The 144179-nt window shown below is 41.7% G+C and overlaps 3 protein-coding genes across 15 annotated transcripts; 2 read left to right on the forward strand and 1 right to left on the reverse strand.

Annotated features, from left to right (window-relative positions):
• The first annotated feature begins 283 nt into the window (after positions 1–283).
• On the forward strand, positions 284–2901 carry pebp1 (phosphatidylethanolamine binding protein 1). The gene is made up of 4 exons (XM_076104513.1): positions 284–507; positions 752–861; positions 1255–1355; positions 1485–2901. Exons 1-4 carry the CDS (start codon positions 373–375, stop codon positions 1700–1702), a joined length of 564 nt encoding a protein of 187 aa, XP_075960628.1. The 5' UTR covers positions 284–372; the 3' UTR covers positions 1703–2901.
• taok3a (TAO kinase 3a) lies at positions 2553–62642 on the reverse strand. 8 transcript variants are annotated; one of them, XM_076104510.1, is made up of 23 exons: positions 62487–62628; positions 42268–42373; positions 40700–40817; positions 39740–39807; positions 34859–35091; positions 31971–32042; positions 31137–31238; positions 30757–30802; positions 29531–29627; positions 28938–29051; positions 27719–27810; positions 27379–27472; positions 25067–25148; positions 20682–20849; positions 19026–19223; positions 16787–16924; positions 11538–11774; positions 10587–10715; positions 9421–9624; positions 8538–8777; positions 7835–8047; positions 7126–7308; positions 2553–3860 (listed from the first exon to the last, which is right to left on the reverse strand). In XM_076104510.1, the coding sequence occupies exons 5-23, from the start codon at positions 34988–34990 to the stop codon at positions 3699–3701; spliced, it is 2703 nt and encodes a 900-aa protein (XP_075960625.1). In that variant the 5' UTR covers positions 34991–35091; positions 39740–39807; positions 40700–40817; positions 42268–42373; positions 62487–62628; the 3' UTR covers positions 2553–3698. The 8 variants fall into 8 exon arrangements, with proteins under 8 accessions (XP_075960625.1, XP_075960624.1, XP_075960622.1 ...); XM_076104509.1 differs by lacking the exon at positions 42268–42373 and having other exon boundaries at positions 34859–35092; positions 39766–39807; positions 62487–62642; XM_076104507.1 differs by lacking the exon at positions 42268–42373 and having other exon boundaries at positions 62487–62642.
• Positions 62643–64764: 2122 nt separating this feature from the next.
• Positions 64765–71944, forward strand: suds3 (SDS3 homolog, SIN3A corepressor complex component). Of its 6 annotated transcripts, none has more exons than XM_076104515.1 (12): positions 64765–64962; positions 66544–66613; positions 66726–66781; positions 67158–67229; positions 67951–67970; positions 68059–68215; positions 68375–68470; positions 68651–68712; positions 68812–68833; positions 69299–69404; positions 70229–70313; positions 71119–71944. In XM_076104515.1, exons 1-12 carry the CDS (start codon positions 64851–64853, stop codon positions 71215–71217), a joined length of 957 nt encoding a protein of 318 aa, XP_075960630.1. In that variant the 5' UTR covers positions 64765–64850; the 3' UTR covers positions 71218–71944. The 6 variants fall into 6 exon arrangements, with proteins under 6 accessions (XP_075960630.1, XP_075960629.1, XP_075960631.1 ...); XM_076104514.1 differs by having other exon boundaries at positions 64766–64962; positions 69281–69404; XM_076104516.1 differs by lacking the exon at positions 64765–64962 and adding an exon at positions 65472–65725 and having other exon boundaries at positions 69281–69404.
• Positions 71945–144179: the final 72235 nt, after the last annotated feature.

The following is a 144179-nucleotide window of genomic DNA, read 5'->3' on the forward strand; positions in this document are numbered from 1 at the left end:
GAGACGCGACGGCGCCCTCTGGCGGCCACCTGCAGCTGGTGTCGTTTGTGCCGTTCATGTGTAGTCAGATTGCTCGGAAATATATATATATATATTTTACCACACATGAACACACAAGAAGCATCAGTAAGTTAATTTACCTCCCACTTCCTGGCAAAGGAATATCATCCATAGACTGTATATAAGCATGCATTACTAGTAGTATCAATACTACGTTGAAAACAGTCCAACTTGTTAGCTCAAAGCGCATATTCAAACACCCGTTTCTGTATCACCCAGTGGTACTTGAACGCAGCACTTTCGGCAGCTATTTTGTGTTTCTCTAAGCACCGGTACAGCCAACAGCGTCTACAACCGGGAATATACATCGAAATGCCGGCGGATTTGAGCCAGTGGACCGGGCCTCTCGCCCTGCAGGAGGTCGACGAGAAGCCGGCACAGCCTCTGACTGTTAAATACGACTCTGTGGAAGTAGACGAGCTCGGCAAAGTGCTCACCCCGACACAGGTTCGTCCGCTAACTAATGTCGGCTAGCGAAGCTAACAACTCAGCTAGCTTAAAAAGCTATTGCAGCCAACATACTGACGTGTTGTTTGTAATTAAGAAGCACTGCTTTGCAATTAATAATGTTGTCAGCATGTTTGCAAACAATGAATTAGGTTACATAATGTCTCCAGCGTGTCTGCAGCTTTAATAGATGGCTAATAGCGCCTCCTAACGGGTCATCATGTCAACACCTGTTCACGTGCAGGTGCAGAGTAGACCCACCTGTGTCGAGTGGGAAGGATGCGACTCCAGTAAGCTGTACACGTTGGCCCTGACCGACCCCGACGCTCCCAGCAGGAAAGACCCCAAATTCAGGTGAGAAGAGAAGGCAAACCGGGGATGGAGGTGCAGGATGGCTGCAGTGATTAATGTGACGAGGAAAGATTTAAAATGTGTGCAGTTAAAATGCACGTAATGGTTTCAAATGAAGGGCAGCCCAGTGTTTCTTTTGCTTTCATCTGCTAGGAGAAATATTACTGCATTGTAAGGAACCAGAAGGTTCCCTTGGTGGACCCATGGTGCAGGATTCAGATTGTCAAGTGGCTCTGGGGCATCCCACCCACTTTCTGTGCATGCACACTGCTGCATACAAGTACTTGTCAAGCACACGGTAGACTTTACATAGATGCTTGGTTATGTTTTGCCCAGAGCGCTAGAATAACTTACTACATAAGTCTTAGATTTCATGGTTTTTGCTTTTCATTGTAGGGAGTGGCACCACTTTCTGGTGGTCAACATGAAAGGGAGCGACGTTTCCTCTGGCTGCGTCGTGTCGGACTACGTGGGCTCTGGTCCTCCCAAGGGCACAGGTAAGACGAGATGAAGCTCAGAGAAGCATTGTTAAAGATGGTTTTCACGTTGACAAGCTAAACCTATGGTCTTCCCAGCAGCACTGTAACACAACATTTAAAAAACCTTCTGTCTTCGGTCCCCCTCAGGTCTCCACCGGTACGTGTGGCTGGTGTACGAGCAGCCGGGCAGCCTGTCCTGCACCGAGACCGTCCTCACTAACCGGTCTGGAGACGGCCGCGGCAAGTTCAAGGTGCAGAGTTTCAGGCAGAAGTACAACCTGGGAGCCCCGGTGGCGGGAACCTGTTACCAGGCCGAGTGGGACGACTACGTTCCCAAACTGTACGAGCAGCTCGCCGGAAAATAAATGAAGAGACTCGACTGTAGAACGCTCAGCACTAGGAGCCCCCACGGAGGCTGGCGGTCTGGAGGAAATTCCCGTTCTTGCAAAAAAAACAGTAACAAGCATTTGTTTTGTGTGTGCCACTGAATCCCGTTTTATTTCCCACTGTTGCCTTCCCATGCTGTGACAAAAATAACTCCTCTTAATGTCACCTGCAATAAATGTGTTAAAACACAGAAATTGTTGCATTCTGTTTTCTGATCCAGTGGTGGATGATACATGCTTAGAGCCTCCATAACATCTTAGTATATATTATTATATGGCGTTTCATGATAAATGATCAGTGAGAGGTTTTTCTTTTTCCTATTGAGATGTAAATAACTAGAACCAGCAGTGTTGCTTCTATGGAGGGTGGGTTATATTTGGCACAGTTTACAGAAAGTACTTTTACTGTAAAAGGAGTGCGCAGACACAATATACATTTCACCTGGAGGAACTAGGGTCTAAAGTTAGTTCCTAGTCCCCAAAGTGTCCTAAATCCAGAGGCATTGCTTTCGCCCGGAGACTATCGTTGCTTTTTGGGGACACGAAATGTAGATCGTCATATTATAAGTGTTCCTTGGTAGAATAGTTCAGTCTGTCGGGAGTCATTGTCATGCCCTTCTGCACAGTTTAAGTGATTAAATGTTTAATATGTGACTAATATTCTCAGCTCAAAGGTCAGAGATTGGAGATCTTTAGCAGAGATGTGTGAACATTGAAATCAAGGCTCAATCTTTTTTTATCTCCTGGTTTGTTAGGGTTATCTTTTTGCTGTAACACGCACTGAATGTGATGATCATGAGGAATGACATATATAACAACACGCCCTTAGTTTGTGTGATGAGCACTTTATTTACAAATATAATTAAAAGCTCTGACAGATTCATGCTTTCTTTTAACCTGGAAAAAAAAAAAAAAATTAAAGTGCATGCAATAATAAAGCATCATACTGGTCTGGTTTATAAGAAAATACACAGCTTGGGAGTTGTGTAAAGCCAAAAAAAAAAAATCAGATGAAAACCCCATTGAAACATGACTGAACCTCAAATACTGTCTGAGGAGGGGGGAGAGGAAAAAAGCGCCTTTAAAAATTCTTTTTTGATTTGAGTGACAGTTAAAATACAATACGAAAATAAGTAAAAGCTCTCCATAAATCCTTCTATACACAAGGTACAAGTCCCCCCCCCCCCCTCCGCCCCCCCATGAAGCCCTTTGTGCTAGTCTGGAGGTGGACTTCACGTGTATTATTATTCACATTGGCTGCCAGTGCAGAGAAATCAGTACGAGTACCGTGATTCGCCCTCCCCTCAGTAATCAAATTCACCTTTATTGTATGCGTACCTGTATGTACATGATATTTGTGTCTCAAAGTATCAAATTATTCAAATTTTCCATAAAAATGTCCTGATGAATAAATACCAAAAAGTGTTGAAAGATGCCGCTCAGACTATCGGCTGCAGAAGGATCAGCTGTTTGATTTACCGCTCGAGACAACCCCCCCCGAACCAAAAAAGTAATCACCTCTAGAGATGCACGGTCTCATCCAACTGCCCTCCGTTTGCTCTCCCTCCTTCTCTCATCTGCCAACAACACAAGTGTCATCATTGCACAAGAAACACTGTGACTATGTTATCATTATTCTTACAAAAACATGACAACTACAGGAAGTTATCCAGCATATTGGGTTTTTTTTTGTTGCCATCTTGTGACACCATGAGAGGCAAGGAGGGGGAGGAAGTTCAGATGGGTTTGGTGGTCGTGGTGGAGGAGGGAGGGGGGTGGGCACTAAAACCTGCCGTGGACTCTGTCTGACCGGCCCAGAAAACACACGGGAGCTGATTCTGGAGCTGGTTTTGTTTTTTCTTCTTCTTTTTTGTGTTTGACTGTGGGATCCAGCAGCAGTGAACACCTCCAGGTAAAAGGAGAGGAGGGGTGCACGGAGGCAGACGGGACGCCCCGGGGGGACCACGAGAGACCCTCATCTGTAGTCGTCCTTGGGGAGGTCCAGGGTGCCCAGGTTGCCGAAGCCCAGCCGCATGCTCTCCATGTCGAAGCTGTCGATCTCCCGCTCCTGGCGCTCCAGCAGGTGCTTGATGCGGTCGGTCCGCTCCTTCTGAATGGAAACCAGCTCCTCTTCAATCTGCAGGAGACACGAGATATTCAGGGTTCATTTATTGGAGGAGACATCTCTGATTAGTTTATTTCACTTATTTAGTTGGAATTAACATGATGGAGATGGTCGTAATGGTTTTATTTTATAATCCAAGTTAGTTTTTCTTTCTTTTTTTAAAGTACATTAATGCAGGTTGAGGTGTGTTTTGCAAACAACAAAGTGTAACAGCTTTAAGACATTCTCTATCCAATATTCATTCTCTTTTAACCCTGCAGTTAAACCGTTATGTATGCAACGTAAACTTCACAACAGATGTGGACACAACATCTTTCAAATATACAGTCCAAATGCAATCGTAATGTAATAAATATATTACTTTTTAAAGCTTATGTTTCATAACAAGTGTGGAACAAATGTATTCTCAAAATAGAAAGGTCAAAAACACGGCAGCTCCAAAATAAACAAAGAAACAACTTTATGAATTCACAACCAAGCAGATAGTTGACCGGAGCAATATAACACGACTTAATCCAAGACTAACAATATAATAAATCATTCTAAAATGTGTTATTTGAGATGCCGAAGTTCGCTTGGCCGACCCACAACAACTGAAAACATTTAACTTAAGCGTCGACAGTGTGTGGGAGCTGACTTTTGTCTCCACTAAAATAACAATGTGAGACATTTAAGGTGTTCTGTCCCAACAGGTGCAACACAATGAACAGTGAGAGAGATACCAATCAAGCTGCATCTGTACACGCTTACACAGTCCTGATGAGCACAGTGAGGAATAACAAAGCTGGCTGTGAATCACGAGTGTGTGACGGGACTTTTTTTTTTTTTTTAAACAGCTTTTTTTCTTAAGAGCAGTTTGGGGTAAAACCTAATCTTTAAGGTCTAATATTCAATTTCTGTTGTTTGTATTTGCCAGAGACGGACTCAAATAGGAGAAAAGCCTTACAGTGTAAAGGACTACAATACACCACATTACAAACTGCAGCCAATCGTTAAAGCAACACTCCCGACACATTCAGTTTGTAACCTTTACGAATGCTGTGTTTAATGTGTTCATGATGTTCCTGTCGACCCCGCCGTAGCTATTTCATATCCTTGATGTGTCTGACTATGACACGAGCCACTGGATGCACACTTTCATGTGCTGTGTGGCAAGTTGCATTACTCAGGTTGTGTCTGCTGGATCTTTCATTCGACACACACACACACACACACACACACACACACACGCAGACAAAACACTGCATGGCGCAATACGGCAATCTGGCCAACTACTGAGCATGCACAGAAAACTCCAGACTCTGACCATGAGCCGAACCGGAGGACAATAGTGCTTCTAAAACCATGACATCATCCCAGTCCCGTAGTGCAGATCCAGACGCAGCCAGGAGGGGGCGACAGACCACCACGGAGGTCCACTGGGCCCAGCAGAACTGGATCAGGGGCTGCATTTCAAACCCTCTCTTCCTTTGTTGTCGGAGTGCTGTCTACTAGACTGTGGCGATGACGTCGGTCACTTCGGAAGGAGGCGGACTCGGCCGCTCTAATCTCGTCACATGTCATCGGCGTACACGGCAGCTCGCCTGAATGGTCCCATAAAAGATGCGTCGCAATCACGAGTGTCATGCAACCAAATTGGGGGACACAGATTGATCCAACTGGGTCAAATGCAGGTGAAGAAATGTAAAATTATAACAAAGTATGAAAGCTGCAACAAAGCTGCAGTTGTCGCAATTAAGATGACTTCATAATTGATTGAAAGTACATCTATTACACTGGATGCATGCAACGACCAATTAACAATAAGCTTGACTGTACCGATTCTGTCGCGTCACAAACAGAGGACGACAAAAATATAACAAGAGAACCATACTGTCGTCTGTAGAGATCTCACCATCATTAGGGGTGTGTGGGTGAGAAATGGTTGTGTGCTCCCTGCAGGAAGGCATGCTGCTGTCATCCCCACCTGTGGTGAGGGAAATCTGTGTGTGTGTCTGTGTCCGTGTGAACTCACGAGTGTCTGTCTGGGTCGCCTTTCATGCCCGCACCGCCTGCTGAGGTGGATGCAAATGTGTATCCGGACCTCTTCGCTTAGGCTTTGAGGCGTAGGACTGCTTATGTTTCTACGTTATTACCGCCCGCGTGTGTACGTCTACACACCTGCATGCTTCGAATCTTTAAAAAGGCGTCGTTACTTCCTTTATGTGATGTACTGTAAGTCCTGCTGGAGCAGGATGTTTGAGGACAGAATACAAATAAGGATCATTCTAAACCTCAAACGACGCCGTTTGTGTCTTCTTGTGCGGGATGGGGTCACTTAATGAGGTCTTATGGGGAGTTTTAAGTAATCCATGACCTTTAAAAAAGGTTCAGTGTGCTTTAAATAAAGTATTTTGTGTGAAGTGTTGTCTCAACAACACCTTAAGGGAACAATATTTCTAGTTTTTTTTAAACAAACCACATTTGAAGGTGTGGAAAAAAGCCTAAGAGGAGACGTGATGACAGTCTCTTCTCAAAGTCATTCATGCTGTTGCTTTTGGTTGTACGCACATATTTGAGGGCCAACTTTCCCTCTGCACACCTGAGCAGGTTGTCGGATTCAGAAAGTGGCATTCTGTCTGAGAAGCAGTTAGTTTGAAGCCTAAGAGGAGTTTATCTGCATGCAGACCAGGAAGAAATGCAGCCTTTGAATGACGGTGGCCTCGAACTGACCCAACAATATCAGACGTATTTAAACCCAACAAGTTAACTATTCAAATATACAACATCTTACAACACATCTTAGTCATTGGCCTTAAACTGTCTAACCTAACTTTATGTCTGTTTTTATTTTCTTTTGAAACCTGACGTTGTCTTGTGAATTGTCTGAATTTGTGATTTTTATTTTACTTTTTCTTTTTGTTAAAAAAGCCCTTTGGATAAACTGTGTTGTGTTTAAAGTAAAACATGAACAAATAAATGAAGGATTGGACGTGTGTTGAAACTCAAACTGGCGGGGGTCTTTTAAGTGAAATACCAGGTTTCGGTCAGAAGATGAGAGGGAATAAATTCTCTCCAATTTATGCATTTAAAAAAAAGATGTAGCCATGTTAAAAAAGGCCTTTTCAGGAGTGTGCCTTGAATTATTTGGGGAATTCGTTCCTTCTCTTTGTCCATTGTGTTTCATTTAAGTAGGCAGTATTGATCACCTGCAGAAAAACAACAATATCTCCTACAGAGCAGCAACAAAAAACAAAATGGCTCTTTTAAGAAATGACGAGTGTTTCCTTCAGCACACCTTTTGCTCCAGGTGAGCCCGTCGCAGCGACACCTTCTGCTCCAGCTTCTGCTGCTCGCGCTCGTGCTGCGCCTCGGTCTGCATCTTGATCTTGCTCTGGTAGGCATTGAGCAGCTCCATCTCCTGCTGCAGCTGCTGCCTCAGGGCCTGGCACTCGGCTTCCTGGGCCTCGTCCAGACGCAGCTGACACAGCCGACCGTGGACCGCGACAGGGAGGGAGGTACAAAGAGACAGAGAGAGAGAGAGAGAGAGAGAGACGGGTAGATTGAGGGGGAGGGTGGAGGTACATTGATAAGACACCCAGAAAGAGAGTGAGAGGAGAGGGAAGGAATATAGACAGAAAGGACAAAAAGTAGGGGAGGGGACGAGGAGACGAAGGGATGGAGGAAAATGGAAGGGCAACCGGGACAGACAGGACACAGAAAGACAGTGGAGGAGGGAGGTTTAGAGATTTCATAAAGACACAAAGATTGTAAATAAAGGTGAGATAAAAAGGGGACGAAAGAAGAGAACGATATAAGTCCAGGACAAGATATGAGATGAGGACAAACAAGGGGGAGAAAAAAAGTGAAATCATGAGCAACAGGTGGAGAGAAAGGCCTCACAATCATCTTCAAAAGCCTAAATAATGTCTAATCACAAAATGTCCAAAACACATTATTGTCCAGAAACAAAAAGATGACAAAAAGTGAACGTTCTCTCCACTCACCGCCTGCGAGGCCATCATCTCGTTGATGCTCTGCTCGTATTGCTCAGCCAGGATGGCCAGCTTGCGCGTCTGCTCATCCTTCAGGGCCTTGAGCACCGTCTTGTGCTCGGCCTTGGGCGTAACTTCCATCTGGTGGTGGCGCAGGGCCTTGTACTGCTTGGTCTGCACCTTACATGTGTCCTGGAACTGCTTCTTGATCTGCATCTCCAAGGCCTAGAGGAGGGGACAGACACAGACAGAAAAAGAGACAGTTTAAAGAGTATTGAATTTATTTTAAAGGTTGTCGTGGTTAACAATAGGAACAGTTCTGCTGCTGGAGGTTGAAGGTTTCAAACAGCAAGGGGCAGAAATCAGAGTTCTGCTCTCTGTTATCCTTAAAATGACATTCAGAGACGGCACATTTTGTTTGTTCTTTCACCATTTCTTCCAGATTAGTTTGTTACATCCACGTTGCATCACTGCTTTATCAAAATCTCTCCAAAATATAGAAGACGTTGCTCACGGCTTGCGCCATCTTAGAGGTGGATCCAATTTATGTTTTCAAAGAGACAAGATGAAATCTAAAAATGAATCCAGGCATTTTAAACAAGTTTTTTTGTTGTTTTTTTACCGTTACCTTACATTTCAAGCACCTCCTGACAACAACCACCACATCTATAATATCCCGGATCAGAAACTGTATTCGTCTCGAGCGTCGACTCACTTTGAGGTTCTTGGGCTGCTGCCGGAGCTCCAGCACGTGTTTACGGTGGAGTTCACGCTCACGCCGGTTGTTGTACTCGATCTGGTTCTCCAGCTCTGTCTGGTGCTGCAGGCGGATCAGGTCCATCCGCAGCTTCTGCAGGATCTTCAGCTGCCTGAACTCCAGTTCCTGCATGGACTCGTCGTGGCGGATCAGCATGGCATGCTCCATCTCTTTCTGGGTCTTCTTCTTGTTCAGCTCCTAGGAGGCCCGGGAGGAAGGAAGGAAGGAAGGAAGGGGAAGGACATTACGGGTGACTTTCAGTGGGTGCTATTGATTAGCATTGTTAGCTCAGCTTGTTTTCAATGCGACATTCACACTTTCACATGTAGAAATCAATTTTCCTCTTTGTTTGTTTCAGAACGTCGGCTGACAGAACGTCGGCTGACATTATCAACAGCTGAAAAATCAATAAATATCTCTCCATCTTTCATTTAAACACTTCCTATTATTCTATTTTCCAAAACATTAAAACGATCGTCTAAAACGTGAGTTTTGTGTGTTTTCTCACAGAAAGCTTTCGGACATTCTAAGACCTCATCCAGATTTACACAACAGCTTTTCGGATTGTGACATTGCTGGCTTGCTTTACTCTGTAATAATCTTCTTATGGTTAATAAGAAACACTTCACAGATAAAGAACAATGGGAGCACAGTTATCAGCACAGTGCTGGGAACAAAATATGTCGGTGTTATAATCACACTGGGCCTGTTCACGGCAACATCACAGACAATAACTGATAAACAGGGGGTTTGGTGAACTTCAGGTGTACGTTTAACAATTAAATGAAGTTCATTTATAATTTATTCACGTGATGTTTTTAGGGATGTACGTTCTCCGCACCTCTCGGATCTGCTCCTGCTCCAAGTCGTGCCTCTTAATCATGACCTTGCGCTTGAAGGCGCGGCAGTTCCTGTCGTAGAAGACTCTCTGCTGGGCCAGGAGGAGGGCCTCCTCCTCGGCCTGGGAATGCTGCATGTTCTCCTTGTGCTTGGACAGACGCTCCTGCTTCTCCTTCTTGGGTGTGCTGTGGTCCTCGTTCATCTCCTGAGAGAGGGGCGAGAGTTACTATGAGAGGAGATTGTTTTTCGACAAGTACAGGACAGAGGAGAGTCACAATTAGTGTGAGGCTGTAAATTTGAGCTGTTATCGGTAGGTTTATCGCACAAGGGTCATTTATATGTTTTTAAAGTTGTAATTGTCTATGCAAATGCCAGTTTAACTGGTAAAATGAAGACAATGGCTAATAGGTTTATGGGCAGTGGGTGAGGAGATATTAAAACCAGTAGATATATGACAAGCAAATATAATCTAAAGCAAGCAGAAAATGTCCAAACTATGCGTTACATATGCATGTTTTGAATGTGAAAATGAACAACGCCTCGATAATAAATACTCCAATTGGCAAACTCCAATTGACCGTCTGTCTGGAACGACTTTCATAGCCAGAGGAGGGTTTGGGGAAAAAAAGCCACATCCCTCCTCAGTATGAGTTCTCTTTCTCTGTCATGGGCTTGGAGGTAATCTACAACTCCAGCTAATGCACTTAACACATGAGCCTGATCCCCGTTCTCTGTGGTGTCTAATTCCGTTATAGCCCTCAGTTGGTGGGAAATATCTCTCCCTTCCAGCGATGCTTTCTTTTAACTGCGCTGACCTAATTTTGGTCACTTATCTTGCAACTGAAAACACAGTGCATCACTCTCCCAGCCCACAGGAGTATTCTCTGGGCTCGGCTTGAAGGTTGTGGAGGCACACAAATGATACTCTTGTGCGTATGGATTTGTGAGTTTCCTTGCTGGTGTGAATATACATGTGTAGGTACACAGTGAGTAGGCCGAGTGACTCAACACAGCTTCCAAAAGACCACTCTTGGTGGTACTGAATGTGCATGTTTGTGTGGAGGAGGGCTGATTCAACAGTTAACGGCATACAGTGTCACACACGAGAGAGACGCACAAAGGGGCTCGCTTGAGGAGGAAAAAAGGAAACCAACAAACGCGGCACACCTCCTTAATCTTCTCCTTGCAGAGTTTGTACTGCTTCTTTTGATTATCCAGAAAGGTGGTCAGCTCCTTCTTCTGCTGGGCCACGATCTGCTGCTGGAACTTCTTCTCATCTGTCAACGCCGTCTTCATCTGTGGGACAACAGAGACGAGTGGCTGTTAGCTTAGCATGGAGCTAAATACAGACTCCAAGTTTATCACCAAACAGTGAACAAATAAAACAATTAACTGACAATGAAAATGACAGTTAGTTGCAGCTCAAGTGTCATGTTGGTGAAGTGTTTATATGTTTTCCATGTATTTAATATTATTGTATGGCCACTTAAAGACACGGCACTGATTGGTTGATTGAAGTTATTAGCTGTTGTAGCTAATGATAAAGAAAATTGCAATATGAGCAAATTTTGGTTGGTAGGAGATTACAAAAAACATCATTATCCAAAAAAATGGAATATTTAATTGCCAAAACAACCTATTTTCAGGCCATGTGTTCTGACGTAAGCTAATATCTAGTGACTAATTGGTTTAGCTGAGTGACATGTGACTGTGTGTGGTTCAACAGATATACTATCTCCCTGGCTGATCTTGGGTCAGGCGCTGCGTGCTAATCAAAGAGATATGCAGCTTGGTTTTCAGAGCGGCACATTCTGTGACCCACTTCGGCCCGTGTGTTTCATCTTATGTATAATTGGGTGGCAGCGGTGTTTAAAGTCTTAGCGAAACTTGCCATAGCATTCAACGTAAGACTACGGTTGGAGCTTCGTCAAAGCAAAAAATGTTCCTCCAACAGCTATAGAATCATTGTTAAAATTAGCATCATGTCCTGAAGCCCACCTCCCCACCTCCCCCCCAACTGCTGCACGGTACACGTAGGTCGGTGTGATCGTCTGTGACATTACTGTACTTCTGCGTCCACTCATGTCCTATAACCCCCACACCCCTCACAAATCCCACCTCCTTCTCAGAATGCACGGCGTGGCGCTTGGCCAGCTTCTCCAGCTCGATGTAGGCGTTGTTGGCCTGCGTCTCCACCTCCTTCTGCAGCTTGAGCCGGTGTTCGTCCATCTCGGCCTTCAGCTTGTTCTCCAGGGCGATCAGCTGCTTCTGGTGCTGCCGCCGCATGCGCTTGTAGCCCGACATCTGCTCCCGCAGCTCGCTCTCCTGCTCATGCTCGTGGATCTGCTTGGTCACCTGTGGAGAAGTTAGGAGATGTGAACGTCCCGATATCGGATTTGTAATCAGACCGTAAAAAAAATCTAATTATAGAACAAATACACAGCGGTTATTAAAAAATAGTGTGCATCCAAAAAGCAACTTTTAGCATGTCCCCTGTCCCTTTTCAATTTGATAGATCCATGTATTTGTTTCATCTTTTCCAAGACAAACTGAAAACAGAATTCACTCAAAACTGTAAAGCAGTGATGGGAAACTAGAACCTTAAAAAAAATAAATGCTGCGAGATCCTTGAGCCACTAGAGCCCAACAAAAGCCCTTTTATCTGACCATCGCACATACACAGCTACGGCATAGATCGCACAACCACAAAAGGATCGAAAATGTGTTCAAGTCAGATGGAGCAAGAAAAAAGTTACAAGACAATTTTTTAACATTTACATCATTAAATTGAATCTAAGACGAGGACCATACTGACAGGTCTTATAGCAATGTCACCCATCTTTTTCTTTTTTTTTTGGAGCAAATCCTGACACACCAACCTGAGGACAGAAAGGGTTCTCCACGTCTAGGTAGTACTCGCTCCGCATCTTCTCATAACTTCCACCTGAACTCCTCAGGCCAAACATGATGGCGACTTTAGCCAAGTGCACCAGCATCCAGGAACCTTGTGCAGCATCCTATGCCCGACAGAACCCTGCCTGCGCTCCGATGCCACCCCGAGACCCACCCTTACTGGACGACGACGACCCCCCACCTCCCTTCTGCCTGGTTCGTGCCCTGGGCACGCAGCGGCCAAGGCAGGCGTGTGAACTGTGAATGAGGCAGGCCGACCGCGCGGGCCAACAAGAGCACAGAGCGCCCCTTTAGTTGGGCTAACGCTAAGCGGCGGACAGCAGGTGGGTCACATGAATACCTCATTGAGAAAGAGTGAGAGAAGTTGGAGAGGAGGGGGGGGGGGGGGGGGGGGGTTACAGACGAGCAGGCAGAGAATTGAGGGGAGGTGGGGGGGGGGGGAGAGAAACAGCAGATAGAGAGACACTGGGAAAGAGTTCTAGGAAAAAATGGAAATAATAAGATGTAAAATAAGGGAATCTAGAGGAGAAAATAGGAGGTTGAGCTCCCCCCCCCACTCCTTAATCTGTGCTGAATCAATACCCCACTGTAACAGCAGCTCTCAATCCCAGTCACTTGCTCCGCTGCCCCCCTGCATGCTGCCACAAAGAGCCAAGTCACGTCATGTGACGGCCTCTTTCACACAAGGCTCAGGGAGGGAAAAGGAGATCATATTCAGGGCGAGGAAGGGGGGGGGGGGGGGGGGGGGGCATGCAGGCTAAAGGTGAATATTCCAGTGAGATTAGTAGGAATTAAGCAGCTGAACTTGAGTTATTCTGCTTATGTTGCAGTTCAAGGTGGTCTTAATGTTGTACTGAACGGACACGGCTTGTTGAATAGAGGAAACGCTGTGCTGGTGGTTGCTGATGTGACTGATCTGTGTAATAACAAATAAGTAGGGCAGCACTCGTTTGATCAAATTATTAACAATATTCCACTTCGATACACGGGCGGTTTGAGCTCTGCTTGTTCACCAGGTGTCCGATGAGCTCTGCTCCTCAATAACGCGTCCTAATAAAAGGGCTTTGAGAAATGTCGCACGATGTAATATTCATCTTGCTTCTGATTTGAGTACAAAGCCTTTAAAAGAGCAGGTCAAGGCTGTTTTTGGTGTTGCAAAGAAGGCATTCAATTTGCTAAAAATGGATGCCGCTGTGCAGAACATAAAATATTGTTAACTAATTAAATGAACTGTCATGAAATATGATACGAGTGAACAGCTCTTTTATGTACGCAGTTCATATTTTATTGGAGTAGAAGAAAAGTATTTATTCTACCAAAAAGACTCGCAACACTGTTCTTCCTAATTACACTGGCCAATGTTTAACGCCTGAACTGTTCCTTTGTTAGGAACGAGATGGAAGAAGAAGACATGGTTGTGCTGTGAATGTTGCCACGTGTGTAAAATGAAGTAGTTTGGCTAAAGAGGGGAAGCAAAGAGCCTCCATAGACATTTCTTTATGCGTTTTCCTTTAGATGTACAAATCTTTGGGCCTCAAAAGCAAAGCAAATGCAAAAGAGCATCTGGTTTACCCACAACCCTTTGACATTTACATATGAAATAAGTCTTTTGAATATTTGCTGCTGTATAATTTCATAGCAGGTATAAATAAAGCACATGGCTGCGCTGTTGTTGACACGCTGATAGTTTTATACAACCAGCAACCGCGAGCTGCAGACGAGTCAAACATCTTACAACGCTGTCGTCTCTCACAACGCTTCAGTCAGTTACCTCACCTGGCCTATAATAAGCCCTGCCCTCCCTCCCACTCGTTCGCTACTTATTTCTCACATGCGTTCTCCTTCTCACTTCACCTCCTCCTTCTGCCGTTTCCCTTCCTCGTCCTCCATCTCCCTTGAGGATTTTTCAACCTGCTCTCCTTCTCTTTATTGTCCTTTTTCTTCCCCATAGTCTTTCGTCGTCTATCTGCCGTCGGTGTCCTCCACCCCGACTTTACCTCCTGCAGCCACCGCGCTCTTTCATTCATTCGCTCTTTAATCTCCCTCCATCACTATGATTTCCTCCTTTGTCTTTTGGATGTGTGAGCAAATAAATATCTCACTCATGAATTTGCATATTTGTTTTTGAGGACGCAACTTATTACTGGTGGTGTTGTTTTTTTAAATATATTTATCAATTCGTTCCTCTTGTCAATGTTCTCTCTCTTTTTTCTTTTCTCTCTCTCTCTCGCTCTCTCTCTCCTCTCGCGATCCATCACCCTTCACCATCTGGACCCCCCGTTCTTCTCTCTCTTTTGTCTACCTGCTGATTCCAGTCTCGGCGAGTCGAGGCCAATCTGAGGACGTCTGAGCCTCGGAAGAAAAAGATGATGTCATCCTTCTCTCTCAGCGCCGGCGGGCAGGACCGGTGCTATCGCACCACGCAGATACCGTGGCTTACGCGATGCCGCCGCTTTTCAAGACAGGCAGCCTCAGTTACACAGAGCTGCCGACACAGTGCGGGGCCACCTCAGCTGCTTACACCTGAGGTATTTCAGTTTGACTTGAATCCAACTTATACAATTGTTTTAAAGCAGGAATGAATAAGTTGGAAGTCTGTGGTGTGCCGAGCATATTTCTATTACGTTAAAGTGATTCATGAGGAGTTGGAAGGAGGGAAGGATTGCTTTTCTTCTTAAGTTAAATTAATGTGAGTAGAGGACACACAAATGAAAAATATATATTTAATAAATAAAATATTTCTAATAATCATAAGATTATATGTCAAAAATAATTAGATAAATCACAATTATGGGCTAGTAACCTTATGATCATATTGCATATAGCAGTCATAATTATGAGAAGAAATGAAATTATAAAAATGATCTTAAATGAAGGTTGTTAAAGTGGCAGTAACTTTGCTCCACAAAGTTGCACTGTTTTTTTCCAGACTCTGCTGTATGGTTTGCTTTATTACATTATTATTGAGGCCTCTAAAAATTCCCATCAAACAAAAAAAAAAAAAATCAACTCTGTAGTCTCTACTGGTACAGAAACAACCAGAGATGAGTGGTCGCAAGAAGACATTGCTTGGCTTTACAGGCAGGGGTCACAGGTCAACAAGGTTGGGAACCACTGCTTTAGAGACTTCTGAGGACAATGATGAGAACGTGTCCCTCAGAGAGACACTGACACACAGCTACCCATGTTTAGCTAGGCGTCCACAGAAGGAAAAGCTCAGCATTAGTGTAGAAATGCAAGGTACATCATCAACAGATGCAATAGGACGAATTCTTTGTATTCATTGTCTCATTTAGGAATTTTAGAGGGTCTGTTTTTTGGGGACTGTGGCATGTTTTTATTTCCAAACCTCGAATGTGAAAAGGTGTACGCTGGAATTGCAGCTCCTATGGATGATGCCTGTAAGATTAACAAAAAAGCAATTTCCAGTGGTATGAGAATACAGATGAAGGCGACCTGTTGTCATAATAAAAAAAAAAAAACAGTGTTGGACTATCAGTGGTTCATGCTCTGATCAAGGACAGTATTAATTCTATTCAACTCAAGGACAAAGACGCATGCACACACACACACACACGTCTTCTTTGCTCATGTGCTCTCATGTCTGGTTTAAGACCCGACAGCAGAAGAGACTCACAATTACAACCACTGGGTCATGGATGGGTAAACGCACACACACAAACACACACACTTTAACACTCACATACGCTTACACACACACACACACACGCACCACAACTACTTACTAGTTACTAGAGCTGGTTTCCATGACAACAGACGGGGAGGGAGAGAGAGAGATAGAGAGACATGGAGAAAGAGAGAGAGAGACTCCCGCCCCCTTTATCCCAGGATATAGAGTCAGATCTAAGAATGATGTATGATCAAGTGCAAGAGAGGAAGAAATAAAGGGAGAGGGCGGAGGGAGGGAGGGAGGAGGTAGTGTGAAGCGTAGTGCGAAGCGTAGTGCAAGAGGAGAAAAGGATAGAAGTGAATGAGTGCAAAGAGAAGCAGAGAAATAGAGAGATGTTGCAGAGACAAAGAGCCAGGAAGAGGTAAGAAAAGAAAAAAGAAGAAAAGATGGACAGACCGGATGAATAAATATCCATAAAGGAGGAGCTGCTGCTGCTCTTATAGGCGTTTTCAAGGTTGTTCCAACATGGATCCACATCACATTTCCTTAGCGTGGAGACATTACATCACATCCAGACTCAACGGTCGTCCGCCACATTCGCAGCCATGTTTTAACAGGAAGAAACAAAAACAAGGCCTCGCTGCGCACTTGTATGCTGCTATTGTGTAAACACAACACTGAGAGAGATTTTGGCTTTTGCAAAAAGCATTTCTTTTGGCATTTAAAGCAACAAGGTGAATGTTGCACATATGAATGGACCTGGAACCCTTAAAGCACATACAAACATGTTTTATGATCTCAAAAAGAGGTTTGTTAAACGTACCAGCGAGGCTGATTTTATGGTGGCAAAGCGGCCCTGGTTCTTGTAGTTTTGGGCCTGGCTGCTCTTGTCGGAGGAGGACGGCCTCAGCCCTTGCAGGTGGTCCCTGTGGATCCCATCGTCCCAGTTGTACTGATGGTCCTGAGTGAAACACACATACAAACAGCACTGAGAAATGCAAACTGAGCACAAGTCGTCCATTGATTGTCAGAGTTGTCATCTTTTAAACCTGGCACTGAAGTGAGTTATAATGAACGTACGCTTGACCGATTTTAACACTAAAAACTGAGCTAGTTTCTCTTTTTTAAAACTTTTTGAATAACAAAAGTCCCCATTGATTTTAGGCGTACGACATCTAAACTTCAAAAGGAATCTTCTGCATTTGCTAAAACCGCGTCAACTGTAACCTTGCAAAAACATGAATAAATGTCAACACTCCATTAAAAACATGTTCAGGAGGACCAAAAGAGTCGATTCATGTGAGGAGGGAACTTCATCAGCATCTGAAAACAATGTGTGTCACTTTCATTTGTTCTCAGCTCAGCCCCTGAACTTGAATGGCTGTCTGTTCATAAAGTGACATCCTTATTCATGCACTGTCAAAAACACACAGAGCAGATGAAGAAAGAGAATGAAAGAGCAGTGACAGCCCTCTCTTTACAGATGTTTAAGTCATGTGAGGATGTCAGGCATTGTGTTGACCTGTGTGTACTGAATGTATGCATGTCTGTGTGTGTGTGTGTGTGTGTAAGGTGACAGAGCTGTAAGTGGGGAAACGGTGGGGAGTGTGTGTTGTCGACATGTGTACACAGTCTTTGTTCTCTGGGTGTGAACGGCGTTTGTGATGAACTTGAAGCGATCTGCCAAACAGTGAGGACTGTGTCCGTGGTTTCCATGGTTTCAGGGTGTGTGTGTGTGTGTGGGGGGGGGGGGGGGGGTTACGCATACACTTGAAAATAGTAAGAGAAAACCCAGAGGATGTTCGCACGGAGCAATGTGTCCTTTCAATTTTAGAGTGCACAGTTATAGAGGAAGTGATACTCGTAACATTGCAACATGTGTTGATTATACGACATGACCAATTCAAATTAAAGGACAGTTATTTGTTGTGTTTATAGTTTTCCTCGTCTTTAATCAGACTTTAGCTCCACCACGGAGGATTTACCTTTGCTGGTGTTTACTTGTTTGTCTCTAAATCAGACGGAATATTTCAAAAACCTGAATGGAAATCAATGGAATTTGGTGGCCAGATGGGCGTCGCGTGAATGAACAATGGATTGGACTTTTGATTTGTGATCTGGATTTCAGATTTCAGCCATTAGATATTTTTCTTTTTGTCATGATGAAACACTAATTTATTTTCAGTCCGAGTTAATCCTATTCCCATATTTAAAGATTAGAGCAGTATTTCCTAAACAGCAGCACAGGGGTTACTTCTGCAGCTGTCGGGGGGGGGGATCGTGGAAGCATTGTGGAGTTGGTCAGCTAATTGTACAGAATAGATTTAGTAAAAAAACAAAAAATTTCTGTTTAGGAGGAAAATAAAAACATAATCTGGATTACAAATTGGTGTGATGTTTATCTTTGGTCACATCCCCATATTAAACTATTGTTGTGTCCCGACAAGACCCCCCCCTTTTTTGACCCCTTTGTGGGTTCATACAATGATATAGAAGTGCATCATTTAGCATGAAAACGCTGCCATCAAATCAACTGTCATTGGCTCTTAGGAAAACGCAGAATAACTAGTATAATAACTAGCAAATGCAGCTAGTATAAAACATGTCCATGAACAAATAGATCTAAATGCATACGTTAAAACAAGGTAGAGTTCGTATCGTGCACAAAGGCTTCGAGGCCCCGCCTCTTCAGGTGACTGAGGTAGACTATATCTGTATTGCTGCAAGTATTTTTTGTCACATGTTTATTCTCTAAATTAGCTAAACAGCTTTTCTGAGGTTTTACTATAATATTTTGTACAGCGTCGTAAAGTGTTTTTGTAGTAAACGCTCAATTTCAAATGCAGTTTTCAACCAATAGCAGCACTATATACTAGTATATACTAGGTGTGACATCGTCATCAGCTGTGACTCTGGTGGTGTCGATGAAGGGGCACTCAAGCTCATCTCCTCACACGGGAGGATTCTGGGGAACTGCTCTCCACTTCCCAGCTCTGGTTTGGTATGTTGTGACCCGTCACCACCTCCCTCCCACCATCCGCCACGTCACCCCTGACTTTTACCTTCTTGGTGTGTGGGGAGGACTCCAGGGTGCTGCTGTAGTCCTGGGGGTGCATCATGGTCATGTCGGAGCAGCTGTCTTCCAGCACCTCCTGCATGCTGTTCACGCTGCTGCTCTGGCTGCCCGTGCTGACCGAGGTGCTGGGGATGGAGTGGTTGCTTCCCAGGCTGTTCATCTTACAGCTGGCTGCCTCGCTGTCCTGCAAGGGAACATCCACACATATTCATAAACACATGCTGCCACAAATCAACACTCATGAAGTCATACAGAGATGCAACTATACACACATACTTCACCCCCAGTATACACAGGCCTCTCCAAGTTCTCTGCAGTCACCTCAATACAAGGGAAATAACTAATGACCTCTAGATTGCATTAGACTCAACGTCATGTTTAATTGTCTATTAACCTCAAATTGCTCAGATGTGTATGTGCTAGTATCATTCACCTTCTAATGTTAATACACATCTGTATGCCTGAGATGTGTTCAGATTAGAAGGCCACTTGAGAGTGTGTACGTGATAGATATAAGGAGTGAAGCTACACAGCTTTTAGGTGCAGCAGACATACTGTATACATAACATATATTAGGATGTTATAATGAGTCCCTCCACACGCAGGGCATGTTCCCCTGAAACCAGGAAATGAGGTTTAGGACTGCAGGTTTTCTCAGTAAAGCCTTCAGTGAGGTCTGGTGGCCGCTCTGAATTGCGTCACGTGGTGTAGGATGACACGACTGCTCTTCTTGCTGCCTCAGGTCAGGTCAACTAAGTGTCAGACTACCGCGGCTGCAGCTGGAAGGCTCCTGTTTTTGGTGTGATGTAAGAGGGCCGAACGGCTGTGAGGAGCCATGAACTGTATTTTTGTCTTCTATCTATTTTATTTGAACAGAAAAATCAGTTAATAAGGCCACTTTGGACAAGAGTACAGTATTTGGCTCCTCCCTCTTCACATCACTTCAGACAAACTATCCTGTTCTCACACTCTTGAGCTGCGACTCTGAGCTCCAGGAGTCCTGCATAGTCGACCCAATAAAGTGAAACAACTCCCGCACTGCAGTGCAACACAGGTGCAATATTAAACTGCAGTAGAGTCGATTCATTGCTGATTTTCTCGGGTTAATATCATTACAAAGTGATTGTTTACAAGGTTGTGACTGCTGGAAGGACAAAGAAATGTTAAGAAGTCAACTTGCACTCTAGGAAATTGTGATGGCATTTTCAATATTTTCAGATACTTCACAGACCAAGGACTTGATTGATTAATCTAGAAAACACCTAGCAGATGAATCAATAATAAAAGCCCTACACTGCTGCATGTAGCCTCTGCCTGTCAGAGCGTCTGCTGCTGCTGTTCCCTGTGAACACACACTGTGTGTGTTGGTTGATATGAAAGTTGATTTCTGTGAGGATAAAGCTGAATTTAATTTGGTTTTACACAAAATCCATGAACAAATAAAAAAAAATAAAAAATGACTACAGACTTCACTTTGAGGTGAACAGAATTGAAATAGAGCTCAAAGGATTTCATGTTTTTAACCCCTTGTTCTCCACTCGTCTCCTGCGACTGCTACTCCTGACAAACTCTTTTAAGCTCATCTCCCTGTTATTTCTTTTTTAACTGATCTTTTACATCAACCCCTCCCTCTTCCTCCCACCTCCTCCTCCTCCTGGCTCTCTCCCAATGGTCCGTTGTGTTTCTCCTGGTAGAGGATCTTCTTCATCTTGCGGTACTGCAGGTTGTCCAGCTCGCGCACCGCATCCTTGGTCCTCTGGATGAGGTCGAGGAGAATGCGCGGCGAGCGTTCCCGACGCACAAAATCATGCTGGACGGAGAAGAAGAGGGAGAAAGTGAGTTAGTGGGGCTGGTTGGGTCAGAAGGTTTTCTTAAATGAGATAGAAGGAGGAAACAATTGGTATAGGAATTTAAAAGTAGTAAAAGTAGTTTTTTTTTTATACAGTAATCTGATTTAATTCAAGTATTGTTTCAACTTCAGCTTTCATACCATACAATTAATGACCCCCAAAACAGCTAAATAGCAATTTCAAAATGTTCTTTTTATTTTGTTGATTGTACTTCCAAAGTTCTTACCTTAAGATATTTGTTAGACAACACATTACGTTTTAAATAAATTAAATTATAGCTTTCTTTGGAAAATAAACTGTTTTTTGCTGGAATGACGTAAGAACTGTGTACGATATAAAATGAGTTACTTCTCAGTACTTTTGAAAATGATGGTTTGACAACATCTCACAGTTGGAGGACCTAAAGGTTTTGCTGTCTGTCTGCTCTTACAGATCTTATGAATGGGGTTTAAAGGACGTCTAATTTAACAGTTTTGGACTGAACTGCCTTCAACTTCTTTCATCCGGTGTATTATTTCAACGAGCACCTCGACTGTGCCCGTCACTAGAGGGCGCCTGCATGTTGCTCAGCCCGTCCTGGGAGTCCCAGCACTCTTCATCCTCTTGTACACTGAACACATGGGATCTGTGCAAGATTGTCCATAAAATCGATTTTCACAAATACTCTTAATCCTTTTCATTCCAATAAATGAAGTCGTCACTGTATTTGCCTTGGCACCAAGTTAATGACAGCTTCAAAATAATGACAACCATTGAGTAGTAATATGGTAATTAATTGAGAGGTTTCAGTCTTTAAATCCAATTTGTTTTTCTAGCAAGCCCACAAACATTAACCTCTCTGGAAAGAAAACTGTATTTATGGTAATAGTTGGAATTTAATAACAGAATCTTTGGGACAGAAAAGTATAGAAGACCCCATGAATACAAACTGGATATTAGAAACCTAAAAGTCCGACAGCAAGAAAGTTAAATAGAAATTACTTATGAAAATATGCTTATTCAATGGCATCTTCTTTCACCGTTGTACACTAAACTCAGGTTGAACTCATTTGTATCACATTTTCAAGCCGTGACCAGCTTTACTGTAAGAAGCCAAACTTTCTGTAATTTGATGGAGGTGTAATTGGGTGGGTTGGGGCATTACGCTTTTATGTAATTATTTATTTTGTGTTGCATAACCAGCAGGTCAGTGTGGGTGTGTGGGGGTCAGGTAAGCATGAGGTGGTGAAGATGTGTTTTTATATATCTATTTAGCTAAATAAAAAACGCTCTCCTCTCTCCTGCACTTCTACCCACTCCACCACACACACCTCCCCATAGTCATTCTCATTCATAAAATATTGTGTGTCTGAAATGTATGCAACCTCAGAGTACAGGACTAAAATATATATACTGTATAAAAATCTTTTAGGTCTATTTCCAGCTCTCTTTCTCTGCACACCTTCCTCTCCATGTGACACATGCTGCTGTAATGGGTTAGTCAGGACACAGGGGAATGACATCACGCTCTGAAAATAGAGACGGGAGTGATTTGTCCCGTTTCCTGACGGACCTACACCAGAGTGTGGGCGGTTGGCCTCCTCCGTCCCGTCGACCGGCCGGAAGCCGTCGCCGCGATTCTTCCTCATTACGAGGTTAGTGTTGAGAAGAAGCGACGGCATCAGTGTATAATGTAGCATCTTCTACCAGAAGTACTGATCCATCCTCAGAGATTTACTCTGTTCGGTATCATCAATTTGTGACGTTAAATGCAGTACATCACATGTTATCATTCCGTTTTGATGTATATATTAAGATGGTCATTTATGTGTATAAATGATAAACATTAGGTTCATTATTGAAGTTGTTTAGGTCATAAAATGTACTTCTGCCTCTGAACAAATATACATTTATTTAGTTTATTTTGAGCTTGCTGTATAAAAAAAAACTTTTTGGGGTACCCACTTTGCTTGAGCCGAACATGCTTAATGTATTAAAGGGATAGTTCAACATTTGGGGAAATACACTTATTCTGTTTCGTGCCGAGAGTTAGCTGAGATAAATTGATATAGCTGGAGCCTGCGTCTGGTTAGCTTAGCTTAGCATAAAGACTGGAAACAAGGGGAAACTGCTAGCCTGGCTCCGCTGGATCCACCTACATGTTGTACAACACAGATAGCTTCAATCTTCTCATCCGACTCTCAGCAAGAAAGCATATTGACTGAAAATGGATTTTGATAATGGATTTATCATTTAAGTCGTGTATCAATGAAGATGCCATGCACTGGTTCCAGCTTCTCAAATGTGAGGCTTTGCTGCTCCTCTGTTTCATATTATTGTAGTTGAATAATCTTTGGACGGTCGGACAGATGAATCAATTATAACACATCCTCTCGTGCTATGGGAAACTGTTCTGTTGCACTGGAGATAGTGGTTTGTGGTTAATTTAGGGGATTAAAAAAAACAAACACCCGAAAACGAAACAACCCAGAGCTATTTTTTAACTGTACATATTATTTTGCTTAAGCGTATTGAGTACTTATGGGAGCAGGTCGTTATTTTATTATTTGCATAATTACTATTGTTCTAAATGAGGAATACAGGGAGAGAGTTTGTTTAACTTGAAGCCAGAACACTGATTGCTCAAGGCCCCCAGATTAGTGACCTGATTTCCCCTTTAAAGAGCTTGGGGGGGTGTGTGTCTGTGTCTGTGTGAGTGCACTGAAAGAAAGAGTAATTTTGTGTGTGTCTGAGAAGAGAAAGTGGGGTATTAATCATAGGCCAACACCCCACCCCCCCAAGCCTTCACCATAAAGCAGCCCCTTCGACACTGATCTCAAGTCTGTTTGGTACTTATCCCTCTTTAATGTTTTTTTGGCCCGGATTTAGGTCAGGGGTGTTGGGAAAAGTGAATCCCAATCTAAACGTCGAAGCTATCCAGAGCCCCTTAATTAGCCGCTACCTAACTTCACACCCTCGGGTGGGGCAGGTGTGAAAACTCCCCCTGAAGCTCCCGCACTGTTGAGCGTGATCGCCAAGAGCGTTAAACTCTTAGTGGGCCAATAGGATTACCTGCTGGTCACACAAACAGAAAGATCAACCCCTCAATCACAGTGTAACACAACCAACGTATGCGGATAAACGCTGAGGAAGTTCATTGTGTTTTAGCCGGGTGTTATTGGGCTACGACATCATCTAGTCTGATATCATACCGATAGAATAGTCATATATTACACAGACCTGGCAGGATGGCTAAAAAATGCCATTATTAAAGGCTGACTTTATGATTTTTACATCTTTATTTTATGGGAACATTTAGACTTTTATTTGAAAGATAACAGTGGAGAGGGAGGGTGATATTAATATTTGAATCATTAGCATTTTTATCTTGGATATAGCAGTAACACAAAAATCTTATGAAAAGGACTCGTAGTACTTCAGAGGTCCAACTAAGTCGACCTTGTAATACAATGTTTTTGCAAAAACGTTCTGTAAGTCATATAATAAACAAAAGAGTGAAGCCTTTCGTGTTTCGTTTGACTCTGTGCATGAACAGAAACATATACTTGTTTTGTACTTCCTTGTTTTAAATATCTGTTCAATGCATATGATGGAGCGTACTTAAGTTGTCAACCACGCACAATTGTGTATGTGGTGTGGGTGACTTGTGGGATTAGGGTGAGGAGGTTTGTATGTATATTGTGTGATGCAGATTATTTAGTATCTTGTTTAAGAAAAAAAAACAGCTAATCAGAAAAATAATGGGGCACCTGGTGGCGTAGGGGTTGAGGCACCAAACATAAACCCCAACATCGACTTTTATTGCATGTCCTTCCCCATCTCTCTCTCTCTCTGCCCCCTCACTTCCTGTCATCATTTTAATGTCTTGCTATCAATAAAAGGCATAAAATGCCAAAAAAATGATGTGAAAGCAGGAAATACATGCAGCTGTATGGAGCCCTTAAGGGCCGTGGCTACGAGGCACGGCACAACAAGCACAGCTACAGCGATAGAAAGAGAGATAGAGAGAGAGATAGAGAGAGAGAATAAGCTGTTCTCATCTTGAAGAAGACACTGTGTATGCTTGCGTATTAGGGAGTCGTGGGTGGGTGGGAGTGACTCATCCACACGGCTCAGGGACTGAGTGAGACAGGAAGTGAGGTCACAGCTGTAGGGATTACAGAGGAAGCCCACTCACTCGTAGCAGCTCCCCCGAGGAGGGTCTGTCCTGAGGAATTTTCAGTAGGCAGTAGTCGATAAAGCTCCGGAAGGGGTCAGACCTGGGTGAAGAGAACAGTGAGGGAGTGAGTTCTCAGTCAGACATATTTAAATAAGAATAACTTAAGCAGAAATAGCAGTGACAATCTAATTATAGGCTGCCTTCAGCCACACCTGACTGTCAACGAATGTTTAACTCGATGAGTAATGCTCTGTCCTGTGTGTTTATCGTATCAATGAATTAAACCGGAACAATCCTATTTAATCTCTTAGTGCATCCCTATGCATGAACCATATATGGATTATGTAAATATGTGGAGCAATAAAAACATAGGAGCCACTGGAGCTGTGACACTGATCTAAAAATATCCTCATGAAAACACAGTGTATGTATCACTGTGTGTTTGGATTGCACTGTGTTTGGATTGCTAACATTAAAGTCAAATGGGGGTTCTATTTAAGATTTTGGAGTCATTGCAGGGTCAGTAAATGCACCCATCCACCAACCACCTCCTCAACATCTAACGTCCTCTGTGGATCGCCGAGGTCCATGAGTGCACCTTTATGTCATGCCCAATGTGTGTGTACAGTGTGGCCTCGTGTACTGAAGTTACACTACAGAGCCGATGTCTCTACTAGTCTCATCTGGCTGGATGTTGCTAACGCCTCGGGGCCGCTGGAGCTCCTCCAAAAATACCACAACCCTGCGCCGCCCCACACACACGCTCGCCTCAGTGCGATGCTGGAAAAAAACACAACGCTAATTTCACAACTTCAGGCAGCAGATTCCAACTAATAGGACTCCACCTGCCTCGTGTTTCTGATGACTGAGCCCATGACATATGCTCTCTTTTGAGGTGTAACAATGAGCACAGTTGGGGTTGCAGTGTTCAGGAATGTCTTCAGGCTGCTCTGAGGCAGGTAGAGAACCACTTACAGTCTCTCGCCTCGCAACACACACAAGCAAACACCAACACGACTCTGCATGCTTAGGACCAAACGCAACGCTTCACTCTCATACCACGGTGGTGAAAGCATAGAGGAAGATCACTAAAAGGTAAATTACAGGGCGAACATCAAACAAAGGGTTAATATTTGATGAGTGTTGTTTCCCCCCCCATGACAGTCGCACCTCACATGCAAAGTGTGAGTGGTGGCTTCAGCAACTCAGGCGATCGGTGGAATATTTGCTACCTTGCTGACTTCCTGCTAGTAACCTTTTAGATCAGCTACTTATATGTATACATTTACATATCTATCCTCTTTTTTCCCGCTGTGAAATACATTAACCTAATCTCATACTAAATCCCTCCATTCCTTCCATTTATCTCCAGGTTTGTGCAAGCAAAATAAGAATGTGGAGGAGGATGGAATATTTGCTGCTTCGTTGAGTATATATAACATAACATGAATTAGATGGGTATGGTGGCTAGTTTAGAGCATACAGTAAGTGTTAACATTAATGCTCCAGCTGACATAACAAACTTGTTTATAAAATAATTCATCTTCCTAAATTTGAGTCCTCCAAGCCACAACGTCATGATGTTATTATTATTAAAGATCAGGTTTATTCATTTAAAAAGGTGCTTGTCAACCATGTGGCTGAGAGCTTTTTAAAACCTGCTGGCCTAAAATAAATTGTTTAGGTTTTTTTTAATGTCTGGAAGGACAGTCTCTAGAGAATCTATTAGCGTCCACAATCGTAAGCTGTGATGCTGAGAACAGCAATAAAAAATATTGGCTCTTTTCCCATAATACATGTAGAACAAAGAAACACTCTAGTTAGTGTGGCAAACACAAGAAGATGTTTTAACTACTAGAACAACATTAGAATAATCGCACTGCTTTTGTTTTATGTTGATATACATGACACTATGCCTTACAGCCCAGCAGGAATGCTGTGGTATTTACACAGTATTACTTTAGTAGAGGTTTCCAAGGTAATTACATGAGAGACTTTAGAGCGTGACCTCGCACAAGGCCTGTTGCAGGGATCATAGGTCGGGCAGATTAACACAGGGATGTCTTACCCTGACTGAGCCCGGATCGGGCTTTAATGTTCACAGTTGAGTGGAAGTATCGTATCACCAGTTCTACTGGATTTTCTTGGTTTGTGGAGGATTTTTTAGCTCAATCGCCATCTTTTAAAAACATTTCGTTGTGTGTCAGTTTGACTGATCACATATTGGACAGCATTCTGCAAAGACTAAGCTTTTCATAATTAAAAGGATTTAAAAAAAACAACAACAAATCACTGAATGGTAATATTTGGGAGGTTGGTTTTCAACTCACCACTCATCGGACTGTAGCGTGGGAGAGTCGTTCTGTGCGATGTGATATAAGGCACTCATGGCATTCATGTTGAACAAGGGTGGTTTGCGCTCCGCTAAAATAGGAAGAGATGGCGAGAAGTCAGAGAAAGATGGAGAAGAGTGATGATTCAGAGCCAAGTTTACACAATCACCAATCAGCTTCTCCTTTAATGAGGCAGATTCAAGGTCTCTAAAGCATGCAGGAAGAAATTAGATGTTTTTCTGTCGTCCTGTTTCACAAATCATTTAAAGTCAGCTTAAATGTGTTCTTCATGGGCCTATAAATGCATCCTTTGACCCGTAGGTAGAAGTATGCTCACCCAGTTCAATACAGGTGATCCCCAGGGACCAGATGTCCACTTTCCCCTCGTACTGACCCTCGTCCATGGCTAGGATCACTTCTGGGGCCATCCTGAGGACATGCAAATGCACACAGGCACGCATAGTTGAAGTATGGGGGGGGGGGGGGGGGAATCCATGAAAATGTTATAATCTGCTAAGCCTCTCAGAGCTTTTAAAGACTCTGGTGTGCTGTGATAGCAGCTCAGTTTTAGGAAAATATGAGTGTGTTTCTGTAAACGTGGAGTGGGACAATTTGTGTACGTGTGTGTGTGTCTGTGTGTGTGTGTGTGTGCGTGTGAATTTAACAGAACAAGTGAGACGAACTTGTGTGCTGCTGGCTTTTGGCATCGTGAGAGTCCATCACTGGTCCAGCTGTTAATGTAATGACTTTCATTCACCAACAAAGCTGCATGAAGTGTGTGAGTGAGTACTATGGTGCGTAAGGTAGAGCTGAGGATTTCTATATGAGAGGCAAACAACAGAGGGCATCACAGTAGCTTCTGTTAACAATATAGAATAGAGAGGTGCGAGTCTCAGGAAAGTCCTTTTCAGACTGGTGCGAGTCTCTGCCGGTCTGTCCTGAGAGTTTCTCGTCAGCTGATCATCCGATCTACCATTTAAGTGGCAGTTTACGTCAATGTTTGTCCAAAATGTCATCACTTCATCATTTTATCCCGTTAGACATTTGTGTGGAATTGTCATAATTAGCATATGTATTCTTAACTTATGGCCAAAAACGTTTTATGAGGTCACAGTGATCTCGACCTTTGACTACCAAAATCAAATCAGTTCATTCTTGAGTTCAAGTGGACTTTAGAGACAAAGTTGAAGAAGTTTTTCTGAGGTTGCACAATAGGATTGCACAACCTGAAAAATATAGTCCCCCCGGCAACGACTGTCGTCAACGCATAAACAAATCAGGCTTCAGGTTTAAAAATTTAAAAAAATAACTGACAGACTGAAGGCAAACAACATGAAGAACACGTTACAAAGGCAGACGATAAAGCAATTAAAGCGGCAAACTTGTGCAAAACAGTTATGCAATTTCTATGAAAAAGAAAGCAGATACTGAAGAAATACACCAATTATTTAAGTTCAAGCTAGTCTTCTCGGCACATGTAGTGGCGTGGTGTGAGGTCTTCTGTGTTGTGCCCCCACCATGTGTGTGTGTGTGTGTCTTGTCGCGTTTATACTCACCAGTAAGGTGTTCCCACAAAGGAGTTGGCAGGTGAGGCAATGGAGGCAGAGCCGAAGTCAGCCAGTTTGACCTGACCCAGCTCCGTCAGCAGGATGTTACCAGCTTTCACATCTCTGGATGAGGAGAGGGGGGGGGATGAAGACTGTGAGCGTATATAATCATGGCAGCCAAAGGATCTATAAATGCATTATGCTCTACCATCGGACTTGACAAAGTGGTCACTGGTGCAGTGTATTTATAGATGTGATATGTTTATTTCAATGAGCTTTATGTCTTTTTAAAGATTCTGAAATGAGCACAATCAAAAATGATTCATGCAGCGCCATCGTTGGATGCTAATCATATTTTGACCGCCATAAAAGAATGATACTGTGGACACCGGTGAGACAGGAGGGTTTGTTACCTCCTCACAGCGAAGGATGGACCGTATGTACAGAGATGAGGTTTTACAGCTTAATGAGTAAACGCTGCAATAAAGGGAGAACATGAGCGTCTCTCGTCTCATCTTATCGCATGTCTAATCATGTTTTTGCTCAAGTCGCTTCATGTTCCTGATGGGAAATGTTTGGGGCCAGGAAACAAACTCACTTACCTGTGAATCATGTTATGGGAATGTAGGTAAGCCAGTCCTAGCAAGGCACCATGGGTAATGGCAGCAATTTCCATCTCTTGCAGTGGTTTCTTGTGAACTTAGGGAGAAATTGGTACAGAGGAGATGAGTAGGAGCCCTCTAAAGACTTGAATTATGTAATAATGAACTGTAAAAGTTCTCCACAAATACCGTCATAATGATACATTTGCATAAAGTTATGAAGTGCAAACCCAAAACATCATAGTTTTAGAAATAAAAAAATATACCCATCTGTCCCGCTGATACAGCAGTGAGAAAGTATTCTCTTGGCTTCTACCATACCGCTCCTAAGCGGGCTCCCTGTGGACTGTTGCAGTGACAGGGAGACTGCGTGCCAAAGCAAAAGGTCACAGCAGAACTCAAAAAGTCCCCAAACCAGGCTAGAGCCAACTGTCGTGACTACGTCAGTGACGGGTACACATAGGTGCTTAAAATAACACATTAGGTTCAGCTTAGGGACGCTTAGAGGATGGACCGTTAAGGAGGTTAAAAAAAAAAGGGAAATGTTTTTTTGGTTTGTTAAAAACAAGTAGTTAAGATAGACACTAAATCAAAGTAACATCGATATGTTCTTCCATCTGTATGAATCCTGTGAATCAAAGTGTTGTGTGAGGACATGTATGGAGGACTTTGCTTTGTGTCATCTCTTATTTTTTACACACGTCTAAATCATGTCAAACAACCGCAGGAAACGGAACATGAGGTTTTAAGGGTTTAAGCGGTAAATGCAGCAATCTTATAGCAAAACCTCATGAACTAAGGTCATACAGTCATCTGGACTGATGTTTATGTTCAGCTACTGAGAGGGAAAATCAGGTATATTAATACATACAGAGAGAATACAGAGTAAGTCTAAGTCTAGGGTCTAGGCAAGTCTACTGTGGTCAACTGAAGCTAAAGCTAACTAAAGAACATGTTATATGTCATTTGTTTAATCCAAACAATAACCCAAACGGGGTTTTTAGCCTGTATTGAATAGGTTGAGTGAGTTCAAGAATATGTAGGTATTTTCATAAATCATTATAACTATTTTATACTATTTGTAGGCCAACTTTCCTAATACAGTTACAGAAAAAGGTCAAGATAATAAACATATACAGAAAAAGTTTTAGAATTGTAATATATATATATATATATATATATATATATATATATATAATTGTTTAAACATTAATAAATACACTTACCCTCTAGTAAATCTGATGCGGAGCCCAGGCAGTACTCCATCACCAGCTGAAACAGAATACAGTCACAGCTGAATAACTTTCCATTCACATGCGTGTGTCAAATATCCTTAATAAAAGCTTCAGGTCACGTCTGTGAATACTTCTAAAATTGTTCTCTAAAGCAAAGGGATCACATTGTGATGTCTGCAATGGAGGTGGTACTGATTAGGACAGTAGTAGGCAGTAGGAAAACACAGCTACTAGTAGGATATAAAAATAAATAAAAGACAAAGAGGCAAGAATTCAGACAAAGAGGACGGGAAGAAAAAGATAAACAAACCATGTTGCAAGACTGAAACAAAGAGTGGAACAAAGGGAGATGTGGACACGGATCCACTAACCCAGGCAGTGTTGTCTTTCAAGTAGCAGCCTTTGTACTCAATTGTGTTCGGGTGTCGCAGCTGTCCCAAAAACTTGACCTCCTTAATGATGTCCTGCCACTTCTGCCGAAAACAAAAATCAGACACACAGATGGTTTACGCACTGCAGGTACAATCACAAGTACACTTAAGTGGGAACTGCTGGGACTTTTGATTGCACCGGTGCAGCTGGCTTCACTGTAGTAACCACTTCAACAGGTATTATGAACTTCATACATCTGTTACCATTGTGTATAGACAGACAGGAGGGGGTTGTTCAGTAGCCCTGCACAAAGATAAACGAGAAACACGGTAATAAAATGCTTAAATTGAAAGCTAGCTCTCAGGGGAGGAGGAGACGAAAGCCTCGGCTATAGTTAGGAACATTCTGACAAAGTCATGCAGAAGCCCTCACATAAAACCATCACTCAACGGATTATAAGAAGAAAGTTTACCAAACCACAGAGAAGCGGCCTCGAGTTTAAATGGAGAGTAAGCTGTGATCACATAGGACGCCTTCTCAAACATGCTGGTGCGTAAGTGCTTGAGGGAGGCCCATGTTTCTCCCAAACTTTGCATCTGGTGGCGAGTAATTATTTCTAACTATTGCCACATTCTTTTTGTTCCTTTAGGGTCACTAACCATCAAAAACAAGACATCTCACAGTCTCACGAGCTAGAGTCAAGCTTTGGGTGAATATGATTAGAGAGGGACTTTTAGCACTTGTTCTCACTGTTACTGGATTAGAGACAGTGAGAAATAAATGCCATCCGACTGTGGGCTGACCAAATGTGTGAGTGAGGTAGACTTCCTTACTTCGGTAGTCTGCTTGCCATTATAGGACATCTTTTTGATGGCCACCACCTCGTTGGAGTAGGAGTTATGTGCCTGGAGAAGAAAAACAGGGAGGTCAGGATTGTGGTAGTTTTGTAAATTTGACGTATAAAAACGTACAGACAGACAACCCTCACAAATACGCATGCAGTAATCCTCTCTCAAGACATCACAGGGCTCTCTTTTTTAGTCCCCTGGCAATTACACTCTATAAAAAGAATATGGCATGAATAAATGAGTAACTGACACACATTGATACAACACACTGGTTATAAAAGCCATTTAATTGCTGTATGTGACATGACTTGAACGATGCCCATTCCTGAAAGATGTTAAATCTTTACATTAAGTTTCACACATTTTTACAAAAGCGCCACATGCGGTATTGTGCTATACTGAATACTAACAGGGTGACGCAGCAGGGAAGAGATTATTCAAATTGAAAAGGAATGATCGCTTTACTTTAACCTCCCTATTTAGCATTTATAAACATGTAATAGAATTATCATTTACTGTCTGTTTATGGGTGCTTACAGAAGGGGTTAAAGTTACTAAGAAATACATAAATAAAAACTTATTTCTGTTTACACCCATGTTATAGTGAGTTATAAAGCATTTTTTTAAATGATACTTATGAATGCTAAATAGGGGGTTTAAAGCAAAGTGTTACTAACTCATGTATGCCTTAAGGGTGATCCAGATGTGAGCCGGTGCATGCAAAGCATCATAATGCCTGAGCGATGCAGCAGAAACAGATTCTCTCATTTGAATTTAAACACATTTCCGCCTGATCAAAGCACTCAACAACGTGATTAGGGGAAGCCTGCAGGTAAGTGATATGTGGTTGTTCTGCAGCTACTGTTGCTGCTAGAGTCGCCTGAGCACATCCACATGCCCACGCTAAACCCGTGGAGTTAACCTCAAAGGCATTTGGCCTTAGGAGCGGCAGCGCTGCAGCTCAGCCTAAGCTCTTATCTCCGCTTCATCCCACTTTCAAATGAATGGGAATTTCATGTTGAGATTCACATGGAATTACAGTAACAGCAGGCAACGGAGTATACCCATTTGGTTCTTCTTTTTTTTTTCCAGATTCATCTGAACCTTATGATTGCCTGTCAGTTCATGCATAATAGTCATTCCCTCCGGTGTGATGTATAGATGGCTATAGAAGAGGGGGGGGAAATCATGTAACGCTTAAATATTGAAATGCATTCAGGCTAATTGTCATTGCAGAAGAAAGGGGATGCATCAATAATTACAAGAGGCTAATTCGTTCAACATGCACTATACAGTAGTGCTGTGTGTGTGTGTGTGTGTCTGCATACCCAGCATGGGGAATTTCCCCTTGTACTCTTCTATAATAGAGTTCCTCCTTCGTAACATCGTACATGCATACACTGTGGGTGCACATACAACTCTATACATTTCATTCGCTGTGCATGCATATTCAATAATAAATAAAATGCACGTGTTTACAAAAAGGGCACACTGTGCCACTGTACCGTTCCCTTCTAACATGCATTTAACGAGCCGCTGTCATCTTTTATAGTTCTAGCGTTGCAAATATTTACTTCCTAAATGTTAGATAATACAACCAGATCAAAGTACTGTAAAAGCTCAGCATATCGTTGTCGTTTTGTTATACCAGCATGATAACCGATGTCATCACAAGGTGTTATTTCCTACATGTATGCTCGAATATTTGTGAGCAGATCAGTCCTTTCAGTATGTAAACTTTGAAGGAAATGTGTTTTATTTTCACTAAAGCTGCTCGGGCTAAGAGCTAAAGCTAATACCAGTTGTAATGCGGACAGCATAAGTGTGTCAGTGAGCACATCAGGGCAGGATTTAGAAGCACTCTGGAGCCTGTTAGCCAGACGGACATGGGAACCGGGTTACTTGTGATGTACTGAGGCTGTGTGTGTGTGTGTGTGTGTGTAAATGACATGGCAGGGGATGGTAAAACCCTGCCAGCCAAGAATATCCTGCCCCACTATGGACGGCCTCTGTTTTTCTATACCAAGAAAACATCTGTCTTAGGAAGGAGGGAGGAGGCTTATCGCCCCCAGCCCTGCATCTGGAGGAGAGAGGAGAGGAGAGGAGAGGAAATGACGAGACTGCAAAGAGACACGATACATGTTCAACCCCCTTTCTACACAGCTTTAGAATCAAAGGCTTGAGGAGTAATTAGTGATGATGAGATTAATAAGAAAGGCGACAGAGAAAGTGCGAAGAGGGAATCTGTCTCTACTTAACTGCATTCACTGAGCCGTAATGTAGCGGGCTACACTTATAACACGTGTACAAATCAATGAATCGATAAGGCGGGACCTTGCTCATAAATAAATCACAGCGATACTCGTGTATTAATAATCACCACGTAGTAAAGGGCTAAGAGTGCCTTGCTTAATGGTAGTAGTAAGTATATTAAATGGTTCAGCCCGACATTCACGCGCCGTCTTTCTTTCTACAATGAACTATGAAACTCAAGCTTAATTGATGATAAATTTCTCCACCAAATGTTTCAAGGTCCAGTCATATTCAATCGATAAACTTTGTATGAACAGACTTGCAATGCCGTCAAATAGTGCTGAATATGATTGTGTGAGAGACGGTCGATACAGAAGTCAATGCCCGACAGAAACTTTTGTTATTCCAAGATCTTCATGTGAAACGTCTTGACAATGTGGCCATGACTGCAGCTTTTCCTTCTATACACAATGTCCTCTATTGAGATTTGTTCAATATAGGACATTCACAGAGCGGTTCAATTCCAGCTTAGATGAGGTCCTCCATTCCGTGTTCAAAACTCTCTCAATAAACCTTCGCGGCTTGTGAAAAAGTACAGGAAATGGTGAAGTGGCACTTACGAAGTAGACGGCCCCGAAGCTGCCATGTCCGATCTCGTGCAGGTCACAGAAGACATCCTCGGGGTCATCTTTGAAGAAGAGGTCGGCCAGCTCGGGGTCCTTCGGCACTCCTTTCCGTGTGGACGACGGCATTATGGGCTGGACATGAGCTAGGCGCCGGGGACGACGCTCACATACACACTACTGCTGCCGCCACCAGATGTCCACGACGGGCCCGGCATTGGCCAGCTAGACCTGGGAGACAAAACGGACATTTGTTGCCTTCAGGTTATAAAGATTCTCTTCAATTTAACACGAAAAGCAAAAACCTAAAGACATCACTTCCTGTGTGCAAGAGAATTTGGACCTGAACCAAATAAGCAAATATTGAAACTATTCAAACAGCGTGTAGAATGATTTACTATTAATATAATCAGTATTGTATGAATTGCTAAAGCATTACACTGACACAAACACTACGCTGGTCACTGATACATGGAAACATCCAGACACTGTTTGATCTAATATTACTTCACAGCCCCTTTGAAGAATATCCACATTCATGTCCGTCTGTGTGTGTCTGTGTGTGTGTGTGCGCATGCCTTTCTATTGTGCACTTGCGAGGACACAAGACTGGAAAAAAAAACAGTCATATGATGCCGGCTAGCTGTCTGGTCCTGCTGCTCATCCAAGTCACAATCACACTTGCTCCCGTAAACATGAGCGTGCGCACACACGCGCACAAACATGCACAAACATGCACACAACACCCTTTACAGCTGAAGCTGAGTCACTGATGCATCATTTTCACACATGCACAAAGTGTAACAGTTGCCTGCGTGTGTGCAGACACACACACACACTAAATGTTTTGTATCACAAGGCTGCAGCCAGGCTGTGAAGCGTGTACGCATCCTGGACACCCTGCTCCAGTTAGCTTCGCTGCACATGCATCACACATACGTGCACACAGTCACACGCCATCTTTCTCTTTCTCTCTCTCTCTCTCCACCATGAAATCTCTGTGCACACCGGCCAGATGCAGCAAGCAAAATCTGGCTCCAAAGGCCAGCCCCACACAGAGGGAGCTGACGTACAGGCAGAGGCAGCAAGACACACAGGCGCACAGGCCAAGACACTAAGCATCAGCATCATCCTAATCCCCTGCTCTTAAAGGGATCCAAGGCATCACACCCACTCCAAACATATCAGTCTTAAAGGCAAAGTCCTGGGCCCTCTGTTCTATGGCACCAGATGTAGAAACAACTTGGGGAGGGATTGCTTTAGGTAGGACTATTGAATGACCCGATCATAAATTGTTCTCCAAATCTCAATGCTATGGTTATATTTTGATGCTGGTTAATTGTTACCCTGTGAAGTATAGAGAGGAGGAAATGGGTGATCATTTAACTTTGGAAAAAACAAGCTTTGTGGTGGCTGTGAGAGGGTGATGAGCATCAAAGTTAGGACTATATAATCAGGGATTTATTTTCAAGGCATCGAGCCAACCTACTGCCAACTACAAAGCTGCCATAACATAACATCCCAGCATTGAGAAAGGCGGCCCGCTGTACTGTAGCCTGACTAAAGTCAATTTCATGGCTTTGATTCCTCTCTAAGAATGCCCCAGCACAAGCTTGGAAATGGAAACCACCACGGGTTGCCACGTAAACAACAGCCATGGTTTCAGTTTACCCGCTTACATAATGTAAAAGATCACATATACAGGCTCACATGCTTGTTGCCTGAAGGCGTCTCTTGATCGCCGAGGCATTTTTGAGAAGCATGACGGCTTCAGCCGAGACCTCCGCGCCTGTGATAGCGGCGTGACGGATGAACTGTAGAGTACAGCAGAGCAATGCAGCGGCATGCATACAACCTGTAGGTTGCAGATATTTGTGTATGCTAACTTCACGGTTACCAGCAGTTCAATGAAAACCACTTAGTTACACTGCTACTAAGTATTCTACTCTGGGCTTGAAGGCCTTCATTAGATGCGTCGTGTAATTCTTGTTCTTCAGATCAATGAACTCTTTTAGCACTAAAAGTTTGTTTAGTAGCAAAGCACCAATGTACTTCACCTTTAAGAAAAACAAGCAGCGTCTCCATTTGTATGCGTGTGTGTTTAAGTGTACATCTTTGTGTATTACTTGTGGTTGTGTGTGTGTTGTTTGTCTGTTTACCGACAATACGAGCTTGTGTGTGACCACGTGTGTTCAGTGGATCTGTGTGTGTGTCTCCGGGTTGCATCAGTGCTGTCTGTCTCTAATCTCTCCAGATAGCTACTGAAATAAAGCCTGATACAACTCACTCCCTATCAAAAACACACCCCCACAACACACACACACACACACACACACACACACACACACACACACACACACACACACACACACACACACACACACACACACACACACACACACACACACACACACACACACACACACACACACACACACACACACACACACACACACACACACACACACAACCCCATGTGAGGTAGCTTTGAAAGCAGATCTAAACCACATCCATGGAAAGACTCAGCAGATGAGTAGAAGGCAAAGAGAAATGGAGCAAATGAACACTGATGTCACGTGAACACTCTGCACACCTCCCTCTCATCCTCTCTTTCACTCTTCCTCTTTCTCCTCCTCCTCCTCCTCCTCCTCCGCTAAGATGTGTGAAGTGATGCAATGTGGCAACAACAGGTTGTAACATGGGGGGCTTGGTAAAGCTGCCACTAGTCCAGCAAAGCCCTGTGTTTGGACAGACCACTGTGTGTGTGTGCGTCTGTGGTTACTGGGGATCTATGAATGGTATTGTGCTGAGAGAGAGCTGATTAGGCAAATGGCTTAGACAGATTTAACGCTCAGTGTGTGTGTGTGTGTGTGTGTGTGTGTGTGTGTGAATTCTTTACTAGCTGCTACACGCAACTGTGTGACACTGTACTTATGTGTAGGTGTGCATTAGTGTGCCTTGCATGCACACACCGGTGAGCACATGAGACGGTGTGTGTGTGTGTGTGTGTGTTACTGTGGGGGTGGGTAACGGTGCTAAAAGATTTGTTGTATACAATACATCATTAAAGAAATTATATGTGAAAGAGATTATACGGTTTACAATAATCTGGCCTGGGTTACGCACACGACAACTACATACGTTTACACTGCACGATGCTTAACACTTTAATAACAGACCTATATTGTTTGTTTATTATATTCTATTGTACATTTTTAGATTTGCATTTTTAATTATGTCTTATACTATTGCACTGTTTATCGTCACGCACCAATCACCAATTCAGAATCCTTGTATGTGCAAACACATTTGGCAATAAACCGTTTCTGATTCTGAAACATCCGACATAAACGGATTTTTAAGGACAATTAAACAGATTTTTTCGATAGCTAATATCTAAAAGCTTTGATACTTTATCGCTCAAGACATTTTAGAGATAAACGTTTTTTGTAAGTTTTCCTGTACATTTTATTCTGGCAGCGTTGGAGTAACGCTGCCCCCAGGGCCCCCGTTGGTTCTGTGATGACTAATTGATGTCCCAACATGTGTTGCAGGACCAAGTCCATCAGGCTGCTGGATCTGGCTCTACACCATGCGCTGCAACAGAGATAGCTAAATGGGACATCCCACTGTCTACTCTTGGCCAATAATATGCAAGAATAATAAATATACACCGTAAAAAAAAAAGTTCCAGAAATGTAAACTTCATTGCCGATAGTGATGCGTTCGATATGCATTGAGAAGGAAGAAGGACATCGCTTCAGAAGGAGCCACAGTCTGTTAGAATAAAACTCAACATTTTGATCAGAATCCAGGTCAAACACGACTTGCAACAAAAAATAATAATATAATAATAACAACAATAACCCACTGGTCTGTTTCCTGTATAATTCAAGCATTTAAAAACAATCCAAAGTCTCCATTTTAATTAATTTCAGGTGCGGTAAAATATTATGAAGATTCAGAAGAAAAAAAATTAAAGTTCTTGCAAATAGTGCAAGAACAGAGGAATTACCAGATCTGACTCATACGAGACAGAAAAGAGGATTATGTCAGATGACATTATTGTATATTTGCCTTGGTGGAGTAAATGGATGCATGAAAACGTGTTGGGATGAGTTTGATATAAACTGTGTGGATTCATCTCATTCTCCCTCCTATCTTATCCTACACCAGCTCCTTCTTAACTCCTTCATTGCGAGAACGCTGCCCTTTGATCATTGGGTTTTAAAAAGAAAAGCTTTGACAAGGAAGAAAATGTGATTTTCTTATCATTCGTTTCGCACTCAGTCTCCTGGGTTTGCCCGTATTCTGTCTAAACTCTTGTGAGAGTGCAAGTGAAGTGCATTCTTCTGTATTTGCACCATTACACCAGTGCACACAAGCGTCCGTCCGTCCGTCCGTCTGTGTGTGTGTGTGTGTGTGTGTGTGTGTGTGTGTGTATGGCCGAGGGGGGGTTTAGCGGCTTACTGGCCCCCCTACCGGCTTTAGGCAGGAACAGGAATTAGGCAGACTGTGGGAATTCTTACTGGGATTAAAATCACCAGCTCTAATCAGAAAAAAAAGAAATGTTAAATCCACTAAATTGTGCGTTGAGACATAGAGAGGGCAGTATGTGCGGAAGAATAAGAATTACGTAATGATTCAGCTCCATCATGACATTATAGAGAGAGCAGGCTCAGAGCTTTGGAGTTGTGTGTGAAGGTGCACATGTATGTAGAAGTGAGCAAGGAAGCCTGGATCACACACACACACACACACACACACACACACACACACACACACACACACACACACACACACACACACACACACACACACACACACACACACACACACACACACACACACACACACACACACACACACACACACACCCCTGTATGGGTGAACCTTTGAGCTACCATGAGGCTGCTTGTGTACAGGTAGTCTGTCCTCTTACGAGCCTGCAAGAGAGAGGAAGTGCAGACATTTGAAATCAGCCGTTGTGTTGCCCCAAGGGTCGTACTGTTACCCAAAAAACCTCGACCACACATCATCCCCACGGGCTCTTTTCCCACTCAGGGTGTGACTCAGCAGCAAGATTTGCCGACGGCAAATGATCCAATGATCGGTGTTGTTGGCTCTCTCTCAAGTTGACAGAAGGATTTACATTATTACCTAATTCACAAAAGACTCCAAACCACAGACAAACCTCCGTTTTCCTTTCATCACTACAGCTGAAGAGGCCTGAGCAACACAACGTTCTATGAAACATTTAAGCAAAACAAGAAACGGTGGTTTTCAAAAAAAAATATTCAAGACTACCGTTGTCGACCACATTCAGCTGCAATATTTCATTTCTAATCAATTAACAAATACAACTACTACAGTCTTCACTTGAATACAAGACATAAGAGTGAAGTGGAACCACAGAAATGCAAATATAAAGTCTATCACATAGATCCGACATGAACCATCAAACACGTAATACGTTCGTCTGGGCTAGCAGGCTTCCTGTTTAAAGGATCCCACAATTTCTGTTCTTGCATGCTGCCAACAAGCAACCTCAAATAGTTATGTCGCAACAATCCACACACACAGGAATTTACATGTGCATGCACACACACGACTTGACAAAGCCGTGGCACAGCATCGGCCAGAGAAACTTAGCCTCCCTTCAGACTCAGCTTTTAATACAGAGTGACAGAGGCTTGGTTAGCTGCTATGTACATGAGAGAGCTTCCATTACGAGGTAAACAAGACCCAGTTTACATTCGGCTGTAAAAAACCAACACTAGGGCTGTATGATGATGAGGTGGCCCGATATGGACAGCATCAGAGGTGTGTATAACTTACCAGTAGGAAATGTGTGTGTCGGGGATGTCAGATGAGCCTCCGTCTCGTTCTCTCTCTTCAGTTTAAATCCAGAGTCGTCTTGTTGCCGACTTTCATCATGACTGGATTAATACTGTACCTGAGGACAGGAACACACAACAGGAGGGTTAGATGGCTGGATTAAGCTGCGATAATCGATCAAAATAATATCAATCAGCAACTATTCTGGTCATTGGTTAATCAGTTTAATAATTATTTTATGCAAAATTGCCAAATATAAATATAAGTCTTTCACTTCAGTCTTTTGGGACTGATTAGCATCTGATGCATATTCTGCAACTTCTGCTAATACCAAAAATAAAGTTAGTCTTCCCTTCTCTTTTATATTTCTGTCTATTATATTTGCCTTTTTAGACTAACAGCCACTAAATGAATCCACACTGCAATGTATACGTTGTACATCATGAGCCAGAGTCAGATCTTATGAGATATTTGCAGGATGGGTCGCTGCTTTGCAGTACAAACAAAAGGAAAAGCTGTTAAATGTGCTCCCAGTAGCAGATGGTGGAACGACTCACCAGCCAATGAGAATCTCTTTCATGTCAGTTATTATCCTCTGAACCACACCAGGATCCACAGTGGTGACCATTTCTTTTATCAGACAATACAACCACCACAAAGAAAGTTACACTTCTTCTCAGAAGTATTGCCACTAACAGTACCACCGGTATAAGATAAAGGCTGCTAGTTACATTAGTCTGGATTTTATGTCTTAAAATGCTGCAAGAATCACTGTCTGTATCATATGATAGTCAAATCCAGCAACACTCTTCATGTTCAGTGATTTGCCACATCTGCTTGTCCATATTCAGGGCCACAGCAGGGAGCCCAATGTCTATCCCAGAATGCACTGGGCCAACGGTATCTCAAACTAAATGCTTTGGCCTTTTATACAAGGGAAGTGCTTCATGTTTACAGACAGACGCGTTCTCTTTCTTCCTCTTGCAAATACACGAGTTCAAGGACACCACAGACACACACACAAGCTTACACAGACACACACACACACACGCAGGCACAAATTCAATATTTTGCTTTCTCCCACACACACAGTATCCACACACACGCATGCACATCAGAAAATGTGAGCGAGTTGTTCTGACAGCAGAGCTGTCAGCTACTAGACTATGTGTTGTTTTGACAAGCAGGTGGAGCAGCATCCACAACGTGACCAACAAGATGAGCACACAATAAAACCAACTGTTGTCCACAAGCAGCCCGACCATCAGGAAGCACAGCAGACCCATCACTCAGTCCTCAAACGACCCCTTTACTTCCTGTGTGGAATCAAACCTCTTTTCTTCCTCTCCTCCACCTCTCCCATTTTATCAATTTCTCACCCTCCCCTCTCGTCTTATTGGTTTCACCTCCTCCGCTCTCTCTTAGATTATGTCGAGCAGCAGATTGGGTTCTCAGAGGAACCGCATTCAATAATAAAAAGGAGAGAGGATGGAGGGATGAGAGGAGGAGGATAGAAATGTATTGTGCCCCTTCTGAGTGTCCCTGAATGATTTATAACACAAACTGACACTTGCATGAGCCTCTGGGGAAGTCCTCATCCTCATCCTCATCCTCATCCTCCTCATCATCATCATCATCATATGTGACCAACCAGCAAGAGAGCGGTGTAGATGGCTGGATAGAGGGGAAGAGTGAGGAAAAGGGTGAGATGGTGTTTGTGTGTCTTTGACTCAGCTCCATCGTAAAGAGACTTTTATTTGTCTCCTGTTTCAAACATACCATCTGAACATGAACTACTTTCAGGGCGGCAACTAACTTATTTTTCGTTCTCAATTAATCTGCCAGTTATTTTCTTGATTAGTCGATTTATTGTCCATCAAACAGAGAATAAAGGTCCATCACAAGTTTACAGAGCTCAAGGTGACCAAACGTCTGAAAACAAAACATATCCAGTTTAAGATACATTCCTAAATTATATAACACATTGCTTGAAAAAAAAAGCAATTTATTATCAAAAGAAAACTTTTTAAATAAAAACAAAATAGTTTCTTGGTGAATGGTCCTAATAGAAAAGTCTTTAATTTTATAGAAGTGTAAAGATCATCTAAGATATTATTGCTAAACTTTTATAGCTTAATGACTAAGACTTATGATGTTGTATTTAAGTGAGGCTCGGTATAGTAAGAGCACATCACAGCATCTCTGGTAGGTCCACAGGCTTTCTGACAAAGTTCGTTGGTGCATCGGCTAATGATAAACAATCTCGATATCCAACTCCTCCTTTCCGTTCCTCCTGTTACATGACACACGCGCTGCGTTATGAATCATAAATCGTGAGTCACGAGCCATCAATTTCCGAGGCACAACTCGGCCAAGCAACCTGTTTCGAAAGCAAAACCTAGTATTGCGTTTCTGTTCTTGGGCAAAACGATCGACCAGAACAGCTTTCGGAGGGATCGGCCCAACAAGTCATCAAGCTGGATGTGATGGCGGGTCTCAAACAGGGACCTGGGCCAAGTTAAGGCCTCATTGTGGTCCACTTTTTCCACATACAGACTTCCAAGAGTTCATGAAATGCCGAGCAACCAACAGGCTGCTGCAGGTATCCATGATGACATCACTTCCTGGGTGACTACCTCAAGGGAATTATTCCCCTTCGCCAGCAGCCGTTTAAAGTACGAAGTACCGTTGAGCAAGCAGCAGAAAAACTGCTCATTATCAGTCAGTAGATGTTGAACTAATTAGCTCTTAGAAGTGAATGTATGTTGTGAATCTGAATTAATGTGCACTTAAAGCACCACAAACAAATATACAACTGGTTATAATACTTTGTCTGTCTTTATAATTGCTTCAAGCCCTGATTTGCCGGAATTTGATCAATGATAATGAGACTCAATGGTCCCAAATGTAACACTCAATGATCCCCAGAGTGCCGATGACTGAGGTGGGCTTTTGATGAGTCACGCTGGAGGTATAGATGGGCTTTAAATCACACATCCCTTTAGTGAGATGCCGCTTTAAATAAAGCTGAGACAACCAAATATGAGGCCATTTCCACAACACGCATAAATTCTCACCGGATGAAAATAAACTAATCCACCGAGATAGAAGGAAACTAAACATTATGTCCTGATTATCCTGCCAGGGCGGCATGGTGTGGATTTTTATAGCAGTGACTCATTCTCACAGAGCGAAGAACACACACACACACACGCACGCACTATGCTCTAAAGCAGGATTTGGAGACTTGGGGGCAGCTCTCATCGTAGGAGCTTAGTGACACTATTGAGACATGCATGCATACAAACACACACATGTACACACACACACACACACACACACCAAAGACTGTTACCTTCAGATTAGCTTTAAGGCTAATGCCAACATAAATGTGGGTGTTGGTGGATGAGGGACAAATACGAGACAAATAAGTGGCCTACCCGCCGACTTAAAACCCGGGGCCAACTCTAAATCTCTAGTCTATTTGAAGTGATTTCTTCTTGTTGCCTTCAAGCAAAAACAGCCCAAACCCTCACAGTGGCTACTCAACTTGTGTTGTGGATGTTTCAAAAGTTGAACTTGGCACCGATGACCTTTTTAAGGATCGTACATTTAACTACGGGAGAGACATCCGTGTCCTCGGGGGGGGGGGGGGAAGACTGATGAACAATGATGTTAGTAGGACGATAGAACACGCAGTCTAGATACGCCTATTTGGGTGTTTCAATGCAGGGTCTACATTGTGCGTTAGAGGGATATATCCAGGATGTCAAAATGATTCAGCAATGAAACGGGTTAAGAAGCTAAAGCCTACAGGTCACAGTGTCAAAGTGAACCAGCACATCATCTGGTGATCGAGACAGAAGGCAATGAAGTTGAGGACCAACACTGTTCCTGTAAAGCTGGGTCGGTCTTTATTCACTGTTACAATCATTCAAAAGCAAGCGCACCACGTGTAGACATGCAGTATTCCTTCAGTAGCTAGCGTAGCATAGAAGTGCTAACACTAGCTGCTAACGTACTCTGCTAAGGTTAGCGCCACAGGTTTTAAAGTAGAAACATAACGTTTTAGAAACGTATTCTCAAGACTCTTTACAACCTCTCCTGGGATCATGTATCACTATAACACGTGACGCAGGTGCATCGTTAAACCAGGACGAGCTCGAAAGACCAATTTGTTGCTGCATTCAGAAGGTTCACACTTGAATTGTAATCAACGTTGAGGATTTTTTTTATCTAATGATAAATACAAATGCAGTAAATTCATATCCATGTATTTATTTGTGACATTTTGTTTTTACAAAATTAGAAAAAGCAATGTCGAAATGAAGTCTGATGTCGCCACATAAGAGAATGACTCCAGTCACATCCACACGGTGAAGCATACAGCTTATTAATGAAACAATGGTATCAGATCAGCACATCTTGGCTACCACTGCCATAAAACAAAATGTTGGCCAGTTGAATGCTGCTATCAGCCACACTTCCAACAATGATGAAACGTGCAAGGTGCAACAACCCTCCCTACGACATACATCAACTAAAGTAGATACCGACTGGGCCGAGCCAAACTATTCACACCACCAGACGAAGCAAAGCTCCTCTAAACTCTAAACTTCCTCAAACTGGAAAATAAAGTCAGTAAATGAATCCTTAACTCTCTACTGAACAGTCAGCAAGGCAGCAGTTCTGTGGCTTTATTCCACACAGGACGCAACACGTGGCCTCACTCAAAATAAAGTGTTTCTTTCAGATGCATTCCAATAGGAAAGCTCAGTGCCCCGAGGATCAGTAATGGTAAGAAAAGAAAACTAATAATAATAATAATATGTTAGGCGTCGACGTTAAGCAAGCTCACGCACACACATCTTCTGTCACACACAAAGACCATCCCTCATTTCGTGTCAAAACTTTTTAGAGCAATCCAATGAATCCAGAGGTATGCGTGTGTGTGTGTGTGTGTGTGTGTGTGTGTGTCCGTCCATTCGGAGCGACACCTGCGTTTTCTCTATTAAAGACATTCATCCTCACTATCAGTGCTACGGCGCCTTTTCAGTCCACCAAACCTGCTCCACAGTGTGTGTGTGTGTGTGTGTGTGGTCTACTGTCTTGCTTTTTCCAAACCTACACAGTCACTCACACAAAATCCCTTATCTTTTTCCAAACTCCTCCCCCTTAAATAAATACAACAACACACACACGCCCTGAATGAAACAAGCAAATACACAAAGTGCAGTGTCACAGGGCGCCATCACCCGCCTGCTAAATTATTCAACGGTCCCTCACAGACATTTCTGCACATCAGAGAAAGTGAGGGAGGAGAAGGGAGGTTGCTCGTGGGTAAAGGAACCAGCAGGTTACACACACACATAGCAGCAGCTTAGCTGTAGTAATTTAACCAACAGGTAATCAGAGGCTACATATCCTTTTACTTGACGTACCCTATAATCAGCTGTAACCACCAACTTAATAACATATGCTTGTTATTGTCGCCCCACTGTTTGTGGTGGCAGAAGCTCAGGTGGTGAAGCAAGTTGGAGCATTAGGGTTGTTGGTCTGAATGAAGGGAATGCTCTTTGTCCACATCATTAAAGATGGGAGTAAATTAACTTAATGTTGCACACACACACACACACACACACACACACACACACACACACACACACACACACACACACACACACACACACACACACACACACACACACACACACACACACACACACACACACACACACACACACACACACACACACACACCTTTTTGTAGCCCTTAGTTCTCAGATAAAGATGTTGATCAATGTTTAAGTGTTGTGAATCCATGCAGAGTATTAGAGATAAGGAAAACATCTTTAAAAAAAGAGAACTTACAACTACTTTATTATGTTATTAAACTGCTTCGAGTAAAAGGCTTAAAACAAGAAACTAAACTAAAGATTTGTTTCCTATTTCTTAAGAAAACTTTATTATAAGAAAATCGAATAGTTACTTTTCTTTTTTTAAACTCAACTTTCTGTATTAAACGCATAAAAAAAGTAGCATTTAGGAACAGATATTAAAAGTAAAACTGTTGAGTAACGTCTTCATCGTTCTCCTCGTGACAGCTTCCCTGTGCCCCATGTGTCCTCTGTGACATGCCTGCAGTAAAACACATGTTCAAATGTGGGAGTTCTCTCTATTTTTATTTTAAAACCCTTGTAGGCCTCGAACCAGTTCATTATTTTAAAAGCACGACTCCACCAGCGCCACCTCCTCTAAGCTGACTCATTGTACCAACACCAACATGCGCGTGTGTTGGCCTTTATGTAAATCATGTCAGAAAACCACTCAATTAATCAGAGGAGATTTGCACAGACTGTGTGTGTGTGCACCTTAGCGAGAATTCCTTCGTCACTGTCCAGAGGGGAATTAAAAACAACACTAAGAGCATGCCTACATTAGAACAGCAGAAGCTACACAGTGTAGGTGAATCGAATTTTATACATTATACACGTAAAACACAGGGAAATAGACTTGAAGTGTAGAAATAGGCCGGTGTAGACAGTTGGATTGATTTAACGGATGGTGGTCTAAAAACATGGCTGCATCGCCTCCTGTGTCGACACGTCGTAACCCAGATTTCCTATTTATTGGCTTCTGGCTGTGGGTCAGTAAGAGTATCTCCTGTTTCAATGTGAGGACGCATTCCAATCTGAGTGTATAGGCAAGGTTTGTAGGACTCTGTGTGTGTGTGTGTGTGTGTGTGTGTGTGTGTGTGTGCTAATAATGCAAATTTGGATTAAGTGAAAGGGAGAAACAAAGAAGGCGAGGTATAGGGATGGAGGGAGCAATTGAGTCCATCATGTGCAAAAATGAACAGTACAGAGAGAAATATGTGTCATTACAATAATTTTCTGCCATGAAAATAGTCCAATAAACACTGTTGACAGCAAGGTTTTATATCTGTCGTTTCTCTAACTATTTGGCCTGTGATTCCCTAAAACAAAGCAATGTCCACATGTGTTTACAAGCTATGAGCTCAAACAGATGATAAACAGAATTTTCACACAGACATACTTCCCTTATTCTTTCCTATCCAGTTAATCACTTTACGACCCCTCAGATGTACCGTGCCATCTTTAGGAAGGGTCCACGAGTGACGAGGACTATGTCTGCAAAGAGACTTTCTCTAATGTCATGTGTAACAGCGATGACACCAGACTTCCATTCACCTAAAATGACTCCTTTGTCATGTCATAGCAGGGAAAGCACAAGTGTATTTAATATCATTAATAATGACTTAATGAGCCCCAGGTGGCTGGTATTATGCATGCTGGTTATTAGTTTCCCCTGTGAGTTTCTTACTATGACATGTCAAAATGTCTCCTGTACTATCAGCTAGACTGATACTGCACTACACCACAGAGGATAGTAAAGACACAACAGCTGTAGTGAACCAAGCATAGGGCCACAAAGATAATGTTAGTGCACTATTGTTGTATTGATATTGCCGTGATCATGAGGAAGAATTCAACAAGGCCAAAGTGAAAGGTGCTTTATCAATTATATTTGCCTCGACAGTAATAGATCATTTCAACCCCAAAGCAAACAAGAATGTCATCCGAATGTGCACCCATCATACCAGCCTTTGTTCGATTCCTTTCAAATGAGACAGATTTGTGATCAAAATGAAATTCTAGCGTAAAGCACGGACACTTGCTTAGTTACTCAAGCCAAAGACAAACACTCATGGTTCCTTGATCCTTAGCTTACTTCCTACTGCAATGAGAAGCCACCAACATCCAGCGCCACCTACAGCTCATGAAACCTCAGATTATTAGACAATATTGCAAATTACATTTTTGAGATTAGCAAGAAGTTGGCGATCAAAAGTCACGACACATTGCCCAGACAAGCACAACCCCTCATTTGCTGTGGGCTGGTTAAGGAGCCCATATCAGGGGCCAATGACAGGACTGTGTGACTGAGAGCAGTCAGTCAAAGGGTTAACACAGGGTGTGATCTGTAAAGATTAATGTAATCCATCACACTGACTCCGGGGTCACTGTGTTCAACAGAGAATCTGTCTACATCAGCTCAGCTTTATGTCTTAATACCCCATCGGTATGTACAGTACTTGTCATAGTGTTGGCAACGTTTAGTAGCAGCACTACTATGTGCACACTGGCTCAGCTGCTTAATATGCAACCATACCATTTAATGCTAAACAGGCTAAAGACTAGTTTTTATGAACATGGTTACGCAGTCATTTGAACCTTTAAATCAATGGCTGTTTCCACACTCGCACTGCAGAATGGGAGAATTTGTTTAACTCCTCGATACCGACAGGGAAATATTTGTTTAAGTGCTCAGCCACTAAACGCATGCATAATGTGCATAGGTGGTAAGGGACAAAATATAAACTTCAGGCATTGCAGTTTTAATGATACAACAATACTACTGGGAAAACAAAGAAAAAAACAACCAAAATCTAAAAATAAAACATCATATCATTCAACTTCTGGAGTCTTTTCCCACTGGGACATTTCCCCTTCACTTGCATGATTACACCAGAACAGCATAATCAAAAAATAGCACAGTCACATGAACAAAGCAAATTATTCTCTCAGCCGGAGCATGATTTGGGGGGGGGGGGGGATTGTGTCTAAATAAAAAGGTGTTTACAAGTATTAAAAATTGTCATTATGACAAAACTGGTGCAATGATTTATTCCACACCAGTAGTCTGTTTGGGTGAGTGAAAGGCACATTTGGGGAAACAGTATGGTGAGATTGTTTTTTACCAAGAAGGAGGATATGACTAATACAAAGAGGCCTGGTTACAGAAGCGGATTGATAGATAGATTGCATTCTAATGGACGGAAGAAATAAAAAGGCAGCGATTACTTCTTTCTAACTATTAACACTTAAAGAAACCCTTCCTAAACAAGACAGACACAATGTTTCTGTTGACAGCTTAGCTTACAGTTCACGATTCGCATAAAAAAAAAAAAAAAGACTTACGTATACCTAACCCTAACCTTTAGTTTAGCGTTAATATGCATGAGGAGATGTGTTTCCCTATAGCAAACTTAAATGATATCCCTGTTGTTGATTCACAAAAAAAGGGGAAGAGAACAGGACAGACAACAATTAAAAGGTAAATGTCAATTAGGTTTTGTCCCCGAGGTCTTGGCCTTTGGGTTTCTATTGACCCTGGGTAACACATAGGCCTGCTGCTGGTGCTAAACTGGTGTGACTGTCAAAGACGGGCCATTCGATAAGTGTTGGTGTTTTCATCAATGTGCGCAACGCTCACTGCCATTGGCCACATCCAGCCTGGCTCAGCTGGTGACGAGACGGGCCGTATATATCGACTGGGCAGTAACCCTGGGCCTGTTTGTGACACTATCAATTCACAGCCGTATTGATTTCCATTGTGGCTGCAAAAGTACTCTTCAGCCGCAAACCCAAACACATGATGGCTGTGGAAACACACATGCACTCACAGAGTATGGGTGGGGGGGAAAAAACAAGGAAAACCACAATGTGCAAGTGCACTAAAGCACATGTGCACACAATGATTGAGGAGCAACGTTCTGTGCAACTATACTCAGGCTCGCACACACACGTACGCAAGCTCATAAATGATGGGATGCCAGATAGTGTAGCAGTGAGAGTGATCAGTCTGTTCCATTTGACATCAAGGCCACATCACAGCCAATAGAAATTAACTAGGATTTAGCTCCCACTGTGTCAGGGCTGAGGTTTTAGCCCCCCCACTCCCCCCACACCACATCAACTATTCTGTCTGAAGACCTCTTCGCATGTGGGTCACTGAGGGAGTCCTAGTTGTGTCCCTGACACTGCAGTTACATGTGCTGATGGTCAAATGCCTGCACTGGCTAGTGAGTCATCCCGCTGCTGGAGCCCCATTCCGCTTCTCCCACAAGTCCATGCAAAATACATGGGAGCACCAGAGAGATCCGAGTGTATGAGAGAAAACGTGCAAACACGCAGGCCTTGATCACGCAGACGTAGCCACACACACTGAACGCATGTAATCATTACTCAAAGTGCTATAGTCATTTAATCAGCGGTGTGCATGGACACACACACACACACACACACACACACACACACACACACACACACACACACACACACACACACACACACACACACACACACACACACACACACACACACACACACACACACACACACACACACACACACACACACACACACACACACACACACACACACACACACACACACACACACACACACACACACACACACACACACACACACACAGTACTTTCGCAAGGAGAAGCCCCTCTGTGTGTGTGTGTGTGTGTGTGTGTGTACATAGGGAGGGCTGGGCATAGAGTGAAGTGCTACTCTAAAGCCAGGATTTTCCAATCAAGAGCAGCAGAGAGATTAATAAGAGGTCTATTGCATGTTCCGCAGTGAAAGCGGTGCAAAAGAGAAATTATTCGGACATGCAGCCACCACTTGTGGAGTTCTTTTTTTTTTTTTTTCATAATTAAATATTATAGAGACTCCAATTAACAGACAGGCTGAGCTGCCATTAGCTGGAGGAAGTATCTAAAAGCTTTTCCACGCCCTTCTTTCCCTAATCTGCCGAGCAAGGTTTGCCGAATTCAGAGCAATACCGACTGCCCTCCAGACAAAGCCGAAGCAGCGATCATGAGTCTACTCTAAATCTCTCGGCTCGCTGAATTGATTCTGTGTAAGACGCCCATGCTGGGTGGATGAGATGCTCCTCTCTGACTTTCTTGAAGGCCGTTTTTCTTGGAGGGAAAACCATGATGTCATGCAATCATTCGCCGGGGCCTCACGGGATGTTGTGATTCAGGGTTATACATTCATGGCTAGGACTCCCACAGCTGTCAGCTCCATAATAGACCCGATAAAAAACATCCTGCAGCCACGAGTGTATCACAGGGAGACATATTCTGAGGGAGCATGTGGCTTTCAGTTGACCGTGAGGGGGGGGGGGGGGGGGGTTGTGTCAAAGTCTTCAAGCGGTTCCAGTGAAACACCTCAGACTTCGCCTTCTCATTTGATCAGCGCGATAGAAGAGTCGACATGGAGATGGATGGATTATCATAGACAGAAAGAGTGAGCAGTTTAGTTGTATGGGAACTTAGTTCTGTAGGAGACAGGGTTGGCTGAGAATTAAGATGGCGGGTTATTTGACTCGTCTAGCTATCGCACCTCAATGGATGCGACACAGCAAGATAAGCCTGAGCATACTAACCTACAACCCTTTCTCCTCCTCTACCTTTTAAAAAGAAAAGAGAGAACGATCAGCCAAAGCGAAAGAGACGGGGGGGGATTTAGCAGAGGAAACCCCAAAAAGGAAACATGCATCTAGGCCACGGAGTCATTTCCCTTGTGTTTTGCCTCTACACTCTTCTTCTTTTTCAAATACACACAGACAGTATAAATTATGTACATCATCACTGAGGTTGACACAGAGTGGGAGAGGGCCCATGGGTTTTAGGATTTAGCATTTCAGCTTTTTATTCCCTGTAAAGTCTGCCCGCAATTAATTCAGGCTCAGAACTTAGCCTCCCCCTTTCTCCTTTAGATCTGTACTGGTTCATCCAAGCTTCTTTTACACACAAAAAAAAAAAAAAAATCTTTTACCCACACAAATTACTTAAAAAAAAGGTAACAGCAACATTATAGCAATATGTCTTAATACAAGTCATTAAACTAAAACAAAGTGTTTGCTAATTCCACCTTCATTGCGTGTGTGTGTGTGTGTGTCAATGTGTGTGTATGCAAGAGATACATCTCTAGAATGGTCAGGCCAATTCCATAAAAACAATCAATGTGCATCGATATGCCAACTGAAGCTAAAGCATCGGGTCTTTAGAGCCCCAGGCACTGAAGTATTGATGAGTTTTGTTAAACAGCTGTTTGTGAAACTACCCAATAGAAACAGAGCGGACTGGGTTGGGGATACGCCAGGAAATGTCAAATAAAGATCCACCCTTACTGTGCGGGAAAAACTTGTCAAATGTCTTCATGAGTGTCGGATTGTTTGAGTTGAGAACCCTCAGTCACAAAAGACAGAAACATCTTCCAATGCAACTAATAGTTACTATAATCAGCTGATCTGTCAATTACTGTTTTTCTATCAATCAGTTTGTTGTTCCACACAATGTCACAAAAATCACAAGAAGAGTTTCCTCCCACAGGCTGTCACTCTGATGAACATTTCACAGTCAAACACCGTAAACAACCCGCTAACACTGCTCTCATTATAGATCATAAAATTGTACAGTTTTTAATACAGTTTTTATAATTTGTACAAATCATCGGTCTCTGTCAATATAAATCCTACACACTGTATATACAGAATATATAAATGTGTACCTGTACATGATAATCCAGTTCATGTATATCCATTTAGTATTTATCTATTTGCCCCATTTGTTTGTTTACAACTTATAGAACACTTGACTTGTATGGAGATGTTTTATTTCTTATTTTATTGCTGGGCATTGGTGCGTTTGATACATATTTGTATAATATTTATATTTCCACTTATTTTTCACTGCATGACAGTCCTGCTTATTCTTCACCCATCTTTTATCTGCCCAGCTTTGTTGGACCTTTTCTATTAGTTCTATTTCTGTACAAGTACATTGCGAGAAAACTGAGCCAAATTCCTTGTATGTGCACGCATACTTAGAAAAATAGTTCTGAAAGCCCAAAGTGACGTCTTCAGCTTGTTTTGTATGCATTTCTTTACTGGCTGAGGAGTTCAGCTCCTCACTCTGAGACACATGCAGAACAGAATAGATGTTGTATGGACTAGCCATATTTAAAAGGAGTGTCAGTCCAACAACTATCACGCTTTTGCATGTTCTTCATCTATTTATGCGGTTTTCCCTTCATGTCGAACAGTCACCTTTGCTTCAGGCCTGCTGTTCCTGGTGGGATCTATTAACTTCTACAACTTTCTCTTTGGGAAATGGAATTGTGTTTGGAGAGCAGTCACAAGTTCCTTCCGGTAAATGTTCACTATAACGACATCCACCGCTTTAGCTGTGCAGTCGGATCTCACCAGTACACACAGATCACTCCTGGACAGACCTGTGTGTTGCCGATCAATTATTAATCAGGTAAATGTTTATACTGCATATATAAAACTTGGGGACCCTGTATTTATAACACATGGAACAACAAATCAGAGTGAGAGAGAGAGAGAGAATGTGTGTACTTGAGAAAGAAAGAGAGAGCATAGATATGCAGTCAGATGTATTCATCCTACTCAATCATGTTTATTATGTCATGTGTGGGGAAGTATCAGCATGTTCCATGAATGCAGTAGATTCTCTGATACTACTGAAAACTCTTACTTCCCATCGTCCCTCTGGACTAAGATGCAATCAACAGTTTAAAAGCTCATCAATGAATGGCTGCTTAATCATGCTGGGTGTTACAGTGGTGGCAAAGTGTCATCAGCACCACAATCCAGCCTGTGATGATCGGTGAGAGCAGTAACAGTAGTATTGGCCTGCTTCCTGCTCCGTCACTGTGGAGTGGATAAGAATGAACAATAGGCGTTCCGATCTGACATATCACACCAGGAAACAATAGCTGGACATGGGTCACGAAGGCTGCAGTCTATGAAAAGCCAACAAGGGCGTGTGCACGCATTGCCGTCTTTGATACTCTCGCGACCCGATGATTTAACCATTTCCTCACTCGCCCTCTGGGACGATGTCATCCCTGCAATTATCCCAGGGTTTGTGGCCTCCCGGCTGTGCAGCGCTGCACATCTGGTTCGTTTATGTGTGATGAGAGGAGAACGAGAATGAGCGAGGGGAAGTAGTAGGGCGGGGTGTTGACTGGCAGAGTTTCCTCCAAGTCACAGTTTAATTGGACAATTGTTCAGTTCAACCTCCGGCTCTTTGGGTTCACAAAGGCATACAAAGCTGTCCTAGCATGCACTGTTAAGCAAGAAAAGGGTGGCAGGAGTAGTTAAAGAAATAGCCATGTAGTCCAATCCTTAAACATAACTTGTTAGCCTTGAACTATACATTTTTGGTGGGGAATCCTGCAGTCATACATATCAAGCCAGGCCAAGCCACAGACTTAACTAAAAAATAACAAAAATTAAGTCACATTCAGCCTGAATCACTGCTGGCTGGCGAGAGCGCAACACAATCTCCCCCAGATTCATCAGAGGCAAATCTCCACTTGACCCAATGGAGGCAGTCCAGTCACAGCATTAGGGCTGCACAGAGCTCAGGCAGAGGCCTACTTTCTCTTGGGACAGGGGGGATGGGGCGGGTTTGGCACATACTCTGGGAGCCCAACAGATGAGGAGTTATCGAGCAATTACGTCAGGTTCTGTGGCAGCCGGACCGAAAAGGTTCTGTGCAATCTTGCCAGGCGACATCATCCTTAAGAAGCCCAAAAGCATGGTTTGGTAACGCTATGGACTGAAAGCTTGTCAACAGTCATTAAATAACACCAATATTGGCCACAGCGGCTGCTGCTGCTGCCCCGCCATGAAAAGCGCTCAACTAACACACCGGTGAAATGCGCAATGACACTTAAAAAACAGAAGGAAAGAAAGGGAGATCCGGAAACGTGTTCTAAAGGCGCCGAGTAGAAATTATGATGTAGAGCTGTGAGACACAAAAGCGCTTTGGGCAGGCAAAGGAAGCTCTCAAAATAGACCAGTGCGGTGCAGTGTATTACCTCACCCCCCACTCACATAAGCAAATGTGTCTATCACAATCAGGCATCCTAAGCCTTGCTGACATGCCCCACTCTGTTAAGCTAGCAGCGCATATATACGCGAGTTCTCCCAGCCGGCTGCATGCAGAGGAGAGTCAGCAGAACGGACGCAAATTGTAGGCCTATGACACAACACTTTCACTTCTTTTTAAAAACAGTGAACCATGTGGTTCTAAAAATACTCCTGAGCACTTTCCTTCATTCTGCTGGGCTAAATTAAGCTGTAGACCCAGGACGGGCGGTGGTGGTGGGAAGAGATGAGGCAAGGCAGCCATCAGCACTGGTGATGTCTCTCTGGGTGATGATGACGATGGCTGCTCTTTAACTTGGCCTAGTCATGGAGTAGCAGGAAGAGGCTTTGCAGATTTCACAGGAGAGAGCTGGAGACAGATGTAGCCGGACATAATGGGGGCTGGAGGGGGAGGGGGGGCAAACTCATGGTCACAGCTGCAACCTCGCCAGAGGATTGGAGGCGCGCTTCTGATGAAGGGCTGTAATCAAGTCGCTATCATGCTAACCTCCTACACCCAGCGAGGCCGACTTGCCAAAATGCCTCTCTTATGACAGAGGGTTCAGTGCACTTGAGGAAGAACACAACGAGAGGAGGAACAGTCCACGTAACGAACGAGACAGAATGACGTATTTAACAACCAATCTGTTCTGCATTTTGCCAGGAAACATATCAGTGTTGCATGCGGTAAACAAGTTAAGCCAGATGTCGCACTAGCAGAGAGCCTGTGAAAGGCGTGAAAACAACAAATAAATCTGCCAGGTGAGTAAAGGACAGCATGCGCCTCCAGACACAAGCCTACATTTAAATTGCCACAATCAATGTCTTTTAACGGACGCAATATTTTCATTGGGGAAATCTTCAATGTATGACAGCTGGATGCTGGTGGTCAGTCAGACAAAGACAGTGTTTTGCAGAGCGAGTGAACAGCCGAAGTGGTCACAGTCACAAGGGAGGCGTTTGTTGATAAGACATCTGTTGGGCCGTGACTTCCTCCGCTTCCAGACAGCTTTCGGTAGACCAAGGCCATGACTCAGGTCTGGACCAGCTGCTGGGCCATGACTGGATCCATTTCACAATTTTCCCAGTGACACCTATCATGGTCAGTGGCGCGAACACACAATTTCCATCAAAATCCAGAAGTAAATGCAGATGAAAGAGTTTCTGATTAGGACTTGGCCCTTTGGGGCCTTCAGATGGATCATAGACGAGACATTTTGCTGTGGACTAGAACATTTTCACACAGTCTGTCTCGGGTACAAACACTGCCTTTAAGCCCACCAGAAGGAGGCTGAGGGATGCACCCGCTCATCAACTACTGCTACTGCTACTGTCGATGAATTCTGTTACCAAACATCAGTACTGGTTCTCCCTCTTGCTGGCTTCACAAGACCATGATCTTGCAGCAGCGTTGCTGTCTTTTGAAATCATCATTAGAAGCTGTACACATTAACACATGTGCTGGTAGAGGAGAGGTGGGGGGGGGGGGGGGGGGGATTCTGCTTGTCATCTGAGACAGCATTCCTATATTAGACATGCTAAACCAGATCACTGCAGAACATTAAGCCTGACAGCAGCGCTTTAATATTTGATGCACTCCGTGCTACCGTGGCATACACCACCAAACTGCTGTAGCACAGTGCTAAACTGACAATTCTCTGATACCTTTTTCTAAAGTCAGGCCTCCATCACATGGAAGTGGAGAAAAGTTCAGCGCTTTCAGCGGGGAGTTGTGAAAGATGCTGAGACTAATTAGTCGGCGGGGGAGGAGAAATGTACGGTTTTTCCACCGTCACTTGCAAAAACAAAAACCTGCCAAGATTTTCTCCACTGGCATCAAGGGTTCCAACTTTTTGGAAAATATCATAATGGCTGTCTCGCAGGCAGATATGTAAAGCTGACCTAGCACACAGCTAGTAAACTCATTACAGGGTATATATATATGCCTACCAGTGAGCCTGTCACGGTTCCTCGACAGCAAAGCAGGTAAACTTGTTACGTTTGACATCCACATGACCCCTCCGACTAGAGGAGGGGAGGAAGGAAGAGTCGCAGACTGTGGTAACACATCACTTACTAAGCCATTGCAGGGACAGAGGAGGCTGTCCGAAGCACCGTTTTTAGTGCTAGTTAAAAGAAGCCCAGGTTCTGCCCGTACGCCTTCTGGTTGTTCTTAAATTAGACAAGTCAGGATTCAACCGAGACTGACAAGAGATCGCATTAGGCGCTGCGGCACATTTGAAGAGCTGCGAAGCAGAAGCTAAAAACAGGCACACAGAGGTCACACCGGCGATGTAACTGCCGTCGCCTGTTTTACAGACGGCGACTATGTGTGGTACAGATAAAGGGCTGTAGCCTTTAGCGCATACCAATGACATGTGGACAGGCACTCTGCAGAAACATGAAAAATAAACAATTGTGAATGAATGTAATAATGTATCGCTCCCACGAGGACAAGCTCCCTCATCGTGGTCAGAGGTTAGGCTCAGAGACAGAACAAACTTAAGCCGGGTTCAGGCTGGATGTGGAGGCACCGTGAAGTGCAGCGCGATGTCAGTTCATGAGCGAGCGTCTTTCTGTCTGTCCGCTCTCTGTTTTGACACAACTGACACAACGTGGAATAAAAAGTGTTAAAACCACAATCACAGATAACAGTGACACTAGGCCAGGGAAGTCAAAGTGTGGGATGATTCATTTATCAGAATGAGACCATTCATATCATCTAATTTATATTATACATATTTTTTGGTGGATTATCAATGCGTTTTCTTGCCAGACACCAAAACTATCACTGAAAATCGCACGCCGGCTGCCGTGCTCAGCTCCGCGGCGCATCCTGTGCTAACAGTCCAATTGGTTTACATGGGTGCCGAAAAGAAGCGCTTCTTTCAAAAATATTGGCGCTTTGCGTCCAGTGTGAACACGGCGTTCGAGCATACTTTGAAATCTGGTCACTAAATTTGGGGATGTCCTTCGCACTGTTCTTTACCATGCTGGTTTGTCTCGAGGAGCACATCCACAGATCCCTGGTCAGATTACATAGATTTGCTGCTAAATATTGTGGCCATAAATGCTGGTGTAAACGTACTGCATGTTCTGTATAACAGCCCTCCTGAGCTGAGAGGCACCCACCTCCCGCTCGGCTTCATATTTTAAACTTTACCTACACCCAGATAATCCAAACCCCTTCACAGAGCACGGCTTGTGTTACGCCTGCTGCCAGAGGTTTAAACCTCCCCCCCCCCCCCGCTAAAGTCAGGTCTGCTGGTGGTGTCAGGCCATGCCTGCAGTAAGCTGGCTAAATCTGAAAACGTACCTTTTTATCTCCTACATTTGGCCATTCCAATCACGATAAGCCAGCACTTACATGCACCAAAAAGGATGCAACTTGATCATGCCCTCCAGAGTAGCTCAATCTGAAAAAGACTGTGTTGTTGTTTGGACAGGTTTCTTCCAAAATGATGGATGCAACGATAAAGACGCCAACTTTCTGTCACACTGAATACTGACATAGAGAGATTACTAGGGATGTAAGAAAGAAATTGAGCATCATTATATTATGATTTGTGATTTTCGCAAAAACGCAATCCGATCAATTTTTATTATTATCTCCGCCAGAAGGATCATGTGTGTGCACCTCTGTGTCTGTCCACAGCTAATCTGGCATTCTGCTGCAGTAAACTGCATAATATCTTACGTGGCTTATTATGCCTCCATGCTCAAGCACCTCTAGTGGTTGGGCAGACTCGCACTTTCTCAAAACACCTTTTTATTGTTTTATATCGACATCGACTGCCTGCCGACTCCTCACTCACTGCTATTAACAGGCCCCACGGCCGGTAGGGCCACTAACAGAACTACCAGTACACACACACACTGCTGATTACATCATCACCATTTAACAAGTGCTTTGCGGGCAGACAGCTTGGGGAGTTTAATTTCGTTTTTGGCAAGATTTTATGACATGTCTTCGAGCTGATTTATTGCATATATATATACAGAATTTAATCTAGTCACTGATAACCAATCTAATTGAATCTGGCCATTGGTCTTAACACCGAGCTTCTAACTGAATCTAAGAGTCATCATCAGGAAATGGAATATATTGGGCCTCATGAAGAACAACTCATACGAACTGGTTGGTTCTAATGTGACATGTTCAAGTGATTTAAGAGAATTTGTGGCATTCACTTATTTCTATTAACAATATGCTCCTCTCTCTCTCTCTAAGAACAAAATTCAACACAACTACTGACAACATTAAATTTGTTGTTTTTGTTGCTGATGTTGAAGGTAGGACTACAGGCTCCACAGCATGAAAGTCTTCTTTTTAATCTTTGGTAACATTTTTGTCAATTATATTTGTCAACAAACAGCGCAGAACTGGTAGCCTTTTATGACAACTTTATGGTGTTGATTATGCTAATGATTAAATCTCACAAACACAAGCATCTTCTCACAAATACGTTGCATTCATGTGGTTGAACCTAGCACTTAATGGCAAGTTTGTGCAGTTAAGAGAGGCTGGCGAATCCCACTTAGAACACATGTACGTGCAAGTCTCACAAAAAAATGACAAGAGAATTTCAGGATAAAAATATGAAAATGTTCCCACATGTGGCCCATTGTGCGTTTGGATCATGTTTAGCTAATACAATGCAATACAGGCCTACGTTAAGTGATCATGGAGAATCAGTGATGAAATAAATTGAGGTATTAAATGCTGATTACATAATCAGCATTGTAAATATTAAGAATTTTGATGTGATAGATTCCTCACACAGCACATTGTCAGCCCTGGAAGTTAAGCCTAATCTTGAACCCGATTTAAACCGGTCACGTGTGCAAATCAAATGTTCGCCTGCCTGTAGTGTGAACATGGCCTCAGTGTGAGCATGTCTGGCTCACACCCCCCCCTCCTGTCTCCGACAGCCACATCAGCCAATTGTCAACAGCAGCTGATGTGTCCTCTCCCGGTGCATCCATCAGCATGCACACGTCAACAAACACACAACACTGGTGTGAGCAAATCCATGAGCAGACCCCTGGCTACAGTCTAAATAATCTCTCACACAGCTCTATAAAAAGACATGAATGTTAGCATTATGGAGACCTGTAGCAGTGTTTAACAAGGGACAAATTAAAGTGCATGATGATTCATCAAAAGCACAATAGTCTATTGATTAAGTGCCTGTTAAAAATGAGTCTCTTTGACTCCTTAGCCCTTTGACTTTTTCTTGAATGTCTCACGTTTCATGCACGACATAGAGCTTTCTACCCAACCTCTCCTGGGTCCAGCTGTACAAGAAACTTCCTGACCCGTGTGTAATCTGCCTGCAGTGGCTGACACAAACACCCGTTCCGTATCAGCCTGGTTGAGTAAAACATTTACCTGAAAATGGCCGAGTCAAAGTTAAAATCCCCCAACGCTGAACTGCCCCTAGATACCATATACGCTAATAAGGAAGTGTGGCTTCTGCTGTTTCCTCTCTCGCTTTCTTAGTCAATAGGTTGTAAATGAGCCTCCTAGATTTGGGTGATGTGAACAATGGAGGGGACTTGCACAACAGTGCTGTGCACTTTGAACGAAAAGAGCATGTCTGCTGCAGAACGGAAGTAGGGCACTAGAAACTCTTGACTGGTGACATAATGGCAGGAAAGAGTGGAAAGAAAGAAGATCAAGAAAGAAGATCGCATTCTCAGTCTTTCTTACTTAGCGTTATTGCAAGACAGGTAAACTCAATTGCGAAAACAAATGTGTGTGAAATTAGTTTTTTTCAACCCCTACTTTGCACCTCTGAAGCAGAGAAATATACAGTGCAGGTGCAATGTCATAATATGGGATTACATGCTGGTGATCCATGCTTGAAAACGCAGGCTTCTTAAAATAAATATTTACAAGTGACACAGTTAAAAGCAGTGAAAACACAGGTCTGCTGCCTCTCTCTGCCGCTCCACACACACACACGCACACACACACAAGCGATGACATCATGTTGGGTCAGTTTGGGTTTTAGTGCTCAGCTTGCCATCTACATCTGCCATTTCGAGCGTTATTTTACCAAACACTGTCCTGCTGCACGCAGGTAATGACCTGTTGTAGCTGGAAGGATTTAAAAAAAAAAATATATATATATATATATATATATAAAGATGCACGACGTGCGACTGTTGTCTTTGCATTAAATGAACGCAAGCCAGTATTCGTAAAAAACAAAACAGTGTCGAGGATGCAGACAATGCCCGACTGATTAACAAGAGGTAGTATAGAATGTAGTAAAACAAATGTGGCGCGGGTCCCGTGTAGTGGCCGTTACACCGTCTCAACGGAGAGCCATTGTGACTGCGCGTTGATAGTAAAATCTCACTCACAACAATGTAGGATGCAATGGACGGTACCACGACCTTATTTTGGATGTGACAGACTCGCGCAGACCGGCTCGCGTCGCGTGACAACGCTAAAAAATAAAATACACATATATGAGAAGTTGACGTCCAGCCGTCCTTGTCGGCTTCATAAAGCAAAACTGTACACTTCATTACAACCTGTCGTCCGTTTTGCTCTCCATACTCACCCCCCTGAGGAACAAACCATCAGTCAGTTCGCAGCGTAAATATCAACCCCCCCCCCCCAAAAAAAAAAATGTAGCAGGTGCATAAGCACACCAATCAACAAACATGCGCTTTGCATTAAATAAAAAGCAACACTACGCACTTATAACCCCCAGCGAGCTGGTCTCTGCACTCACCCCCTCTGTTGAAGCCACACGCCGAACAACGTCGAAACCAGGCGACGGCGGTCATTTTTTCAACTTCAGGTGCAAACGCACACTACGAATTTGTATCCACTCTTAAGTGCTTTGACGTTTAGCTTCAGAGAGGAAGTGCCATTTCAGTTTGTGAGAGCGCGAGGCTATAGCGCGAGCCTGTTAAACCGTTCACGGCTGTTACACAAACCGGTGACAGCAACACAACAACAGAGAGGAAGAAAAGAAAAGCTCACCTTTTTTTTTTTTGTAAAAAATAAAATAAAAAATTGCGTCGTTGTTGAAAAAGCGTTCTCTCTCCGGGGAACATTTAGTCCGAGTCTGAAGATGTCGGTGTGACTTTGCTGAAGTGCTGTCAGTTGGTGCGGACTTCCTGAATGACGGAGCAGCGGGAGCACAACCCCTCGCTCGTGTTTGACAGCTACAGACGGCCGGAAATAAAGTTGTCTCTGCGTGGATGTGCACTTCCCATGTGTGTTTTTGTACAGAATAAATACCAAATGTATTGTTCTTGCATCTTTTGCACAATTGGAAATCATATGTAAAAAAAATAGATGGCGTTGCATGCATGTTCCGTAGTGAAGCATTTGAATAACAAGCGCATGTGTAAAAGTAAAGTAACAATACTGCAGCTTATTTTCTTTTGCAAATCATTAAAGATGCATGGACTGAGTCATAGCCATTCTGTTGCAACTTCAGTGATGGCAATCCAGGTCGTCTCTTGAATGTACTCAGTACAATGCTGCCATCTGCTGTTACCATTATGAGGTTTAACTAACACTTTTAAAAGCAATGTACTGTATGTTTATGAGTACAATACCAGAAATGTATTACGACTGCATACCTTAAACAACATAAGGATGTACCTGGAATTAAATAAAACATTTGAGGAGTGTCATTAGGTTGAAAAAACATAATTTTATTTCAGTATTTTTTTATTCCATAGCATTACTGTAGCTATTAAACCAAATAATATCATTAATTTAATCTTATAGGCAATTGAATACATTTATTGTGACATTTAACAACGAGTGAATACATCATATTGATATTCAAATACCACTGAATTCATAGCATTTTAATATTTTACTTGAATATTTTTCACAAATTCAGATTTTTTAAGTGTCCAACATTCAAACAATTGAATGTCCACATTTCTCAATTCAAGAAGTAAAATACTGACTCAAGTGTGGTCTTAAAATCTGGTTAGTGAAATTCAGATATAAAAATTCAAGATGTAAAATTCAAACTCAACCGGGGACGAAGCAGCTGAGTCAGAAGGGAATTGATCAAACTTTTGTACTCAGGTTATAGTTTGTCAGTAATGTGACCCAAAGATCTTATCTGCGTAAAAATAGACTACGAGGGTTGAAAGTATCCTTGCTAGCCTGGATGTTTCAAATTATAATTTTTCATTTTGGTGTTTGTTCATATCTACCTCAGTTTCTTATGTGTCTCTGCAACATCAACAGTCAGATTCTAAAAGACCACATCAAGATTAACAATGCGACATGTGCAAATGTCTTGTTTGGGGCGAATAGTCTGAAACCCAAAGATGCTTTGTTTACTTTGTATCGTTACTTTTGTATTCTACCCATTTACCTCTGGCTACACACACAGGAATCAAACCCACAATCCCTGGTTTATGAGGTCAGTGTCTCATCTATTCGGCCTCTGGGACTATATGTTTTTTGCCTCTTTGATGCTGTGAAGGGCCTGAACTGCAGACTAATTTTTTTCATCTATAAAACAAAAGGCAAAAAAACGAAATACAGTCAATTTACTATCACTGAGAAAACAGCCACTTTTCATATTTGAAAACCTCAATATGTGCAGATGTCTTCATAGGATCAAACTAGTCTACAGGCTTTCACATGTAAAAGTGTTACCACTGTTGGATGTTTTTATTGTTTCTTTTAATATGTCCCCAGGGTTCTCTAGAAAGTAGCATCGATACTCTATTGTGGATTGTTCTGTTGAAATAAAGTAAACGACTATAACCTCTGTGGTTGTTGCAATTATGATATGCTGTACAAGTTATATGTTAGGTGTTTGCTTATTTAAAGGCAATATGCTAAAAGAAATGCAGCCTAGATTTTTAAACCCTTTTGGTGCCAAGTGGTCAAAATGGGGTTAATTGCTGGATACACATGAGAAAACAGACAGACAGGAATACATCGTGGCTTAATTGGAAAAACTCTCGATTTCACAAATGACCACCCACAGATCCTCCGAGTGTAGAAAAACTAAATGGATAGCGAGAAAATTGGGAGCCAAAACAAAGAGACCTCACAACCCCTGATGTTCGGCAATATGCCTGAACAAATGTTTTACTGTATATTGCAATGCGCATCAAGACAACGACCTAATTATTGAAAAGTAGCCATTATCTCAAAATCCTGATTTACAGTCTTTGGAAAGTCAAATTAAAGATGTTGTTTTATATATTAAACGTTAATATTTTGGACATTGTATACAGGCATAAGGTCAGACAGCTTGTTACTCGGGGGTCCTGCCATTTGTAGGCGATGTTCCAAGCAAGCTGCAAAACACAAATCGATTGTTAATTTTGTGTTTGTTTACATTTTCCAAGCGAACAAATGGCTTCGACTTTGCTATCGCCTATGGTGGATTATTACAACGACGAGGAAGAACTTGACAGCGTGGAGGACGACGATGACCGAAGTTTCAGAGGAAGAGACTCGGAAGAAGGTAAAAATACGTTAAACGTATTGACCAAAAGCTCCCTGACAGTGGGGCTCTGTCTGCTTGTGTGAAAAGAAACGGAAGCGCGCGATTATTGCGTGAATTTTGTTAATTTTTACGATCGCGTTTGAAGTGATCTACAGATTACACTCGACTTGGAACAGTGTTTTTTTTTTTGCACTTTCAAAATCAAATGTGCCTGCTCCTAAAACTAGGCAGCTAGCTTTAATCGCACGCACTTAGCTTGCAAGCTACATAACAAGTTAGCTAACTACCGACAATCAAGAAACATTTCAGAAGCAGGTGGTACAAACTAACGTTAGCTAAACCGCTTACACTGGTTTAGAGTTTCCCAGCGCTCATAGAAAATTGAGCCAACGGTTAACGATAATAAACAAACTCGCGTTTGTTTACAAGCTAACTAACGTTAGCTTGGCGTGTCAATACTGACGTTACGCGTGTATTCCACCACGTTAATTCGGGAGGTTGGCTTTACGTTATTGTGTAATACAATCCGTTCCGTTTAAAATTATCTGTAGGTATGTCACAGCCCATCTGGACAAATTATATTCCACATAGCGTCAAATTAGCCAACTAAGCTAACGTAACGTTAGCTTCGAGCATTGACAGGTACACGGCACGCGAAACCCTGCGCGTGCTGTGTGTCCACTGCACTGCCCTTTTTCACACTATTCAATGAGACTGGACGGATAGCAGTGAAAGAGAGAGAGAGACCAGAGGAGAGAAAAGGCGATGACAGCACTACAAGGTTAGCTAGTTTGCTGACGTCCAGCTGGACTTATTTTTCCTCTCCTCCTCCGGACATGTTGACGGTTCCGTTGTGCCTTGACTAACGTGAGCTAGAATTACTGTTTGTAACAGCGAGACCGAGCTAACTCAAGCTAGCGCACGAATGCTAACCGAAAATGAAAGCTTGCTGGGTCAGCTTTAACGCGACTGGGGCCTTGTGCCCTTCTCTTGTCTGTTTCTAAAGGTAACGCCTGTCTGACATATAGGGTTATAACCGGTGCTTATAAAACTTGGCTCTCAAAGTTTGCCACATCACAGCTAGCTTAAACATGCTAGCTGTTGGACTGACAGTACGAAGTTAGCACCGGGAACCGTTTCTGATTAATCCCACCATGCGGCAAATGGGTGATACTCTAAATTAACAGCTATACTTCTGTTGCGAATTGTATTAAATGTCGTCTGATTACATTTACCAGCATTAGCTTTTGTCCTGCTGTCGATCCGAGAATAAATAATGCATGATCATCCGTGGCGAGTTTGGATTTCCACCCGGTGTCCTATTCTAACCAACCGGTGGTACACCATTACTTTACCGGTGCCACGCACGTCCGTTGATTGGCACAGATCTCTGCTGTCTGTCTGCGGACTACACTTAATTGCATTAAAGGATTGTATTGTGGAAAAGCTAAACAAAAAAGCTACACAATGATCTCGCGGTACAGCATGCTGGGATGATCACACGTGCACTATCTTATGGGAAAAAGAAAAATCGGTTTTCGTTGAGAAATCCTTTTGAATATTGAGTGAACTCTTGTCCTGTCGTGACCTTTTTTCCAGACACGGAAGATGCCAGTGAAACAGACCTTGCCAAGCACGACGAGGATGACTATGTTGAAATCAAAGAGCAGTAAGTGCTTTGCCAATCCTGGATCACCTGTTTTAACTTTAATTAAATATATATTTGAAGGTGATATATTTTGAATGTTATGTGATATTAACTCTGGTTTATTTCTTTGCAGAATGTACCAAGACAAACTGGCCTCTCTGAAAAGACAGTTGCAGCAATTACAAGAAGGTAATCAGTTTGAATATTTTTCTTTAGATCTGAGGTGTGTCAGGAGTTGATTTTCATTAGAGATGTTTTTGCAGGACAGATCCCAACTGAAAATGGTGGTGTGACACGTTGTGGGCTCTTTGTAAATGTAGCTGCAATGTCAGTGAAGTCTAGTCTAGACTGTGGGTGGGTAATGAGAGCAGCAGGTGTAGGATGCCAAAACCTGCAGGTGAGTTGTCGAGAAATATCGTCGATGTATTGCAAAGAAACAAACTCGATATTGGTGTTGAATAACTTCTGAAGTTACCGGCTCTCACCCTACAAGAACACCTAAGTCATAATAAGACAATACCACAACATTTGTGATTCCATAGATCTTCGTGTTTGCTCTTTGCAGGTACGCTGCAGGAGTATCAGAAGAGGATGAAGAAGCTCGACCAGCAGTACAAAGAGAGACTCCGAAATGCAGGCGAGTATTTAGAGAAGGAACGCGCTTTGCTTCTGCTGCATTCGGCGCATTAATACAATTTTGATGTGCCTCCTGCTTTATTGTGTTTTTTGTTTTGAGAACTTTGGTAATAAACTGTGCTGCAAATCAACAGCTGGCAGATGTGAAATAGAAAAAGGAAACTTTCCCAAATGCAAGAGCTTGTGGATAAACAAAGATGAGTTATAAACTGTAGGGAGGTTGTTTTAGTATTAATGCAGTAATAATGTACATGTTGTGGTTGACTGTAGTCTTTGCTCAAAGTAATGCCGTCCCGTCCCCTTTTTTTGTGCGTGAAACCATCTTGTTTGAATAAATATTTTCATAGATAGGGTTCATAGTTTACATCGTTGTGAGCGTCGCACACTGTCGGGTTGAACCAGACAGTGAGGATAGAAGTTGTTTATTTTGTATTTGCAGTAAAGGGAAATAAAACAAATAATGTGACTAAACACAACATGCAATATTAATGAAGTAGCACAGCGTCCACCCAGACATCATCATTTAGTAAACTTACAGATCACATTTTGTTCTCTCTGCTCCCAACCCATCCCTCGTTTACCATTTCACTGTTTTAATTATATTGGTTACCTTATTGTTGTTGACTCATTGGCTTCTTTGCTTCCTGTGTGTGCCAGAATTCTGTGCTCTCAGTCAATATTACTTTGTTTGTTTAAAGATATTTCTTTCTTCCTCTTTACAGATCTGTTTCTCCAACTTGAGGTGAGTGTAGTTCTTCCTGCTGATGCAGTTTCTGCAGAGTTAACTTTTTACAAACAAAACATCATTTCCTTCTCTCATCGTGCTGCAGACGGAGCAGGTGGAGAGGAACTACATCAAGGAGAAGAAGGCAGCGGTGAAGGAGTTTGACGATAAAAAGGTTGAACTGAAGGAAAACCTAATTGCAGAGTTGGAGGAGAAGAAGAAGATGATCGAGAACGAGAAATTAACAATGGAGCTGACGGGCGGTAAGACATTATGCAGTCATTTAAGATGTCGGTCCTTTTGAATTGTCTGTGCGGGATGTTTGCTTTTCATAAACTCCAAAGGTTGATCTTTTGAGAATGTTTGACACAATCTGTGTGTTATTGTTGGATCTCAGTTTGTCATTATTTGCTCATACACAGACTCCATGGAGGTAAAACCGATCATGACTCGGAAGCTGAGGAGACGGCCCAACGATCCGGTCCCGATACCAGACAAACGGAGAAAACCTGCACCAGATATCCTTCACATAAACTTTAGATGAACCTGTGAGGGTCAACGTGTTCAGTAGTACTTGTACTGGTAGCATCTGTATTTTCTCAAGATGGGAGATTTTTAGTTCCAGTCCAGGGTAGATCAGAGGCTCGGCTACATTTCTCAGCTACGTTGTTTAAAAATGCTTCCTTAACTCTTCACACCTCAGCTAAATTATTTGTTATCGGACGACCAGATAATGGAAGATTTAAGAACACTTAATAAGGTAAGTGTTGCCGAATGTCTTGATATTATGCATGTCCCCGCTGATTAGTATTCTTTTCCAATTATGTCTTCTAAAATGTTCACCCCCTCTCTTTTACAGCTTAAATCACCAAAGCGACCAGGTATGTCAACGCTCACCTTCAGCTTAATTTCCACTTGAAATGCACAATGAGATCTGTAGTTCAGGACATGAATGGTCGTTTGTTACCTTTTCTGCTGAGTTCCATGAGAAAGTCGTTAGCACTCCCATGTCTGTTCGCCAGCTGTTGGTTAGCTTAGCTTAGCACGAAGACTGGAAACATAGGAAACTCCTGGATTGAAGATCAAAACGACAGATAAGTCGACTAATTGACTAAGAGGGGCAGCCCCACCTGGTTCCAGTCTTTATGCTAAGCTAAGCTAACCGGCTGCTGCTTGTAACTTCATATTAAAATGGACAGAAAGGAAAGTGGTATCGATCTTCTCGTCTCTGCAAGAAATCAAATAAGCTTACAATATTTTCCAAAATGTCCTAAAACTACCATCAACCATTAAACTTGTACGTGCGTGTGTTGCATGGCGATGCTCAGGCGTTTCTCCCTCTCCAGTGTCGCCCTCGTCTCCAGAGCGCATCCCCCCCGCTCCCATGGAGAGCCCCTCCCAGCGCTACGAGGCCCGCATCGAGGAGGGGAAGCTCTACTACGACAAGAGATGGTGAGTTCGTAGTTTCATTCTCAGAACTGACATCCCATCACGCTGTTTCCCCACACAGCTCGACTGCAGCTCGTGCCACCACTAGATGGCCACATTGCCACGTGGTTGCTGCCTTTTTGGTGTTTGCTTGGTCTTCAAAAGGCAACACTTTGATGGCAGCCTGCTTTTGTTCTAAGCTACAGAAAGAGATATTTCTTCATACGCGCTGGTGCTTGAAGCCACTATAAAAATATACATATTCAGAGAGGGTGGCTGCTTTAGAGTCGGCTCTGCTGCGATGCAGAGATGAAGAGAATGGAAATCCTTGACCAGACGCAGCTCCGGTGACCTTTTTTGTTTGAGAGCAGAGCTCTGCGTCAGACACGTGTCAGAACAGAAGGTCGCGTGAAGAAGGGTAACAATAATAGCATTCGGTCTTATTAGCTGCTCATACAGACGGAGGAAGTTGAGAGGAGCGAGCTGTGAAGTACGTGCGCTTTTCTGTCGAGGCAAAGTCTCATTTATTCTTCGCTAAAGAAGAAGAAGAAGACGACGCCGCCGCCACCGGAAAGCCTTCAGAGAGAGCTGCAGGGAGACACATGCGTCATTATTCTTCAGTGGGCCCTTAATGATCAAACGCGTTGGTCTTCAGTCTCTTCCCCTGGGTTGGTTCTGTCCTCTTGACAGTTTGGAGCCATTAAAAAAAAAAAAAAACAGACCTTTTTGTTTTGACTTTCCAGTCCAATTATCTATTTAGTGCCACCTCAGGAGGAATGTGGTTTATTCAGCTGGCTAAAATGATGTGTAATGAACCCCTCTCCTGTCTCTCTTTGTTTTGTGTTCAGGTACCACAAGAGCCAGGCCATCTATCTGGAGTCAAAGGACAACACAAAGATTAGCTGTGTCATTAGCTCAGTGGGCACCAATGAGGTGAGTTTCACTTCATTTGACTCCTGTTGCACATAGAACTGGCTTTACTGCATTAAACATGAGGCGGGGGAAACTCTATATTGTCAACAAATCCCTCTAAGTGTTGTCTGTGTAGCCGAAGCTTGATGTATTTTATTCATCTGTGCCATTAATGAGCCACACTGTAGCGCTGTGTGACACCTTCCTTCATTACCGTGAACACTCGCCAGGATGCCAAATGTGCATCAATCCACAGCGGAATAATTAGTTCCTCCTGTTTGAGTTTTATTTGTCTTTGTCAGTTATATTCAATGGGAATTTTACAGAAGACCGGCGATCTTAAACTACGGTTAGCGATCTTCAAATAAATGTATTATTTTTTTCCTGCCTGCCTGCGTGCGTTCTTCCCGTCTGCACGTTGCACATCCCTTAAATCTTCCACAAACTGCTAGTCGGACAGCTGTGAGTGCTAATGATAGCCATGTTTGTTGTTTACGTTCATTATGATCATGTGGGGGGAGTGGCTTTGTCAGTGTTGGGAGTTAGTTGCTAGTTGCTCCAGAGTACCAACCCTAGCTTTATATGTTGGCTGGCTGGAAGGGGAAGAGAAGCCAGCCACAGATTTATTCTCCCAGTGTTTGATGAGTTACAAATGCTAATTTCCCTCAATAACCAACAAACGACTATCACTAAGGAGGAGTGATCACTAGAAAAGGAAAGTTCATCTTACCAGGGAGCATTCAGATTAAAACGTATTGGATGTAGTTTGTATTGACGGCTACTTTGGAATACATTTGTTCCTAAATGTCTGATCTTTGTTCTGCAGATTTGGGTGAGGAAGACGAGCGACAGTACAAAGATGAGGATCTACCTGGGACAGCTGCAGAGGGGAGCGTTTGTCATCCGTCGACGGTCGGCTGCGTGAAATATTACCCAACCCCCATCTGTTCCTTTATCCATCCATCCATCCGCCCGCTCGTTCATCCACTGTTTCCCTATTTGCTGCATCTCACATGTGGCCTCTTATTCTTCATCATATTCACTACCCCCCATTACACAAACATACACGCCCGTGGCCAAGAATATCTCACCAGATTGTATCTGTTTCCCCACAGAAACCAGATGATAATACAGCACGAGTGGTAACTGGCTGTTTCTCCAGCATTGTTTGTCACTATGTGGCTCGTGTGAGAAGGCAGTCAGTGGTCATAAAAGACTTTTCCACACCGTTCTGTCTCTACATTTATCATTAAGTTATTTTTCTTCGACAGCCTCATGTTGAAGAAGTCTCCGAGCCTTTCAAAGCATCTCGCTGGCGGCGTTTAACACAGAGAGATACAAAGATGTGTAGCTGCTGCAGGTTCGGATGATTATCATGAATACCTCGAATAAAGAAGTCGGTTTCTGTAAACAGGAAGTCATTTTCAAACGATGCCTTTTTTGATGGTTTGTCCTAAAAAAATGTTTAAAAGTCCTCTGTATAAAACCCTACTTTTTGTTCTTGTTTTTTTGAAAAGAAAAAGTGTTATTTAGTGTGATCCTCTTCACATGCGAACGATCTGGATGAGTTCAACTGTGTTTGCGTGTGGAGAGCTAAGTTGACTCTTGATTTGTACTGTGTTACATTTTATTAAAATGTTTTCTGCATTTTATTAATTGAATTTGCTTTAATATTTCTGACATTCACAAAGTTTGCTGCCATTGAAACATTCACCGTAGTCATTGTTACACCATGTTCAATCACAATGTTTTTCTACGCTGAAAACGGCTGCCTGGAAATCAGTTGTGAGCCCGAAAAACCAAAACGCCGAGCTGAAAGTCTGGCGGTAATTCTCCGAGGGTTTTTAGGAGCGACCCCTTTCACATAAAGATCTTTGATCCATTGTTAACATATAAATAGTGATCATAGCTGCTCCTGAAATACAGACAGAGCCAGGATTATGAAACTGTTCTACAACATCCACAGAACATGCTCGTGGTAACACATTTTTGGTTATATCTTGATCGTTAATGTTAATGTAAGGTAATTTCTGTTCATATCATCTGTTGCGGGGTATTTTTCCATGTGACATTGATTTGCCAGCGTTTCCATATAATCAACCTGACCAAGTCCCCACACACACACACACACACACAAGGCTGCTCTCAACCATCCCTCCACTTTGTAAACAGCTGAATCATTTGACATTCAGCACAGGTCTCTGCCGGCCGAGCAGCCTGCCCCCTCCTTGTGTATCCTTTCGCTTCAACCGGATGGCATGTTTCACTTTGCCTGACTTAATGACACAGCTTGACAAGGAGGGCAATTACTGTTTTTTTTTTGCCGTGCCGCACAAAAAGCAAGGCTCGTCTCAAAAGGCCTGTTGTCCAGGAGCCGTCAGGTGTGATTGCTTCGTCTCTGGCGACGGCATGAAATGAGCTGATAGTGACTGTGATGACCGTCTGCTCCCGTTATTGCATCCCGTGTCTGGCTTTTGGTTGAGGCCAGAATAGCATACACTGAGGCACCTTAATGTGGGGTCTACAACACCTTCTTGTGAGTCTTTTTGCATCAAACCGCTGTGTTTCATCACTGCTGCTCTTATTTGATCTGGAATCAGGGGCGGGGACAGAGAGGTGGCCGGGTGAGGCCCCCGAGTCCCCAAGAACTGCACCCGGCTCTCAAGTCAGTTTTAATGTAAGGGCCAAAAATGTAAAATTACAACCTCTGTTTTTTTCCATGTGATGCCATGTGGCCCAAAAATACTTTTCCTCATAGACTTACATTGGAAAAGAGACTGTCATTTTAATTTTTTTAGGTCAATCAACTTCCCAGTTCAAATACTGGACTGGCCCTTATTTAAATCATCAGGTCGTAAAAGTTTTACACCCAGAGTTATTTTCCTTGTTCCGTTCATGTGAACAAGACTAAACCGCTGCTAGTGTGCGTGCTCTATGGGCCCCTTGATGCGGAAGCAGTGCGATCGATTCGGGTAATGAACGGCCCTCACCTCCAACGCTGGATCAAGTTCTCTTCATGCATCCATCGGTGGCCCAGGACCCTCTCATTGCCGCTCCCACCAGAGTCACAAGGTGACAGGTAGTTGGCTTTTTATCAAGGATGGACGAATGAGCCGGCGGAACATCTGTGTGAAGTGACTTTAAACTGTCTATTCTTGTTGTAAAGTCAATCAAATAACTATAAAGAAATGTAAAAAGGGCCACAAACAGATGGAAAACAAAAACAACATTATGCAGAACTGCAAAGAGACACAAAATGATCACTAACGGATGCAAATTTACCACAAAGAGACACGGCCATATTGTCGTAGGTTTCTTGGCTTATGTGGGCGGGGCCTTCCACATGTCTGTGTCACTGTCCACGGGCCCATTTTGTCATGCTATTTGGAGTGTATAGTTATTATTATTATTATTAAGAACCGGGCTTTAAATGTAAGTTCATTTTTCAAATTTTACAAAAGCAGGCCATCATGAGAAGTTCTCCCCAATACATCACCATTAAACAGGGGGAAATGAGGGCAGATGCTTCACTCCCACTTGACTTCCATGTCTTTCTTACAACCCAGATCACACACACTTAGGCGGTGTGTCGATGACCCATTTCACCGCCTTATAATCTTCACATTTAAGCGCGCAGCAGCTCTCGCACTCCTCCACATCCCCGCCTTTCTAATGATCCATCTCTGGCTTGTTGGGATTGTACCAGTCTTGAGCTTTCACAGCAGGTGGCTGTTTATACTGTCTTGAATCAATATGCTGAGCAAGCAAAGGGAAGGAGCGGGGAGCACTTATGGAGACGGTTCTCTGGTGATGAATCAATTGTTTTTCCTCGTGCGCCACTTCTATTCACCACGAGTGTGTAAAACACCTGCTGACACTCACCAATGCGCGAAAACAAAAAAGAAGGAAGCTCTCCAGCCTTCCGTGACCACAAGTCATTACCGCGCTCCGGCTGTGGTTTTAGGTTTGTTGGTAAGCCTCACTGGAGCTGTTATAGGCTACTCTTTGGTGGTTATTGCTTGTGTGCATACAAATTCACCCAGGGCATCAATAAAAAATAAAAATAAAAATCCCCCCTCGCAATCTACCACCAGCCCCAAGTTCCAGCACCGAATTTCCCTCTTTCATCCTCTTCCCCCTAAATTGAGCATTCGCTCCACTGCATGTTAGCACTCTGTTGCATGGCTACAGGGCGGGGAGCTGCATCTCGCTCCACGCTATCTGCTGGGAACCGAGTGGGATCCAGGCAGACTCAGATTTGCCTGTGGTGGTCTGAAGAGAGGAACGGTAGCTCCTTGACAAGCCCGGTAGGCTGTGTGTATGTGTGTATGTGTGTGTGTATATATGTGTGTGTGTGTGTGTGTGCCTGTAGTTTATCACTCTCCAGCAGGTCTGCACTGGGAGAGGAATTTCATTTACAGTACCAGCTCCTCGTTTGGCTCTTGATATTTGACCCGGGGTTGTCGGGTACAGCTGCAGCCTCACTGGACTGATTTGCCAATATTGATCATTTTTAAACATTTGTGTTCATAAGCAGCTACAAAATCAGGTCACGGTTTGAGTTATTTATACGCTCAGCGCTATTCTGTTTAGCTGCTCTTTTGATGTTTCGCACTAAAAAGGCATGACATGAAGCAGAACCAAGTTAAATAAATAATTTGTCTCGGAGGCCAGTGTGTGAGCTTCTGATGTGGGTTTACTGTATTTCAAATGATACGTTTGTTTGATGAAAGAGTCTTTTCGTTTGTGCCAGAAAAAGGCTGCTGTGCTTCTACAGGTCCCACTTCAAATACTCCCAAAATAAAACCTAAGCAAACTATTTGAGAACAGCTTAACGCCAATTACCATCTTATTCAAGTGGAGAACACTTGTTCTTGTAGTTTGAAGCATGAATCTGGTCCATGAATCCCCCATTAAAACTACAGTTTGGAAGTAATGTGTTTGCCCCGTTAGAGCCAGGAAAAGTTAAGCTTGTACAAATTAAACTTCTCTGTGTGTGTGTGTGTTTTCTCTTTAACCCTCCTGCTAAGAGAATTACCTAATGATGATGGTCTCCTTTAAACAACGCCTATGTTTAGCTCCCTTAGCACTCGCAGCCTTTCCCACAGTTTTAAGGGATGCAGCTGTCTCCGCTCGCTCTTACTTCCTCAGGCTCAAACTTCTCCATCCTGTCAAATAAAACATGCGATATCGTGACTGGTGTTAATTTCCCCTTTGAACATTGCGAGACACAACTGCATCGTGCACATTTTTAAAAAAGTCAACAGTTTAGTAAATTAGTACATCTACTCAAATACAATTGAATGACATTAGGGTGATTTGTCGGCACATTCACAGATTAAGATTGAAACACAAAACATGTGATCAATGTACAAAGATGATTTACTGTTTTACATTAAACTACCTAACAACATTGCACAGGGGCCCCAGGGTGAAAAATGAGCCACCTGTTAATCCCCTATTCTTCCCCTCTTTGTGCAACATGTGCAGTATTCCTGGAGAATCATTTTGCCCGAGGTTTGTTGTGTGGAGCTTTGATGAAAAACTAAATAGGGGTAAGCACCGTGTAAGCACAACATCATCTGAAATAATGATGAGGGTCAAGTAGGGTTTCAGTATCAGGTGATACAATCAGGACCTGTGTGAAAGCACTTATCATGCCAGTTGGTAGTTTGATTTAGTAATGCATATTCCCAAATTCCTAAAGAATTGTACATTAAATAAAAACGCCACAAACCAATTACCACACAGTGAACTCAGGGCTTTTGGGGCCCCTTGGCTGTCTGTGGCCGAGGAGCTGATTTACTAATCCAGTCCTGCTCTAAAGTTTGTTAAATGATCTCTACAAAATCCAGAAACAATATTAAAAAACATGCTTATGTTAATGCTAGAGGCTATTCTGCCTAATTAGCACTTTTGATAACAAAGTATGTTTTGCTGACAATACATATATACAATATTGGGGTATTTCTGCTTTTGCTCCGAGGATCTGACTTCCGGTGTAATGCAAGTACTTGTACACAAATATACAGTAAGCAAGATACTTTGCTTGAGTGTCTCCACTTCATTTCACAGGGAAATATTGTACTTTTTTAAACAGCTTTAGTTACATCAGAGATTGTGATTTTACACACAAAGCATATGATCATTTTTAAAATATCATAATGATGCTTTGTTGTAGATAAACAACAACCGAACAGTGTATGAACGGTCATTCCCATCTCTTTCAACTAACTCCAATGGAAACCCGTCGCCAAAACTGACCCTTAAGGGGTTCCTTAGAGCGTCATGGTTTGAAGCTGAGGGCCACTGACAATAGCTCCACTTTGACAAACCACAACAATACAATGAAACTTCATCAATGCGTCCTTGTTAACAATCCCTCAAAACCCTCCCGACTTGTTCTGCCTTAAAAGATCATAACGTTGTAGCTTTAATATTCCACTGTCAACCTCTCTATAGTCATCTACCTATGGGTGAGTACAGTCATGTCCTGTTTAACCTGACATGTCACATACATAGTAATTTAGCCTCGGATGTATACACAGAGCATGACAGTAGCCAGGGTCAGTATGACTCGTCCTTGACATACAGAATAGACGATTTGTAAGAGAAATGGCAAACTAATGGCAGGCAATTTCAAGGGCGAAATCCCCCCAGAGGGAGTTTTTCACTGTCATTATTGGCACTACTACTAGACAAGTGCCGGAGGGGCAATAACTACTTTAAAGAACACCCTCTTGGGCATAACGTTTTTTATACTTCAGGGGAATAAGCCATGCGCGACATGAAAGGTGAGAGAGCGAGAAAGATTTTTTTTTTAAAGTAGCTCACGGGATACAGCTGAATTCAGCGTGGCATTCCAGTTTTTGTGGGATTTATCATGTCTTTGACCAATCAGCGTTCCCCAAAGAAGTGATTAGAGGATGAGATAGTGAGTGACGCAGAGCTACACCATCATCTTGACGTGGATAAATTAACAGGGTGACAAAAAGTTTAGGAACCAAAAGGAAGAGTCGTCGAGAGAATTCGTAACCCCATGACTTGTGATATAATATCAGCATTCTGTTTGACTGACTACCAGCACTAATGTTTGCGTGGCGTTTTGAGTCATTGCTATTCAGATGGAGACAACAAAACGCTTTCACGGCCAGAGGACCTTGGCTTTTTGTTGCTTCAAGGCAAGTGCATCGTTGGAGATTTCTTTCCCTCGTTAGAGCTGTTGTGTAATTCTGAATTCATCTTTGACACCCCCCCCCGAGACACCAATTGTATTTATTTTTTTCTTATCGCGCAGCAACGTCTGAAAACGGGATGAAGCCCGTTGTGAATTTGCCTTTTCAACAAAGAGCACGTCCACTGCTATCCTCTCAGCTCTGAGCAGCAACCTTCACGCCGACTTTGGCGTCCAGCTGGAGAGGTGAGATCACTCATCCACTGATAAGATTTGCTCTGATAAGAGAAAGACATCTAGTGAGCCATCTCGTTCTCGCCACACAAGGTCCCCAAAGGAATCCAAACTTTGCTTCCTCGGTAACCTCTCGAGAGGCGTCTCAGCTTTCTGCATATTTTATTCAGAGGCATTCGGAGATAAAAAGAGAAACCTGGAGAAAAGGTTGGAGGGGGCTTTCGTGGATTGAAAGATGGACCAAGCAGTCATCTGAAAATAGCTATTCAGAAAAGGTGTGTCATGCAATTTCTGCATTCATGGGGCTCCCCGAGGTGCTCCATCACCACAGGAGAGGCCTCTGCCTTGAAAAGACAGATTTGCCTTGTGGGAGGCAGGCGGGCATATGGAAGACGCTGCCAACATACAATTTATCTCTCCTTCAATCGGTGCAACGAACTTAAAGGGACTTAAAACAAGGCTCCTCCCATTTTGAGCTCCATCAGCTGTGGATATAAAGATGTGATTACTCCTACTCTGAAAAGAATAGCTTGACATTTTGCGAAATATCCTTTTTCTTTTTTTGCAGAGAGTTAGATGAGAGAATCGATGCCACTTTGATGTCTGTAGAGTAAATATCAACACCAGCAGCTGTTAGATTAGCTTAGCACAAAAACTGGAAACACGCAGAAAGAGCTTGTCTGGCTCTCCCCAAAGACAACAAAATTCACCTTCCAGCGGCTCGAAAAGCTCACTAATTAACACATTCACATTAGGAGCTGGAGATGGGCCGGTATACGTACTACGAGGCTGATTAGGGAAATGGGAAGCAGGTGAGTCAGTGGGTGGGAAAGGTCAGGTGATGGGAATGCTGGGAAAGGGGGTCGCTACAGGGCAGGACGGGATTATGTGCCGGATTATGTCTCAGTAGTACTTTCCTGGAGTCTTGTTGTCGCCGTGAGGTTACCAGCAGAGACTCGTGGAGGTTACTTCGCCCTTCATAGAAATGCTCTGGGACATCGTTTAAAACCAAAATCAATTTATACACTTTGGATTTTGTACAAATTAAACACACATTTAACATGTAAATCAGGCAAACTGTTTCCCCTTGTTTCCATTCTTTATGCTAAGCTAAGGTAACCTGCTATATAATGAAATCATGAAAAGTGGAACGCGTGAATCACAATGTGTCCGTCCAGATGTGTTTAACATCAAATCTGATATGTCAGACACAAAATCTGACTTTGATGAGCAGAGACACACAAAATGACGTAGTCAGCGACTTTCTGCCCTTGGTTCATTTTGTCACACGTTCAGCCTGCTGAAGATGTGCCGCTTGTCAGATGTTAACATTTTTCCTTTTAACCCCCCCCCCCCAAAAAATGTAGATTGTGCCCTAGATTACATTCTCACTCATTACCAAAAACAAACACAAAGGTTTATGGGTGCTAGCTGAGTTCAGGTGTTGTTGTCACTAAATTAAAGGTGCAATGGCTCTGGAGTTCACATCAACTGCACCAAACATGCCAGAATATGTGAATACACTTTAAATGAAGATTATTAGCCTGATCTCCGTTTGTGCAGTGCAACCAGCCAGCGATAACTGGGGCAGAGACACATTCGTTTTTTAATTCACAAGTGAATACTCATCAACTGCAGCTCCACCAACTGAGGAGAGCAGATTAAAAAATGAATAAGGTGAATGTGATTTAATGAATAACATCGTTGAGCTTTGCCTCAGCAGGATGCCGTTTTAAAAATGCGGGTGATTATGTCTCTGTGATATTTTTTTAAGGCAGAGTGGTTGTTGTTATACCTCTTTTCTTCTCTCTCTCTCTCTCTTGCTGATATTTGTCACGGTAATAAGAGGTATTATTGTGACGGATCAATGTTCTTTAGTGGCCTCAGATGCACACAGTGAATTACACACTGCATTACATATTCATGACCTCCGATCAATAACTTTCCGCTCAATGGACAGTTAGAAGCGGTGGTATTGAAATGAACACAATGAATTTGACACCTGACTTAAAAACCTGCCAAACTGTTTGTTTTTTTAAAGCTCCACTATTCAATACTTTTTACATATTAAAAAGTGATGCGAAACGTGGCGGCGGTAGTAAAAAAAACACCTTTTACACTCTTTTAGTTTAATGTTTTGGTTTTAGGGACCACATCTGCTGGTACGTATGTGTCGGCCGATTAGTAAGAAGACATTGCAGAACAGAAATGCCAAAGAATTATTAGAAGTCATTTAGAAAGTGTTGTGGTTGAAATAGTGTCAACCAAAGAGAAAGTTTATTTTTCAAATGTAAAATGTCCCACTCAGTACATACCCTGGTCACAACTTTTTGGGGGGGAAATAGGCCTACACTCAGGGGCTAATCACACCTCAGAGCAGGTGGAGACCAAAATGGAGCTACAAGAGTGGACTTAAATGAATGCTGACAATGCTCCTTGTCTGCTGGATGCATATTCGCAATTATTACGGCTTACACAATTTTGCAGTTAAAACTTTCGACGTCGTCGATATGTCAGAGTGTTTGTTCGTGTAGCTTTTCTTCAATAATGTTTCCAGCTAAAATCCAAGTGTGTGCAGCACTTACAGACCCTTTTCTAATGACATTGTGTATAATTGCAGCATGATGAACTTATGACCCTTACTTCTCCAAATGCTGCCTGTCCACCCACTTGAACATCTTGCTGTTATTAGAGGCAATTGAGCTTGAGACATTTTTTCCTCTTTATTGAGTGTAAAAAAGAGGGAAAATGGACGTGATTAAAGCCCATTGATTGTGAGGTGTCTTCACGAGGCATTGAGGAGTGCTCTGTGTGCTTGCCGATGCCTCATTTAGAGTGGAGAGGAGGGGATAATGGATTCTATCTTGCCAATCGCGCCTTCTTTATGGTTCGTGACGGAGTCGGGATGTCATCAGTTTGATGGCCGTCGGTCAGTTGTGACTCCTCCATTTTGACCTCCGTTGCTGCATCATCTGCGGGAGCCTTTTCAGGGTCGCACATTGGCTGACAGCACAGCCAGTGAACAGGTAACAAAGACACACCCTGCTTCCAGAGATTCAAGCTAATAAAAAGAGAAAATGTGCCAGACCGTGATATGATACCTCTGCTTCCATTAGCTTTATTAGAGCTGAGTGCAAAATTACTTCCAATTATAGTTTCCTAGACAACACACTGGCTATGCATAATAATATTCTTTGTCTCTCAACCCCCGCATTCGCACCCACTGTTTTTGCACTTGTGAGGAAATTGTTTTGCCTCTCCCATGGCCCTTCAGAGGTAATTTTGTGTGCAGCTATGTCTGGGCTATTGAGAAAGACAATTAGTTTCTTGCTTTCTGTGTTCTTGCACGTGCAGAGCAGAAAAACAGAATAAAACCTCCTCGTTGTTATGCGTGTTTAGATGTGATGTTTTTTGAGGATCCTTTCTTGTTTCCGCTAGTGAGCATGGGTGTTATTTACGACGCCGTTCCCGGTAGATTATTTGTGATGTGACGCGAGTGTGGAGATGAAAAGCAGCAAGATGTCTCGTGCACCAAGCGCCTGGCAGCCAGCATGCCGTGCTGGAGACGCCATGTCCCATGGAACACAACATCTGTTTCCATTAGGTCCGATTACAGCAACAGAGCCGTCTCAGAATACATCAACTGAGTTCAGGCGTTATCGGCGTCGCACGCTGATGACTTCACTTCCCATCTGCCACAGTTTGAGTAATGGTAAAAGAGAATGTCCAATTCATCGGAGAGTGTAATGCAATCACGTAACCTCTCACAGTGGAAGCACATCAAGCTGCAGTGCTTAATCTAAGATTTCTCTGAGGATTGCAGCCCTCAAGTTATGTTTGAGGAGTTTACAGTCTTCTATATAGGAACATATCACGGTGTTTATTTAGCAGCTGTTATTTATTTAACACGCTTACAGGCAACATCATGTGTTGTGAAAATAACAGTGGCATATTTTGTTGTTATTCAGTAATTAATTCAGTTCACCGCTGTGAACTCACAGTTTAGCAACCGTAACTATAGCACAGCAAGACTGTCAACCTTTGGATGCATGCAGCGTGCAGTGTGATATACTCATACAAAAGCAAAGCTTATTTAATACCATGCGTGTTACGGTCTGCAAGTGACCGTCCTGTGTATTAATGTTAACCGTGGTGCAGACTTCTCCAGAGGGATTTCCACCTGGGCGACGCCTCCGGACCTCCCACTTGTGTTTGTGCCCCTCCTTCTTTTCGACTCTGGTTCCAGCCGCCAATCATCAGCCTCTCTGATTAACCGGCCCGGCTGATAAAAGCGTCTTCGAGTAAATGCCAGGGCGGCTGTGATTTAAACTGAGCAGTCCGCCTATGTGGCTCTCTGGTTTTGTTAACCTGTGTTTTAAGTTGTTGTGAAAGCTAATTTGGGTAAATTGTATGAGGCACCAGTTCTGTGGCTGCGGGATCTGGTCAGGTTTATTGTGTTCAGTAATTACTAGTACATTAATTCATTAATCAGTTCAGCACCACAGGTAGTTGTTTGACTACCTCGCTCAACACTAGCTAGGCTTTCTTTTTGTCTATTTCGGCCGTAGTAGTTCAGAGGGAATACGCTGGGTTAGGAAGCGTGTTTCGTTTTGTTTATTTTATATTTATTTCTTTTATTAATATATGTCGTTTTTCTGTCCTACTTTCGAGCAGAAGATTTATAACTTTGTAACTCTTTTGCTTGGTACACTGAACTTATTGTTCACTGCAGTGCTTGCCCGACTACATCGGCAGTTTTGTTGCTTCCCTTACTCCTAGTGGCCTACAGGGTTGTAACACTGCCTAAACACATGGATCATCATCTGGCGAGGACTCTGTACCTCAAACATGCAAGTCCAGATTTTTTTACAAGGCAAAATCTACAGCTGTGGGCTGGAAATTGGAAGTCTGCTTTTGTCTACCTCTGTCTGAAAACAATGATCTATCGTTTTATAAAGTACAATTGTGAGTGGTAACTCTGCCCGTTATCATTTATAATTACACTGTTCATGGATGGATAGCTTGACAGCAACAGCAGCAGGAACTAAAGGAGGTCAGGGCTTTGCTAATGGTCAATATCTTTCAAAATGTGTATTCATATCATCCATCATATAATGAGATAAACTACAGCTATAACCTCTGAACGTGACGATGTTGATCTTTTGTAGGACAAAATAAACATTGTCCAGTTGTCGTTTTATTATCCATAAACCTACATTACAGCCATGCAAGGACGGAAATATCCAACACCAGACCCCAGACAGCTGCAGGCTTCAGAGTATAACCGCCGTGACATTACGAACGCTGTCCAGAGGCTCTCTGCGGACGTCTGATTGACTGAGGCAATGTTTAATGATGCTGGTGTGTAATGATGGTTGGCATGAAATGATGCTATTTATATGCAGCAGAAGCACTTACCTTGTGTTTATGTCATAAAATATCCGTGGTGTTTCTCTCTTCAACATTTTGTCCGCTGCAACACAGAGGGACATAACAAAGATGCATTTGTGGAGAGTGTTCAAAGTTACGATCCAATCTTAAAATATGTTGGTAAGATTAAGAAAAAGATGCTTGAAATGAACATATAACATCAAGATACATCTAATACCAGTACAATGTAAACGGCAGCAACCTCTGAAAATAGCCAAAAAGGGGAAAAAAGCCAATATGAAAGTGCCTTACACTTGCATTCTCTCTAATGGCCAGCAGGGGGCGACTCCTCTGGTTGTATAGAAGTCTATGAGAAAATGACTACTTCTCACTTGATTTTTTTACCTCAGTAAACATTGTAAACATGAGTTTATGGTTTCAATATATAGTGTGAAGACTTCTTCAATACAGCATGATGTTCATTTAGTAAATTATGGTCCATTTAGTGTAAAATAGACCATAAAGCGGAGTATGCTTTAGGGCGGGGCTACTTTGCGATTGACAGGTCTCCACCACAACGTTGTCCGGTCTGGAAGGTGTCCATGTTTTTGTCTTACAATTTTAACCCTTTCTGAGTTTTCAGTTCAAGAAACTTAATTTTAACCTTTTTTGTTGCCAAAAAAATTCTTATTTAGCGACATTCAGCTCCAAGAATTAAGTGTGTTGATTTTGCTCGTTAATTTTCAGATCAAAAGGTGATGTTTAAGGCAACTGCTTTGAAGTCATTTTCCAAGGATTGTAGAAATAAAAGGTTACATTGACATCGGGTTAATTATGTGTGGGGGTGGATTAGTTCCAAGAGAAACTAGATTGTAAAGACGTCGAGACAGCTGGTGCTCATACCTGAAAGTTCTTGCAAAAACATTTTTTTTTTAAACATAAAAACTGATACCAGGAAGGTGACGGAATGTGAATTAGTGGATCTGATCATCTCCACCTTGTCAGTAATTAAGAATATAACACTCTCACAGAAAATAGATTCACTGCTCTAATCAGTGGTTTTAAATATAAATCTAGGTCTATAGACCTAGATTTATATTTAAAACCACTGAACCTAGATTTATATTTAAAACCACTGAAAAAGTTGCAAATGCCAAATATTTCTAATGTGAGAAATATTTGGCATTTGCAACTTTTTCACACCATTTTATGTACAAATAGTGCAACTGAGGGAACAACTTCAGGTACGCTACACCTTGCTACTTTTTCTCAACCTTTATGATATGGTTAATGCTTTCTCGGCTGAAGATCCACTTTTGGTATCTTTTTAGCGACACCAGCGACATGGGGATGACAGTGCTGGTCTGTCTGTTGGTGTGGTTTTTCTTTGTGAAATGTCTCAATCTATTAGGTGGATAACATTTGGTCCAAGCGTTCGTGTTCCCCTCAGAATGAACTCTAATAACTTTGGTAATCCCTAAACTTCTTGTACCGTGTTCTCGTCCCTGAACAATAAACGCTGTATGTTCGATTAATAAACCAATTTCCTGAAGTGTTCTCACTGGCAGAATGATGATTATAGAGAGGCCGATTGGCAGACTGCACCACCACTATGTCTGAGTCAGACGATCTGAATCTCTGAGAGGAGACATTGCAGAGGGTTTATTCATTCAAAAGGTTGAAAAGCTGCCTGATAGGAAGGATTTCATCAGTAATGGAAGAAAAGGATGCAAATCGAGGCCAAGTCCAGCTCTGATGCATTGACTGTAGCTCGCCTGAAATGACCATATTGTTAAGTAAAGGTTTTTCTTTTTTTAATATGACACAAAGATATTAAAAATATTTCCAGGCCTCTTCATGAAAACTGCATGACGTTGACTGGCAAACTGTAAAGAAAATGGAAGAGAGGCCCTTTCCACACAAGGCAGAGAAATTCCGCCTGGTAATTAGGTTCATAGATTAGACTGTAAACTCATCACAGTCCATAAACATAATTACGATGCAGCAGTAAACATGCCATCCCCCTATGATTGATTCAAGCAGTTGTTCAGGCCAGTTAACAACATAAATCATCTCTCCAATTGACCCTTTGCTAAGCCCCTCCCCTCTTGGTTCCTGTTGCTATAGGTCAGTGAGAGACATTTCAAAGGAAATTATTGCAGATTTCTGCAGTAATCGTTCTGAAATATCATCAAGAAAATTGACTTCAATATGCATTTGAGAGCTACATTAACAATACAATTTGTTGGTCGAGTATTTTAAGTAAGAAAAGGCCATTCAAATTGAAGGAAAAGCTCAAAAGATGACATAGAAAATGATTTCGTGGGATACAATTATGGCGCCTTATTTTTCGTACCTTTAGCTACGAATCCTGGATGAGACCAGCCTGAATATAACTTTCTACTTTTCCATTTTTTTCAAATTGCCCGGAGATGTTGCTTGTACATCGTGGGCTTGATCCACACACATTAATAATAATTGATATTCAACCGTCTTTGTTTGCTCACATGCTAAGCTGGCTAACATTATTACCTTAGAGCAAAATGAGGAGTTTTTGTTGATCTTCGATGGATTCAGCTTGGAGTGAGGTCTTCCACACTGTTTAGTCCATATCTGACATCTCTCCTCTTGCGAAAAATACGACACTGCCGTCTAAAAACTCGTTGGATATCTGTTGTTGGAACGTATAATTGGACATTTGCCATTTTAGGGACGGGCTCGGCGAAAGGTCAATCATCATTTAAACCCACTGAAAAATGCACTGAAATTGCATTTATCTGAAAATGTGCACTTCTTTCCACCTGCATGGGTAAACTCACTTAAAGGCAGACTTTGTATGCCATCTGTGTTTTTACTTCCTGAAGGTCACACTGCCTCAGACACCTTTTAAAAAGCAAAAAACTATGAAAAAAACTATCACAAACCCCTGGAGAGGTCTTTGTGAGCAGCCATCAGAATATGAAAATCTCATGGTTAGATGTTATTGGACAGCAAGGTATAACGCCACTCTCCAAAAAACAGGTTTACAAAAAGCATACACCTGTTCACTAATCACAGCTGCTGCATTATTGGAACGTTACTCCAACACTGAAGATATTTTCTTCTTCTCCTTCAAAAGGACTATTGTCGTTTTTGCTTAGGGAGAAAAATTGAACTGTGACTCTCCGGTGCGTTCACAATTAACAGCAATTAGAAGGATGTCACCCAAACTTTTTCTTCCTGCTTTTCAGCCCAATTTGCAGTGCATATAAACTGTAAAAGCTGCTTGTCAGGTTCCATGTTTGTTTTGGGACGAGAACATGCTAAAATTGGCAGTTTTGGGTCCTCCATAGCCAAGAAAATCACATACTGAATCATCTAACACCTGAGCATCTGTTGCAATTGAGAGTGTAAAAAAAAAAAAAAAAATAGCAAAAGTAAAAATAACATAACCATAAACGTAAGAGATAAATGGTTTAAATGGATCGCTAAAAGAAGTCTAAGGAGTAAACAGTTTACATCTTTGATTTCACTTCCTGCCTTTGTGCTTTTGATTATCTGCCCTGATTAGTTTCACCTGTCCCTCGTTAGCTCTGCAGTCACCACACCTCCAACTCACCTGTTGTCACTTCCTCACTATTTATACGAGCCCACTTCCTTTGTTCTCAGCTGATCTGTTTTCGTTGTATCTGTATCTAACTCTCTGTCTGTGAGCCTTTGTGTGGAGGAATTCATTAGGTCTCTGCTCCATGGAACATACTACCGATAGTGTAATTCAGTATGTAACTGTTCTGGCTTCTGTTAATTATTAAATACTTTTGATTATATCTCAAACCAGCTGATTTTTTTGGCACTGCGGCTTTGGTGACGAAAGACGCAGCAGTGGGCGACGTGCGGCCTTCCATAGTTCAGAGAGAGGTTCTGGACTCAACAACGTCCAGCGTTAGCCACTCCAAGTTGTGGCCTCAACAGTGACAGTTCAATTGATGACAGAAAGGAAATACATTAGTAACATGACAGTAGTGTCATTAAAGATTTAGCTAACACATATTTAAAACATATTAATTTGACTCTAGAAATACACCTATACAATGCCCACATTTAAAATGTGCTTTTATGGATGGACAGAAGTATCTACAAGCCAATCTTGACATTCATTTTGCGTATGGTAATTCTAGTGAAATTATGCCATTATGAGTTGCATTATGAGAGCAGATATCTTTTCATGTTTGATAAGGACAATTAGCACTCTGGAGACCACCTACTATGTCGCCCAGAAGGAATGAATACTTTAGGAATACATTATGTGCTGAATCAGATTAGTCCTTTCTTATCTGCAGCATGGATTTTTCTGGAAGAAACATGACCCAATCTTTTCTCATGCCTCTTCTAAACTGTGCAAAGCAAGGCCTTTTCTTTAATCTAAGTCAGGGGTGTCCAAACTACGGCCCGCGGGCCAATTGTAGGACCACAAATTCTAAAAATATAATGGAATATGGTCCACACTTGAAACTTGCGCTTGACTGTATTGTATTTCTTAGTTTCACCACTAGGTTGTTCAGGTAGCCAGCTCGCTCAACAACAGTATTTTTTCCGTGCTAACAAAACACAAGAAAAAGCCACAATACCATTTTCCTCATACTTTTTTTCTTGCATATTGCTTCAGGCTCTTCTCAGGTTCAAGTTTGGTTATTTTGAAATGTAAATTATTAAGAAACTGCACCCACCCCCCTTCGTTTCACTATCACATTCAAACCGTCTAACCCATGTTTATACTTCTGAGTGACTAAAATATGATGTTGGGTCAGGTTGCATTTGGGTCATGTTTTGGCAGTATGAGTCAGACTCAAGTAGGGATGAGTCATAAAGAGGTCGCTATGTGCTGGGTTCCATGCAAAGTTTGACTCTGTAGCTACAGTGCAGTAACAAATGTGACTTCTACCGTATTTAATTTGTCCTTTCACCCTTAAACCTCTCAGAGTTTCCTGAATTTATAGTTCGTAACATTGTCGGACAAACTAGTAATCTGGCACTCGCTGACCAATATTCCTGAACAATGACTTAACCTACAGTCTGTACCATATATTGTATATAGGAAGTGGACGTAGTCGTTTTGACGTCGCCCGTTGGTTTGTGGACTATGGTTTTGAAGCCTCGATTTCAGAATTTAGGCTGGTGCCATCTTGGATTTTGATCGTCGCCATCTTGGATTTTGACGGTAGCCTTCTTGGTTTTTTGCAACCAGTGCACGTAAGTGACCATATTTGGACTGCGGAGGAGTGACATAGAGACACCATGTACGGCTCTGGGAGGGTAGCATCCTGTCAATCAGAAGGTAGCCACGCCCTAAAGCATATTTAAGCATTTAAGCAAGTGTTAATTCACAACGTTAACCATGTCTTTAAAACTGCAACTATTTCACAACATGCGAGTAGATGCATTTTGCCACGTCTGAAGCATTATAATGGCAGACAACGGATAACAGCAATTTGATGGGCTGATAACATTTAAAATGGGTACATGTATTTGTAAAAAAAAATAAAAAACTTGACTATGTATGTTGACCTTTTTTTTCTTTTAGGGAAAGGATTATTTTTGTATCTGACAAAATCAGTAACGACAAAATGGAAAGTACAATTTTATGTAGCAGAAATGGCAGCATTCATGTGCTAGTACCTTTAAGTACATTAACAAATGCATCCTACTTCACCCATAAGACTGTACCACAGTATGCACATGTGGTACTTTGCCAAAGAACGTGCTGTACTGAGCATCTCTCACGCTGAAGCTCTCAAAGTAATTGCAGCACCTTAGACAGTGACTAGAGCTTGCTCTCAGGAGACTCTTGGGTAATGCATTTCGGCTTTGTGTTTTCACCCTGCTTTCACAAGTGCCAGGGTGCTTCCATGTCTTTCCAGCTCCTCTCCAGAACAGCAGATCAACTTCACAGCACCAGATGTTCAAACATGTTTGAGGTGCAAATCAGTGCTCATCAATAGCTACAGCATCGCCTTTTTCTTTTAAAGGATCACTGCACATAAAAGGCTTCTTCTGCCTTCAGTGACACTCTCTTCTCTTCATTTATCTCATGCTGTTTTTGTAAATTACACATATATATATATATATATATTCATCACAGCTTTGGCGCGCTGCTTGAAGATGAAGTTGTTTGTCTTCATCTAAATGTAATGATTTAGAGGTTAAGGCTTCTTTTTCTGTTTTATTAACGGGTTTGACGTTTATACATAAATGCAACAGTTGGCTTATTAATAAACATATGTTGACTATGATTCATTCCCAGATCCTTCCACACACGCAGGTCACATACATTTGAACCTGCTTGTAATACAAATCTGTTTAACATATTGCAGTAATGATGATGCAGTGCACTGCAGATATGTTCCTCCATGATAATTTCAGCCGTTGCTTTGGGCTCATTCCTCTGCCGTTATCATCATTACCCTCAGGTTATCCATCAGATGATTTGTATTCTTAATGAGTTCGGAGTGAATTAACACATGTAGTTATTATTGCTTGGTAGACTTAATGAGCATAGAGCCGACCCTCATGAAATGCACTTGTTAGCCAAGTCCAGTGGTTGTATTGAGATCCTTTACTAAAGTAAAAGTAGTCGTGCTTTCGGAGATTCCTCTGTTTTTTAGAAGGAAGGTTATTGAGGCAACTTTCTTGTCAGTGTTGGATTATGGTGACATTTAATGCATGCATGCTTCAACTGTGATTTTGAAGCCCCTGGATGCCGTTTATCACTCTGCAGTGCACTAAGCTTTATTACAGGAGATAATTGCAATACTGATCAATGTGAACTGTACGCTAAGGTTGGGTGGCCCTCTCTCTCTCTGTAAGGCGTGATAGCTCGACACTGTGTTTTTACCCACGTACATTGCTTCGTTGTTGTCTTTTAATCTGGGCCCTTTTCAAACACGCTCAAAGTGATTAGATTATGTTGCAGGTGACGGCTTTTTACTGAGCTTGGAAAATCCAGTTTTCTCATTGTGCACCGGCAGAGTGGAATAATATGCAGAACAATCTAAAGCAACCTCACGTTTACTCTTAGGACAATCTCATTTTTTTTTATGTCATCCTATTTCCCTTCCTGTTGTTTTTGTTGATTCATACGCTTTGAATTGCTTTATTTATTATTATGTTTCTTGGTGCCCATGACTGTTTGTTATGTTTTTTACTCGGCTATATTGTAAATGAGGTCTCTACCTCAACGTAGTTTTGGGGTTGAATGAATGAGTGAATTTCCTTATCCTAAATCTCTGCTGTTTGTGAAACAGTGACTCATCTTAAGCCTTTGGGCCTTGAATAGTTATTTAAATCAAACTATCTGAGAAGCTTAGAAGGGGGAGTCTCATAGGGGGAACAGCTATCAACTCAAACATCTGAAACTTGACAAGAGTCCTCAACTAGACATTGCTGTTTTTTGAGTGGTTCTTCTGACTCCAGAGGCTACAAATGCAGATGGATGTAAGCTACAATAAGAAAGAGAAAGAAAGAGAAGGATAAATTAAAGGCAGAACAAGACAAACACGTTGAATGGAGAAAGCAAAGAGGCCTAAACCTTAAAATTGAAGGTCAGCATATCAGATCACTCATTGGTTCAATGCCTAAACGGGTGAGAACAGCTGTATGGCATCACCTGGATTCACACACTTCCACATATCAGCTGTTTGTTGCAGTAATAAACAATATCATGTATCAGTGCACCGATACAAAAGGGGAAGAGCAAGACATCACTCCCAGTGGACCATAGTGAGGAGCAGATGGGACGATATACAGTAGAGGTAGATCCAAATGATAACATAACAATTAAGGCTAACGATACTTTTGATGCTGTCACTGACAACACAGCTGGGTTTACAGAGGGTTTTTCGTTACTCGGACTGGATTAAGTCAGTAAATAATCCACCTGAAGTTTCATTACTTGAGCTGGGGTCTGAAAGGATCATTGATTCGCTCAGGCAGCAGGCTGACACTGACCTGAAGCCTCTGATCACTGACGGGGATCAGCAGGGCTCATCATTAATCCTGTGGCATACTGCTTGCACTGCACTGCATTTCTTTCCTCCCCGATCTCCTGAACACAACACAGACGAAGAAGGATGTGGTCCTCCACAGACGATGCAGTTGCACATGGGCACTATAGTTTATGTTGAGCCAGTCCCCATATAGACCCTTTTAACAGCTGACGGCATCAAAAGTATGCGTGCACAACAGCCCCAACAGCGCACTCAAGTTTTACAGAATTCCTACAGGGTTCGGACCGTTGTAGTAACTTGCGTTAATTGGTTGACGTAGATATTAAACAGAGATGAGTATGTATTTAAAATTGATTGAAGGCTTTTACAAGGACACCGACATGTTCTGTTGTTGTTTTTAACAGCTGCTGTCACTACGAGCAATCACAGAGGCATTTTCTGGAGAGTCACCAGTTAAAACGATCACTTGTTGAACCGAAACACCGTCTATGGCTGCATGTCACCAAACGTGTTGATTATCACTGGACTGATCAAAAATGCTCGTATTTGTAGAGCCCATTTTAAACTCTTTCTCTGTAATGGTATTTTACTTTCTGTACATGACCGCTGTGAGCTGTGAGCATCTAGTGACGTGCTTCAGAACAGGAGGTTGCCACCTGGTTGTTTTCAAAAGATTTACATCATCAGCAGACAAATGTTCATGGGGCTGTGAGGACTGACAAGGTAAAGAAGGAGGAAAGTTTAAATGGGCCGTCACATTATTTGTTCCAGTTATTTCATGGTATTGTTAGATATATATAATTACACAGGCCTTATCATGTGTTTTGGCCTGCAGCGGTGACAGACATTTTGCAGTGCAAGTCTGAAAATGGCATTATTATGGTAATTTTGTTTCTTCCACTTACTTTTCGTGCTGATATTTTCTCGAACTGAAATTATGAACAAACTGGAGTGCAGAATTTGTAAATCAAAACTGCAGGTGGCTCAACAAATGGCTCAAAACAGACATGCAGGCCTCCGATCCCAAAGAGAACCTCTGAGAGAAGCTTTCACCTGGCAGGGATTAAAGAGCTGCTGGCTTTGCAGAGACCTAAAAGTGTCCTCTGATAAAGTCTTAAAAACGGACATTGAGAAGCCACTGAGCATATATCCTGTTACAGCTGCTGAGCGGTCTGGTTTTGAGCCCCCAAAACAGGTGAGATTCAGACGGGATAAAGCTCACTTTTCTGTCTCGCTGTGTCTTTTCTTCGCTACATTAGGAAACAGCATCCATGCACAGGCATAAGCACCGTTTCCTTTGCCTTCAGGGGGAAACACATCCATCTCAGGATCGTGATTGCCATTTTGAAGTTCTCCCCACAACCGCTGCAAACTTTATCAGCAATGGCGACATCTTTGCACGCTTGCCGACACAGATTGGGATCAGCGGGTGATAAAAAAATAAATAAGTGCTTGATGAAGTATCAGTTGCCTGTGAATTGATTTGTTTTCTCATTGCAACATAGGAAAGAAGTCTTTTTGTTTCGTTGCTGCTGTTCACGACACTTTTGAAACTCCAGTTGAATAACAGGAAACAAGTGAGCTGTTTCCTCAACACTTTCCCTGCAATTCATTTTGTTTCCAGTCTGCCTTCTTCACTTATATTTTGCTTGTTGCCACTCTTTTATTTTTTAATGTGACACTGTGTGTATTTTTTGTCTAAATGTAAATGTGCCAACATCACTTTTGATTGAAGAAAGGTGTTATACATGATGTGTGGATCACAGTGTTAAAACATTAAATCATGCGAAGCAGATGCAAATTAAAATATTTATAGGTGCAGATATAAAAAGATTAATATTTCCATGTTGTTTCCTCGATATCCCACATCAGCCCTTAAGTACAGACTGTTTATCTGTCATTGCTGTTTCATGCCTTTTTTTAAAACAACACAGACGACCTTTATTTGATTAATGGAAAATGAGCAAAACAGAGAAAGTTTGCAGAATGTGATCTTTTAACACCTTTTGACTGTTTTCTTCAATATACAATTGTCTAAAAATGTTCTGATATTTCAATGTAAAACTTCTTTAAATCAAATATGACAACAAATCTATTCAGGTTTGAATATGTCATTTTATGACACACACGTTATTAAAGCAGCACCAGTCTAGCATTTCATGTTGTATGGCGGTGTGTAACATGAAAGCTTTGCGATCCCCGTCAGCTCTATGAGGCGTTTTAGTGTCCTTTAGCTCATTGTCTTAATGTTTTGGTTCACTCTCACCAGCAGCAACAGGCAGCTGTTTTTATCAAAACATCTGCACTGCACCAAACGGCAGACACAGTTAGCCACTATAGCGCATTTGGCAGCTACAGAGCCACATCTGCTTCTCAGAAGTTGGTGGAGAGTGAATGTTGGACTTGTATTTGTCATATCTGCAGAAATATGAATGATTTGTGACATGGAAATGTTGTGATTAAAGCTTTTTCTGCTGTCCCCAAGTGGCCCAAAAAATGTGGTTTTCCTTTCAGTAACATTCTTCAATAATGTTGTTCAAATAGATCAAAATCTGAATGAAATTAACTATTTATAATCTTTCAGTTTGTCTATTTAGAATCTAGTTAAACCTGACGGGAATCAATTTGTGACGTGTGTGGCTTGCAGAGGACATGTAGCTGCTAAAGGGGAGCTAAAACGACATATAACGACATAACGACGACATATCGTAAGCTGATCTTTATTTATTCCGTAAAACAGAAATCTAAATAAGAAAATATCTAATGCTGTACTGTGTAAATGTATGGAAGAAGATTTTCTCTGCTGCAGCCAATACGACGGGTGTTTTCTTACATTCATGGCTGGCCTGTAGTCAGGACCACATGCAGCTGTAATAACACAAAGTGTACCACATCACTCGCTCCCTCTCTGTGCATTTCGTGGAGGGAAACTGGTGAGTAAAGTATAACCAAGTGAACAGTTTCTGAAATGTCATACATACTTTATCACCCTGTTGTCTCACGTCTCTAATGGCTGCATCGTGTCACAGTGGTTTTGGTGAGTCTGGAAGCAGGTAAGTAGCAGCAGGCAGCGGGTGTAAATGGAGCTCTAATGTGTTAAAGTGAGTGAGTTACTGTGTTAGAGTCAAAACAGAGCACTTACTTTGTGGGGAAATCAATTGAGGGCGATAAGGAACACGAGCCCTGCTTCCCTTCTGAAGCTGTGCACCGTTTATTCCTTTCGCCTCTTTACTATGAAGCTTGTGGATCATTTGAGATTGTCTGTGCTGCTGTTGTCAGCAAATTGTGGCGCAGGACGGTTGAATCACTGAATATGTAAATATTGTACTTCATCCGTTCGTCCGTAAATTTTAAATTTTTCTGTCTGTGAGTGCTAATTCAGGGTGTGCCGTTTTGTATTCACTTTGTGAAGTGCTGCAGCCAGTTTTACTTCGACCATTGCTAAAACATTATGTATGTATATATATATATATATATATATATATATATATATACACAGTGTATATATACACACACACACAGTATATATGTATGTACTGCAGAGGATCAAATTTGTATTAATCCGCAGCTGGGAATAGTCCCATACAAATACAGGATTCACTTGGGGGTTGGGGCTGAGTGCCGCAGACACAGTTAAGTATAGACAGATGGACTAATTCATTGTTGGTTGTGGTCTTTAATGGGATTTCAGATAAATATAGAATAACACCAGCCTCGTCTTTTAAGAACTTCTCATTACAGCGACCGTGAATCAACTTCAAATGTTAATGTTTCTACAATTAATTACTGTTTACCTGTTTTACAAAAAGAAGAAAACAAGCCTTTTCTTTGAGAGCGCAACACTCAGAGGAAGAAAGGATCAGTGAAAAGAATCAGGATTAAAAGGACGACAAATGAATTACTTGGAATAATGCAGAGATTCTCATTTTAATTCAACAAAATGAAAACAACTTTAAATAATCTTTTGTCTTATATTAAAGATAATAAGAAAAATGTAGAAACCCGCACACAATTGACTGTATTCATCTCTAAATGTGCACTTGAAACACACTGAGACCTCTTGAGGTAGTTATGTTATAAAATAGAAAGTGGATTTGGACACACAATGCTGCTTTAAGTAAGGCTGATGAAGGACAATGCAATATACACGGAGACTCAATTTAGTGAAGTTTATGTCATTTGTGCTTTCAAGGAAATATTTCCAATGAAATCATTTATTCATTTGATTAAACATTTCTTTAGCTGGAAAACCTCAACAACTACCAACTCCAAACATTATACAGAGGAAAAAGAAATGAACTGGAGGGGTTATTTTCCTGCTTTAAGCGTAAACGGGCACAAAAGATAAAACTGGTGGTGACAATCCATCTCCGCTCTAGTCCATTCTATCAAACTGGATTTGTTATTCAGCACACATCCTGAAACACTCAGGAGCAACTGATGTGGTTTAATAAAATCTGTCGCCTGCAAAATTGATCACTGAAACCTCCGTCCTTTGTATTGTTCGTCATTAAAGAGTACCGCGGCCGTCCCACTGGTACTTGATATTCAATCAAACCGTAGGAATCCAAATGTCAACTTCACCTCCAAATGAAACCCACGCTGTCCAAAAAAATTGGGTTGTTTGTTGCTAAAAAAACAATAAAGCTGCCAGAGAAGAAAGGCAGGTTCAACCTCTTCTCTCTCTCTCTCTCTCTCTCTCTCCTGTGATTATATTTTTTAACTCGAACAAGAAAACATTATTTATGTGTGTGGGGGGGTCCGCAGAGCTCAGTTTTCTGCTCAAGAGCCGTTTTAACCCCCTCTGTGAGGTACTTTGTCCACCGAAGACAAATTAACACAGGAAATGAAATGGCCATCCGTTTTTTGTTTTTGAAATCGTGGCCTTCTTTCTTTTGTCTTGTCATATTTATGTCAGTGGAAGACCCTGCAATCATCTTCTTTTGGAAGAACATGCACATTAAAAACACAGTGCCTGCTAAGACTTTCATTTTTTTTTTAATCATTTTCTCTCTTAAGAGCAGCACTCTTTGTCTCTTTTCGCTCACAGACGCAGTCCTTTTGAGTCTAATCCCTAAAGTGAGTTCTTATGAAAGCCATAAGCAATCATATTCTCTCTCTTTTTCTATGCCATTAATACATATCTCAAGGACAAAATGAGTAAATACAGCAAAGCAGTTCATTTCCCTCACTGCGCAGTTTAAACACCCCCTGGTACCTTTGCGTAGGCGGCTGTGCTGATTGAGCCCATTGAGCCCAGAAGTTATTTTCTTTATACAAACTTCGTCCAGTCTTATTTGCACGCAAAAACTCTCTGAATTTCCACAGATGCAAAGAAAGAAGCTTTGGAAAAGGTGAAAATGGCTTCCGCCGCCATGAGGCCTCTGAGGGTGAGTAAAGATGGGATCTCTTAATATATTTTACCAGACAGATGGGAATGTCAGCGCTGATCACGAGCGGGACTGAAAAAAACACATCATTGACTGAGCTGAAGAAAATATCTTCTCCCTCCTGCATAAAAACAATTCTCTGTGCTTGTCGGACATACCTTGCCATCTTGCATCAAGTCAATAAAATCCTGTTTATCGGCAATAAAAGAGTTATTACTCATCACTTTCTATGCCTGAGACGCAGGAGAAAACGTCTGCGCAGGTTAGGTTATAATCATAACCGGCGGGCAGCAGTGCGCAGCATGTTCTGTATAAAGATAAGACAATCGCAAAGGACAAAAAAAAAACCACCATGAAATTCTAATGAAAGGGAAGAAGATGGTTTCAGATGTGTGTCGAATACAATAAGGTCACATTATGCTTATAGCTACTTGAATCATCGTGCAGGAATAGGTGCAACAAGCCAATCAAATTAGCTATAACAAGAAAATGACAAGGTGCAGCGATGCAAAAGGATGAATTCCATCTCTGATTTATGTGGAGTAGAGTACAGAGGAGGAAGGTGTTTATTTTCAGTAGTGTTAGGTTTGAGAATGTTCTGAGCTAAAATCTTTGATAAAATGATGATTATATGAAGCAGGGTTTCTTTGATCAGTATTGACTAAAATCGAAATGCCCGTTGACTTAGTTTTAGTGCATGATGGGACGAATTATGGATACAAGACATGCGATCATGCTGTGTATAGCCTGTTTATTCTATATATTATGTATATTAAAGGTAACCTTTGGAGTTTCCGACCTGTAGTCGTGCTCTGGAACGAGCAGGTCGCCATATCGGTTGAATGTTGTGCTCTACGTATGTCAATATGCATGCACATGAAACAAGACTCCTCGCAAGGAAAATGACACCATCGATCGTTTGGCAGAAGACAACCCTGCGTTTAAAAAATGCACGAGGTCGGTGGGGGCAGGCACCAGTGAGACGATGCAGAAAGTCCAATTTGGGTAACGGATCCATTCATTCATCAGCTGCCAAACCACGGCACAGTTTTACCTTTTGTTGCAACAAAATGACATTGTGTTACATTGCAGCAACATTTTTGGCATTAACATTTTTGCCTGGAGCCCCGGCGTCCCCTGCATCACCAGAGGGGTCCCGTTGAAATGATTGATGGGCCTGCGGGCTTAATGTCCTTCAGAACGCGGCCTAAAATGACCCAATTATACTGTATATCCCTCAAAGGACATCTAGTGGCCATTATACATTATGATTCTCACACCAAACTAAACCTCAAACAAGCAGCTTTGGTGCTTAAGTGTAAGCAGACCTCACTCATGCTAGAAAATAGGTATTTTGTAACAGTCATATGTCACAGTTTTAGAATACACTGATAAACAATATTGTTGTAGGTGGACGGCAGCAATTCGCCATGACAAAAGGCAGAGAAGAAGACCGCCAGCTGATGTAAACAATGCAGCTTTCAGAGGATTTAAAAAAAGACATATTTGTTGGTTTCAACGGGAATAAAATGCTTTCAACATGCTTGTTTGGCCTCAAGGACACTCGTGATGACTGTGTTCGTTTACATGGTACCTTTAAGGTGATTTGAAAATGATTTGAAAGAAGACACCTGGAGGAAGATGTCATTTGCATGAAGACTTTCACATCACCCGGCGAGTAAACGTATTTCTTTGGTCACACTTTGAGTCACGGAGGCAGAGCAGAGGTTTAAAAGTGGAGTGCGAAAAGGATTCCCGAACATCCTTTGACAAAGAAACCCTCACGCTCCCCTCAGACCTGAGCCGGCACCCTGCCGTGAACCTTGTTAGAATGAAGACATTACCGGCCCGGCTGTGAACCTGTGATAGACGCTCAGCTGATACCTCATTTCAGTTCAAACTGTGTGACCAACAGAGACGGCAAGAAAAAGAAGGTTTGCACGAAACACTGAAGGAAATATTTTACTTCGAAGGAGTTTGAGACCTACTTCTTGCTTGGGTTCGTGACCTGTGGATGGCTGGCTTTAGCTGTTACTCAGGTAATAGGATCCGTCCTCTCCAAGTCTTGGAAGCATTTTACTTGGAACAGGACAGGCAGTAGAAACTGTTCAGACGTGGCAGTGGACAGTTTTTACAAATATTTTGTAATCGTATTGAGATTCTACATTTAGATTTGTGTAGTAAAAAGAGATGGTCCTCCCTTTTCACGTCTCATGCGTCGTTACCGTGGAACGGCCATAGTTATTTTCGGGAAACACATCATGGTTGGGCTTAAAAAAAAGTACTTGCATTAAGTAAAACGTACGAAACTAAAAGGAAAGTTGACAGTTAATGTCGTTAGTAGTTAGTTAGGTTGAGGAAAAGCGCGTGGTTGACTGACTTTACAAACTAAGTGGTTTTGTTGCCTCAACCTAACCTGACTCCCTGAGAAAACAAGGGCTTATTTTGAAAAGACACTATGCATGTGACGAGCGTTTATTGACATGCTAGAGGGGCAGTGGAGCGTCATAGTTTGAAGCGTATGGGCACTGACTAAGCAGCGTTATTTGACGCATTACTGTGAGAGTGTGGTATTATTGGGTCTTGTTTTAATAATTTTGTCATCATCCCTCACCAAAGTATTTGCGGAGATCTGGGAACAAAAAAAAACATTGTCACAACAAAACTTGAGTGGGTCATCAGCATGTGAGGTAACTAATCCATTATCACACCTCAGTCAGCATGACATTAAATCTTTGTGACGTATTGAGGCCACTTTGAGTGTTGCTGAGAGGTCTCTCTCCCTCTATTGTTTTTATTTAGTAAGCAACCATAATGAAATGCATATCAAATAAAGTTTGGTTTCGGTTCACTTTAGTTTTTAAGCCCACTCGTGTGAAAATACTTTCCCGCCATGCAGGATTAAGTGCGTTGTCTCTCTTTGAAGGAAAGGCTGAGAGTTGATTTAAAATGTTCATCTGAAGTGAAAAACTAACAAAATAGCTATCCATGTCGAGTCTCCAGACTACGGAAGTAGTGTGTCTTCTTATGTGTGTGTGCGTTTTTGTACAGAACGCACAACCTTGGCTGTAGCATTCAAACATATTGTAAAGAAACGCTTTTCTGTTTTCTCACAATGAAGCCTGCCACCCAACGCATAGGGGTTGAGTGAAGGTTAGGCTCTCTGCTAAATGCAGTACAGAGAGAGGAGGAGAGCGGAGAACACACTTGGCCATGACTTGTTCTTAACTCACAGTTTTCCTCTCAGACTAAATACGTTTTTCCTCCCGGTGTGGGATCAACAAAAACCTAAAAAAGAAGCACGTCTCTGATTTCTCTTCTCACGGGATGTGAAGACACGTTCCTGAGTGCACAAGCTCTGTGTTTTTATGATCACGTTGCTTTTACTGTAACCCCGATTTCTTGATGCAAAGAAATGTGCCGTTGCAAACAATCCAACAACAACTGCAAAGTCAAAATATGACAAACAGCTGCAATTTTGTGAGTTTTCCTTCGAATGCCCAGCAACACAAATGATCAAGTAAGTCAACGTTTGTGTTTGAATATTATGGAAGTGGCGTTACTTAAATACAGAAGTTACATTGACTTCTGGTTTCTCACGAGACATTAACAGCGGTCTCCTGGGTGAAAGTCCTGCGTGATCCAACCTCCTGCCTGTGTGCACTTTATCCCTCTAGTTACTACATCACCTGTCCTGGCTCATGATTACGTAGATTGCATATGAATTGATTACGTGGGTTGTACAGGAATTATAGTGCATTGCTTTTCGTAGGTGTAGCTACAATGAGTATATGAGAACAGCCTGTCTGGGGAGTAACACAAGACTTATTGGCAGCCAATGCAAGCAAGCTTCGTTAGCTACGTCCATCTCATATTCATATAGAAGCAGGTCCAGGTCACTGGCGTTGACCTGGACCTGCTTCTATACATAATACTATCAATCATTCCACACATGCACACTAGAAAATATGAGGGCTACATCCTGACAGAAAGAAAAAGAGCTTCTTTCCTTGTTATATTAGGCTCAAAAGTATGAAAATGTCAACGGCTTGTCAAGAATAGGACCAAGAATGAGGGGAACAATGTACTACCTGTACACACAGTGCATGAAGAGAGTATCCAGTTGACTTAACTGTACTTAAAGTCTGCAGCCTCTATGGTGACATCACCATGGAGTGTATTTAAATTTCTCGCATTAAACTGTAAACTGAACATACAAATAAACATATTCAGCTTCGATACCAACTGTCATTAATATATTGTTGCCCTACAATCTCTAAATGACGCAGAGGGAAATAAGAAGTAGTGTTTTAAATGGATATTTTTTGGATCATACCATCACATATTTAATTTCAGATGTGTTTCTTGAGGCAAAGTCCCATATCCAAACAAATTGAAAAACATACTGAATCTGGTACATCATACACTTAAACTCAAATGTGTATCTGGAGGTATACATTGACAAAGAAAAGATCAAACACACACAAATATATACACTGTGTGCTCTTGTGAAGCTCCAACCGATGACACATGAGTATGAGCTACAATAAGTTTCAGCAAACAAAGACAGGATCATGTGAATTTAAGTTTTTGAAGTTTCAACCAAATGCAGCCAATTGGATAAAACATGCAGAAAAACACCAGTTTGATCCATAAATCCACAAGCAAACCAGAGAAAACACTGATTTCAGTGTTCTGGTGCCAAATGCTCGGCAGCACCAGAGGGAGGCAGTTTCAAAGCAGATGGACAATACACTAAATTATTAAAAAACACTATTTGCTTCTGCTGTGAACTATTAATTGGGTTTTCTCTAAGTTATGGAAATCGGTCTGTGGTTTAGATGGCCTTAGATTTTCTGCCTATCTCGATATAAAATGTTTTGTTTTCTATTTTTCTTTGACGCCACCTCTCGGACCATTATCAGGTCATTCTTTTCTTTTGAATAGATTTTGATGATTAACGCATCACATTTCTCAGCATTTATTCATTCACTTTGTTTACACTGTGGTTGTATATTGTATGTGTTTGACGCACATATTTCTTAAATTTCAGATTCTTTATTTGTCATTGTTACTGTTTCTAAATACATTGTGTCATATATTGTAGCATTATGTCCATAATTTACAATTTACATGTACTTAATTTATATTTTTCTTATATTTCTTCATGCTTATATATAAGAGCAACTGTACTGTAGTAAACCAATTGCATCCCCATCGGCCTCAGCTGTACTCCATGTTTAGCGCTAATTAGCAAATGCATGCTAACGTGCTAAACTAAGATGGCGAACATGGTAAACACTATACCTGTACCACATGCTGACGTTGTCTTTTTGCTCAGAGCACGTCTGTGACGAACTGCAGCCTCGCAGAGCTGCCAGTCAAGGCCGTAAAGTTAAAGTCTTGTTCAGGTTTTTCATCTCTACTGCAGGAAGCTGGCCAAGAAACGCTTGATGTCTCCTCTCATTTCAGAAGAATGGAGCTCTCTATTCAGCTCCAGTCTGGTTTTTAATACGAACACACGCAAACAGCCTCTCCCTAATAAATCGAAGTCTTGTTCTGCCCAACAGGTGAAGCACTGATGCACTTTCTTTGCAGTCGATTATCTTCAGCACCTGCACTGCTAATAATCAAACTCTCACAGCGAACAGGAAAACTTTAGTGCCGCGGAAATGGATGCAAGATGGGACCTCGTCGCAAAGACACCAGCCATCTCTCAAACACATATGGAGAGAGCGAAAATGCTCTCAGCATGTTTGACTATGTTTCACTCATCCTCCCCTGTGAAGATTTCATTCGGCTGGATGAATAAACATTAGAAAGTGACAGACAGTCGATCTTTTAGGGGTGGGAGAGAGAAAGAAATTGTCCACTCTGTATACTTGTCCTGTCACGTCTTTCTGGGCATCTGCTGCTGCTGCTGCTGCAAAAAAAAAGGGCTGCTGGAAATAATGACTGTAAGTTTGAAAAGTTGATAATGGCGATTTGAAAGGATGTCAAACCATGAAAGGGGCTGTGAAGCACTTGCAGCCTTGATGGGCTAAATGCCACCCATTCAGTGGTTTCATGACTAATGGTACAACACGGAGGCTTTTAACATTCCTTTTAGACACCCATTTGTCAAAGACAATTCACATGAACAAACATGACGCGTGTGTTTGGTTTGAACTCCTTCTGATGTCCACGGTATGAAATTGAAAAGCAATTATCAAAAGATATTTCCCGTTACTTACTGCCACCCAAATGTTAATCCTTAACAACGAGGACATTACATATTTTTTGATAGATAAACTGTTCATTGACAGCATATCAACATGGCTACTTCAGATTTTCTGTTTCTCAAAGAGAATGTGTTTGATCCTCATTCACCATCTTCAGGGATTCCTGGCCAAGTTGCACCTCTCAGGTACTGTACTTTGTTGAACTACGCAGACAGATGTTTTTCCTGTGAATCAGACACAGTATGCATTTAAAGCAGGTGCTTCTAACACCCACAACACTGTTAGAAAAAAACCCAGACATGATTTTATCACAAACGTTTACAATGTCAAGGAGCTCAGGTAAACCAGGAGATGCGAGGGAAGCTCATTTCCGCCACTGTGATGAGTCATCACAATGAGAAACTCTACCAAAAAATGACCAATCATCTCAAAATATTGACCTGTGGGTTCACACCAAATGCGAAGTGAATTTCCGCGTGGAGTTACTCGCTGGAGTTTGACCGCGAGATCATTTGTGTTTAGACTCGCCTTTCAAAATGTAACTCCTAGTTTATCCAAAGAAGAAAATAAAAATGAAACAGTCCTCATGTGTTTAAACAAAGAAATGCAAAATCTAATTTTGGAGAGTTAATAGTGTGTAGAAAAGTTACGTCCCTTGTTATGTTGGAAGATTTAAATACTTATTGAACAAATCTTAAAGTATCCGTTTTGGGTTTTTGTGTTCGTCTCTGCCGACGAGTTGTTTCTGAAACACAAGTGAACGTGATCCACTGGTAAAAAAAAGTAGGAGATGTTTCTGCCCCCACAATCTGTGCGTTTCCATTAATTTATCATTTCTTGCCATTGTGTGCACACAGACAGTATCCAGCTCCCCGAGCTGTTGTCGTCACTCCCCAGCAGCAGCTCTGAGCCTATTTAATCATGTTTCAGGTCAGGTCTCGTATTAGCGGGTCGAGCCGGGTCTGGAATTGATTTCGACATAACTGTGCATGCTTTCCTTTGCTTGACGATTATGATGCACATTAGGATCAAGCTTGGGCCTCGGTTCAGATCTGGCGACTGAGGAGGCTATTTCATAACGTTCACTCGGCATTCATCCCTCGTGACTTGTATGGAAGCATCCTCATTTGTTATATTCCTCTACATATTTATTGAGGCTTTTCTTTATTCCTCAGTTGTTTCTTTTTCTACTTCTTTTTAATGCTGCGTTAAGCGTGTAGAAAAGCACTCCTCTGAGCCTCTTCTGCGAGCGCTAAGCGTCGGTTTCACTTCTAGTAAACATCGTCCCTGTGCTCACCGTGAATCACATCATTCACTTTGATTTACAATTTCAGATTCTGTGTTTTGCACACTGCGACGGTTTCTCTGCCTTTGGTTTGTCTGAATTTCTAAGGAGATAATCCCATCACTTAATCAAAAGTATGAAACACTTCTACCTCGTGTGCTTATTCATTTTAAGCTAACGCAACAGGAAGGGTTTCCTCTGCCAAAAGCATGTTTTCCACGTCAGTGTCTTCAACATCTTCTTGGCAACATGTAAAGAGCTTAAAAAAAGAAACCCTGTATCAGGACTAAGGACACACATCTGTTGGGAACACAGTAACCTAATCAAGCGTAAATATGTCATAGCAAAACACACTTCCTTCTCAGACACGCTGCCAAACACAAGAGGAAAGCGTCCCCTCGGCCTCGGTTTTGCGACCGTCGGGGTGCGCTCCAAACACAAGAGTGGAGCTTTGAGGGGCACAAAGTGGATAAATCCTGTCTCTGTGCTCGCTGTCGCTCCGGGCCAGTGGAGGGATTTTCTTGGGGGAGTGTTTCGGGGCTCGGCCACAATGCATTGTGGGGGTGCTGGTGAGTCACGGCCATGTGGGAGCGGTGATAGAGACGGTGAACAGCTTTCGTAATGTCAGCCGTAATACCCAGGCAGACACGTGGAGCCTAATCGAGTGTGGCACTTCCCAAAGCACCAAAAGGAACAAGGAGCTCATCTTTTCATCGTTACACATTTGTTTGGCGCCGCCGATGTGCCCACAACCCGGATTAACAGCCCTCGGTTGTCTTCTTCTTTTTGTCATTTCCGTTTAATTTGACTGTGACATGTAGTTTAACATTTTCTTTTTCGAGGATAAAAAACAAAAACGTTGCTTGCCAAAGACGATACCTTGCTGGCTAGGAAAGACCCTTCCGATGTGATTTAAAGCCTGGGGGCTTAACCTCCTGCCCTACTGAGTATGAGAGTGAAAAGCTAACTAAGCATGAAGAGGCTGTCTTGTCCACTCACATGCTGACATATTGCTGATTCATAAACAGCCGCAGTTCTTTTGATCTCTTTCTTTTCTTTTTGTCTTCAGGTTTGAATGCTTGACACAAGGGCAAGGGCTTTTTACCACTTCATGACAAGGAGCAGAAGAAAGACGACAACAAAGTGTGAAAGTACTTATTGTTTTTAGGTGCTGGTCGGGTCCATTTCTGCTTCCCACTGTGATCCAAGATTCTCAGACCGAGATTCTCCTTAATGTTTTTTTGTCCATTTCAGAGGAAAACACATTCATACAGTGAAAAAACAACAAATTGGATTCTGGGGGATGTGAACTATCTATCTGTCTATTTCTGATAGTGACTTAAGAAACTGCAAAATTCTAAATGCTGTTGTAAACAACCAAAACCCCCAAAAGAGCTGCTAACTCTCTAGAGTACAAAACAAAATCATAACCCTGCTGGAAAATGTGTTGATAATTTGACTTTTTTGTTAAATTAATTTGCAGGTTTTTATTCCAAATACTAGATAATGGTTAGTTTCTTACTGCATTATAAATGGCTGCCATGGTGTTTACATTTTGGAAATAAATAAAGATGTAATTAATAAAAAAACACACGATTACAACAAATATTTCTGGCATGCTTCACTATTAGATGATGCACTGTTGTAAATTAAACACAGTGAGTTTCTTCTCAACCAGCTACGACAATAAAATAATGATTACATGTTGGTTCACCTCCAATAATAATTCACTTTTAATATTTAGCATATAGTACTGTCATACTTTAAAAGAGGTCGTTCAGCGTGATGACTATTGTAGAGGAGTATTTGTATTGCTACTTTAAGTTAAATAAAATACAAGTATATAAAAGCTGTATTAACATTCTGCATCTGAATGAATGCAAAGAAACATTAAGAAGCATGAACCAAAAGGGAATATAATGGGGGACCTATACACAAAACAAGTCCGAACAACAATAAGCAGTTTTTCATGCTTTCGGAGCTACAATTATTGAGGTGTCCCAACTTTATGATATTGAATGTCACGTTAGCACCATGAAACAGTTGTAAACAATTACTGTAAAGTAAATAATTAAGAACTAATTAACACAGCATCTTACTGATATATTACATTGTTCCTTTTTTTCTTTCCCTGATATGGATTAGCTTAATTTACAATCAGGACAGACACTTTACTTCATGTTAGCTTGAAGAAGGATAACCTATTGTGATCTATCAAATCAACGCGTTCGTAACAATAAAAAGGAAGATGGCGGCGGCAGAGACACATCTCACTACCCTGGTGCGGTATCTACGTGTATATATCTAAGCATTCTACCAGCTAAACGTCAGCATGTTAGCATGTTAGCTTAAATCCTCACTGGGCCTACAGCCTCAAACAGCCGACAACATGGCGGCTGACAATCGATTTTAGTTAGTAATCCTCTTGTGTGTTTTTCAGGGGTTGAAACTTTCTTATTTACATGTTACTCTTTGAAAGGATTGCTCCAGCAGTGTGACAGGAAAGAACGACTGACAAAACCGAAATGACTGTTGGCTTCCGAACAACAAGATTAAACTGAATGACATGTCATTACAGCCTGAACATAAATCTGTGCCAACTTGGTGTCAACAAGGGAAACCATTTTTTAGTTCTCTCTGTAAAGAAACAACAAATTACCAGAAGAGATTTCCTTTCTAAATGCGATGATTTGACCGATTCAGAAACGTCCCATATGACATGCTGTCACCCCGGCTCGGACTTTAAAGACGACTTATTATTGACGTGTGAGAAAATGGATCCAGATGAAGAACTCTGTCAGTAATCTGCTCTAAATGTTTTTCTCAATCCTCTCCAGCCTTAAAAACATGATTTAAGTGGCCACTCACAACCGTGCCATTTATTGGCTGGACCACTTTGTATTTTAAGAAAGGGAAAGATAAGCAAAAGTCCAGAGCTGTAAGTTTTATCATTTGGAGTCTCCATGGTGGTTTCCCTATGGCAGCGTTTTTCCAACATGCATATAATTATAATCACCATAAAATCATATGTAGATGTGTATAAAAATCGTATTTCTTCAGTACACGTCTTTAATGGAAACAAATATCCTGGTAGCGCAGCCCCTTTGCTATCTGCACTCATCATCACAGTTCAAATGTATTTACATTTAAATGTACAGCGTGTATCGAATGTATAGCAGGCGCTATGCCGCTGAGTCACACAATGTTACGTCCGTAGCTTACGTAATGTTACAAGCGTACTAATTTTAAGCCAAACTATGATGCTTCTTCTAACCTATACCAGGTAGTTTTATTACCTAAACCTAACCGCGACAGTTCATATCTTTCACAACGTGTTACGTCGTTAACCGCGACCGTTTCACAGCATTAACCACACGTTACAATGTTAACCGCTAACGTTTCACAACATTTTCATGTGCTACGACGTTAACCACGACCGTTTCACATTAGCCACGTGCAAACCTTCTGCATCAAGATACTATTATAGTGACATCAAGGGCTAGGACGGATGAGAACACATTGATTGTTCAGTGTTTTGCTGATTATTCTGGGTAAACAGCATTAAGTGCGTATGAGGGGAAAAACCTTAAAGCTCAATGCAAAACAGATTCCTCATAAAGATAATACGAAACTGCTTCCATGCAACAGTTACATTTCAAGTTTTAATTTTAATTAACAGGAAGGCTATTTACGACTTCAGGGACCGTTATCTTGTACTTGAAAGGATAGCAGTGAATAAAAGCTTTTGGGGTAATATCTCCTCTCTGGCACGTTGGGCGTGGCAGTCCATCTATGTGAAATTGATTTTTTTTTTTTTTGTGGGTGTCCTCAATTGCCTCCAGCTCGTCATATATCCGTCACTGTTAAATGCCAATTTGCATTGAAAATAAAATTTTGTTCCATGTCCCCTCTCCTATGTGTGAGCAGTGGATCATCCTAATCAGGTTCTCTCGCCACTGCAGTTTTTGCAGTCATAATTAAATTCTCCCTTAATTCAAAAGATGACCCATCAGCCAGCTTCTTTACTGTCAATCATCCAAACTGTTTCCCGCCAGCGATTTACAGTCGAATGAGACGGATGTAAGGAAGTATGTAGGTATGTAGGTATCAATGACAAACAAGCTTCTCTGGTTAATTAAGCTGGTTGAGGCAGTGAACATAATATCAGGCCCAAGAGGAACTGTATACATTTAAAAATGCTATTATATAATGTGTTTATAAGGTGTTTGTATCCTTTCTCATACTTCAAATCCGTGTTTACAACACGTGACTATAACTTTTTCCCAAACCTCAACTAACTCAAACATAGTGGCAGCAGAAAAGGCCAACGTATCCTCGTACGACGGTTGGTATGATACCTTACGAAAAGTTACTGCTCATTTTTCGTGCGTTTTCCCGCGAAGGCCAGCAAAATACATGTCAATTCTAACTTTTCAAAATACACTTCTGTCTCCACAGCAAAAAAACTAGGTTTAGGCAACAAACCTAAGAACAGATTATCAAATACTAAATGTAGTGACCTACTTAGTGACGTTTAGCCAACAAAAATACTTTTAAATTAAGGTAAAGATCGTGAAATACTTCGTTAGGTTTAGGAATATTTTTTTGGTCTTTATACTTTCTCATTCATGATTACGTGGATAACAAACTACATTATTTCACGGGATAACCGCGAATTACGACACGTTATTTTTTGAAGGTGCAGGACGAAATCAGCCTGGAAAATGCTCATGAGTGGTTTTTGGATTGTTGTTCAGGACTTTCCGTCTTCAAAACTATCGATAATAGCTATAGTTTTTAGCTAGTTTCCAAATTCTGAATGTTGTTGCCATAAATTAATGAAAATAAGTAAATGAGGCGAGTTACACAATTATTCCCAGAGCAGCAAAGCCAGCGGGAAATGTTTGCGTGCCTAAAACTCTTATTTGTATCTCATCTCCTCTCAGACAAAACGACCCTGACCAGTCAGACAAATGTGTGAGCAACATGCCGCCTCACAACACATTATTCCGGCAACCATGAAATGTTTGGTCAGACATCAATCTTTCTTTGTCTTTAATGCAAAAAAAAAATAGAGGTCGTGCCTTGTGACGTAATATGCAGCCTGTCTGCGCCTCTAAGATGGAAGTCTAGCCCGATTTCAAGGTAGACTGCCCGGCTAAATTTAGGAGCTGTAATTCATTCATCACCCAGTTAGTGAATGCACCAGAGATGCCCATTCTTCTTCCTAGGTGTTAAATCTGTCCTTCAGGGTCTCTGCCCATGACTTTGAAACAGTCTGCTGAACAAGGTTTCCTCAACAAATCTACCCGTCACCGTGTGCCTGTGTTGTGTCCCACGTCGTCACGTGTGATCTGCCCTGATATAGGAAAATGCACACTCTTAATTCTCTTTCATCACTCAGTATTAAAGATGTTTTCCCTTTTTAGTTTGCAAGATTTGCAACCAGCCAGCACTTTCCCGCAGTGTGTGCATGTATTATGATGCCAATTTGTAAAGACCAAACACTGCATTCGGGGTCAATGCCGGGAATCGATCGGAGACGGGGGCGGGGGAGTGAGTTTATTGCTGTCGTAAATCAACAGTGGGATTGAGGGGGGAAAAAGAAGGAAGGCGAAAGCTTCTCACATCGACCCTTCACTTAGTTAATCCCCGTCATACAGGAGACATGTGTTGAGAGCTGCATTGAATTACAAACAACAGTATACGTCATGGATGAAACAAACGCGGTGAGGAGAGTGTGCCGTCGGCGAGGGGCGAAGGAGACGGCCGTGGGTCACAAATGAAGGCAGGTGGAGACCATCCAGGCGGGCATCATTACAGGTTGACTATCCATCATGAATCCTATTTCACCCGTCGCCCTTTGGACAACAGAGAAAAATTATGCTGTTCAATTTTTCACTCAGCTTGGGGAATATTAAACAGACTCCTCAAGAGTTTAAGCTTTTTACAAATTGACTCGTGAATGTAGAGAAAAACATTTGAAAAACATTCAATGATGAATGAACATGTTCAATTCAACGTGACCCTTCCGAGTGCTATTTGAGCTCAACGCAAACACGCTTTCATTCAGCTGTTTCGAGACATTTGGTGTCGAAAATTTAACCGGTTCATTTCCGCTGTAGACTGTATGTACAGAATTACATTCAAGGCCAATTTCTGCTTCCCAAACGACGTGAAAGGACCTCTTTCATGTATGCTGTCCCAGTTTCACTGGTATGGCACTCACAAATGACCGCGGTCATGATAGATCATATGGGTGATGAGTGCAGTCGTGTGGGGAGCAGTGAATTTTGTAATTTATTCATGGAGGTGGCTATCGACATTCTCATGTTGGGACTGTGAGCAGCTCGAGTGAATGTGGTAAAAGATACCTCAGTTTACTAATCCTCTCCCCTGAAAAGCGATTGTCCAGTCAACTAGAGCACAGCAGGTCTGTCAAGGTACTCGGTAGCCTCTCTCAGGTGTTCGTTGGCCTTTCCCAGTGGTTGAAGATGTCAAACTGACCCCAAAAGTAACAGGAGGGTTAAGTAACAGTACAAAAGTATTGTCAATGTACTAAAAGTAAAAGAAATTAAAAGAAATAATGCAGAATTGCCGATTTATAATTATTAATGCAGTCATGCAATCACTTTAAAGCTCAATAAAGTTTTATCTTAAGCTATAATAATACATTATGTATGTTTCTTTTTCCATCTATTACAAATTGTCAATGTCTTCTAAAATGATTATGCATTTTGAGTGGGTAAGTCTGCAGCTAACATCAGTGTAAACTCTTAGATTGGAAAGCTTGACAAAGCCTGCTCAGAAAGTCGCTAAAGGTTCATCAACCTAGATTCATCAAATCTAGCAAGAAAGTCCCAAGTTACAAAATAGTTGGGCGTCAGTCATTGCACAGCCGTGCCTGTCCATTCTCCAAAGCATTAAAAATGTAATATGGTCAAAATTATTTATTCACGAAGGTCTGCTTAATAATCAAAATGCGCTTTATGCCATTGATTCATGTCGCATTTGTTTCCCTCGTTCTTCATCTTAAAAGACTTTGGTCACTTTTTATCTCAAGTGCAGTTCCTTCCATTTTTCCTGTCGAGCTCGACTCTGTTATCATTCTTTATTTACCAAGAAGCAGAATGAAAGCGTTATGTAAATGCATTCAAGAGTACATCTTCCATTTATAAATGCAAGGATTCCTGATTAACATTCCTGATGAGATCTGCAAGTCCTTAATTACACTGAAAACGAAAGCAATATGGTCGTGTTGTGTTAGTGTAGCAGCAATCAATTACTGGGTTTGTCCCTGAATAGCATTAATTGATGTGAAATTAGCATCCACGCCTTCAGCTCTGAGCCCATTATCCGGCGATTACATTGCAAAAATAAAAAATGAGAGTCAATTCATTTGGGCGATTTCACACTCCAAAAAACACACTCTCAGATTTGGAGAGGGAAAAAAATGATGAAGCGTGCGTCTGAGTAATGATAAACTTCTCAAGTATCCTGTTAATTAGCCGGATTGAGAAGTTACTCAGCGGGTGATGTTCGTGACAACATTCTGTGTGACGTTTTGAGAAAGCGAGAAATGGGACACTGAGGCAATGCACATCGAAGTTTAACCTCAGCATTGGCCCATTCGAATCAATTGAATCAAATAAAAAATACCAAGCAATGTGAAGAAATGTGATTATTGTTCGGGGCCAAATCAAACACGTGAAAGAAGAACCTCTGCTAAAGAAGAAACAAATCCACAAAGCTTGTTAATACACTTTACATCGCACAAGAGTCAACCACCTCTTGGCAAGGAGAGCACCGGCGGCACTTCTCTTCGCTCCGTCCACTGGGCAGGATTGGGCTAACAAGAGGGTCAGTGGCAGTGATGGAGGAGACGGGCAGCGACGTTTCCCCCGAAGGGACGCATGACTCGGCGCTTTAATCGTCGCGATGATAATCATCTGTGGTGGCAGCAACTGCAGGGAGGCAGTTAGGGCCTATTTGCAGCTCAGTCAAAAGCGCACACGCTCAAATTAATGATCTTCTGCACTGCCTGAAGGAGACGTGGTGGTGGAGGAGGAGGAGGAGGAGGAGGAGGAGGTGAAGGGGCCAGGAGATCATAACCACCGGCTTGTCCTTGATGGTGACCACGTTGACGAGTTTGATGGCTTGCATGGAAGCATTTGACTTCATTTAAATCATAAAACAAGACAGATGAGTCTGACCTTCAGTTTAAAGGACTTTCTTCATTAGCATTTGTCTCACTTTAAACTGATAACTTACATATTTGTGTGGCAACCACTGTCAAGAAAACTGTACAACAAAATCAAATGTTGCTTTTACAAACAGAATGCAGACTTGAAATCAAGATAATTGAACCATTGCTGCTCTCAGGATCTCACTCAGTTTGAAACTCCTCGCCAACACGTCACTTGAAGACTAATCTCATCAGGATGAAGCCATAATCTATCAATAAGAATTTAGAGGTGTCCACTTCTGAGAAATAGTCTCCTTGTTCTTTCCAAGCAATTACTCTAATCGAGCCATCCATGAAATTTCCTACTGCTGCTAATGGCCACGCTGGTCAAAGCTACAGTACACAGAGAAACGTTGCAGGATGGGAGTTGTAAATGGAAGCAGGTTTTTAAAATTCAAGCCGCATTACAAGAGGTGAAAAGTACACTTTCTCAAGGACTGTACTTTAATTTGAGTGATTATATTTCAGAGGGAACTTGTACTTTTTTTTACTATCATTATTTATTAAAGTGAGACATGACATGTGTGACAAGTCAGAACTTACCACACTGGGTGACATGAAAAGGATTAACACGACGGGGCCAAACAACAAACAAAAACCCAACGCATTTCTTTCGATCGCATGTCATGGGAAGGCGTATTTATAGCACATAGACATTTTAAGGATAATCTGCCTGTCATGGTAACACATTTAAGGCAAAATCACGTAGTTAGGTTTAGGAAAAACGTCATGGTTGGGCTTAGAATAAGTACGTAAACTAAGTAAACCTTCAACAACGTAAGATAAGTACAGAAAACACGTCACAGATATAGACTAAGTACGTAAACTAAGTAAAACGTAAACAACGCAACACAAGTAACGAAAACTCACAAATATCACGTAACATCAAACTAACTCAGCAACACTTTGGGACATGAACACCGTTTTCCCTATGTCACATTGTTTATTGTTTACTTAGTTCACGTAGTTATTTTAAGGCCAACCATGTATTTCCTAAACATGGAAATGTTTTCCAAATGATCTAAACTGCGGGCCTGGTTTTGGCTCCATACAGCAGGTCCAATCATGTGCTCGGGCTCGGTGCAAAATGTGGCCACAAATAAATGACAGTTTCTCAAAGATGACAAACATTGCTGGATGTTTCCCATTAAGCTGTAGAAACATGTCCCCAAATGCCAAGAAATGTGACTGGCGGTACTTTGAGTGTGCAATTACTGAGAGGCTGCATACATTGTTGTGATGAAACAAGTGTGTGATTGGTCTCAGTCTTTCTTTAGACAGAACTGAACCAGCTGAAGTGACTCTGCTCAGCTTAGTGAAGCCAGACACTCGCTGTTGCCGGCGGCTTGGATTTTAAAGCTGCTTCCTTCCGTTGACAGCAAAGGCTTTGAATTGGCCGCTTGTTTTAATCTTATTTTTATTTGTAGTGAGTTCAATTTTGATATGCTTTTAATAGCGTGTCTTAGTCACATTTTCATCTTGATTTCCCATATAAGCACCTTGTTCATTTACTTTGAAGGTTCCTCTTCTTCTTCTTCCTCTGTCATTATTTTAAGCTAAGATGTCTTTTCTTAATGAAAGAGGAAGTGAGTAAACCCTTTAAATCAGGCCTAATATGTTGGATGAAAAGCAATCAGAACTCCACTAATTCAATCAAGATCATTGCTGTCCATATCATTTATTTGCATTTGTCTTTTACTATATTGGAGAAATAAAGCCTGGTAGTGGATTAAAAACTTTATTTAAGTCAAAATGTAATTAGAAAAACAGTATGATGATTATCTGTGGTCTGAAGAAAACATGTATTCATTGGGTTTCAAGCATTAGTATTTGGATGATCAAGAGGTTTTGCAGCTTTATGTCCCGGTGGAAGATGTGTTTCTTCTCGAGATCAATTGTTGCATCGACCAGCTGTTTCAGTATCACCTGACAGACAAAAAGAGAGAGAGACGAGGGATCAGAGAGGAGGACGGTCTCATGGCTGTGACTCTGAGCTGACGACAGCAGCTTACCTTGGCTTTCTCCTCATCTAAGGAGCCTCCGTTAACTTCGATGTGGTCGAAAAGGTCTTCGGCAGGGATCGGTTTCTCCAGCACCAGGATCAGCTCCTGGTCCAGATCGTACCAGTCCAGCAGGGATACGGGTGACGACGTCCCGTCTGATTCGGCCGCCAGTTTTAATATGATGGCGACCTCCATGGAGAGCTGCCTCCCATCATCGTCCTGAAACATAACAACAGAGGAGAGGATGAGAGAGAACCACGTTCCCCCATTAACACCCTCTTTTATTTAGTTGTATATATTTTTAATACATATAAAAAAAACATCAACCAAAACACTGAAGCGACAGTTTCTTATTTAAAATCCACTGGAGTAAATTAAATATATCACTGTACAGCACCGTAAACCTTCATTAAACTGAATTTATAGCAGATTCAAACTGTAGAAACCCAACCTATCAACATGTAAACGGGAGGTAATTCACACTTCCTTTGTTCTCCAATCAAACACTTTATTGCATTTCTCAACAGAAAGATAATTCCATCAAACGTGTTCCATCCAATATCCTGACCTCGGGAAATGTTGACTGTTGTGCAGAGAACAGTTTGGATGCAATGACAAATATCGTACATCAAAATGCACAGTGAGCAGCCATATTGTGCCTCAACCCGACTGAAAGTCTTTGGATTAAATCTGTCAGGCATAATTAGTTTCCTACCAGATAAAAAACATTATAACTGCAGGGAAGACACTGTTAATGAATTATTAGGTCATTAAATTGAATGTGTTTACAGTCCGGGCTCCATCTACCACCTTTAACTCGCTGCCTTTCGGCTCCTATTCTGCACCCTAATTCACCTGTGTCCCCCCCCCCCCCCCCTACAGATTATAGAAAGGAACGTCCATGCAGTAACTGCAGAGGAGCTATCAGCCACAGGACAGCTGTGTTTCCCAGCTAGAGCCAAAGTCTGGCAGAGGCCCCAAACCAGACTTCAAACACTGTTCAGGTTGTAGAGACACAGCTCCCCTGCACCCTGCATGTGTGCCGATGAGCCGAGCTTGAAGCCATATTTCACCTCTGCCAATGAGATGGGAGAGAGGTATTGTTTCCAGTTATTTTACTTCTTTTTTGGCCGGTTGTAGCGACATTTTTTCAAAAAGTTGCACACAGATTGATAACCTGTGGCCCAGGGACCAGGTGACATTTTGGTGGTGATGTGGAAAGAGGAATTCTACCATGAGGCGATCATTATAACACTCTCACATATCGTAAGCCATAAAAGAAATGCAACTCCAACCGTGTCACTTACAACATGTTTTTCATATGTAAGTATCTAAAATGTATACTGCAAATTGGTTGGACATTGAAAATGTAGGACTTTGACCACCGAGACCTCTGTTAGCATCCTGCATCCCACATGTTGTTAGTTTTATGCTGCTGGAATGCTTAAGGCTCGGTTGGGTAATGTGGGTATTTTAGATTTTTTTTGGTATTGGTTGAAAACTAACAATCAATGAAATTGCTTGTTTTGTCTAAAATCCAAATATATTTAATTTACGATTTTAAAACCACAAATCCTCAGATTTGAGAAGCTTGAACCTGCAAATGTTCAGCTTTTCTGCTCAATGAGTGACTTGAATTATGACAATTGGTCAATGCATTTTCTGACTATTGCCAGGTGGCAACCTCCAGTTCCGTAAAGTCATTTGGAAGTGTCTTCAACTTGCATTCTTTCTAATGGCCATCAGGGGGCGACTCCTCTGTTTGCAAAAATAAGTCTGATTGGATAGAAGTCTGAGAAAATGACTCTAATTCTCACTTGATTTATCAACTCAGTAAACATTGTAAACATGCTAGCTTCAATTCTTCAAATTGATAAATTGACAAATAATTTAAGCACTGTTCTTTTTTGTTGCCATTCAGATTAAAGAAACCATTTTGTTCTTTCACAGAGCATCAAAAAGCAGGTTTGGTTAAAATTCCAATGTCACATCTAATAACATTCACATTCGTATTTTGATTCAAATGTGCTAGAACCCCAAATTCCTCTTTATGGAATTTATACTTTGGGATTTGTTTTCCCAGCAGAATCTAAAACTACTAATACTTAGTAGGTATAACAATAAATGGCCAGATTCTTTGCTTAAGTGTGTGTGTGGCTAAAGTTAAATTATAAACAGAAACACCTCAGAGAGGTTTATCTCACAACTTGCTTATCTGACTCAGAGAGGCAAGCAAATTGCGCCTTGTTTTCCCAACGCCCTTCTCCTTCATCCCACATTTCCACTTCTCAACCTTGTTCACAGTCAACATGTTTTTCTTCAGTCGTAGAGGACGGAGGGGGAGGGTTGTACCTTTTCACAAAAGGAAGCTAAATCACAAACAGCATTCACAAAACACAAGTTTCTTAGTGACTGGACGTGTGTGTTTCAAGTGTCACAGAAGGGAAATAACATCCTGCCTGAGGCTTCTTGTTTTGTGTTAAGGATTGATTGCTGGCAGTGGAGATGCCAGCCCCACTTGATAGAGAAAATAAACAGGAAACACAGAAATGGAAAAGCCAAAAATGACCATTTGGTGGTTCTGTTTTCTGTGGGTGAAAAAAAATAAAGATTTTTTTCCCCCTCTTTCTTTAGTTTGGCTTGTGTTGACATGATGCTGGCACCATGAAGGAGCAGATGCCTCTGATTAGCTGCCATTATTCCTCTGTGGCGTCACAAGAGCATATTCCTTCTTCCTCTCTCGTTATCTTCTGCCAGTGATGTGCATGAGTGTGTGTGTGACAGAGAGTGATAAACATGGAGATTAAAATATAAATGGGACAATGAGATTGAGGATGCATGACAGAGAAAGAAAGAAGTCAGTGCGAGGAGACAGTTGAGAGGTGAGCTCTCACACTTCCTCTCTGTCCGCTGGGACACAAATTCAGTTTGGAAGCGACCGTCAGGCCGGTCGGGCAGACGGGATCCTCGCAAGACCGGTCCAGAAGATTAAAGCAGGACAGCTGGCTTCGATGCTGGCTCTGTGCTCTGCGGTGACTGGAGTGGAGCGGGATGGAGAGCGGGATTGTTGTTCTGCCCAGTGCTCGAGCTTCTTCTTGCCTGGCTGCAGAAACGGCAGCTCTTCCATGGTTTGGACACAGACCCGGCACTTATCTGACACTAATAAGAATCTGGTACCACAGACAAGCCAAACAAAAGCTACAGATGAAATCCTCTTGAAATAAATTAAAAAAAACTGCCAAAGACAGTTATGGTATCTATGGTAAGAAGTGCTCAAGACATGACATCTCATTTACACATTACTACACTTGCATAGTGCTGACATATTTCTGAGAGGTCTCCTTCTACTAACCCTTGGGGGAAACGTTTCATAAAACACCAGCGTGACATTCTGAGGATCGTTTGTTCACTTTGAAAACTAAGAAAATCTTTTGAGGGATTTAACTGCCATAATTACAATCCAAGTCATTATTTAATATTATTATTTGTACAACTGGTTTTCATGAACATAGATTTTGTGTGTGTTAACACTCGAGAGGAAATGTGTTTACGTCCTATGTTTTGCTGGCACACATTTAGTCGTGGCAATCTCCTAAAAGAAGACATGTGAAGCGGCAGAGGTTTCTGTACTCATTTCCCTCTTGGTTGTGTGATACAAGCGAGATATGTTATTTATGTTTAATGTTTTGTCGTGCATATTTGCGTACATACAGTTAATGTGTGATGTGAACACAAGCTCATTTTGTATGTTGAAATATATTTTGAACAGTTCGACGGAGGATTGATGACGGTGATGTTGACTGAGAAGCACGTAAGGCGACAAAACAAATCCACCGGTAACAGATAAACCACGGTGTGATGTATTTCCTGGAGGGATTTACACTCTCCATGTTTGGTCACTACATCGCTTTTGTTTACTGTGTTATGTGTTGAGTGCATATTGAGCTTCTCTAGACGACTGAATGCTTCCATGCATGTGCCAAAGATGAATACTAGCTCTGAAATATGTAGGACTGCATGAGTGACTGGAAGTTATCCGCACTAGACACATTAATGGATGATACTTTGAGGAGAAAATCACACTGAAATGTGTCATAATCTAGTCATGCCTTAGAGACAAAATCAACTATTTTCGCAGATATCTGTATTTGGGCAAAATCAGTAAAGACAGAGAGAGAGAAATCAAAACAAGAAGATGTAGTGTGATGTGTTTTTTTTGCCGTAGCTGACTGGATCACCAGGAGATCATCGTATTGCTGGCAGAATGAATCACTCTTTCTTTGCTGGCGGTGTTTATTTGTGTGCTCTGTCACCTCACTGTTGATGATCTGGAGGGGCATTCAAGTCTGAGAAAATTAAGGCCATCAACGCGTATGTCACGCAGACTGGCTGATTGCAGAATTCTCACATCGGGGAGCAGAGCCCATTATCATTAGTTATCCACAGATATGTGCCGCTGAGAGTCAAGGATGATGGAGCGAGGGGGGACGGCAAGGAGGAAGGAGAGGTGAGACACAAAAGAATGAGAAAAGAGAGCTCAATAGTGTCTGAGAGAAAATGCACAGACGCATACACAGGGAGGGAAGAAAAGAAGGATGGGGGGGAGAACAAGAGGGAGCTATTGATTGTCGCCTCTGCACCTGCCGTACTGCACGAAGAAGCGCCAGACAAAATCAAATGTCATCATTTGGGAAGAGACTGGCGGGTTCCCTGACTCATCTCGGCGCGAGGGCCACTCCGGCTGTCAGCCGCCATTACCTCCACCATTCATCAGAATTCACCACTGCCCAAAGTGAGATTCCTCTGAAGCGAGCACATGCAAAAGAAATGATAGTGGAGAGGAATGTGCAAGCATCAGTCACTCGGACGCGGAGAAGGAGACGCCGCTGTAATGCGTTATTTGAAGGGATATATAAAGAGGCTTTTCTTCTCAATCATGAGAGTGTTTTAGTTTGTTTTCTGATTTCTGGTCGCATCATTTAGACTTGCATATATATCCTGATTGTCATTTATATAAATCAGTCGTGTTCGCATTTAAATCAAGTGGCAACCTGGGAGGCAAATGAAGCCATCGCAGAACTGCAGTTCCTCAAATGGCCACTTGAGGGTTCCTCCAAAAGCTAGTCAATCTCCATAGATGTTAACGTCAAGATAAAATGAAAAAGGCCCTTTTAACCTCTTTAGATCACATTCCCGGTCGTATTGTGCACCTATTTAACAATATATCCCCCCCCCCACAAAAAAAAGTCTTCGTCGTTTTTGATCAAAATCCAATCATCTTGGACAAAAAACGGTTGTGTTCTCTATGTTAATCTCTCTCTATAGTTATTTCCATTTCTCTCAGTGTCATGTTGTAAGGTAGCATGATGCAGGCACTGCTACTGTAGGTCTCTACAGTTCAATATTCCTCACGATGACAACCATCACTTTCAAGGACCTCTACACCACGACACTGAAAAGAAAAATGTGTCTCTTCATCGTCAGAGGAAATGCAAATGTCTCCCTCTAAGCTCTGCAGGAATGAAATCGTTTTCATACCGATCCTTGACCCCTTCTGGCCGTCACGAGTTTTTGTTTCCACCTGCACTGCTTTTCTCTGATAATGTCACGCTGGGATGGAAAGATAAGGTGTGGAAAGGTTGAGGCTATAAGACGGATCAAACATCCCCCCCGGTCTGCTTCACTTGATTTCAATTTGGTATCCACTGGAAACAAGCCGTGTGCACTTTACTGATATCTTTTAAAAAAAAAATCCCCTTGTGGGATTAATACAGTAACTATCTATCTGTCTAACGGACGTAGTTCTAAGTGGCAGAGCATGTGATTTTAATAAAGAGAGAATTCAAGGTTTTTCTCAACACATCGGCAAAGGATATGACTCAAAATCTCTCTTAACTCTTGAGTGAATCTGCGCTGTTGTGGAAGAAAACCTACCCACTCAGTGGCCTTCACGGCCTGCCTTACTGAAGAAGCCAAAATGTAATTCACAGCAGTTAAGTGACGCATTACATTTTTCTTTCGGAGCAGTTTTCCAGTTCTAGTTGTTTGTTGGTGTGATTATTTGATTATACTGACCAGTAGAACGTTCGCGTAGCCCCGCTCCCATTAGTTACTGTTGCTTTCAAGACATCTGTCAAGACAATGATGCAATGATAGCAGTGGAAGACAAAACAAAAAGTCAAGCTTTTCATTTTGTTGGCTGGCAATTGCCAGCTGAAATTGTCAGATTTATTAACTTTTTTTGCTAATTAAGCTAATGTTAGTTCCATGAGCTAGAAAAGGTTCTCTTGAAAGGCACCGGATCAAATTTGTCCAAAGGGTTTCGGCCTCTCAGGTTAGGTCCGCCCATTGTGAGCTATTGTGAGCTATTGTGAGCTATTGCCCAAGGCTACTTTAGATCAAACACACTGTTTTAAACATGCCTTTCATTTATGCTTTTATGTTTTTGGAAAGGCAACAAAAAAAGAAACCAAAACTCAAAGACACACAAAACAAGTTGACGTATGTGAAGTTGATGGATCTCATTCATTTCTATGGAGAGCAAGAGAGCCGGCTGCGAGTTGCATGATGGACACGCCACGGCGAGTTGACCAACCATTCGCCGTACCTAATTTTGCATAATCATGACTCAACCTCGACTCTGTGCAAATAAAGTCGGTCCCTCGCGAAACTCCGATCAAACAGGTCAAACTAGGCCGTGCTGATGGAAAATAAATCGATATTCTGCCACTGCATGCTTATTTCATGCCTCAAATGTTTTCAGAAACATATTTTAATGTACTGTTAAGCTGTAAAATGAGAAACCTTGTCACCCGGCCGCCATGTTGAAAACAGTAGAGCCAGAACCAAACCAAACTGGAGCAGGTTGGACCGTTTGAGGTTCCGTTGAGTCTTGGAGGATTTCCACCATAACTCATTAAATGCCGTGTGTCGGTACCTAGTTAGGGATGGCATGTTTAAGTTATAATACCCTAAATATCCCTTGCTGTTCTTCCACTGCTGCATCTCTGTGACAGTTGACACGTGACTTTTCTACAGATTTAGGCTGCAGACCGTAATCACGAGTCACGTAGCCTCTCAGGAAATGTCTCCAGTGGATGACATTCTGGACAAGGGGAGATTCAGATCGTCAGATTATTTTAAACCCATTATTTTCTAATCCTTCATGTTGAGGATCAACTATCTCTCGACCTGTCTTTTGTAAGAGCCACAGTGCAGCTGGAAGTGAAGGCTGCTGGCAGGTACAAGGAGTTCGCTCTCATTAAAGCCTCCTTGACATCAGGGTGCTTGGAAATACTGCTGGTCAGCATCCAGGTGATCTTTCAGGAACCCGTGTTTCCTACGAGGGTGTCACATAAAGGTCATTTCATACAGCCAGAGGACAAGCAGAAGCAGCAGGCTCACTTAGTGTTATGTAACATCCATCGAGGATATGCGGCACAAACTCTGCACGGACCTTCGGTTCATTGCTCAGCCTCTCCTACGATTATGCGTTAAAAAGTGTTTCACAACTCTTATAGATCAGTCGTCGAAGGACCGGTAGAACATCGAGGGTTATGATAAAATGTTGTATTCCTCATTCGCAAGTAAAAGTCCCCTATATCTTATCAGGATCCAATGAGATAGGGGATTTAAAAGGACTGCATTTAACGAAAGGTTTCTCACAGAACAAGATCGTTGTTCCTCCTTCATGCAGCTGTCAAATCTGATCTCGAATCAAAGAGTGAAAAAACGAAATCTTATTTTTATTCAGTTATATTTATAATAGGGATTAAATAAGTCTGATGATTTGAACGCGTCTCATTTCTTTGTCATTTCACATTTAAAACTGCTTTAATATTTATTGGATTTTACGACCGATTTCCATGATTTAGATTAACTTCCTGAATAATGTAAATGGTAAATGAATGCAATGAACCCATAACGACGCAAGATCTTTCACCATGATAAATACCTGCGAGTTAATTTACTGCACTTCATTTCTTTGTTCAATAACTGTTGTTAATGGGATTGTTATTTTAACACTGGATAGATGTTGATTTGATGGTCTGTACTAATATCAATCATTGACATACTGCTTTATAATGTAATCGTGTTTGTGAATTTTGGACTTAAATACCTCTTTTCATTTGCAAAACTGCACAAAGATATTCAAATCAGAAGTTGTAGTTGTTTAAATATCAAATTACTATGATATCATATTTAAAAAACTTTTTCTAGTTGACTCAACTGATGCTGAACCTTGAACACTAACCAAATCTGAAAGGGCTCTTTCCTGCAAATTAAAAACGGTACAGTTTTCTAGCTTTACATTTTGTGATTAGGCCCAGGAAGTTTTTGTCAGATGGTCACATACTTGTTTCTGAACTAGAGGTGTGAAACTACAGTATGACCCAATTTCCAATCCGGCCCCTACACCCTGTTCCTTCCCAATTCCACTCCGTTGGCACATTCACATGGAGGATTCTGCATTAAGTGGCATAACACACCAATTAGCAGGGATTGGATTTAGGTTATAAAACCCCTCCAACAGCGAGGCTACATCGACGCTGACTTGACCAGCTGCTCTTACTAATCACGAGCAACCCCGGTTTGTATTTGTCATGTGATGAAAAGGTTCCGTGTGACTCGTACACACATAAACTGCCCCAACTAAGATAGACATTTACTATTCTCCTACGTAAAAAAAACTTGGTTACAAGGAAACATTGTATTTAAGATTTTATTTTAATTATTATTCATTTATTTTACAATCAGCAGCTATCACCCCATATTTTATGATTTATTCAACTGTGCGATGCTCTGGTTAACACTGTGATCATTTATACTGCACACTTAAACTAAAATATTGTATTTATTTTTACTAGTCTTGCATCTTTTCACACTTAATATAGATCACATTTTCAAGCATTATTTACACTGTTATATATTGTAATATTTATCCTTTATATATTATCATTTCTTTTCCATATGCATTGTTGTTTTGCAGTATAATGCACATATTTTTACATATTTATTTCTTATATAATCTTGTAATTTATCTGTTATATAATTATACTCTAGATTGGGAGCAAGTATAAAGTAACCCAATTTCCCCCTGGGGAAGTATTTCTGATTCTGATATTTAAAAATACTTTTTAGCTTGCATTTATATGGATTGGAAATTGGGCTTATGTCTCACAGTCTACATCTCAAGATCTCAGCAAGAAAATTAATGAGCTAAATTTTATTTTCACCACAAGACATGTTGGATAAAAAAAGACTGTGGTACAAGCTGTTGTGAAAATGAGGCAAAAGCAATCCAGCTTAATATATGACCATAATAAGACTACGTGTACTGTAGGCTATCTCAGTTGTGTTCTACATACATTACCCTCTGCGTGTCTCTCTCACCACAGACGGGAGCTGTCAGTCGGAGGGCTGGAGGGTGAACAGGATCAAGAGGTCTGTGCCAGAGGTGACCGAGCTGACCGCCACATGTCAAGTCTTTCCATGCTGAAATATGAATAGACATGCTGCACTGCTGCATGTCTCCCTCATCTCCTGAGCTCACATCACAACACCGAGCATGAACGGCTATCCATTACATCTTATGAGCAGCTCAAGGAAAAGGATTGGTAATGTAATATTAAAGTAGATGTGTCAATAATACCTAAAGCCTGATCTATGCACCTTACATCAAAAACCACTCTGGTTCCTAGTGCCACAAATCAGTTAATGCACAGACATCATACACATAGTGCTGCAACTTTACTGTTTCTGGTGAGAGCCATCTCTAAATCAATTTTAAAACCATACCGAAAATTCCCTTTGGATAACTGAAGTGTGCTTAACAGCCTTTAATTATCTGCTCCAAAATAATCCTGTTGATAGTTGTGTTATTGTGATGTAGTTCAATCAGCATAATGGATGTTTACCAAGGTTTAAGAGTTAGGGTTTGGGCATCAACCAACTCTAGGGCAAACTTAATAGCAACTGAAGACACTTTCATTATAAACAGAAATAAGAAAAAGAAAAACAAGCGATCATTTCAGAACATTTGCTGCAGACAGTAAGGTGTAGAATGCGCCTTGAGCAATAACTGAATGACGATCAGCTTTTTATTAGAGCTACGGTCACTCTCTAACAAAGTGTGGATGTTTGAAAAATAGTAATGATTAAAGGAAGAGCAACAGAAGGCTCGCTGGCAGCGGGTTGTTTTGGGCTTATCTCAAGGTGGCATCAGCAGCTTAGCTCAAGCATAGGCCCCACAAAGAAAACACCTCTGGAGGTAGTCAGATTAACAGTTAAAATTGTAAAGAAAGTAGACAAACGAGTAGGCTTTTTCTGAGTCCAACTAGCTCGACACCCAATGCTGCTGAACATGACACACCTGTGTTCATTACCCAGTACCAGTCTCCAAAAAGAAATAAGGAAAGTACCTGGAACAGCAAACCTCTCATACATATCTGTAGATGAATAGCGATGAATTGGCTATACACTTTCTAATGTCTTTTTACTCATTGCTGTCATGTTTAAATAATACTTATTTATTACTTTTTAAAACATGCCCGCCGCTACTGTCTCATGCATGGATTCATGCTCGAACAATGCCGCCGCAAAACTTCCCTTCCAGTGGGGAAAACGTGATGTAGCGCCAAATGCACTTAGAGTGGGTACTGTCTGCATGCTGGTGCCTCACTGCGTGCAGCTGTCGCCCTTTTTATATATTTTTTCCTCTGTACCTCACACAGGGACAGACTACTGGCGCATGAGTAAGCATGAGACAGTAGTAGTGTTTTAAATAAGATGCCCTTCTAGTGCAGAAAACGTGATGAAGCGCCCTCTACAACGCCGTTCCAGTGTAGAAAACATGATGAAGCGCCTCTCGGATGCTCTTCCGTAGGAGAAAACATAATGAAGTGCTGGATGCACTTGGCATCACTTGGATTGTGCTGCACGAGTTGTGTGGGAGTTTTAAACAGATGTTTTGGTATCATTTTGCTGCTGTTATAGGTGGCCCTCATTTACTTGTCTCCGATTTTTCATTCTTTGTTCACCGTGGAGACATGCAAGAAAAACTACTTCAATAATTCACGGTAACATGCGGTGAGTAATTGATAAACAACTGGTTTTTGAAGCTCGAAGTATTCTTTGACTCAGTTTTTACTGAAACTGTGATTGTGTTGTTTCTTAGCGCCATTGTTCTGCATGACTTGCAGCATACTGTAAGTAGGTTGTTTCTTCTTTCAGTGTGAAATATGTCGTGTATGTTGTCAAAGTGGTAATTTTCTTAACTTACTGATGATTTTTGTATTTACATGTCTTTCCTTTAGCTGCAGTGTGTCACCGTACAGTTTTGTCCTCCAGAGACGGATGATGTGCTCGGGTCTCGAGTGTGCCCTGGTGGGGTCATTTCTTTGTGACACCTTGTGACTCAGCTTTTGTTGCACTCTTGTGCAGCTGCGGCTGATAATGAAATGAGCGGAGAGGGTTGAGGTGTGAAACGGGACAAAGCCTTTTCGACCACAAAATCTCCCCAGCACCTTATTTCAACCCCTCAGCGTCTCCTACGCATAAAACGTGGAAGCTGAGTTTGTGTTCGTGTGCTTATACTGTATGAATGTGTGTGTGTGTGTGTGTGTGTGTGTGTGTGTGTGTGTGTGTGTGTGTGCAGTCATCCAGTGCACTCGCTCCCGGGGCCCTGGATGGTAACTGGGTTGGGGCTCTGGACAGCCATTGATAAGGATGCCTCGTGACAAGAACCACATGCCACTTGTAGATAAAATAAAAGGACAAAGAAAGAGACAGAAAAAAAAGGCTAAAAAAACACTGATTTTGTAACCGGGGCAACTCTGTCTCTGCAAAATCTCGGTTACAGCGCTCAATACCAGACACATTTACAGACACTGTAACATGATTAGTTTCACTATAGAGGCTAATGTAGCTCTCTGTGTGTTACACTGTGTGTACGTGTGTGTGTGTGTGTGTGAGGACGCAGCCAGCCCAAAACACATACTTACACAAACACACATTAGACGCAATGGCAGGCAGCTTTGTTCCTCTCGCTTCACAAAAGACTTTATTCGGTCATTTAAAGAATTTCTTCAGTCATTTTTTATTTGACTTTAAAGTGTGCTTTTGCAAGTCATTTTTTAAAGCGTGGTGGTGGATTTGGGAGGGGGGGGGGGGGGGGGGGGCGTTATTTGAGTAAATGCCACATTACCATTCCCCTGCAACACGTGGATTTGCCTCCTCTGGCTCCGCTGAGAACGATCCTGACCGGCGGCAAAGAGCTAAATGCATCTACACCGTCGGAGCAGATTCGAGCATTCTGGGAATTGATCATAAAATACCTGCAAGAAAACTAGACTCATAAATAGCATTTAGGCAATTTTGAGTTCTTAATAAAATCCCCAATTTCACACTTTAGTTTATATGTGTGTGTGGTTGCTTATACACAGTGATAGAATTATTAAGACAAGTTTTCACTCCTAGAAAGCTGTTTTAGGGTTAGGTTTGGACTTAAGAGTATAATTAGCTATTCAGGTATAAGTTAACTAAGGGATCACCAAAACTGTGCCGTCCAAGTACATGTCCCACCATGATAAGATAGACAACCTGCAATGCTAGACATGTACAGACTTTGGGATAATATTGGGACCTAAATGCAGCATCATTCTAGTGTCGGCTTTCCATAGCTATTTTAGTGCTATAACGCCTTCACGTAGCTTCACAGTGGAAGCAGCAGGAAACAGCCTGCTCGCCTGTTGTCTCTGCTCTCGACAAAGACATTTAAGAGAATGTAACTACAACTTGTCTTTATGTTTAGAGTAGATTAGATAATTCAGTAATGTTATTCTCTGCAGCACAAACGCATAAATGGACAACATCAGACAATGGCGGCAATGCACGCTAGTGTGAGGAGTATAGATCACTTTGTGGTAAATATCATATCTTCTGTATATTCATTTTGTGTTCTCTATAATATTGTGAAATGTTAACATACTTTAGGTGGAGTCTTCAAAAAAGCTCAGTGGATATTATTGTCTCTTCCTGCACAAAGTAGATATAACGAGTTAATTTATTTTAGAGTTCATGCTAAGCTAGGCTAATTACTGGCAAACTTAACCCCATGCTTACTCACACCCCTGTCATTTAAAATCTCACACAAAACCTGTGTTTACCAGCTGTTTATCTTCATGTCACAGCTGGATGACACTCTTCTGTGTTCCTGATAGGCAGCAACTTCCTTTTCTCTGCAGGATCTCAACGTTCTCTCTATCCCTGTAATGCCGACGGGTGGCGCGGTCACGCTCGACTTTTGACGGCAGAATTTTTTTGAGTGTGGAGCAACAATGTGATGTAAAGTATTTGTCATTTTAAAGACCGGAGCAAAAAATGAGACGGAGCAGGGACGCTGAGACTACACAATCGAGGACATTTTGAACCTCGTTTGAGTTCAGCAGATCTAAGTGACAACACCTTCAGACGTTTCAACGAGGAGACGCTAGGGGACGAACATGTGACATTAAGTCTCTGAAACATATTTTGAACTTAATAAGAAGTGATAGAGATCAAATGAAAAACCTCCAAGGTGTTCAGGGAACCGGGCCAGGCATTGATTTTCTTTCTCTCCCCAGGTATTTCCAGGCAGCCGGCAGGGCTGATTGAGATTTGACTCCGGGAGGTCCTGTCGGGAGACGCGGCGGCAGGAAGCTCAGGACGCCTTATCTCCTCCTGAAGAACTCGCTGTGGAGATACGAATAACTCGCTCCCACACCAGGGCACCGAGTCACTTTGAGAGTAATCTTTGGCTTTTTCACTCCTGGAGTGCTTCTTCCGCTTTGAAAAAAGCCACTGTTTGCAATATCTTCTTCAGCGCGGCAGACATGGCAAAGCCCCATTGAGCTCACAGTGGTTGGTAGAAGATCACAGAGAAACTAATCTGTATGCGAGCGTGGAAAATGAACTAAAGTGTTTTGAAGCTGCATAGAGTTTGTGAACAAACCCTAACATCTCAATTATTTCATGACAATATGTCGGAATCAAAGCTCGAGCTTTTTGACTGATGTGTTTTTAATGAGCGATTTTAATGCCGACTTTGGCGTGTGGTGTAAAGCATGCAGAGGAAATTCATCATACAAGGTGTTTCTGCTCTGGTAAACAGGAAATGATGCACGTAAATAATTCAGCAGAAGACAGAGGAGATATCAACGCTTTTGAGGTTCTCAGCAAGCTAACAGGTGTTTTGATTTGTAAAATAGGTATTTATTTATTCGTTTATGTAATTATCAATTCAATATTTATCTTTTTTATTTATCTTTTTAATTTATATTTCAATATATCACAAAATATGCAATATAATATACTACAGTATCTCATTAATCGGAAAAAAAAAACTGATTGTGTTACAGCTACGACCCAACCGCCTCTGATACTTTTCTTCTGTTTGGTTTAGGCACAGAAACGACTCGGTAAGGTTGAGAGAAACACGAGATAAAATAAGTACTTAGCTGAGAGTAGGGTAACGTCATGGTTTGGGTCAAAGTCACCATTTGACACAGTGATACAGGAAGACTGTTAATCTGACGTAGATGTTCTTGTGAATTAAATGTAAATAAATACGTGTTCATGTTCTTATCTGTTGTGCATTTTAAGATAGAAGTTTTTTTTATCTCTTCATATCCTGCTAATGTATGAGTTTCATCGGTCAACTCGCAAAACAAGACAAAAAATTAACTGACACACACAAGAAAGTCAATATCTATTAGGACGGATATGGATTAAAGCGAGTCGCCATCTGGCAGTTTTTCTGAAAAATATACTGTTGTCATGCTTTCACTGATTATAGTTGCAAGAAAGACAAAGAGAAGGCCACAGATCTCACAGATGACAGCAGATCCATACTCCTGTATGAGTTACTGTGTCTCTGGAGGTGGGAGGGGGCGGATCGATCAGTTTCTACCATGTGATCGACTTTAATTTGGAACACCCCCCCCTCCTGTCAACTTTGCCCTTCATCAGAACTAACTGAGTGTGAAGTGAGCCAGCTCTTGTTTTCTCCTCATGATTAATTATTAGTCTTTGTCATCTGTGTTGTAAACACATTATGGAACCATTTCGTAAACAAAACATCATTATGTAATTCCAGTTGACCTACAGCAAAAACAATATATATGGACAATATATGCCAGTGAACTATATATTCAATATTTATATATAACATATTAAAGAACATTGCTATTGATTGGCCTTTCAATGATTTTATGTTTTTATGCTTGATATTGTGTTTACATTCCATACATCATTATTTTGTTTTTAATTGTCTGTTGTATGTAAAACACTTTGTAACACTGAGTGATGAACTCTAATGATGAACTCTTATAACTTTAATTAACCTTCAACTGTTCCTCTCGTACCGTCATCAGGTGGAAACTTAATTGTATCAACACTTTATGACCAAACACCACAGACCGTAGAAAATGGCAGTAGTCATACTCACGATGAAACTTTTACTCAGGTAACTTTTCACCCCCGAGATGTTAGATGTCGTGGAACATTATATCAAAAAAAAATTAACACAAAAAAATAATAATATTTGTTGCAGCACTTAACCGTACAGTGAACTTTTCTGTTTTAATGACAGTTCATGTCATTATATATGTCATCAACCCACCACTCTGTCCTTTTCCAAATCTATTTAACATTACCAAAGAACTAAAGAGCCATTCATGCACGTGCACGTGTATGTGCTTACTATCTGGACGTTTTTTATATCGCCATTACATTGCCGGGTACTTTACGAAGGAAGGAGTGATCCTCCTGGAGCTGTTTACAAATAACTGACTTTGTCTTCGGCATGGCGGCTAACCGTTAGCATACTGACAGGTACGCTAACAAAAGCTGCAAACGCGGTGGCAACAGCCTTGACGACTCATTGATTGATTAACACACAATACAAGCAAATCGGTGTTGAATTCAGACGAGTATGTGTGTTGTTTATTTTGTTATATTGTGTCAGCTAACAATGAGTTTGACAGAACATGATTAATGTCTATGTAAGTGCTGAAAGCAAGTTTATTATTATTTTAAATGTGGCGAAAACTGGGACGTTTTGGTAGTAAATGTTGAAAACTGGGACATTTTAGTTTTTTGGTGTAAAATGCTGCTTTGCCCCAACCTGAGGTTTGTGATGTACTGTCTATGCAGGACCTACCACAACAGAATGCTAGTGAAAAGACACAGACTTGGGACCCGTCAGGGTTCAGGCAAACTTTGCACTTTGCACAATCTCTTCTCCGTCATTTCAACCCAGGCTGTTTGTTGACTAGGGGGCTGAAATGGGAACAACCCTCAGAGACTTGAGTCCATCTGAGAGTTCATAGCCTTAAGAAATAGGATGGTTACTTACTGGTGCTGACTTTCCACCCCAGTGCCACTGAACAAAGCATAAGCAATGATGGATGCTTTCTGGCACTCATATTCTGTAGACAGAGGGAAAGCACTTAGACGTGGACGCACAAGATCTCTTTTTCTTTTGAAAGCACAAGGTTATTGTTGAATTGGCTTTCAGTTTTGTTGGCTTAGATATCTTCCGGGTAATGATTTTTTATTTATTTTTTACTTTGACATTCCCATCTTAGCCTAAGTAAGGCAAGCTTCAAGTATTTTCAGCTTTGAATTTTTTAAAAGGTAATTTTATGCAGCAGATCTGGCCTTTTTTTAAATGTCATAACCTGTTTTGTAATTTTTCATTTGTTTCCAGTCTCTTTAACAACTTTGTAAGATGTAATGAATAATTAATTTAATGGCCTTCCATTGTCAGTGTAAAGTTATTAACTTTAAAAGTTAGCAGAGAACTGAGCATATTTATGAGGGTTGAAACTCACTCAAGTATTTTAAATTCACCATCCGGCCATTTTAATAAAGGGCAGAGTGGCATCTTATCTCTGCTGTAATTAAAAGCAAAGGACACAGTTTCTGCACTGCTGAATGAAAATGATAAGCATATGTGTGTGTGTGCATCTATGTGTGCGGTATGTGCTTGTGTGATGAAATAAGAGAATAGACTTCTCATCCCTTCAATTCACGTATCTTCTACTCTCCCATGTCTGGAAAAGAGGCTCCTGTAGCGCCTCCTGGAGGTGAAGAAAAACACACAAAAAACATTTTAAAATCTTCATCATCTGTACACCACAATAATTCAGTTTTGAAAATCCAATTCACAAAACAAAAGTATAATTTGATGTCATCATTCAGTGGAGTCTGGAGAAAAGTGATATTTTCTGGATTCAGGAGGGACTGGGCAGGACAGTGTGATCTGATCCAGAAAATATTAACATTTCACACATGAGGCTTTGACATACTTACAGAAGGGAGGGAGCAGTTGTTCAGGGTTTGATGCATTGGAGACATGTTATACGTTGAAGGACGTTGAGGACATAAAGTTGCAGTCGGCCCATTTTTTCTCCTTCCCAGAGATTTGGCAAGAGGATGATTGATGCCTGACGTGGCAGCAGCTCTAGAAACTGGTGGTGGAACCTGGAGGAAGACTTGAAGTTGGAGATGTATCAGTTACTGTGTGAGAGGAGCTTGATGAGGCGGTGAGGAGGTTGTGGGAGACGGTCATAGGAGGGAGAGGCTGGTCTTTGTCGCAACCTTTTAACAGCAGAGGAGAACTACTGAACGCATAGTTATCAGCAGGGTAAGGACTGCAGCTTCTGTGATTGCAGAAGCAAAGGTGTGGGAAGATTTCCACAAAGAGGTTCTGGTGAACCAGCCGATGACTGAGGAGTGTGAGGCAGGGCTTTGTCCATGCTGACCTCAACAGTAGCAGGTCAGTTAGCTCTCTGAGGAGCAGGTAGTACTGGACAGAGTTCTCTCTGTCCTTCTGAGAACACTGAGGTAGTGCAGAGTGGCAAGGCATCATGATTGCCCCGCAAACCACCCTGACATAGCAACCACAAACACTTTAGCGAAGCCGGCTAACCAACAAGACTTTTGCTCTGTTAGCATGTGCACATACATCCAATGTTAATGTCTGAGAAAGACGATGGCTCTCACCTCTTGGTCTGCACCGCCTCATAGTGAAGGGTTGGTTCCTCCACGAGACGATGGGTCTAATATGAAATAATACGAGGTTGGTTACATGTTGCGCAACCAGCATAAGGCTGTTGTAAAATAACAGAGCTCCCCGTCCCCGTGCATATGAGCATGTTAAAAAATTCTAAATCACTTAAAACGTCTCGCTCCGCTTATAATTCACCTGAGAGTCATCTTTTTCTTCAAACACTAACACAAGTCTGTGCAAACGATAATTTTCCTCTGTCAACAGGATTCCCAAACTGTTAAGAGTGTCATATTGGGGAGATGAGCTCTGGGCATCTCGAGTCTTGGCTGCTTTTGGTAGTTTCTGCTATTATCGCTTGCAGGCGTTGGAACACTTGTACTCTCTCAACACAGCATCACGCACAACTTTTCAAATACCAACGCTTTCTCAGTGGCCTTAAATTAGAAAAAAAATCATGTTGATTCTATATATTTGTAATGACGAAAGGTTGAAAATATGTTTAATTGGGTTAAATCAAGTAAAACTATTCAATTAATATCTTTTTTGAGTGAGACGGACTTATTTGAATGTTGTCTCTCACAGAAACAAACAACGCTATTTCTGCCCGGGTTAGATCTTGATTTCAGTACAATCAAAGCGATCGTGGGTCAATAATGGATTTGATATTTTCAGCTGATTTCAGGTGCTACACCAGCCAGGAGTGCATGCTGTTGTGCTCGTGGTATTTTCCCATTTAACACTGTTTTAGTAACTGATTCCACTTCAGACAACAAAATGTTCTTGAGGTGATTAGATAATGATTCTGTTAATTTGAAAGCCAGACAGGAACTTTATTGTGTTTACAAGATAATTAATCTGTTATCATGAGAAAATGATTTTGTTGTTGTGATAAGATTATTATCTCTGTGAGGGACCGAGCTGGCAGGCATGAGGAGTCACAGGGGGATTTTCGAAAAGAGGCTTTTTATTCACCGGAAAAATGAAGCAAACAATTATGTGACAAAGTTCTGTGCCAATAAAAGAGGTCAACTAAACTCAGGCGTATACGCTGAATAGAACTGAACAGACTCAGAAAGTGGAACATATATATACTGGCTGATCAGACCATTTTTTAAACAATGGGGTAACACAAAGACAAACACTATCCTCTAATTAGAAATCTCACTCTTGTGGGAGTTTCTGGGGAAGTGCAGCAGCAGTCGAGAGTTGGAAATGAGTTATTATTTCATTTAATAAGTGAAGTCCAGTAGTTGGCGGTAAAACATTTTTGATGCCAACTGCCATTAAAAAAACAAAGACAATGAAGGCCGTCTCTTCCTTGTTAAAGCAAACGAGCAGGAAAGTTTAAATTACATTTTTAATATAAACATATTCTCTCTGTAGAGTGAGTGGAAGAAAGCCTGGCATTATGTGTGTGCGAAATTATGTGAAATGAAAACACAACAATTTTTTAGTTTCAGGTGATTAAACACTAAAGAAAAACACACTTAAGTGCCAATACCTAAATGCTACAAGCTGTACCTTTTTAAGTACAGTTCATTTAGTGGGATGGGACATTTTTCTTAGTTGCAGCAAGTTTGGGGATTTAAGCAGGTAAAAATAACAATTTTTTAACATGGAAAAAAAGATGAATAATTTGTTCTTGGGTAAAACCATTGATGTAAAATGAAATACAGTCCACCCCCCATATAACCAAAATACTGCATGCTTCTCTGGTTCTCATCTTCCGTGCTGCTCAGCAGCATTACACCATTAAATTAAGGCTCAATAATGCTTCCTGGTAACTCATAATAATTTCCTCTTCAGTGACAGCCACATGACCCTTCACGAAGGACGATGAATCATCCACCACAGATTGCAACAGGAATGTAGCCCTCTCCTCCCCCACTGTTACAATTACAGGTGCATGCAGTAATATATACTATATATATATATGCTCCTCATATCAGCCAGTCTTCTCATTTCGAAGAAATGCTCCTCGACTGCCAAGAAATAATAGGGCTGGCCCCTGTGTTAATTGCATTTTCAGATTTGGAATTATACAGCAGTCGGAGTCTAAATAAAGTTATTTCCAAGCAGCTACTGAGAGGATTCCTTGTGAATATTAAAAGGTGGGTTTGTGTAATGTGGGACACAAATGTGATGCATAACGCTGGCAAAGGTAGCAGTGTGGGGGAGGTGGGCCGCAAACATTTGCCTAATCTCTGTCCGACTTTAAAAAGAGGGTGATGTTTGTGTTCTAATTTTAGTTCAGAGTGGTTGAGATGCTTCTTTTGAGGGGGGGGGGGGGGGTTAGAGTTTGTGTAAATGATGCTTTTCCCTGCCATGGCTAATTATGTCCATGATAACTTCATCTGTTTGTTAAACACACCAGGAGATTCTTGACAAACGCTTTAGAAAAACAAGATTAAAACCTTTCACTGAGTTATTATTTGATATTTGTTTCTATGAAAATGTAAAAAAAAAATATATATATATATATATATATATATATATATATATATATATATATATATATATATATATATATATATATATATATATATATATATATATATATATAAATCCATGGAACGCACAAACGAAAGAAAACAACTGTGAAGTGTTGTTTAATTTAAAGTCAGTAATGGCAGGTCACCAAGAGGGTATTATGGACTACAAAAGGCCGTGGTGCCGGTGGGATGTTAAATTTAAAGAAGAACCAGCAACAGCGCAGTTCATAAAATGTTCAATTACCAACCCTCAGAGTCACTTGCCACCTGCCGTCCCTGCTTCGTCAAACACATTACAGAGACCAGCATTGCTAAGCACACTGGGAAATGCTCATTTCCCATTACCTGGGATTTACACTGGGACAACAATGAAACAGCGTCTGCCAATTCAATAGGCGCCAAGCCAAGGAAGTGTCACGGCTCAAGATAACTAAACGTCAGGATTTTTAAACACGGTAAAACTTTTTCTCCTGAGAAGGTATGAGGAATGGGAGAAGCTTGGCAGGATGTACTATATTAAACACTGATAAACAGTACTTTGATGTGAACACGGCACCATTAGCTTTAAAGCTTAAATCTGCGTTCTGTTCCAAAACTTAATCTTCTCTGGAAAAAAGTATATGAAGTTCAGTATTCTGTATTTAAAAGTAGAGACTATATATCTGTGATCTAGTATCTTTTGTCAACAATATATATCATTATTTAAGGCTCCTGAATTCCCACACAAGTTTTTTTTTTTAAATCAGTCCGATTAGACTGTCGTATCAGTTACTGTAATTACCAGTTTCTGACTTGTTAATATCGTTCACATCAACATCATCTTTTTTTCTGAAAGCTCTGCTTATATCTGCCTGGAAACCAAACTTACATCTATGCCTCACACCACCCAAAGTCCATCATTTGAGGTAGCTAAAACCCATATTTAGTGAATAATACACTACCCTGCCTATGTAATTCTACCCCTAGCACTTCCAACACTGCACCCAAAAAACTCTCAGATGACTTGAACTTCCAAAGTTGTAAAAATGAGAAACTTTCCCACCTCTGCCATCCTTCTTGTGAACCCAGCATAATGCTGCAATCATGTCACGTTGGCTAAGATATGAAGTGCTTTGTTGGACATATTGGAGCTTTCAGAAAGAAAGTATTCACAAGAAAAGTGCACTCAGTAGAGTGCAGATCTCCGCCAGGTGTATTGTCTGATTAAATCAATACAACCAGTTCTGTAAAGCCTCGTCAAACTGACTTATTTTCAAACTTAAAAACAAGCAGTGACATAATGTTATACAAGCACGGGGATCGAAGTCATCGTATAAAACACTTTGTACAATCTTGCCAAAACACAAAGTTAAACTCACCAAGCTGTCTGCCTGCTTAGCAGCAGCAAAGTGGCGGAGAGGTACGGCAGTGTTTGTACGAGCAGTGTCGTTGCTGTCAATGCACTCACACACAGTTCAAAGAACCATTTACAGAAAAACAGTTAGAAATAAACTTACAGCTAAGAACAAGGACAACAAAGCTGAACAAAGATAGGTAAATGAATAACCATAAAGAAAAAAAGTACCACTGGGAGAATGTGAGCAGCAACACGTGCAGTGAAGTCATGTGACACAGACATCGACCACTTCATCTCCACAAAAGAGACGATGGACTCAAATAATTGCGTGAGTAAAATACGTATTGTGTGTCTGTATGTGTCTTTGCTGCATATGGCTCTAACTAACCGTACTGGTTCTGTATGTAACGTACGTTAATATAACCGTTAACTTGCTTGAGTTGTTGAGGTTTGGTACCTGTAGATTTATTTGATTTGTCCAAGATGAATATTGGCACTCGTGTGTGTTATTGGTGAAGCTTGATCAACTGAAAGGGAAATCAAAAACGTTAGACAGCAAGAGATCAAAAACCAGAGAAACTGGACACAGCGTTACAGCTCAGTTTAAAATGAATATAAGAAAAATAGCACTTATTAGTTACCAACATAATTGATCTTGTTTAAAGGTCTCCGCAATGACATAAGACGGGGAAAATGCTGGATTTCCTTTATGATAATTATCAGAATGCATTGAGGTGCACTTCTCACTTGTTTTGCACGACCAACTCATTGTGTAGAAAACTGCTTTTCACTAAAAGCTCACGTGAAATATCTTTCAAATATCTTTCATGTGAGCTCAGCGGTGTGTTTGCAGAGTAGTCTTTTGCCAGCAAGTAAAAGCACCGACTCATTATCTCGTGCCTCGCTGTATGTGGATGGGGCCAGAAAAGGCGTTTGATGATCTTTCTTGCACGAGTTCCTGTAAGACTTAAAAAAAACCTTCCTGGGAAGATTTGTATATACTGTTGGCCTCAAAGACAAGCCTGCAGGATCCACGCTTTGTCTTCAGGATCTTAAAGAAATGAAGACAGCAGGTGCCTTTCAAGCGATGAAGCTTTCTTCTTACAAATGTTTGCTTTTCTTCTCTGTGTGAAGCCAGAACAATTACTGGATACACTTGAAAGCCATTTTGTGCGCCGCAGTTGGGGGCTTGCTTCAGGGAGGCACTATATACCTCGACCTGTACTACATGAAATACAGACACCATTAAGTTTTCCAATAAAGAAGCTACACATTCTTTCACATCATTCGTTCAGGTCTGTGACCAAATGGGAACAACAACCGGCGCATCACCAGCCAGCTGCTTCCATAGGGGCAGTAAATGTCTCTGGTATTGTTGGAGGTCTGCAACATTGCATTGTTTCCAAACAGACTAAATACAGTTCCCTTCTTAAAGGGCCAGTGTGTAGCATTTCGGGGGCTCTATTGCCAGAAATGGAATACAGTATTCATAATAATGTCTTCATTAGTGTGAATTCGTGAATCTTAGTGTCTTTGTATTTGTGTATCTGTGTTTTCGTTAGCTTAGAATGAGCCCTTCATATCTACATAGGGAGCGTGTCCTCTTCACAGAGTCAGCTGAATTGCACCACCATGTTTCTACAGGAGCCCAGAAGGGACAAAGCTAAAAGACTGGCTATAAGCGAGAGCCTTTTGCGTTACCTGAAGGCCACGGTAGTTCTCCGAGTGCGGCAACGTGAGCCGCAGATTGCAAAACTGTGGAACCGCTAGCCGTCGTCTTGACTTCTGTCGCTCCTAAATTAGTGTTATTATGGTAAGAATGGCCTCTGAGCGAGATGAATCTACAACCAAATCCTACACACTCTACCTTCTAATTGCAACAGTGTAACATCTTGCAACAGAGTATTTTTTCAGTGTGGAAACCAACTGTCTCAGCTCCTCCTCTACCTCTCTCCTCTTTGAACTTCTCTTGATGATAAAAAATGACATATTTTGCACTGCCCATATCGTTTTTGACTATTGCCATTTGTCTATTGTTTTCTATGGGTCGTAAAAATAATTGTTTGTGTCATTTTTGCCACGTCTCAAGTGATTGTCAGTGAGAAAAGGTTTCATATTTTTGACTTTAATGCCTGACATAGGTCTCTGACTGAAGTGTGTTGTAATACATTTAGTGCTAACAGTGTGCGGGAATTCAACATGTTCTTTGCATTATTTCATTTTCATCTGTTTGACCAGTTACGCATTAGACAACAGTTATAGTTTAGTCTTCATAAATAACCCGTCTATAAAAGGGCATTCCACCAATTGTACACATGAAGTTAGGTTTACTACGAGAAGTACTACTCAGTCAGTTTTCTTGGCTTGGACTTGAAACTGAGGACTTAAGTTATTTGACAGAAAGCCTGCATCACAAACTGGAGGTGTGAGCTTCCAGAGAGGTGGCTATTTACCAGAGAGGAATGATCTAATGAAAGATCATGGGGAAATTTGTGAATCAGTGACTTTTGCGAGCTTGACTCATACCAGAGAATAAATGTCAGGATATGGATTTGCTATCCGTCTCTTGTGAGACTCCCCACTTAATTAAAGATGTTGAAAGTAAATCACTAGTTCTCCTCTCAGAAAATGCGCAAGGGATTTAACTTAAAGGATTATATACTTTGTATAATTGAGAAATTAATTAAGAAAGCAAGCCATACTCTTTTTAAGATTGTGAGTAAATGTAGATCAAAAAAGAAAACACGAGACAAATTGTGTAAATAGGGACTGAAAACTAAAACTCAGTGGCTTAAAGAGGATAATCATGCTCAAGAGTTTAATAAAACTGTCACCTTTAAGACCGACTTAAACAGAAGCGATACCAGTGACAATGGTGATGCTGCATGGATACCACTCTTTTCTCCCCAGCTTCTTATTTAGTTCGAGTTATACGTCTTGTAGTTGATTATTACACAGTAGAACCTTTCCACAAAACATTCTTTACAGTCATTTACTGCACCGGTCATCAATAAGCCAGTTGTGGTCCAAGCCTCATTAGCCAGGTCTTGAGCCGTGGCTGGTCTGGTCCTGCCAGGTCTGGCAGGGGTCTAATGGCAGTTTCTGGTGTTCAGCCAGACAAACCACAGCTGAGCCAGCAGAGACGAGGAAACACCTTTAAGATAGAGTCGTCCCTGTTAACAAAGAAAGCAGGTAGGTCTGTCTGAGGATGGACACGCAACATAAAATGTTTATTTGCTCAAACTGTAAAAAAAAAGGCAGTATGTATCGTTTTACTGCCATGACAGCGTCGTCGAAATAACAACACAGCAGTATTACTGCTATATTGCATTGTTGTCAATTGTTGGCAATTATAACTCATTGTAAATCAAGGAGGACGGAAGATACCGGAGACGTTACACTGTTGTAGTTTCCACCAATCACAGATATATAGGATAGGAGTTATAGATCACTTGACGCCCCTTTAATCCCACACACTAAATTACACAATAGATTTTCTTTCCCTTGGTTCTGCAGAGTAGTAACAACAATTTACAACAACAAACATCATAGCTATTGTTGTTTGTGCTTTTTTGCTTCCCCAACGGCCCAGTTTCCGTGTAGCATGTGCGGAGCAGAATATTTATACGCACTTTGTTATTATCTGTGAGGAGAATAGGCACCCTGCCAGCCTGCATCTCTGTATCTGTATTTAGATGTCAAGTCGGGCAATTATCCATGTAGATTGAAATGAGCCGAGCAGGCAGGAGATCTGTCTGTTTTTATTTTTATTTTTTCTTAAGCTTCTAAGGCACTGTGGGAGGTGGAAATTATATCTGCACATTGGAATTACTTGAAATGTTTTTGCATGATTTGTTAGGTAAACGTTCACCCTGCCAGTTCTGGCCGATCAGTGTCGTGATCGTCAATAACTCATCTCATTTGACGTTCCGTTGGTAGAGGTATTTCTGTGACCAGTGAAGTGTACGTGGGTCAATAAAACACGTTGACCTAAGTTCATGTGAAGGAGTGAGTGAGGGGGTCATATGGGCACAGTGGTACTTTTCTCTAGGGGGTCACTGCTCAATAAACAATACTGTGAAAACTCCACATCCAACGATTGGATGTCATTACAAAATGATATCCGGAAACATATGAGAATTGATATCAGTTATTATCGTTAACAGATAACTTTCATTTTGCTCCAAACAAAACCAAAAAATTAAAAATAATTTAGGAAGTTATGAAATTGTATGAATCTAAAATAGGGTAATCAAATATACCCTTTTTGTTTCACTGGGGTTTAACGTTGCCAAACATTTTAATCATTATTCAGCTTGAAGTCAATTCAAAATGACTTCAGTCTGAATCTAGAAACCCAGACCCCTTTAGTTCACATTCAGTGACAACGGTTACATTACTGCGATACATGAAATCCCTTTTTCATTATTCTTATGATTACATTCAAGTGAAATTATATTTAGTGGTGTGTCTGCCATGAAGTTGCATACCTAAGATTAATGATAACAAACATGTGGAGAGTCACGTCTGACGAATAAAGTCGGAAATAGCAGAGAGCAAATTGATCCCGCTGACGGCTCTGAATCCGCTCTGGAGCTGCTCAGTAGTGATGTCAGTTAACCATTAACCCTTTTACACCTTTTACACCAACAACCAACAACAATCACAATCATTTTCTTTTGACCGCGGGAAACACTTTATTTCTATGGTTTGAAACCGTTCAATTTCTCCCCAACTTTAAGACCTCTTAGATGAAGAAAAGACTCTTCTTTTCTCCTTTTAACCCAAACGTGCTCTGCCTCCCGAGTCTGCGTCGAAGAGCCGGTACTCTCAAGAGTAACAATCAGTTTCTCTTGAAGTGTCTCATGAATGCCAAATCCAGCGTCTGCTCAAGTTTTTACTGTCCTTCTCAACACGCCAGCTTTAAACAAAGTTTTCTTCTCGGTGGGGCTGTTAGCAGTGCAATACTCATAATTCAACAATCAGTTGGTTTTCTTGAGCAAACATCCAATCGATTATGCTGAAATACAATATGACCGGGCCATAACGCTGTATGGCGTTGACAGTCAATCGAGAGTGCATAAACCAGATGCCGTCGTAAGAGAGCGCTTTAAAAATAAAGAGGCAAAAATCCTTGGAACATTTTGAAACATGGTGATGAAAGCATAATGACATCACACTACTAATACAGAGGGATTCACCTTATTTACCTCATGAGAAAAACATAATTTCAAGTCCATTATCGTATCAAATGAGGAGTATATTAACACAGTGCTTTACTCAGTGTAGCTTTATTTCCTTCTCTCGCTGCCTTTCCACATCTTGAAAACCTGTGCATGCTCCTTCAAATTCAACCAAATGACAGCTGTATGTATGACTGCTTTACAGATAACAAGTGCGCGAGGTTGTGTAGAGAGAAAAGCATTTCATGGATATATGCTTTGACAAGCAATGCCCGTCCCAACACACTGTACATTCTTGACTGTAATATGTTTTTACAGCACTGCAAGCTCAGCGGCTCTGACAGGCGAGCATATCATGCTGTGCTTATTCATAAATTGTCTTATTACGTTGCCTGAAAGAAAGTGGCTCCTGTGTCACCCCGAGTCGCTGTCGAGATATATTTGGGACATTAAAACTTCTGTTTATCGTGTGTTTTTGTTACATACGTTATGTTTATATTGTTTCTTTGAACTCAAGCCTCATGAAAAGCAGCTAACGCCGAAGCGATCCATCAGTGAGGGAAAAACTCCAAAGCAGCTCAAAAACACTCTGATTCCTTCATGCCCTCAGAGAACGGAGGCAATTTAAAGCTAATTATAATGAACAGCGTGCAACAATGGCACTGTTTTCTACAGCATATCATTAATCCCATGGCAACCGATTGCAGCTTCAATGTGAGGCTCAGCTGGCCAACACTCCCGTCTCTGAACCAATCACTACACTAGTCAGTTGAACTCAAGTAAATCCCTCCACGGCCCCACGAGAAAGTAGAGCTAAAAGTTTGCACATTCAGGACAATATTGTCTGTAACTTTTCGGGCCTCATGCAAGTTTCAAGTCTTCATTCGTGTTATGCACAACAGGGTTTCTGCTAGGTTTGGGTCGATTTCTTCTCTGGTCCGGTGGACAAGCTTAAACCGGTTTGATTTTATGCAAACCAGCATACGGGCAAGTTGGGTCCAGACCTTTCCAGTCGAATGATTCGTCTGGTTCTCTGCTTTGATGTCTGGGAAATCATATGTACCTCTTACTGCCACGAGATGCCGGGTTGAGACTGTGGCACAGCTTGTTTTTTTCGGTGGCTTCTTTGCTGGCGTGTCACGGCCCCTCTTCTCTACTTCCTCTACTCCGTAAACTTAACATTAAGCTCCGACTGCCACCTCTTTACAATACTAAGTGAGTCTTCAACAAGTAATCTAAAACAAACATTTTACACAAATCCTCCCTGAATAGACGCTGGGTGCTTGGGAGAGTATAATACGGGAGAAAATGGGAGAATTACTCTCCGAATCGTTAATTTAATGGCCTCTTTTATGCGTTTGTGCCGCTGAATTATAGTTTTGAATTTGATATGACCGCCTTGTTTAAAAAAGGAAATTCTGTAGTTAACCTTGTTTATGATTCTGTCGTTGTACTGTTTGTTAACTCACTCAAATAAACCTGCCACTTTACATTCACTATGGAAATGTAACTGAACAGGTTCTTATCAAATTTAAAAATAGGAATTTGGAATATATTCTTTTAACTCCCTTTGCCCGTGTAAACTATTGTCTGTCATAAGAGAAAGGCCCGTCTTAAAGAAGGACATGGCTACACACTCTATGTCTTAATATTGCTTTCATTTGTCACAACCCTGAAAGAGCAGCATGAGATTTGGAGCGATTCATGCGGTGCATAGACGCCATATTGCTCTACAAGAGCAGCCTGCACTCTTTGCTTCTTCCTGCTTCCTGCTTTGCCTCTCCATCACTTTATAGTCACTTACACAACCTCGCATCAAGCATGATGAGGAAAAACATCATCATCATTGTGCTGTATATGTTTGTTTGTCTCCCCCAGCTGGCAAATGCCTCGAGTGTGAGAGTGAGAATGAAGCCCATTAGTATCACGACATGGGGATTTCTTTAAGCAGTAGTTTGTGTTGGTATTGTCTAGAATTGTATTTTATTGTTGTTTTTGTTATTGTATTCCTCTTGTGGTATGTTGCTTTCCACCCTGAATCTGTCCTATTCTTTTTTTTACTGTAATAACTTGATTAGTTTCAATGTAACATCATTCAGAAAGCACAATTATTTAATACTAAGTATTTAGAGGTTTTGATCTGCTTCTGGATCGTTTTACCTCCTTGGAAGAGGTAATGACCTAAAAATAAAATGATGTTTGAGAATGTGTGTGGCTGTTAACATAATGTGTTGGAACTGATACAAGTACACCGTGTTCTTTACAAAATGGTACACACGGTGCATGTGTGTGTGTGTGCAGAAAATGACTTGTTCTCAGTGTGATTTTCATGTGGGAAGTGATAAAGAAGTATGAGACCTATAAAAGAAAATGAGCACTTTTCCCAGAACAGGGAAACGAATACAACTAAACTTTGTGTTGTATAAGCGTACCCGGGATAATCTGTCTTCCTTTTTTTAAGCTATATGGTCACATTCCAAACAAATGAGGTTTATCATTCAAAATGTTTAAAAACAGGATTGTCAGATTGTATCCACCGTGTCAGACTGATATTAAGCCTCAGGTTCTAAGTGGATTTTAAGTAGATGTTCTGTTTCCATGGTGTTTTTCGTCATTAGGGTTGAAACTCTTCATATCAATTACACTGGCGGTGATACAGTATGCAAATTATAAATAGATACTGATGGATAAAGTGATGTGTATAACAAAGCTGCACAACGTTGACTTAAAGCAAAGCTTTACAATCTACCTCGCGTGTGTAAATGTGGAATTCACAGAACTTCATTTTATGAATAACCACAAAATTTCAGAAAATACAATGTGCAGGAGAGCGTACAGATTCCCAACTTGGCCGTTCGATCAAAGCAAGAGTTACTGGGAGCATAACCTTTGTTTTTCTCACCTCACAACGTCATAAATA

This window comes from Anarhichas minor, unplaced genomic scaffold (genome assembly GCF_050575085.1).
Source record: "Anarhichas minor isolate MPS153535 unplaced genomic scaffold, ASM5057508v1 ptg000030l, whole genome shotgun sequence".
Taxonomy (NCBI): domain Eukaryota; kingdom Metazoa; phylum Chordata; class Actinopteri; order Perciformes; family Anarhichadidae; genus Anarhichas; species Anarhichas minor.

Bases quoted from the DNA above. Each gene is read 5' to 3' on its own strand.
- pebp1 (XM_076104513.1), top strand. From the start codon at position 373: ATGCCGGCGGATTTGAGCCAGTGGACCGGGCCTCTCGCCCTGCAGGAG. The intron at 862-1,254 runs GTGAGAAGAGAA...TTTTCATTGTAG, and splicing joins AGGAAAGACCCCAAATTCAG to GGAGTGGCACCACTTTCTGG. The intron at 1,356-1,484 runs GTAAGACGAGAT...GGTCCCCCTCAG, and splicing joins TGGTCCTCCCAAGGGCACAG to GTCTCCACCGGTACGTGTGG.
- taok3a (XM_076104505.1), bottom strand. From the start codon at position 34,990: ATGCCGTCGTCCACACGGAAAGGAGTGCCGAAGGACCCCGAGCTGGCC. The intron at 32,043-34,858 runs GTAAGTGCCACT...TTTCTTCTCCAG, and splicing joins GCTTCGGGGCCGTCTACTTC to GCACATAACTCCTACTCCAA. The intron at 27,473-27,718 runs GTGAGCATACTT...TTCCTATTTTAG, and splicing joins GATCACCTGTATTGAACTGG to CGGAGCGCAAACCACCCTTG.
- suds3 (XM_076104514.1), top strand. From the start codon at position 64,851: ATGGCTTCGACTTTGCTATCGCCTATGGTGGATTATTACAACGACGAG. The intron at 64,963-66,543 runs GTAAAAATACGT...CCTTTTTTCCAG, and splicing joins AGGAAGAGACTCGGAAGAAG to ACACGGAAGATGCCAGTGAA. The intron at 69,405-70,228 runs GTGAGTTCGTAG...TTTTGTGTTCAG, and splicing joins CTCTACTACGACAAGAGATG to GTACCACAAGAGCCAGGCCA.